Source organism: Cololabis saira, chromosome 15 (assembly GCF_033807715.1).
Source record: "Cololabis saira isolate AMF1-May2022 chromosome 15, fColSai1.1, whole genome shotgun sequence".
Classification (NCBI taxonomy): Eukaryota; Metazoa; Chordata; class Actinopteri; order Beloniformes; family Belonidae; genus Cololabis; species Cololabis saira.
Genome location: NC_084601.1, coordinates 23,889,846 through 24,018,391, shown reverse-complemented (window position 1 = coordinate 24,018,391; position 128,546 = coordinate 23,889,846). Strand labels below are relative to the sequence as shown.

The 128,546-nt window shown below is 44.0% G+C and overlaps 5 protein-coding genes across 5 annotated transcripts; 1 reads left to right on the top strand and 4 right to left on the bottom strand.

Moving 5' to 3' along the window:
- Nucleotides 1-7,307: 7,307 nt before the first annotated feature.
- si:ch211-152p11.4 (regulator of G-protein signaling 8) lies at nucleotides 7,308-30,509 on the bottom strand. Its single transcript, XM_061741136.1, has 6 exons — nucleotides 30,422-30,509; nucleotides 28,457-28,991; nucleotides 18,982-19,028; nucleotides 18,692-18,825; nucleotides 13,182-13,348; nucleotides 7,308-7,732 (listed from the first exon to the last, which is right to left on the bottom strand). Exons 2-6 carry the CDS (start codon nucleotides 28,943-28,945, stop codon nucleotides 7,559-7,561), a joined length of 1,011 nt encoding a protein of 336 aa, XP_061597120.1. The 5' UTR covers nucleotides 28,946-28,991; nucleotides 30,422-30,509; the 3' UTR covers nucleotides 7,308-7,558.
- A 30,177-nt stretch (nucleotides 30,510-60,686) lies between these two features.
- On the bottom strand, nucleotides 60,687-67,856 carry LOC133460808 (putative nuclease HARBI1). The gene is made up of 5 exons (XM_061741575.1): nucleotides 67,424-67,856; nucleotides 67,208-67,323; nucleotides 66,455-66,566; nucleotides 65,997-66,364; nucleotides 60,687-60,743 (listed from the first exon to the last, which is right to left on the bottom strand). The coding sequence occupies exons 1-5, from the start codon at nucleotides 67,854-67,856 to the stop codon at nucleotides 60,687-60,689; spliced, it is 1,086 nt and encodes a 361-aa protein (XP_061597559.1).
- Nucleotides 67,857-71,717: 3,861 nt separating this feature from the next.
- On the bottom strand, nucleotides 71,718-85,232 carry c15h6orf136 (chromosome 15 C6orf136 homolog). The gene is made up of 7 exons (XM_061741135.1): nucleotides 85,118-85,232; nucleotides 82,370-82,584; nucleotides 78,891-79,541; nucleotides 76,162-76,250; nucleotides 75,881-76,081; nucleotides 73,032-73,101; nucleotides 71,718-72,120 (listed from the first exon to the last, which is right to left on the bottom strand). Exons 2-7 carry the CDS (start codon nucleotides 82,466-82,468, stop codon nucleotides 71,980-71,982), a joined length of 1,251 nt encoding a protein of 416 aa, XP_061597119.1. The 5' UTR covers nucleotides 82,469-82,584; nucleotides 85,118-85,232; the 3' UTR covers nucleotides 71,718-71,979.
- A 3,840-nt stretch (nucleotides 85,233-89,072) lies between these two features.
- abcf1 (ATP-binding cassette, sub-family F (GCN20), member 1) lies at nucleotides 89,073-115,950 on the top strand. The gene is made up of 25 exons (XM_061741134.1): nucleotides 89,073-89,263; nucleotides 91,381-91,430; nucleotides 91,515-91,592; nucleotides 93,030-93,150; nucleotides 93,229-93,260; nucleotides 93,337-93,426; nucleotides 95,124-95,174; nucleotides 95,639-95,701; nucleotides 97,290-97,388; nucleotides 98,692-98,814; nucleotides 99,001-99,101; nucleotides 100,856-100,941; nucleotides 101,021-101,160; nucleotides 104,756-104,904; nucleotides 104,983-105,066; nucleotides 108,756-108,880; nucleotides 109,152-109,264; nucleotides 109,357-109,531; nucleotides 109,628-109,702; nucleotides 110,997-111,067; nucleotides 111,157-111,189; nucleotides 113,059-113,227; nucleotides 113,303-113,367; nucleotides 114,096-114,168; nucleotides 115,676-115,950. Exons 1-25 carry the CDS (start codon nucleotides 89,206-89,208, stop codon nucleotides 115,840-115,842), a joined length of 2,391 nt encoding a protein of 796 aa, XP_061597118.1. The 5' UTR covers nucleotides 89,073-89,205; the 3' UTR covers nucleotides 115,843-115,950.
- Nucleotides 115,935-127,655, bottom strand: mrps18b (mitochondrial ribosomal protein S18B). The gene is made up of 7 exons (XM_061741133.1): nucleotides 127,553-127,655; nucleotides 120,610-120,793; nucleotides 120,437-120,534; nucleotides 120,294-120,362; nucleotides 118,938-119,004; nucleotides 118,808-118,867; nucleotides 115,935-116,169 (listed from the first exon to the last, which is right to left on the bottom strand). The coding sequence occupies exons 1-7, from the start codon at nucleotides 127,631-127,633 to the stop codon at nucleotides 115,973-115,975; spliced, it is 756 nt and encodes a 251-aa protein (XP_061597117.1). The 5' UTR covers nucleotides 127,634-127,655; the 3' UTR covers nucleotides 115,935-115,972.
- Nucleotides 127,656-128,546: the final 891 nt, after the last annotated feature.

The window sequence follows — 128,546 nt, the reverse complement described above, 5'->3', positions numbered from 1 at the left end:
ACTGACTTTAGACACTTGCATATTTGTGAGAAAACTATGAAATTGTGATGTAAAAAAAACCCGGACATTTTTGGGGGAAGTGTTCTAGAAAATGTCTGTATTGTTCACGGAAAAATGTATAAACTTTGTCATTCTTTAACTCAAACGCTCATGAACAGACTTCATGTTGACCTCCGGTTGGCACACCGTGGTGATGACGGTGTAATGAGAGAGCCCCCGATAGACCAGACTAATTAGAGAAACCCCTCCTATAATATGAGCAATTCAATTAAATTTAAAGTTTAAAGAAGGGATATAGGACTTCTACCTCCACACCGTTCAGAGTTGGGTTGGTGAGAAAGACGGAGCGCAGAAACGTGAACAAATGGCAGCCAGTTAGCTCACACTAGCAGACAAATCTGTGCGGAAGAATGGCTGACATGGAGTCTGTTTGGAAAGAAATAAATTAGTTTCGCCAAGAAAACAAAGAACTATTAGAAATAATAAAAGAAGAATGTAAGGATGTATGGGGGGGCCGGAGGGAGCCAACGATGAACTTGTTTGTGGAGAATTTCCTCTGCGAGGGTCTGAAGCTAACAGAAGACTTAGCCGACCTGCAGATTGAAGGCTGCATTCTTCGCCGGGTTCTAGCAGAGAAAGGGAAGCACATCAGGTTTCTGAGTGAGGGAGAGGGGGTTTATCTACGGAACAGTATTAGGGCCATGCTGGAGAAAAAATATTTGAGGGGGGAAGATTTTTTTTTTTATTGTGCACTTCGAGAAAAAATGTCAAAATGTCGAGATTAATGTTGAAATACGTTTTCGTGAATAAAGTGGAAATGTCTCCTCTGGCCCATCAAATCCAGTTAGGACTGACAGCTATGCAGCAGCAGCCGTAACTAACTAACTAACTAACATCCTTGGAGTGGAACGTTAAGAGTACGTTTCTGAAGTTATGCAACTGCATACGTGTGATATGTGTTTCAAATCAATATCGTAAAGCCAATTCACTTTATTCATGAATTTTTGATTTTTCTCTCAACTTTTTTTGACTTTTTTCTCGAAATTGTACTTCAACATTAATCTCGACATTTCGACTTTTTTTCTCAACATTTCGACTTTTTTCTCGAAGTGCATAATGAAAAAAAATCTTCTTCCTCTAAAATATTTTTATTTTTCTCCTGCCTGGCCCAAACACTCTTCCGTAGATATCACATAAATGCAAAGCAGACCTTTTAAAATGGCTTTGTTTAATATAGATGGTTTACAAGGTCCAGTGAGGAGATGGAGGACCTCGTCAAAAGAAGGATAAAATCCAAATAGCTTTCTCACAAGAGTCACACCTCAGTTGAGTCTGAACATGCTAAATTGAATAGATTGGGATTTAAACGTGTTGATTCTTCTTCCATGGAGTAGGAAGGCACAGAGGAGTGGCGATCCTGATACCCAGAGCTATGAATTCTGAACATATCAGAACATAGAGATGAAGAAGGTAGATGTGTTATGATTGCAGCCAAAGAAGGTACGATGATGACTGTCACTGACGTGTGTTCCCCCTGGTAGTGATTGGTCCTTTTATAAACACATACTTGATTTAATGACCAAAAAGAGCCAAAGGACTTTAATATGTGGTGGAGATTTAAATATGCAGCTAAATCTGAAATTGAACTCATCAAATGGGAAATCTGACGCAAAAAAACATTAGCAAAAGATCCAATGCTTGGATGTGTGGAGAGAGAGAAACCCGAATACACACACTACTCGTGCACTCACAATGTCTGCTCACACATCGACTACTTTTTTTATGCTTAAGAGAGACTTTTTCAAGGTAACTAATTGTAGTGGCACTCTGTTCACTCTTATTTGTACCACCTTTTGAGTCAGTCCATAAAAACACTATTTTCGACGCGAGCGATGAGATATGACAACTTTCCTTGGCTTTTAAAAGTTTACTTGAAAACATTAAAGTAAATTACAATGTGTAAAGCGTGGTCAAAAGACTGTTGCTTCCAGCATTTTCTGACTCAAACTGAAGCTGAAACTTAACTTCTCGTCAGTCGTCACATCAAACCAGTCAGAAAATTAGTGACATCACAACTTAGAATACAAAACATAGAAAAGACAATCATGTACACATTGCTAAATTATGCATTTTAGACCAATGTAAACCTTATGAATTATGATGAAATTATCATTACCCATTTTTAACTGTTTTTTAATTAAATTATTAATCATTACTTAATCAGCCCCTTACTGGCCCTTACACTAATTATGAAATAGGATCCCTTTCAGACCATAGCCCAAAATATAACGGCCTATTTATTTTATAATAGTCAAATCTACTCTATGGAGGTTGAATTCAAACATCTTAAGTGATAAAATTATTAAAGATGAATTATGAAATGATATTTAGAACATGACAATGATGAAGTGACTCCACCAATACTTTGGGCTGCACTGAAGGCGTCATTTGGGGCAAAATATTAGCATCATACGAGAAGAAAATGAAAGTAAAAACTCAAAAACCTAGAAGACGATAACAGACGGCAGAAAAGACTGCACTGAAACACTGCAACTAAGAAAAGAAAAAGGGGGAATGGGCTTCCCCTGCTTCTGAATGCTGCTACAGGCCAGCTGAGACCTTTGCTTTGCCTTGTTCACCCACATAAAGGCAGTGTGGAACCATATAGAAGGCTGAGGATAAAGGGGACCAAAAACCGCTGACAAAATCACAGGACAGGCGGGAGATTCCAGAGGACTCGAGAGCAAGCAGCTTTTTGAAGCCCTGGCAGGAAATATTCATCCAGAATTATACGGTGGTGCGCTGATGATACAGACTTTCCCCCAAATAGGACTGATGATGGATCTAAGACTGGGGCCTCAAAGGGTTTGACCACTTATTATTCATTTGTCCACAAAGGAGTATTTCAAAGTTTTGAAGCTCTGCAGCAGGAACGGTTTGAAAAGGGAGGATTTTTTTTTCCAGATATCTGCAGTTGAGACATTATTTAAGGAATTTGAAAGAAGTTACAAGCTGATTTAGCCTTCAAAGAGCTGTTTTTATCATTAATTGGGCCGGGAACATGCAACAAAATCATCTCTGAAAGATATAATGCCCTACAATTATTTAAAAAAGGGGAATATGGCATACATAATGAAGAAGTGGGATCAGGAAGTGATCACACCAGAGAGCTGGGAGGAAATATGCCAACTACAATGGTTCTCAGCTGGGTCAAACATACGGTGGGAGTTCTCTTGGAAAAATATAACAGAATTCCTTGTTGCACCTACTCAGTACGGAAGAGTATTAGGGCCATGCAGGAGAAAAAATATTTTTTTTATTCTGCACTTGGAGAAAAAAGTCAAAATGTCGAGATTAATGTTGAAATACAATTAAAGGTTTTGAGGTTTACTAACACTAACTACAGGTTTACTAACACTAACTAGAGGTTTACTAACACTAACTAGAGGTTTACTAACACTAACTAGAGGTTTACTAACACTAACTAGAGGTTTACTGAACACTAACTAGAGGTTTACTAACACTAACTAGAGGTTTACTAACACTAACTAGAGGTTTACTAACACTAACTAGAGGTTTACTAACACTAACTAGAGGTTTACTAACACTAACTAGAGGTTTACTAACACTAACTAGAGGTTTACTAAACACTAACTAGAGGTTTACTAAACACTAACTAGAGGTTTACTGAACACTAACTAGAGGTTTACTAACACTAACTAGAGGTTTACTAACACTAACTAGAGGTTTACTAACACTAACTAGAGGTTTACTAACACTAACTAGAGGTTTACTAACACTAACTAGAGGTTTACTAACACTAACTAGAGGTTTACTAACACTAACTAGAGGTTTACTGAACACTAACTAGAGGTTTACTAACACTAACTAGAGGTTTACTAACACTAACTACAGGTTTACTAACACTAACTAGAGGTTTACTAACACTAACTACAGGTTTACTAACACTAACTATAGGTTTACTAACACTAACTAGAGGTTTACTAACACTAACTAGAGGTTTACTAACACTAACTAGAGGTTTACTAACACTAACTACAGGTTTACTAACACTAACTAGAGGTTTACTAACACTAACTACAGGTTTACTAACACTAACTACAGGTTTACTAACACTAACTAGAGGCTTTACTAAAAGTCTTCCTAATATGTTATTGTGCTAATGTAGCAGAACTGAATTCCTCCGTCACACTGGAGTCTCAGTAATCAGGAGCCCCAGGAGTAAATCTTACCCAGAAACGGCCCTGCAGCATCTCCTGCAGACTCTGGGAGGAAATCCCACAATTAGTTCTGATTAAGACAAAAATAAATATATATTTTTGTAGAAACAGTTTTTTCTTATTTTCCAGTTCCAAAGATCGGAAGTAAAGCTCCCCGGGGACATGTTGATGCAGGTATAAAGAAGGTTACAGGTTTATTCCTGTAGTAATGGCAGTATTCACATTTGCATTTTTAGGGTTTGTTAGGGTTCAGATTGTGTTTTTGAATCGCGTCCCTCATCAAGCATGTTTCAGCAGACTGAACCGGTTTAAACCAGTCCCTTCAAAGTGTTCAGGTTCCTTATGTTTCCATGTGAGCTGCTTTGACCTTTCCAGTGCTTTCTTGCTCGACTTGTTTTCCCTTTCACTCAGACAGGAGGGAACTGGGAGACGTTACAAAGGTTAATGATTACTGACAGCTGCATACTTTCACACAAATGGACCAAAACCCACTTCTGCGACTTTTTCCAGGTTGTTAGCTGCAGGATTTCAGGGCCCAGAAAACCAGGTTCAGTAAGGTTGGAGAAGATGAAGGCTAATTACTAACGAATATTTCCTTCACTGGTCCTGGTGTCCACCCACAAAGAAAAAGGTTGAAAGAAAAAAACTTCACCAACACCCACGCTGTGTTTCTGCTCCTCAGAGTAACAGAACACCAAGACGGCTGATTTAAATCTTGTTTCAGTTCCTCAGCTGTTCCCTCAGCTGTTCACCGTATTTCTCATTCATTCCCTGAAAACAGGATTCAAGCTTCTCAACGGTCCTGACTAGGGTTGCCACCTTTCAGAAATAGAAATAAGGGATGCCCTGATTTCAGCAGCGCAGGAGCCAAAAAAAAGCCCCAAAACTTCTAAACTGAATAAAAATGTGTTTATTTTATATGAAAAAACTAAATGCTTTGATTTAAAGTTTAAAGTGCTTTAATAGCATTGAACTTGCATGACTGTACAGACAGACAACCATACTAGCAACTGAAATATCCTCCTATGCTATGTATGTCCACATCAGCCAAGATGTAGAATATGGTGTAAAAGTTAATTTATTTCAATAATTCAACTAGAATATGGTGTAAAAGTTAATTTATTTCAATAATTCAACTAGAATATGGTGTAAAAGTTAATTTATTTCAATAATTCAACTAGAATATGGTGTAAAAGTTAACTTATTTCAATAATTCAACTAGAATATGGTGTAAAGGTTAATTTATTTCAATAATTCAACTAGAATATGGTGTAAAGGTTCATTTATTTCAATAATTCAACTAGAATATGGTGTAAAAGTTAATGAAAATACGGTACAAATCGTGTCCCGTATTAATTCAATACGGGACGCAACATTTTTTTCTCAAATAAAGGACAATTCCGTATTTTACGGGACGGGTGGCAACCCTAGTCCTGACGCACACAAAAGATGGAAATATTGCTCATTGTACTTCCAAATCAGCTGTCTCACATCATACTGCAAGCCAAACAGATATCAATCAATTAATACTTTAATAATCCCAGGGGGAAATTATAGCATATATATATATATATATATATATATATATATATATATATATATATATATATATATATATATATATATATACACACATACATATATACACACACACACACACACACACACATATATATATATATGTATATATTTGCCTCGTCTCCATGACCATAACCAAGTTCACATTCTCCTTCACTGCTTCATTTTTTTGGCACCAGTGGCCTTTATCAAAAAATATGGGGTGGGGGAATGCAGGAAAGAGCAACAGGCCAAGGATCTGAACTGTGCTGCCTGCACGAGGGCAATGGCCTCTGTAAATGGCACCAACTCACCCACTGCTTCATTTGAAGGGTTTTCAGCACATGTAAAAGCATCTACACAGTGGTTGAAATTCAAATGGAGGTACTGAAATAAGCCTAGCCAGCTAACATGAATGTACCTGAGGCTGGAGTGAGCTGGCCAGACCGCACGCTCAAGCAGTAAAAGTCCAAGAATAACCTCTGAAATTGCTTCGATAGGGATTTAAATGTGTTAGATAAGACAGTTTAAACACAAATGTGTGATTTAAAACCAATCTAACAATTAATGACTTTATAAACTTGAAAATTAAAAAGGAAAGACTCAGAAATGTGTGGGAAAACCTTTCTGAAGAACTTTGATTTTATTATTATTCATATTGTATTTATATATTTGGTTGTGTTTTCTCAATAGTAGAACAGAACTTGAGACAGATGGAGCAAAGAGTCTCCTGGATCTGCTTAGAGCCACAAAAGTCACTAATAAAAGGACGGCAGGACAGTTTCCTTTGTTCATTTTTTAAATTATTCTGTTCACAATTCAAAAGTAATGTCTATTTTCATTAGTCAGTATTTAGTAAAGAATGTAGCTAGTAGGCTAGCTGCTGTGGTGCTCGCAGAACCATAACTGAAAAATATTCAACGGATACTGAATGTGTTTGTGACTCATGCTAAATGTAAACTAGCTAGAACCATTTCATTTCCAGGTGAACGGGTTAGCTACCATGATGTTGTTAAACGTTAATATCCATACTGCTTATGACTCAAAGTGCTTGTTTATTTAGAATTACCCCAAACGTCTGATAGATTTCTATAGAGCTCCATGGAACGCTTCCAAACTGGAAAATTCCCAAAATTTCCATGCCCAGCTCCTGGACAGCTTCCAGGATTTGGCTGAGGATTTTCCGTACCTCTGCAACCCAACATAAACAGATCCAGGGAGGCGGCGCTGCTTCTTTATCTGACCACCATCAGAGTTGTTTCTAATTCAGATCTTCAGGGTGTTCTGGGATCTGTGAGAGCAGCGGAGAGGCAAAGAGCCTCACATTCAGTCCAGCTCTGTTTTCTTTGTTTCTGGGTCTAAGTTTACCCCCAGTGTAAACAGGAAAAGACGGAAGGCGTGTCTGAATCCAAACACGGATAAAAAGTTTAATTCGTGCGCGTGCGTGTGTTTACAGGCCGTTTACAGACGTCTCTGCAGAGACCAACCTCTCACAGACCAGACAACTGCGACAGCTGGGGCACTCTGGCTTTATTTCACCATCTAGGACCATTCACTGGTTACTGGTTCCCTGCACAAACGTCTCAATCAAACTGGTCACCTGTTCCTCAAGTCCAGTCCACCTCACACTCAGTGTCCACATTTCTGCAGTGCTCCATATCCAGTTTCCCTCAGAGGATTTGTGTCCTAACGTATCGGAGTCTCAGTTATCCAGAAGTCCTGGATCCGCCGTTCCCACGATCGGCCCTTGCACGTGGCTGTTAGTCATCATCTCCCTGCAATAAGGACTGGTAGATGGTGGACTGGAGGAATCGTGGGAAACAATCTGTGTCCAGCAGCAAGTAGATTCGCTTCTGAGCGTGGAGCAGGGAATTGTGGGAAGGAGCCTGGAGCAGCTCGATGGTCAGGTCCCGAGTCTTGCTGTCCAAGTTCACCTGCAACGAGGCAGCACAAGCAGGAGAACAGACACAAGTTAACGGCTCGGTGAGGTTATGTGGAGAAGAAAGGTCAAAATGTTTTAAAAAAAAAACACACACACACACACATGGTAAATGAATAGAGGGAATGCGCATGACGTCACAGATGCGACTTCACAGCGGGTTACGCCCACTAAGTGGCAGAAAGACTTTCAGTTTGAGCAAATGGAAAACATCTAAAATGGGAAAGAGCTGTTGTACGATCGACTGTACTCACTGTACTAGATTTAGCAAGAAATCAGAGTTACCGGTATCATTTTACAGACTGCCAAAAAATAAGCTTAAGAGAGACAAATGGATCGCTGCAATTCACAGAAAAAACTGGATTCCAGGCACCGAAACGTGGATTTACGGTTCCCATTTTGTATCAGGTAATGTTGGATTTTTGGGTAGCTAACGTTAAACGGTCAAATCATAAAGTTCGGTGTCCTTATCACTTTAATTGTGCCAACAAATCCTGCCTTGAAGTCGGACCAAGCGTCAAGACTTTTTTATGCTTTCAAGCTTTGCTTTGTGTATTTCCCCGGCGTAGAAATTAAGTACATATAAATATCAGGAAACTGGATTCGTGGCCAAATATTAATGTCCATGGACCACTGGTTCTTGGGGTAACTGTACGGGTCACTGTCAAGTCCAACTGCCTTTAATTTAAGCCGATAATCGGCTGTTATCCCGTCTTCTCCACTAGTTCCAGCCATTTTTGCTGATGTTTTGTCACTCAGTAAGGGGTCTGGTTCAGTGGGAAAGTGACATAAATGTATACCCTCTATTAACAAAGAAACTGACCCAAATGTACTTCAGCACACACTCAGATTTGTGCAAGAATTAAATAACCCCTGCAGCTGACCTCCCTCGGCTCTAACCTGTTGTCGACGTCACAACTGCTGGATAAAAGTCACCCCCAAAAACTGCTGGCTCGGTATCGGAAAGAAATATTGCACATTCAAATTTTACCATTTTAAATTTCACAAGAAGTTTCAATTTCAAAGTAAACTTTGAAAAAAAATTAAAGTTGCAACTATAAAAGAAAATAGCTGACATTTTAGTTGTAGTTTTATATGAATGAAGTCAAAGGTTTAAGACAATAAAGTCAAAGAAATACCAAAGTTCACATTTTATGACAGTGAAGTTTACATTTTATGAGTATGGACACAATTTTATGATGATAAAGATAACATTTTCCAAGAATGACGTGATAAATGTGTGATGGATTAAGTTAAACAAATTACCGAAGTAAAGGTGTTACGTGAAGACCTTATTACAAGAATAATATTTGACTTCAAATTGTAAAATTAAAAATAAGAAGCAAAGTCAAACTTTAAAAGAAGTTAAAATGTATATTTTTTTGACTTCAATATTTAAATTTTACAAAAAAAAAGTAAAAAAATATGAACATGGAGACAAAATTTTAGGAGAAAAAGTGAAACTGCACAGGAGTAAGGTTAAAATGTTTAAATAATAAAGTTGTACATTTACCGGAACAAAAGGTAAAATAATAGAGCAAAGTTGAAATTTTACCAGAATAGGAGATACATTTTATGGGAATAGAGAGATAACTTGTTGGTCCTGATATTTTTCCTATTTTTCTATTATTATTTTTTTTGTCACCTTACAAATTAAAGATTTTATCATGTGAAGTTAAGACTTTACTCTCAAATTCTTAGACATATTCTTCATGGTAGCAATAAAACTAGTATGTTTCAGCACTAATCTACACAGAAGAATATGTTTGAATCAAGTCCCGTCTAAACTGTAGAAGGACTCGTGTAAAACAAACTTCTTTGGAAGTTGTGAAAACTGTGAGGGATTTCCGCTGTACTTGTATCCTCTTGTTACTCTTGGTGTACCACGTCATGAGTCCCAGCTGATGTTTTTATTTCCATGCTGCAACATGAACAGCCCTCTGATTCATACATGTCTGATCTGCTCGTCTCTCAGTTTCACGGAGGATAAATGCAGCCATTGATGGAATGCTGTGATTTCAAGCTGGACCGCCCACGCAGGCCTCCCATCACAAACACACCGAGTGAAGCAGCAGCAACTCAGAGTCCCTCACATATATTCACCCCCCTTCAACAGCCATCTGACGTTTATAACTAAATCTTCTTATTGCCACCTGAAAAACATTGTTAGAATTAAGGGGATTCTGTCTAAACAAGAAATGTAAAAACTTATTCATGCATTCATTTTCAGTAGGTTGGATTATTGCAATGTCATCTTTACAGGCCTTAACAAGAAATCTATCAGGCAGCTGCACCAGAAAACTGGACCACATTACACCGGTCATTAAATCACTACATTGGCTTCCAGTGAGTCAAAGGATAGAGTTTAAAATCTTACTGCTGGTCTACAAAGCACTGAATGGTCTTGGACCAAAATACATGCTTGATCTGTTAGTTCCTATGAAGCTCCCAGACCCAGCGTTCAGTTATTCTGCTCCTCACCGGTGGAACAAACTTCCTGTAGACCTGAGGTCTGCTGCAACTGTAGATCCTTTAAATCAGGATAAAAACATTACTGTTTACTGAAGCGTACACTTAAATTCAATACGTACCTGCTGTACTCTACTGCCCTTACTTTTTAACAACTTGTGCTTTTTATTCTTTTACTTCTATTCTTATCATTTTATTTCATTTTATTTGTTATCTAAGCGTACTCTTAAAGAAAACCGCGCAAAGTTAAGGATAAGCCCTGAATGCAGACATTGTGACGTAGAATTTTCAAATTGGTTTAATTCACCGCACGAATCGGCACAGATTACTTTTGTAATACTGTATTTGACCTGGTCTTTGTACGTTTTGACCGTATAGAAACGTAATTCTTGCCATTTTAATAATGTGATGTGTACCTGCTGTACTCTACTGCCCTTACTTTTTAACAACTTGTGCTTTTTATTATTTTACCTTTTATCTTATCATTTTATTTGTTACTTACTGTTTAATTCTGTATTGTCGCTTTTAATGTTGATGTAAAGCACTTTGAATTACCTTGTGTTGAATTGTGCTATATAAATAAACTTTCCTTATAATGTTGCATTACAACTGAAAATTGTAATTAGTTTATTTTGACATTTCTGTTACCTTACCACCATTACGTACACTAATTTAGACATTAAAAGTTAGCTTAAAAGGGAAAAAAATAGTGGGCTTAGATTCACCAAAAAGCAGTAGTTTCCCAAAAGATGAGGAAGAAGGAACTCCGGTCGGGTGAGACTAAATGTGAACTCAACCTGATGTTACTCAGAGAGCTCCACCAACGTAGTTAAGCAAGGCAGCGGCTTTATTTGCTGGTGACTGTAGACTTCCACATCCAGATGGACGATATAACACAAGAAAGAGAAGTGGTCCTTGTCACTTTTGCATCAGGTAGGAGAACCTGGAGGGCTAGGAGAGCTAAGGATGGACGGAGGACTGATAGACTGCCCCTCCTCAGCAGAATAGAGGGAATGCGCACAACGTCACAGATGCGACTTCACAGCGGGTTACGCGGGTTACTGAGTGGCAGAAAGACTTAGTGGTAGCATAAACTTTCAGTTTGAGCAACTGCAAAACATCTAAAATGGGAAAGAGCTGTTGTGGGATCGACTCTACTCATAGATTTAGCAAAAAATCTGAGTTATCGCTTTACAGACTGATGAAAAGCAAGCTTAAGAGAGACAAATGGATCGCTGCAATTCACAGAAACAACTGGATTCCAGGCATCGAAACGTGGATGTGCGGTTCCCATTTTGTATCAGGTAATGTTGGAATTTTGGGTAGCTAACGTTAAACGGTCAAATCATAAAGTTCGGTGTCTTCATCACTTTAATTTCTACAACAAATCCTGCCTTGAAGTAGGACCAAGTGTCAAGACTTTTGTATGCCCTCAAGCTTTGCTTCGTGTATTTCCCCGGCGTAGAAATTAAGTACATATAAATATCAGGAAACTGGATTTGTGGCCAAATATTAATGTCCCTGGACCACTGATTCTTGGGGTAACTGTACGGGTCACTGTCAAGTCCAACTGCCTTTAATTTAAGCCGATAATCGGCTGTTATCCCATCTTCTTCACTAGTTTTTGCTGATGTTTTGCCACTCAGTGCGAGTAAGGGGGTCTGGTTCAGTGGGGAAGTGACGTCAATGCATACCCTCTATTATTTTGTATTATTACTACCAAAGCAAGTTATTTACAAACAGATTTAGATGAGATCAATAAATCAACTAATATTCAATGAACCACATTTAAAGGTCTTGTTGTTCTCTGGTTAATTGTTCATCTGTTAGATCAGACTTTAAGTTGGACACTTATCCATACCCCACTTATCCATTTGTGTCATTTTCTGTGGGTCATTATTGACCTGTCGGTAAGCCCCTTAGTTACTGTTGCTAACTCAGACAATCTATTGTTGTTGGTTACATTTCTACAAGGTGAACGTCTGTGTGAAAATCTCTTAAGCTAATTTCGGGACACAAAACAAACAGGTTTCAGTGAGGAGCATTCAGATAGGATTAAGTATGTCCTGGAGGGATTTGTAGAAAATCTAAAAATAGATCTGGTTGGTGATAAGGTTGAAATGGAGGTGAGGGTTTACAAGAGCGTGATCTCACTGTTGTCATGATCACAGATGGATCAACACTGTTCAGACACCACTGAGGAAGATGCCATTCATTTACTTTTCATTTGTTACATTTACAAAGACATATACTAACTTCACATCTACAATTAGCTACTTAACACTAGATTTAAAGTTATAACTTAGTGTCTGGTGATGTGGTAGCTCAATAATCTGAGGTAAACTCACAAGGAAGTTAATGTTAACTAACTTATCATTGATAAAGTCTGTTTCCACATAACGATTGTATTTAAATAAGTGTAGGTGACGTTAGCAGAGTTAAAATCATTGTTGCTTTGATTTATCTTGGAACAAATGTACAATCTTGTTGATCTTCTTGATGTTTAAGCTTAATCCAAGCAAACATTTAGCTCTGTTTTATTTGGATTTATAAATAAAGTCAATAACGTTAACTCCATTCTCCATTCTCTCTGGATACCTAGAATCAACTACCTCACACACACAACGATTGTATTTTTTTTTTTTTCATCAGCAACTTCACTAAACAGGAGACTTCAGGATCTTCCAGCGTTTTTCTGTGCAGCTGAACGCCGCAGATGTCTGAGTTCTGGTCCCTGTGGAACTGATACTCATCTCTTTTGAGGGGCGGGGCATAGCAATATGTCAATTACATTTTGTTACATCATGCCAACACGACAAAATTCACTTAAATTCCACTTTGCATGGCAATAAAACAGGAAATATTCCAGAGGGGATGGTTATTTTTGAGAAGCGGTGGCCACTGCGTTGCATGAACAAAGGTTGCATCACCAGCGTAAAGTGTAAGAAGTGACAGAGCTTTAGAAGGTGCAGTACCTCGCGGGGGGCTCCTGCTACGATGTAGGTAGCGCAGATGTCTTTGGCCCTCCTCCCAAGGCTGAAGTTGCTGGATGAGTTTCTGTACTGCTCGCAGGCCAGGTAGAACTGCAGGTTCTCCTCGCTGAACTCTGAGCGCAGGAACGCTCCAAAAACTGAAACACCAGCTGAGAAGAGAGGAGCATGAGGACCTTTATACGACCAACAGATGAGACAAACACACAAACACCACAACTAGGTCAGTCTGACGGATTAGGTGTGTGACTGCATGATTGTGGAGTTGAGATAAGGCTACATCCTGCTTGGAAGTCTGACACTAACCTGTTCTTTAACAGGTCTAACCTCTCAAATCAAACCATCCATTTCTACCAAATTCAGCCATTATGACTTTCAGTTTGAGCAACTTGAAAACATCTAAAATGGGAAAGAGCTGTTTTGTTTGATCGACTGTACTCATAGATTTAGCAAGAAATTAGAGTTATCGTTTTACAGACTGCCGAAAAATAAGCTTAAGAGAGACAAATGGATCGCTGCAATTCGCAGAAACAACTCATCACTTTAATTTCTACAACAAATCCTGCCTTGAAGTCGGACCAAGCGTCAAGACTTTTGTATGCCTTCAAGCTTTGCTTCGTGTATTTCCCCGGCGTAGAAATAAAGTACATATAAATATCAGGAAACTGGATTCGTGGCCAAATATTAATGTCCATGGACCACAGGTTCTTGGGGTAACTGTACGGGTCACTGTCAAGTCCAACTGCCTTTAATTTAAGCCGGTAATCGGCTGTTATCCCGTCTTCTCCACTAGTTGCAGTCATTTTTGCCATTCAGTGTGAGTAAGGGGGCGTGGTCCAGTGGGGAAGTGACGTCAATGCAGACCCTCTATACTTTTCCTGCCATTGTCATAAGAAAAAAATGAAAGTAAATAATTTAGTCTGAAGCTGCTCGTGATTGCCATGAGATTTGTGATTCAGACCACACAGATGAAAAGTTGTTAATTAATTTTGACTGGACCATCTGTTTCAAAAAGTTATGTGCTAGCCAAACTTGTGGGCGTGGCCTAAAGATACTCTTTCTCTGTGTCTTGTGATGTAAAAATCCAAAGTTAATGATACTTGATAGTAACAATCAGTGCTATATTCTATATTAGCACTCCACATTTTATGAAATATCAGTTGGCACTACCATTCACACATGTCAATATTTCATAGGCCAACTGAGTTAGAATTCTGTAACTTTGTATCCGTACACAAGGCTCCAGGAAACACTGAAGTACCAAACAAATTACTTTTCAAAATGGCGACTCAACAGCCAATACAATTTCTGGGGAAAATATCTATGAATGACTGACAGTCATGAGACGGAATAGACACAAACGTAATGGTGTGTGAAAGGAAGGTGCCGTGTATGAAACCAGCTGGTCAGTAGAGGCAATATAATTAACAAATGTAGTTCTCCCATTTTTTGGGAGTTTAGGATGATGAATTGTTTCCTCTTCCTGTGACTCCACATTTATACCATCAAAGAGATTGGCTTTTGGACTTGTTGCTGATAACAGTCTGGATGCTACTTTTGCTCTTTTGTCCTGAACACACAGCCCCCATTTCTTCAAAAGAAAAGAAAACTAGAATAGTGACTGGGGAACATAAAGCGTCATCTGCATAAAAACTGACAATTGCATTAACACCAGATGACCCTGAGTGGGAACATGTAGCGTTCAAGAAGCAGAAGTCCTCATACAGGCCCTTGGGGTACTCCTCAGTTTGTACAATACATGTTTCCGCTTTGTGATGGTCCATCACAGATGCTTTCAAGTTCAGCGATGTCTGCTCTGCATAAGGGACGTACACTGTCAGGGGAGTGTGGATCCCTCCTTTGGGTTCTTTGTGGTGTTCCTCAGCTTGTCCTGAACACCCTGTTTAGGGGACTCAGTGATTGAACCAAGAATCATGCGTACGGGTCAAAGTGACTTTCACACAAGTGCCACGACTCAAGGTTTCCCAAGTAGGCTACTCATGGTTGGATTGGAGGGAAATGATCAACCTTACTCCTCCACTCATTAGCTGCTTTAGTGCTGGAGCTGACATGTTTCCACAGCTACTTTCAATCACCTTGGTTGACTTGGTTTTATTGAGAGGACAGACAACATTGCACTCTCATTTTAATGTTTATTACGTGATTGCTGTTATTTGTGTGTGGACGTGTGCTGCTGCCTTCCTTGGCCAGGTCACCCTTGTAAAAGAGGTCTTGACCTCAATGGGTCTTTTTTATCTGGTTAAATAAAGGTGAAATAAAAAAGATTAAGACACTGGGGGAACCCATAATCCACCAGGGGAGCATTGGTGCCAGGAAACAGAGCCACCCTTCAGGAATTAAGCTGGACAGGTGTTGTAAACCTTGTTCCCGTCAGTCATTTAAACATCCTCACTCTGGAGGACGTTTCAGGCCTGCAACTGTGATTTACAACCGACTGGTTTTTACAACCTCTTCTAACCTGCGTCACGTCCGAAGTGACGTCAGCTCTGATCCACAAACCACTTCAGCAAACATGTGCTCAGATAACAGCAGGGGGAACTGCTTTTTCTGTCAGTTAAATGTCAGGTTCACTTCCATCCCCAGCATCAGAAATATTGCTGCTTGTGTCAAAACTCTATGCTCATCTTGTCTTCATTAACATGTCCACGTAAGAACTAAAGTCCACGTCAATCTGGCCTGTTCTGTCAGTTAAGTTAATGTCCTCCTTAAACAAAGAACATTGCATGGAAACCTGTCCATAAACCACCTTCCCCAGGGATCTTTCTATTATTTTGATGGCTCTGTACAAGAAATTTCCTTTTGTGTGTGTGTGTTGGGACAGGGGGGTTGATAGAGGAATTCACACTTGGAATGTAAAATGATGCATCGTGACGCATTAATCTGTTACAGTGCAAGAACAAAACAAGTAGATTTATGACTATCAATTATATTAAATTAACTTAACACTAACTTAGCTAGCACAACGCCATATTGGGGAGATCTGAGGAACAAATGTCCCTAAAATTTAAAAAAAAAAACTACATTTCACTCCCAGGCCCGGCAGGGGCCTTTCTGTGTGGAGTTTGCATGTTCTCCCCGTGCTTGCGTGGGTTTTCTCCGGGTACTCCGGCTTCCTCCCACAGTCCAAAAACATGCATATTAGGTTAATTGGTGATTATAAATTGTCCGTAGGTGTGAGTGTGAGTGTGATTGTGAGCATGGTTTGTGTGTCTATATGTGGCCCTGTGATGGACTGGTGACCTGTCCAGGGTGTAACCCCTGCCTCTCACCTAAAATGAGCTGGGATAGGCTCCAGCAGACCCCCGTGACCCCGCAAGGGATAAAGCGGGTAAGATAATGAATGAATGAATGAATGAAAAAACTACATTTCAAACATGGTAAATTTAAAAATACTTCAGCGGAACTTTCTAACATCTTACAAATTAACATAAGGAATGACCCACTGGTCTTTGTTTGTGGAGTACTTCCCTGTGACTTTGTATGTAAAGAAAATCGTACCTACTCAAAATCCTCATAATGGTGGCAAAACAGATAACTATGTCCTGGTGTAATCCATGACCTCCGACCGTTGATCAATGGAAAGAACGACTTCTCAGGGAATACAGGATGGAAAAAATAACAGCAAATCTCAGCCTTGACATGGTCCTATCAAGAGCAGGTGGAACCCACTAATTACGTACTTTGGACCAACATTACAGGACACCTAGACGATTCAGCATCATATAGACACCTACAGGCCTGGACCCTCAAAAGTAAAAGGGTGTATTTCTGATTTTGTTATGACTTCATTAGTATCAATCAACGTGGTAATTCTACTCAATTTGACTTTTACATAATTATCAGTAATTTTTATTATCTTCTCAATGATTTACTTTAACTTTCAGACCTCTGATACTGTCATAGGAATATGGAACCACTTTGCCAATAGGTTCTCTGTTCATGCTGTTCCTGGTTTTAACTCAGATATGGACAAAAGAATGTAAAGCTTTTCAAGCTTTTGTTCAAAAAATAAAAAATATTTAAAAAAATTTTGAGTCTTGCAAATTTGTGAAATAAAACACAGAATACAGACTTCACAATCGAACATTTTCAGCTTCATAATTTGCAAGAGAGAAATTTCAAATTTCAAACTTAAAATGTATGAATGTCCCAGAAAAATCTTGTAGACATCTCAACTATTTTCAAAAAGAAAATATGTGTAGACTGACAAATTTGAGACATTTGAAGAACTCGAGAGATTTGCAAGGATAACAACTTACACATTTTGCTTTATAAATAAACAAAAAAAAAAAAAAATTAGTGATAACTCAAAATTTCTGCTGATATAAATATGTCAAGTTTTTAGAAAGAATCTCTGATATTTTCTACTTTACAAACTCAGAAATGTCTAGTAAAACAAATAAAAGACAACTGAACTATGACAGATTCGTGAATCTAAAGTCTCAAAAATGAAGCTAAATAACCTTAGTCAGCTAACATAAATTTCACTGAGGCTAGCTGGCCTAGCGTGATAGCACAATAAGGCCACTGGTGGGGAAAAATGCACAGTTTTAAACATTCATATTAAAAGAAAAAAATGATAAATTAACTGAAATTTGTGGGAGAAAACAGATATTCTGATTTCATAAACATAAAGAAAATCCATAAACAAAACTCTGAAATGCTAACTTTACAACTACAAAAAAACTAGACATGAAATTACAGAATCCAAAAGTCACCACTAAAACCTTGGAAACACTTTATGATTAACTTACAAATTAAATAAATAAAATTGTACATTTAAAAGACGAGAGATCATAAAAGAGAAATACTGATTTCAAAAACTTAAAACACGGAAATTCTGAATTCTCAAGTTCTAAAGTCAAAAACTAGTGGTGGGACTCAATTAAAAAAATTAATCTAATTCATTAGAGGCTTTGTAATTAATTAATCGCATATCAATATTTGACACGAGAAGCAACATTTTTCAATTTATGTTCAATGTTTGGCATGGAGGTGGTAGCGGAGGCTGGAAGAGCTCCGGTGATAGGCAAATTCTTTCTTGCACAATTTGCACACAACTGTGCTTTTATCCCGGTTTCCACTCTGTAGTTTTTTAAAACTAAAATTTCCGCCCACCGAACCCAGCAACGACTTCCCATCGGTTTGGGTTTCCATTGTTGTTTCTCGTGTTGAGTTCTGTGCATCAGTATTACGGGTAACTTATACTGGGAACTCGTGCAATGAGAAATGTTCCGCACTGTTTGGAGTGCAAAAGTAAATTGCGATTACATTTTTTTTTTGCCGCGTTATTTTTCTGTAATTAATTAATCGTAATTAACGCGATAAAGTCCCAGCCTTATCAAAACCATAAAGATTTGCTGGAAAAATGTTCAGATTTTGTTGAACCTGGATCCCACTAGTGGGTTGGAGGCCCTACGCATCGGACCCTGAAAGACCTAAAAGGTCCACAGTCAGAAGGAACCAGGACTTACTTGGGCTGGCCAGTAACGTGTTGAGGGACTCCCCCCACTTCTCCAGCTCCTCACGGCTGATCTTGCTCTTCTTCCCATGACCGACCTGACTCCACTGACGCATGAAGAGGTGACGAGACCTCCTCTCTTTGGCACTGTGGTGTGGAAAAGCACCGGAACAGAGAGAAATCTTGTCTGAACACAGGTCTGACACCTCCAGCACCAGATGAATTTAATCTCTGTCAGTTCAGAGTAAATTAGATGAAAGATGAGATCCATTGTTGGCAGTTAAGATAAAACGAGGCTCTCACCTGTCTTTTTGCTCTGCATTCAGACTTGAGTTGGATGAATGAGGACTCTGAAATCAGAAAACAGCATAATCAAATAAAACAAAAACAGTCTTCCGCCTTCTAAACAAGACACTAAAAATCTGTCTGCCATCACTGTAAATATTTATCTGTAAACCCCCTAAATTTGGTGAACATAGAAACAGAAACACCCCTTCACCCCCCAGAAACAGACACTATTAGCCCAATTTATTTAATGCTTTTTTCTGATCAAATTAATATAATTTATCAATGTTCATTCATTTTTACATTTCAGACCCAAAACATGACAGCAAGGCATTTTGTAATGTTACCATTGATCTATATAAAAACAAAAACAACAACAAAAAATATCTGTACAACTAATTTTTCTGACCATAGACGATGTAATTACATAAAGTCCTTTACATTACAGGCCATTTTTTTGGCAGCATGTTTTCAAGAGAAGTAATCCATCCATACAGAGGTTCAATTTTCAATTCAATTAAATTTTATTTATATAGCGTCTAATACAACAAAAGTTGTCTGCAGACTATTTCCAGAGACCAAGAACATGACCCCCGAGCAATTATTACATAAACAATGGCAGGTAAAAACTCCCATAGTGGGAGAAAAGCCTTAAGCCAAACAGTGGCAAGGAAAAACTCCCCTTTAGGAGGGAAGAAACCTGGACCAGGACCTGGATCATAAGGGGGGACCCTCCTGTCGAGGGCCAGACTGGGGGTCGGGGACGTCAGCAGCACAGCAGGCAGGTGGAAGCAGCAACGGGATGACCGGGTGTGGGGACCGCAGGTCCCTTCATTAAAAGTGGGTCCTTGTCCACGTCAGTGAAACACAGATGCCTGACATTCATGTGAGCTGAACACCCACAGCCGAAGTACTAGCATTATTTCCAAAACAAATCTGGAACACTGACTGATAATATAAATCAGAGTTATCTACATAAAAACTGTTGTCTAAAACCTCCCAAGACCTGGTGCATTTTTTATAGTTGATTTAAGCCCCCGTTAAGAAATAAAATGTTATGACATAGGCTAACAAAAAAAGTGATGTCCACATGTGTACACCAGGTCTTATGAAGTTAATCAACACAACATGATGGAACCTGGGAGCCTGTCGAATTAAAGAAGTGGAGGTCCTCATACAGAACCTTGTGGTACTCCTCAGTTAGTGCAATCCATGTTTCCATACATGATGGTTCATCCCAGGTGCCTTCAAGCCGAGAGACGTCTTCTGGACATGAGTCTATGATGATGGTTTGTTGTCAACAAAGTATCCATGAAAGGCTGAGTATTTGAGGGGCAACCACCCGTTCATCAACTTCCATTTATCCAGGGGTAGCAGTCTAAGCAGAGGGGCCCAGACCCCCTACTTCCTAGTTACCGCCTCCAAGTCCAGAATCATCCCCATGTCCTGGATCTGCCTCAGTCCTCCTCCCGGTTGGACATGTTCAAAATACCACCCAGGTGTCCAGAAAAGCATCCTAACCACATGAACCACCTCAACTGTTCTCTGGAGGTGGCTATCCACAATTGTGAGAGGAGGAACAGAGATCCACCACAATGGTCTGCTAGAGTCAATGCAGACCCCCCACTGACCGACCTGCCTCTCAATCTCTTGCTCTTTTCTTCCCTCACTTGTGAGAAAGACTCCAAGATACTTCAGCTCCTCCATTTCCAATATAATTAAACCATTTATTAAACTATTCAAGGAATCTGGAGTAATTGTGCTGTGTTGGGCTCCAGCGTTAGATTTCACATCCATGACAACTGTACCGTGGAACTTTTAGGTACTTCATCAGGTAAAATGTTATAAAGCAACAAATTAATGTATAATTCAGGGGGTGGTGTTTTCATTTGTGGCAGGGACAGTCAATGGCTAGCTGGCATCACTTTTACTATTTAGCAGTTAGCATTGTAAACTGTGAAAAAAGACCCAACAGAGCATAATCATTGTTATTTTAAAGAGAACACTTTTTGTTGTGTTGATAGTTGGCTGTGGGTTGTTCTCGAAGGATCCACGAACGAGGCTTAGCCAAGCGCACTGGTCATTTTCTGATGTCGCCTCTAAAATGGCACTGGTCCCAGTGGAGCTCCACTAGTCTGGGTTTCAGCTCTAGCAGCACTTGTGTTGAGTGTTGTTTTGGTAGCGACACTTGGAATAAGGATGTTTGGACGGATTTGACATGAATTAATGTAAAGTAACATGGATTAGCATCATGGGCTAAAATGGCTAACTGATTGACGTACAGCAGGGGTATTCAACTAGATCAGGCCGGGGGCCACATCTGCAAAAGGACTGTATGGAGAGGGCCGCACAATTTGAAAATGTGGGGGTTTTCAAAATGTATTTTGCACTCAAAGACGAAGACTTATGTATATATAATACATTTGTATTATACATTTGAATATATCTAGTTTATATATGAATTATGTATTAATTTTCTCTAGATTTAGTAATTGTGAATATTAAATATAATATTCAGATAAAGAAATATTATTTTAAATGCAAGTTCATTTTGAAAACATGCATTATGCAAACTTAATGAAATTGATATTGACCTACTTTTAATAAAACATGCCATAATGACAAAGCACCACTTTCCGCCAAGATTTCCTTATTTGAATATTATATTAAGCATTGAGCACAACCATTTTAGTCCATAGTAGCCAGTTATAAAAATATTATAAAAAAAAAAAAAAAAAAAAAAGTTGTCCAGTTCTTCTCCTCCAGCCTGTGGGAGCACCGCTCTGCCTCTGTTACTCTGCAGGCTCACACTCGCCATAATCTCGTGTTAAACTATACAAAAGTCAGTTTATATACAGATGACACTCTGATTTACGTTCCCCTAACGTCTCTGGGCTCCGAGGCGTCTGGGATGGTTACGCAGAGGAAACCTCGGTTGTGGCCGGATCCATCTGTATTCCACATCTCTTTTATATTTCAAATTAACAGAAATATAGGCATGATACTAAAGTCATGATCTTACAAGAGTAAATACATACATTTGTGAGAATAAGGTCACATTTTTACGAGGTCAGCCTTTAACGTCCTAATATTCTGGATAATGATGTCATGAATAAAAAGATGAAGTCTCCCTGATTTGTAAACGTGAACCACAGTAGAACAAGGAGCTCCTGATACAGCCCATTTAATCACGTCATTTTTCTTATAATAACGACTTTATTCTTGTAAACTTAGGACTACTCCCATAAACTCACAAAAATGACCACTTGTATATGTAAAATTGTGACTTTATTCCCAAAGATTTATGACTTTTCCCATAAATGTATGTATTTATTATTGTAAAATTCTGACTTGATTCTCAAAGTTGTAATACTATGCGAATAAAGTCCAAAGAACCAGCCCAGTACCAGAGTTAAAAACAGCAACAACAGTATCTGATCAGTAATCAGTAGTGACCAAAAGTCGAGGCCCAGGTATCGGAACAAAAAAGTGATATTTGTTAGATCATGATGACATGATCTGAAGAGGCTAATTATACCAAGATGTGCCCGTAAACACCACCTGAAATATGTAGCCTGGGTACTTCCAATCAGATGACACGCGCAGGTGACGCCAACACAAACACCTCTCAGACAATAAGCTGGGGAACTCCTGCAGCCTGTTTGTGCTCTGAATAGTTGCCTTTCCTCCAAATTCCTTCCACTGACACAACGCCTCATCAGGAAACATTTCACCATTCACACGACAAACACGGAGGTTGTGTTTAGCTTCTATTACAGACATGTTCTCATCTCCAACAGGTCGGACGACCTGGAAGAAAACCAGCGGCTGGAAAGATTCAAACATCTCAGCAGAATTCAGCAACTTGTGAATCCCTCAGAATTACCCAACAAACGTGGTCTGATTTTCATCCCAGTCACAATAAAAGACAAACACAAACATGTTTAATGCGTTTACACACAAACCTGTGGATGACTTTGGTCTTTACATCCACAGTTCTGGAGAAAAAAAGTAAGTGAACCCATGAACAGCTGGCTGAACCTTCTTTAGGAGCAGTGACTTGAATCGAGATCTTCCAGCAGCTCTTATGGCGCTTTTCCACTACTACCTACTCAGCTCTACTCATCTCAGCTTGGCTCAACTCAGCCAAGTTTCTTTTCCATAACAATTCAGCACCTGGAGCAGAAGTAGGAGGTTGGAGTGAAGCTGCTGTGACGTATTTGATTGTGTGATCTAAATCTAAAGACCTAAAGATCTAAAGACAAGAACACTAAATATGTAGAACCTGGAGGAGATGATATATGTGCTGCTGGGTCTGTGGCTTGTGTTCGATATCAAGTTAAAAAATGAGAATGAGAGAAGCTTCAAGCGGCTACGCTTTTTTTTTTGTTTGTTTGTCTCGGCGCTGCTGAAAAGTCAGCTGGAGCCGCGAGCAGCTATGAAGAGACAGAGTTCCTGGTAGATCTGGTCGTTCCTTATCTCCCATCTAGATCCCTTTTTAAATCTCTCCTCAGCACCAGGTTTATGAACATCTGCACCTCAGAGTTGGATCACCAAACAGACTTTTGTGCTGCCATTGCTGGTGGATAAAATGAACAAGAAGCCGCCGTCAGAGTCGCTCTCTCTCTGATTTCCGCCTTCTGACTCAGACGTCTGACTCCAACCCCCCGACCAATCGGTGGCCTGTAGTGTGATGATGTCAGATACAGCCGACTCAGAGAACCTCGGCAGAGTAGTTACAGAAAAGTATCTACTCGGCACATTAGACCCCTGGTGGAAAAGCGCAAAACCGAGGCGAGTCGGGCTGAGTAGGTACTAGTGGAATAGCGCCATTAGAGCTGCTTTGGTTTAGAGAAGACACTCAAACGTTTGAAGTTTGCTTCATGAGAGGTATCTGAAGACTTATGCTCAAGAGTAGTTGATCTGGATGAAGCTGGAAAGAAAACCAAAATCCTCTCAGAGTGTTTGGAGTCGAGTCAGACAACCCGCCGTGAAGACGGTTCAGTTCTGTAGCTACTCTTCCTACGAGTGGACGTCCACCCAAGACGACTCCAAGGTCAAAGAGGATCTACAAGGAACAGCCGTACTCTGGCCGGGGGTCAGCAGACGCCGGGAGACACAGGAGGACGATGGGCTCAAACATGGAAGTAAATCCACCACAGAAGGACTCGGAGCGGTCCAGTCAGACTCCAGCGTGAACCCCGGAGATATTGCTAGAAAGATGCAGAAAGGTTAGCAGTTTACCAGCTTTGGCATGCTGGGCCGGGCTAACTTAACTGCAGTGTAAGACCTTACAACCTGAAGCAGAACACTTCAGTTAAACCGTTCACTCCTACAGACATGAGAGGCATCTCAACAGCCCTGATGACGGACCGACGTCTGGCACGTGATGGGATTTAACAAGAAGCCAGTTACACACTGCGGAATGATCCTGAAGAATAAATGATCCACTATACCAGTGTCATCAACAGCATGCACTTCTGTCTACAATGGTTAAAAGTTGAGGACAGAATGAATGCTGTACTTCTGTTCTCAATATGGAAGGTTTAACAATCCAAAACTCCATTATATCAGTACAATCAGACACAATCTAGAGTCATATACATATGCCACTAGACAGGCAACAAAGGGCCAGTTTTCACTTCCTAAGCCAAACACTAATTTCCTGAAGCATACAGTAAAATATAGATCAATGAAATCGTGGAATTCTTTACCACTATATGACTAAATTAACACAGAAATCAATATTCAAAAAGCAAATGAAGAAATACCTTGGAATATCATATGTATAGGATACCATACACACACTTATAATAATAATAATAATAATAATAAACTTTATTTATATAGCACCTTTCCTGTCATAGAATGCAACTCAAAGTGCTTTACATGTCAAGAGAAGATAAGCAAAGCAAGCAAATAAAAACAAAGCAGCTTTAAGACAGTGAAAAAAACAATATAGCAAACAGAATAAAACCAGCAATAAAAGCAATAGCAAAGAGCAAAAAGAGTAAAAGAGTAAAACAGGCACGGCAGTAAGCATAAATAGGGTCACACACAGGTAAGAACAAACCTTTAAAATTCAACTAAAAGCAAGAGTAAAAAGGTGGGTCTTGAGCTGTGCTTTAAATATGTCAACTGAGGATGCCTGTCTAAGGTGCACTGGAAGTTTATTCCAGGCTGTCGGGCCGTAGAAGCAGAAAGCTGCCTCGCCATGTCTTTTAGTTGCCATCCTCTTAGGCACTTGGAGCAAACCAGCGGTTGTGGACCTGAGATGGCGGCCTGGGACATATCTAGGTAGGCAGTCGAGGAGGTAGGAAGGTGCTAGTCCATTTAAGGCTTTATAAACCAGTAAGAGAATTTTAAAATCAATCCTAAAAACTACTGGAAGCCAATGTAGTGAGGCTAAAACAGGGGTAATGTGTTCTCTCATTTTGGTTCTGGTTAAAATTCTTGCTGCTGCGTTCTGGACTATTTGAAGCCGGTCTGACGTTTTTTTTGGTAAGCCACAAAATAGTGCATTGCAGTAATCAATGCGGGAGAAAACAAATGCATGGACCAGTGTTTTTGCATCAACCAGAGACAGATATGATCTAATGCGTGCAATATTTCTAAGGTGAAAGAATGCGGTTTTGGTAATGAAATTCATATGCGCATTGAAATTTAGGTCAGAGTCAATGATAACCCCCAGGTTCCTTACTGTATGGTTATTTGCTACAGTTAGGTTACCAAGTCTGTTTTTAATTAATTCTTTTTGCTCATTGGAGCCAACTATGAGAACTTCAGTTTTGTCCTCATTTAATTTGAGGAAATTTTCACTCATCCAGCATGTAATGGTAGAGAGACAGGTCAACAATGGATCAAGGGCAGAGGGGTCATCCGGAGCTACGGAGAGATAAAGCTGAGTATCGTCAGCATAAAAATGAAAGTTCACTCCATGAGCACTAATAAGCTCTCCCAGGGGCAGTATATACAGAGAGAACAAAAGAGGGCCCAGAATTGAGCCCTGTGGAATACCAGAGCTAATTATGTGAGTGTCTGAGACAGAGTCAGCTAGATTGACAAAATATCTTCTTCCCGACAGGTATGAGGAGAACCAGGATAGGGCTGTGCCTGATAGACCTACCCAGTAGTTCAGACGTTGTATGAGAATTGAGTGGTCAATAGTATCAAACGCAGCTGTTAGGTCTAGGAGTAGAAGAACAGACACATGCTTCTTATCTGCGGATACTCTAAGGTCATTGAGTACTTTTAGAAGCGCCGTTTCGGTGCTATGTCCCTTCCTAAATCCAGATTGCAGTTTGTTATGAACCATATTTTCCTGAAGGAAGACATCAAGTTGATGGTAGATTATTTTTTCCAGAACCTTGCCTAAGAAGGGCAAATTAGAAATGGGTCTGTAATTGCCAAGCACAGTGGGATCAAGGTTGTGTTTTTTGAGGAGGGGTTTAACCACAGCTGTTTTCAGAGAATCTGGAAAAACACCTGAATGAATGGAACTGTTTACAATTCTGAGGATGTCACCAATAATACTGTCTAAAACAGTTTTGAGAAAGTGTGTTGGAATAGTATCGAGTGAACATGAGGATGATGTCATCTGTGAAATTGTGTTTCGAACTTCCTCCTCATCAACTGCAGAAAAAGATGCAAGGCTTCCCCTTGGGGGATCAGTAGGCCTGCTTGCACTCATGGCAGCGTGAGCTCCATTCACAATGCCAGCTCTGATGTTAATAATTTTGTTATCAAAGAATGATGCAAACTCATTGCATTTGGCTACAGAGGCAGGTAGTGACTGTTTGTAGGACTGAGGTGGGTTGAGAATATGTTCAATGGTGGAGAATAGGACCCTGGGATTGTTCTTGTTCTCATTGATAATGGCAGAGAAGTGTGCCTGTCTTGCCGAGCGCCGGGCTTTGTTATATGCAGCTGTTGATGACCTGAGAATTTCTAAGTTAACAGTGAGTTTGTTTTTTCTCCAAGCCCGTTCTGCTCTGCGACACTCTTTCTTGAGTGAGCACGTATGCTCATTTACCCAGGGTGTTACTCTGGAGTGATGTTTCTTTTTAGTTTTTAGAGGAGCCACTATGTTGATAGCAGATTCTATTTTTAGATTAAAATGTTGTACCAAAACGTTCACTAAGGGGGTAGAGGGCAGGGGAGTGGCGCATGCGAGATGACGAGAAAAGTCATCAGCAGCAGATGGACTAAAATAGCGTTTTTTGATAGTAATTTCTGTGTTATTTTTCTCTAAAGCAGTGGCAGTCATGTTAAAACACACCAGGTAGTGGTCTGATAGCTCTGGCCTATAGATGGTTTGGTCAATGCAAATATTCAGACCTCTAGAAATTATCACATCCAGTGTGTGGCCGTGGTTATGAGTCGGACCCACAGTGTGCTGAATAAAATCGAAAGAGTGCAGGAGCTGAATAAAATCGATAGCCATGGTATCTGTGGCATTGTCCAAATGCAGATACATATATATACTGGACAGGGTGAGGTGTATTTTTGATCTGATTTTCATGGCCTAGATGATGTTTTACTGTATATTGGAATGTTTCATGTATGTTTTTTTTGTTTTAAGATAAAGATTTACATGTACGGTAAAGTTTAATGTAGATATGTTGTGTTATTTCGTCTTCTTTCTTTATGTCTTGTTTTTAACTGTATGTTTTAAATGTATTGTTTTTTAATGTGGACCCAGTAAGACTAGCTGTGTTTAAGGGCATAGCTAATGGGGATCCTTACAAATAAACAAAATAAACAGACTATAAATCTGCATTTCACCGTTAATCTTCATTTGGCCTAAATGAGGACAAATATTAACTAAATTAATGCGTAGGAGGAAATTACTCAGCCTTTTATTAGCACTTCTAAGAAATCATCTGTCAGGCCACGTTCACACATAGCCAGGAATTTACAAAAATGGATATTTCCCCCTCTACGTTTTGAAAAATACCACCATTTACACAAACCTGCATAAATACGCTGTTAAGGTGCTATGAGCAGCCAAACCTACAGGGGGCAGTGTAACGAGAAGCATAAAGTCATGCTAGCCAATCGGAATCCTGGAAAAAAACATCAACAAATGACACGAGTAACTTCCAGTTACTTCCAAGTAGGAACGAGACTCTTTCGTTTGGAGTGACAGAGAAGTGAAGTTACTTTTAAGTGTGACGTAAATATAAAACAAGTAAAATCAAGAAAATATTGACGGTGGCCTAACAAATTGTAAACACAGGTCGCACACATGACGCTGGTGACGTTTCTGTCGCATAATGTGACATTCTGAAGCCTAAATGTCAGTTTCCCTCTGTTTACAACAAGCGTGAAGGCGGAGTTTTTGCAAATCTCCAATTTGGCCGGAGTTTTCAGAAATGATCGTTTTTGGTGACTTTGGGCTTCGTTTTCATCTAAACGAACGGCCAAGACGCAAAAAACACCACAATTTTTTCTGTGTGTAAACGGGAGCTCAGACTGAAAAGTGACATCCCACCTGGCCGAACAGACTCCGCAGGTGCACCTTGGCGGCAGACAGCCGGGCCCGGTGGTGGTGCCGGTTCTGGGGTTTCCAGGACGACGACGCCGTCGACGGAGCCAGGTCCATGCTCTCCGTGCTGCCCTTGGGGTCCGGCGCCAGCTGGCTGTCGCTGTAGGCCCGGCAGCCCTCGCTGATGGCGGTCACCCGCAGCAGGTTCTGGTCCAGTTGGTCCTGTTTGCCCAGCCCGCTCAGATTCTGCACACTGACGCTGTGCTCCCGGGTCAGCTCGCCCCTGCCCCCGCCGGGGCTCGTCCGGGGCTCCTGGATGGAAGGGGGCGGCCCCCCCGCCCCCCCTGACCCCCCGTCCAGCTCATCCTTCGCCACGTAGGGGGCGTACGTGCCCGAGTCCCGCTTGGCTCCGCAGCAGGAGCTCTTCAGCGCCACCTTCTTCCACGGCAGGAAGTCCAGGTCCAGGAGGGATCCCTCCGAGCTGAATCTCCGCATGGTCAGCCAGGAAGGGACGGACGACGTGCCGGAGGAGGAAGTTCTGCTGAACAGTGAACAGACAGAAAACAGGTGAGTAAAGAGTAGAGCTGGGGATCGATTCAAATGTCGAGAATCGATTCGATTCCAATTGTTAAGATCCAGAATCGATGAGCAAGATTTGATTTGATTCCGATATTGATATTGATGTGGGTTAGTGTTATTAAAACTGTTTTTTGAGCTGTTGCATGAATTATATGAATTATATATACTGATATGAACAGATCCAGGGCAGCAAATAGAGGCCGTATGAAATCGGTTTTATTTTTTCCCACATTCCGTTTAAATTTTTTCCATTTTCGGTCTATTTTGGTTTTTAATTTTTGAGAATTCGGTTTTTAGGACATTATAAAAGTGCCAAGTAAATAAAGTAATGAAATATAGACAATTTATGCAATTATAACTGAAAACTTCATGTTTTCATAACTTTAAACATATTTAAAAGGTAAAAACATGGCACCAGTTATTCTTGTGTCCAACAAAACATTCCTTTTTTTGGGCATAAACAAAAAAAAATACCAAAAGTTGTAATGTAATGATGAAAAAAAAATCAATCTTTAGACATATGAATCGATTTTTAGGAATTGATATGAGAATTGATTTAGAATCGGAAAATCGATTTTTTCAACACAGGCCTAGTAAAGAGAAGGGTGAAAAGATCCGGCTGAAGATAAAAACGATGCAGACCAACTCAGGTTGAGCTAATGAGATAAATCACGCTAGTTAACGTGATTTCTCCTCCAGGATGAACCACTTACGGTTCGGAAGAGACTGAAACATTCACAGGACAGAGGGGAAGCTCACAGGCAAAAAAATAAATACATTAATTAAAAAAACATAATAAAGCTGAGAAATCATGACTCATTGAACTCTCAGATTTAATAATACGCTTAGAAACTAAAATATAAAAACTCAAAATCCATTTTTTGGAATGTGTAAATCTAACAAGAAAATAAGAATTTCTGGACCAATGAAATTGAAAAAGAATTCAAGAGCTGATAATTTTGTAAAAAAAGAAGAAAACATTAAAAATTCTGAATTCATAAAGACAGAATGCCACAAAACATGACATTTGATTTGGCAAACTCAAAAAATACAATAAAAAAAATAGTAATAAAGATTTTCATAACTGTAGATGAGGTAAGAAAACTAATGACAGTAAAAGATTCAGCACGAGTCTAAGACCCGGAGATCTTTCTCACAAACCGAACACTTGAACTTGAAATGTTGTTTTTAGTTGGTTCCAGAAGGAAACACTGTGATCTCCATGAGAGAATGTGAATGGGGGTAGGATTAAATAAGTTTAAAACTTCTTCTTACTCCTTTTTTGCACATGTAAACTAAGATATCAAGTGTTAAAGGATGACATTTTTTGTTTTGTTTTCTTAACTTCTCTTGAAGACTCCCACCCTGAACACACCCGTCCCAGGAGCCTACCTGTCCCCAGGTGGAGGTGAGGCGAGGTGAGCCGGCGCTCTGGCGGGGTTCCCACCTGGTTCCCACCTGGTTCCCACCTGGTTCCCACCTGCACCGATACAAATATTGTGCTTGATCTACTTAAAAAAAAAAAAAAGTCAACTTTTTGCATGAGATTATTATGTAGATCAAGAAAGACTAGTCTTTGTATAAACTACTTAATTTTTTTAATGTAAGTAAATAATACATTTTGCAAGTACAGACAAATTAATTGTGTTAAGTTTACTTTATTCATCAAAATTAAGTTGGCTTTACTTGCCAAAATTAAGTTGACTTTACTTGCAAATTAATTTTGTACATACTAAAAGTAGTTACAAGTAGTTTATTCAAAGACTAGTCTTTCTTGATCTACATAAAAATCCCATGCGAAAAAGTTGCCTTAATTGTTTTAAAGTAGATCAACCAAGATATTTTTTACTGTGGTGTTTTACTTAAACAAATAAAGCATGTTTCATCTAAACGTTGGTCAATCTTCCCAATAGATTATAATTGTTAAAGGAAAAGTAAATGCTTGTTGTTTGTGTGTAAATGAAAAGATTGCCTGGGATTACATAAATACTGCTTGTTAAGGAAAAAACGCACAATGTCTTGTTTTTTGAACAAATGCAGATTAAGTTCAAAACTAGATGTATTCATGTAAAGCAACAAACTTCATTTTTAATTGTTAATATCACAGATTTAAATATGTTATTTACAAGCGCTTTGATTTATTTTTTCCAGTGTGAAGCCTGAATTATGGTTCTGCGTTAAAACGACGGCGTACCCTACTCCGTAGGCTCTGCGTCGGTGTAACGCGGAACCATAAATCAGCCTTGAGGTAAGGTGAGGTGAGCCGGTGCTCCGGCGGGGTTCCGAGCTGGTCCCGACCTGGTTCCGACTTGATTCCGACCTGGTTCCCACCTGGTTCCGTGCCGCTCTGGTTGGAGCTCCGGGTCAGACCTGGATCAGCTGCTTCCAGTTCGGATCCTCACGCCGCTGACGCGGCTCGCTGCGCGTGTCCGTGCTGGTCCCGCGGGTCAGGACTCCAGACCATGGATGTATTAACTCCAGACTGCAGGACAGAAAACCCGGAACACCGGAAACCCAGCGCTCCCGTGCGGGTGTGAGGAGGAGCCGCTCCAGCGGGACTCCGCTCACGCACACGCCCCTGTGACGTGGGGAGGTGTGAGTCACACATGCATGTATTACATTAACACCTCTGGACTCTGCACGGCACAGCTGCAAAGGAGTCATTTGCTGCGCGTGCACGTGGAGAACAGGACGTTGATGAAAACAAACTTTTTTTTAAAAAACAAAATGCACTCCAATAAAAGAATAATGATAAGGAATAATTTGTTGTGGGTGGTACCGGAAAAAGTAATTCAAAATCTCCAGAGAGTGAGGCCGAGCAAAATAATCAAACGGTCTCTCTGAGTCTGAGTGTCTGTCTGTGTCCTCCATTGGCCTTTACTGCTCCCTGGACTTGGACTTGGCCATGAACACACTCCTGCAGCCACTAACACAATCCTGCAGCCACTAACGCATTCCTGCAGCCACTAACACACTCCTGCAGCCACTAACGCATTCCTGCAGCCACTAACGCATTCCTGCAGCCACTAACACACTCCTGCAGCCACTAACGCATTCCTGCAGCCACAAACACACTCCTGCAGCCACTAACGCATTCCTGCAGACAAAAACACACTCCTGCAGCCACTAACGCATTCCTGCAGACAAAAACACACTCCTGCAGCCACTAACACACTCCTGCAGCCACAAAAAAAACTCCTGCAGCCACTAACACACTCCTGCAGCCACTAACACACCTGCAGCCACTAACACACTCCTGCAGCCACTAACACACTCCTGCAGCCACTAACACACTCCTGCAGCCACTAACACACTCCTGCAGCAACAAACACACTCCTGCAGCCACTAACACACTCCTGCAGCAACAAACACACTCCTGCAACCACTAACACACTCCTGCAGTCACCAAACACACTCCTGCAGCCCCAAACACACTCCTGCAGCCATGAACACACTCCTGCAGCCACTAACACACTCCTGCAGCCACAAACACACTCCTGCAACCACTAACACACTCCTGCAACCACTAACACACTCCTGCAGCCACACACACACTCCCGCAGTCACCAAACACACTCCTGCAGTCACCAAACACACTCCTGCAGCCCAAAACACACTCCTGCAGCCACTAACACACTCCTGCAGCCACTAACGCATTCCTGCAGACAAAAACACACTCCTGCAGCCACAAACACACTCTTGCAGCCACGAACACTCTCCTGCAGCCACTAACGCATTCCTGCAGCCACAAACACACTCCTGCAGCCACTAACGCATTCCTGCAGCCACAAACACACTCCTGCAGCCAAAAACACACTCCTGCAGCCACAAACACACTCCTGCAGCCACTAACTCACTCCTGCAGCCACTAACACACTCCTGCAGCCACGAACACACTCCTGCAGCCCAAACACACTCCTGCAGCCCAAACACACTCCTGCAGCCACAAACACACTCCTGCAGCCAAAAACAAAGTCCTGCAGCCACTAACGCATTCCTGCAGCCAAAGACACACTCCTGCAGCCACTAACGCATTCCTGCAGCCAAAAACACACTCCTGCAGCCACTAACACACTCCTGCAGCCACAAACACACTCCTGCAGCCACTAACGCATTCCTGCAGCCACAAACACACTCCTGCAGCCACTAACGCATTCCTGCAGCCACAAACTCCTGCAGCCACAAACACACTCCTGCAGCCACTAACGCATTCCTGCAGCCACTAACACACTCCTGCAGCCACTAACACACTCCTGCAACCGTGAACACACTCCTGCAGCCACAAACACACTCCTGCAGCCACTAACACACTCCTGCAGCCATGAACACACTCCTGCAGCCCAAACACACTCCTGCAGCCACAAACACACTCCTGCAGCCACTAACACACTCCTGCAGCCACTAACACACTACCGCAGCCCAAACACAGTCCTGCAGCCCAAACACACTCCTGCAGCCACAAACACACTCCTGCAGCCCAAACACACTCCTGCAGCCATGAACACACTCCTGCAGCCACAAACACACTCCTGCAGCCACAAACACACTCCTGCAGCCACAAATACACTCCTGCAGCCACAAACACACTCCTGCAGCCAAAAACACACTCCTGCAGACACCAAACACACTCCTGCAGCCAAAAACACACTCCTGCAGCCACAAACACACTCCTGCAGCCACTAACACACTCCTGCAGCCACAAACACACTCCTGCAGCCACAAACACACTCCTGCAGCCACAAACACACTCCTGCAGCCACAAACACACTCCTGCAGCCATGAACACACTCCTGCAGCCACAAACACACTCCTGCAGCCACAAACACACTCCTGCAGCCACAAACACACTCCTGCAGCCCAAACACACTCCTGCAGCCAAAAACACACTCCTGCAGACACCAAACACACTCCTGCAGCCCAAACACACTCCTGCAGACACCAAACACACTCCTGCAGCCACAAACACACTCCTGCAGCCACAAACACACTCCTGCAGCCACTAACGCATTCCTGCAGCCAAAAACACACTCCTGCAGCCACTAACACACTCCTGCAGCCACTAACACACTCCTGCAGCCACTAACACACTCCTGCAGCCACACACACACTCCTGCAGCCACTAACGCATTCCTGCAGCCAAAAACACACTCCTGCAGCCACTAACGCTTTCCTGCAGCCACAAACACACTCCTGCAGCCACTAACACACTCCTGCAGCCACTAACACACTCCTGCAGCCACACACACACTCCTGCAGCCATGAACACACTCCTGCAGCCACTAACACACTCCTGCAGCCACACACACACTCCTGCAGCCACTAACACACTCCTGCAGCCACAAACACACTCCTGCAGCCACTAACACACTCCTGCAGCCATGAACACACTCCTGCAGCCACTAACACACTCCTGCAGCCGTGAACACACTCCTGCAGCCATGAACACACTCCTGCAGCCGTGAACACACTCCTGCAGCCATGAACACACTCCTGCAGCCACTGACACACTCCTGCAGCCATGAACACACTCCTGCAGCCACTGACACACTCCTGCAACCATGAACACACTCCTGCAGCCCAAACACACTCCTGCAGCCACAAACACACTCCTGCAGCCACTAACACACTCCTGCAGCCACTAACACACTACCGCAGCCCAAACACACTCCTGCAGCCCAAACACACTCCTGCAGCCACAAACACACTCCTGCAGCCCAAACACACTCCTGCAGCCATGAACACACTCCTGCAGCCACAAACACACTCCTGCAGCCACAAACACACTCCTGCAGCCACAAATACACTCCTGCAGCCACAAACACACTCCTGCAGCCAAAAACACACTCCTGCAGACACCAAACACACTCCTGCAGACACCAAACACACTCCTGCAGCCAAAAACACACTCCTGCAGCCACAAACACACTCCTGCAGCCACTAACACACTCCTGCAGCCACAAACACACTCCTGCAGCCACAAACACACTCCTGCAGCCACAAACACACTCCTGCAGCCATGAACACACTCCTGCAGCCACAAACACACTCCTGCAGCCACAAACACACTCCTGCAGCCACAAACACACTCCTGCAGCCCAAACACACTCCTGCAGCCAAAAACACACTCCTGCAGACACCAAACACACTCCTGCAGCCACTGACACACTCCTGCAACCATGAACACACTCCTGCAGCCCAAACACACTCCTGCAGCCACAAACACACTCCTGCAGCCACTAACACACTCCTGCAGCCACTAACACACTACCGCAGCCCAAACACACTCCTGCAGCCCAAACACACTCCTGCAGCCACAAACACACTCCTGCAGCCCAAACACACTCCTGCAGCCATGAACACACTCCTGCAGCCACAAACACACTCCTGCAGCCACAAACACACTCCTGCAGCCACAAATACACTCCTGCAGCCACAAACACACTCCTGCAGCCAAAAACACACTCCTGCAGACACCAAACACACTCCTGCAGACACCAAACACACTCCTGCAGCCAAAAACACACTCCTGCAGCCACAAACACACTCCTGCAGCCACTAACACACTCCTGCAGCCACAAACACACTCCTGCAGCCACAAACACACTCCTGCAGCCACAAACACACTCCTGCAGCCATGAACACACTCCTGCAGCCACAAACACACTCCTGCAGCCACAAACACACTCCTGCAGCCACAAACACACTCCTGCAGCCCAAACACACTCCTGCAGCCAAAAACACACTCCTGCAGACACCAAACACACTCCTGCAGACACCAAACACACTCCTGCAGCCAAAAACACACTCCTGCAGCCACAAACACACTCCTGCAGCCACTAACACACTCCTGCAGCCACAAACACACTCCTGCAGCCACTAACACACTCCTGCAGCCACACACACACTCCTGCAGCCATGAACACACTCCTGCAGCCACTAACACACTCCTGCAGCCACACACACACTCCTGCAGCCACAAACACACTACTGCAGCCACAAACACACTCCTGCAGCCCAAACACACCCCTGCAGCCACACACATACTCCTGCAGCCACACACACACTCCTGCAGCCACTAACACACTCCTGCAGCCGTGAACACACTCATGCAGCCAAGAACACACTCCTGCAGCCACACACACACTCCTGCAGCCACTAACACACTCCTGCAGCCATGAACACCCCCCTGCAGCCACACACACACACTCCTGCAGCCACAAACACACTCCTGCAGCCATGAACACACTCCTGCAGCCACAAACACACTCCTGCAGCCACAAACACACTCCTGCAGCCACAAACACACTCCTGCAGCCCAAACACACTCCTGCAGCCAAAAACACACTCCTGCAGACACCAAACACACTCCTGCAGCCCAAACACACTCCTGCAGACACCAAACACACTCCTGCAGCCACAAACACACTCCTGCAGCCACAAACACACTCCTGCAGCCACTAACGCATTCCTGCAGCCAAAAACACACTCCTGCAGCCACTAACACACTCCTGCAGCCACTAACACACTCCTGCAGCCACTAACACACTCCTGCAGCCACACACACACTCCTGCAGCCACTAACGCATTCCTGCAGCCAAAAACACACTCCTGCAGCCACTAACGCTTTCCTGCAGCCACAAACACACTCCTGCAGCCACTAACACACTCCTGCAGCCACTAACACACTCCTGCAGCCACACACACACTCCTGCAGCCACACACACACTCCTGCAGCCATGAACACACTCCTGCAGCCACTAACACACTCCTGCAGCCACACACACACTCCTGCAGCCACTAACACACTCCTGCAGCCACAAACACACTCCTGCAGCCACTAACACACTCCTGCAGCCATGAACACACTCCTGCAGCCACTAACACACTCCTGCAGCCGTGAACACACTCCTGCAGCCATGAACACACTCCTGCAGCCGTGAACACACTCCTGCAGCCATGAACACACTCCTGCAGCCACTGACACACTCCTGCAGCCATGAACACACTCCTGCAGCCACTGACACACTCCTGCAACCATGAACACACTCCTGCAGCCCAAACACACTCCTGCAGCCACAAACACACTCCTGCAGCCACTAACACACTCCTGCAGCCACTAACACACTACCGCAGCCCAAACACACTCCTGCAGCCCAAACACACTCCTGCAGCCACAAACACACTCCTGCAGCCCAAACACACTCCTGCAGCCATGAACACACTCCTGCAGCCACAAACACACTCCTGCAGCCACAAACACACTCCTGCAGCCACAAATACACTCCTGCAGCCACAAACACACTCCTGCAGCCAAAAACACACTCCTGCAGACACCAAACACACTCCTGCAGACACCAAACACACTCCTGCAGCCAAAAACACACTCCTGTAGCCACAAACACACTCCTGCAGCCACTAACACACTCCTGCAGCCACAAACACACTCCTGCAGCCACAAACACACTCCTGCAGCCACAAACACACTCCTGCAGCCATGAACACACTCCTGCAGCCACAAACACACTCCTGCAGCCACAAACACACTCCTGCAGCCACAAACACACTCCTGCAGCCCAAACACACTCCTGCAGCCAAAAACACACTCCTGCAGACACCAAACACACTCCTGCAGACACCAAACACACTCCTGCAGCCAAAAACACACTCCTGCAGCCACAAACACACTCCTGCAGCCACTAACACACTCCTGCAGCCACAAACACACTCCTGCAGCCACTAACACACTCCTGCAGCCACACACACAATCCTGCAGCCATGAACACACTCCTGCAGCCACTAACACACTCCTGCAGCCACACACACACTCCTGCAGCCACAAACACACTACTGCAGCCACAAACACACTCCTGCAGCCCAAATACACCCCTGCAGCCACACACATACTCCTGCAGCCACACACACACTCATGCAGCCACTAACACACTCCTGCAGCCGTGAACACACTCCTGCAGCCAAGAACACACTCCTGCAGCCACACACACTCCTGCAGCCACTAACACACTCCTGCAGCCGTGAACACCCCCCTGCAGCCACACACACACACTCCTGCAGCCACACACACACTCCTGCAGCCACTAACACACTCCTGCAGCCACAAACACACTCCTGCAGCCACACACACACTCCTGCAGCCACACACACACTCCTGCAGCCACTAACACACTCCTGCAGCCACAAACACACTCCTGCAGCCACAAACACACTCCTGCAGCCATGAACACACTCCTGCAGCCACACACACACACTCCTGGAGCCACTGACACATTCCTGCAGCCACACACACACTCCTGCAGCCACTAACACACTCCTGCAGCCACTAACACACTCCTGCAGCCACTAACACACTCCTGCAGCCACAAACACACTCCTGCAGCCACTAACACACTCCTGCAGCCATGAACACACTCTTGCAGCCACAAACACACTCCTGCAGCCATAAACACACTCCTGCAGCCATAAACACACTCCTGCAGCCACGAACACACTCCTGCAGCCATGAACACACTCCTGCAGCCACAAACACACTCCTGCAGCCATGAACACACTCCTGCAGCCATGAACACACTCCTGCAGCCACAAACACACTCCTGCAGCCACCGACACACTCCTGCAGCCATGAACACACTCCTGCAGCCACAAACACACTCCTGCAGCCACAAACACACTCCTGCAGCAACTAACACACTCCTGCAGCTATGAACACACTCCTGCAGCCACTGACACACTCCTGCAGCCACTGACACACTCCTGCAGCCACTAACACACTCCTGCAGCCACTAACATGCTCCTGCAGCCATGAACACACTCCTGCAGCCACTAACACACTCCTGCAGCCACAAACACACTCCTGCAGCCACACACACACTCCTGCAGCCACACACACAATCCTGCAGCCACTAACGCATTCCTGCAGCCACTAACACACTCCTGCAGCCACTAACGCATTCCTGCAGCCACTAACGCATTCCTGCAGCCACTAACACACTCCTGCAGCAACAAACACACTCCTGCAACCACTAACACACTCCTGCAGTCACCAAACACACTCCTGCAGCCCCAAACACACTCCTGCAGCCATGAACACACTCCTGCAGCCACAAACACACTCCTGCAGCCACAAACACACTCCTGCAGCCACAAACACACTCCTGCAACCACTAACACACTCCTGCAACCACTAACACACTCCTGCAGCCACACACACACTCCCGCAGTCACCAAACACACTCCTGCAGTCACCAAACACACTCCTGCAGCCCAAAACACACTCCTGCAGCCACTAACACACTCCTGCAGCCACTAACGCATTCCTGCAGACAAAAACACACTCCTGCAGCCACAAACACACTCTTGCAGCCACGAACACTCTCCTGCAGCCACTAACGCATTCCTGCAGCCACAAACACACTCCTGCAGCCACTAACGCATTCCTGCAGCCACAAACACACTCCTGCAGCCAAAAACACACTCCTGCAGCCACAAACACACTCCTGCAGCCACTAACTCACTCCTGCAGCCACTAACACACTCCTGCAGCCACGAACACACTCCTGCAGCCCAAACACACTCCTGCAGCCCAAACACACTCCTGCAGCCCAAACACACTCCTGCAGCCACAAACACACTCCTGCAGCCAAAAACACAGTCCTGCAGCCACTAACGCATTCCTGCAGCCAAAGACACACTCCTGCAGCCACTAACGCATTCCTGCAGCCAAAAACACACTCCTGCAGCCACTAACACACTCCTGCAGCCACAAACACACTCCTGCAGCCACTAACGCATTCCTGCAGCCACAAACACACTCCTGCAGCCACTAACGCATTCCTGCAGCCACAAACACACTCCTGCAGCCACAAACACACTCCTGCAGCCACTAACGCATTCATGCAGCCACTAACACACTCCTGCAGCCACTAACACACTCCTGCAACCGTGAACACACTCCTGCAGCCACAAACACACTCCTGCAGCCACTAACACACTCCTGCAGCCATGAACACACTCCTGCAGCCCAAACACACTCCTGCAGCCACAAACACACTCCTGCAGCCACTAACACACTCCTGCAGCCACTAACACACTACCGCAGCCCAAACACAGTCCTGCAGCCCAAACACACTCCTGCAGCCACAAACACACTCCTGCAGCCCAAACACACTCCTGCAGCCATGAACACACTCCTGCAGCCACAAACACACTCCTGCAGCCACAAACACACTCCTGCAGCCACAAATACACTCCTGCAGCCACAAACACACTCCTGCAGCCAAAAACACACTCCTGCAGACACCAAACACACTCCTGCAGCCAAAAACACACTCCTGCAGCCACAAACACACTCCTGCAGCCACTAACACACTCCTGCAGCCACAAACACACTCCTGCAGCCACAAACACACTCCTGCAGCCACAAACACACTCCTGCAGCCATGAACACACTCCTGCAGCCACAAACACACTCCTGCAGCCACAAACACACTCCTGCAGCCACAAACACACTCCTGCAGCCCAAACACACTCCTGCAGCCAAAAACACACTCCTGCAGACACCAAACACACTCCTGCAGCCCAAACACACTCCTGCAGACACCAAACACACTCCTGCAGCCACAAACACACTCCTGCAGCCACAAACACACTCCTGCAGCCACAAACACACTCCTGCAGCCACTAACGCATTCCTGCAGCCAAAAACACACTCCTGCAGCCACTAACACACTCCTGCAGCCACTAACACACTCCTGCAGCCACTAACACACTCCTGCAGCCACACACACACTCCTGCAGCCACTAACGCATTCCTGCAGCCAAAAACACACTCCTGCAGCCACTAACGCTTTCCTGCAGCCACAAACACACTCCTGCAGCCACTAACACACTCCTGCAGCCACACACACACTCCTGCAGCCATGAACACACTCCTGCAGCCACTAACACACTCCTGCAGCCACACACACACTCCTGCAGCCACTAACACACTCCTGCAGCCACAAACACACTCCTGCAGCCACTAACACACTCCTGCAGCCATGAACACACTCCTGCAGCCACTAACACACTCCTGCAGCCGTGAACACACTCCTGCAGCCATGAACACACTCCTGCAGCCGTGAACACACTCCTGCAGCCATGAACACACTCCTGCAGCCACTGACACACTCCTGCAGCCATGAACACACTCCTGCAGCCACAAACACACTCCTGCAGCCACTAACACACTCCTGCAGCCACTAACACACTACCGCAGCCCAAACACACTCCTGCAGCCCAAACACACTCCTGCAGCCACAAACACACTCCTGCAGCCCAAACACACTCCTGCAGCCATGAACACACTCCTGCAGCCACAAACACACTCCTGCAGCCACAAACACACTCCTGCAGCCACAAATACACTCCTGCAGCCACAAACACACTCCTGCAGCCAAAAACACACTCCTGCAGACACCAAACACACTCCTGCAGACACCAAACACACTCCTGCAGCCAAAAACACACTCCTGCAGCCACTGACACATTCCTGCAGCCACACACACACTCCTGCAGCCACTAACACACTCCTGCAGCCACTAACACACTCCTGCAGCCACTAACACACTCCTGCAGCCACAAACACACTCCTGCAGCCACTAACACACTCCTGCAGCCATGAACACACTCTTGCAGCCACAAACACACTCCTGCAGCCATAAACACACTCCTGCAGCCATAAACACACTCCTGCAGCCACGAACACACTCCTGCAGCCATGAACACACTCCTGCAGCCACAAACACACTCCTGCAGCCACGAACACACTCCTGCAGCCATGAACACACTCCTGCAGCCATAAACACACTCCTGCAGCCACTAACACACTCCTGCAGCCATGAACACACTCCTGCAGCCACAAACACACTCCTGCAGCCACTAACACACTCCTGCAGCAACTAACACACTCCTGCAGCTATGAACACACTCCTGCAGCCACTGACACACTCCTGCAGCCACTGACACACTCCTGCAGCCACTAAAACACTCCTGCAGCCACTAACATGCTCCTGCAGCCATGAACACACTCCTGCAGCCACTAACACACTCCTGCAGCCACAAACACACTCCTGCAGCCACAAACACACTCCTGCAGCCACAAACACACTCCTGCAGCCACTGACACACTCCTGCAGCCACTAACTCACTCCTGCAGCCACTAACACACTCCTGCAGCCACGAACACACTCCTGCAGCCCAAACACACTCCTGCAGCCCAAACACACTCCTGCAGCCACAAACACACTCCTGCAGCCAAAAACACAGTCCTGCAGCCACTAACGCATTCCTGCAGCCAAAGACACACTCCTGCAGCCACTAACGCATTCCTGCAGCCAAAAACACACTCCTGCAGCCACTAACACACTCCTGCAGCCACAAACACACTCCTGCAGCCACAAACACACTCCTGCAGCCATGAACACACTCCTGCAGCCACAAACACACTCCTGCAGCCACAAACACACTCCTGCAGCCACCGACACACTCCTGCAGCCATGAACACACTCCTGCAGCCACAAACACACTCCTGCAGCCACAAACACACTCCTGCAGCCACTGACACATTCCTGCAGCCACTAACACACTCCTGCAGCCACTGACACATTCCTGCAGCCATGAACACACTCCTGCAGCCACTAACACACTCCTGCAGCCACTAACACACTCCTGCAGCTATGAACACACTCCTGCAGCCACTAACACACTCCTGCAGCCACAAACACACTCCTGCAGCCACAAACACACTCCTGCAGCCACACACACACTCCTGCAGCCACACACACAATCCTGCAGCCACTAACGCATTCCTGCAGCCACTAACACACTCCTGCAGCCACTAACGCATTCCTGCAGCCACTAACGCATTCCTGCAGCCACTAACACACTCCTGCAGCCACTAACGCATTCCTGCAGCCACAAACACACTCCTGCAGCCACTAACGCATTCCTGCAGACAAAAACACACTCCTGCAGCCACTAACACACCTGCAGCCACTAACACACTCCTGCAGCCACTAACACACTCCTGCAGCCACTAACACACTCCTGCAGCCACTAACACACTCCTGCAGCAACAAACACACTCCTGCAGCCACTAACACACTCCTGCAGCAACAAACACACTCCTGCAACCACTAACACACTCCTGCAGTCACCAAACACACTCCTGCAGCCCCAAACACACTCCTGCAGCCATGAACACACTCCTGCAGCCACTAACACACTCCTGCAGCCACAAACACACTCCTGCAGCCACAAACACACTCCTGCAACCACTAACACACTCCTGCAACCACTAACACACTCCTGCAGCCACACACACACTCCCGCAGTCACCAAACACACTCCTGCAGTCACCAAACACACTCCTGCAGCCCAAAACACACTCCTGCAGCCACTAACACACTCCTGCAGCCACTAACGCATTCCTGCAGACAAAAACACACTCCTGCAGCCACAAACACACTCTTGCAGCCACGAACACTCTCCTGCAGCCACTAACGCATTCCTGCAGCCACAAACACACTCCTGCAGCCACTAACGCATTCCTGCAGCCACAAACACACTCCTGCAGCCAAAAACACACTCCTGCAGCCACAAACACACTCCTGCAGCCACTAACTCACTCCTGCAGCCACTAACACACTCCTGCAGCCACGAACACACTCCTGCAGCCCAAACACACTCCTGCAGCCCAAACACACTCCTGCAGCCACAAACACACTCCTGCAGCCAAAAACACAGTCCTGCAGCCACTAACGCATTCCTGCAGCCAAAGACACACTCCTGCAGCCACTAACGCATTCCTGCAGCCAAAAACACACTCCTGCAGCCACTAACACACTCCTGCAGCCACAAACACACTCCTGCAGCCACTAACGCATTCCTGCAGCCACAAACACACTCCTGCAGCCACTAACGCATTCCTGCAGCCACAAACACACTCCTGCAGCCACAAACACACTCCTGCAGCCACTAACGCATTCCTGCAGCCACTAACACACTCCTGCAGCCACTAACACACTCCTGCAACCGTGAACACACTCCTGCAGCCACAAACACACTCCTGCAGCCACTAACACACTCCTGCAGCCATGAACACACTCCTGCAGCCCAAACACACTCCTGCAGCCACAAACACACTCCTGCAGCCACTAACACACTCCTGCAGCCACTAACACACTACCGCAGCCCAAACACAGTCCTGCAGCCCAAACACACTCCTGCAGCCACAAACACACTCCTGCAGCCCAAACACACTCCTGCAGCCATGAACACACTCCTGCAGCCACAAACACACTCCTGCAGCCACAAACACACTCCTGCAGCCACAAATACACTCCTGCAGCCACAAACACACTCCTGCAGCCAAAAACACACTCCTGCAGACACCAAACACACTCCTGCAGCCAAAAACACACTCCTGCAGCCACAAACACACTCCTGCAGCCACTAACACACTCCTGCAGCCACAAACACACTGCTGCAGCCACAAACACACTCTTGCAGCCACAAACACACTCCTGCAGCCATGAACACACTCCTGCAGCCACAAACACACTCCTGCAGCCACAAACACACTCCTGCAGCCACAAACACACTCCTGCAGCCCCAAACACACTCCTGCAGCCAAAAACACACTCCTGCAGACACCAAACACACTCCTGCAGCCCAAACACACTCCTGCAGACACCAAACACACTCCTGCAGCCACAAACACACTCCTGCAGCCACAAACACACTCCTGCAGCCACAAACACACTCCTGCAGCCACTAACGCATTCCTGCAGCCAAAAACACACTCCTGCAGCCACTAACACACTCCTGCAGCCACTAACACACTCCTGCAGCCACTAACACACTCCTGCAGCCACACACACACTCGTGCAGCCACTAACGCATTCCTGCAGCCAAAAACACACTCCTGCAGCCACTAACGCTTTCCTGCAGCCACAAACACACTCCTGCAGCCACTAACACACTCCTGCAGCCACACACACACTCCTGCAGCCATGAACACACTCCTGCAGCCACTAACACACTCCTGCAGCCACACACACACTCCTGCAGCCACTAACACACTCCTGCAGCCACAAACACACTCCTGCAGCCACTAACACACTCCTGCAGCCATGAACACACTCCTGCAGCCACTAACACACTCCTGCAGCCGTGAACACACTCCTGCAGCCATGAACACACTCCTGCAGCCGTGAACACACTCCTGCAGCCATGAACACACTCCTGCAGCCACTGACACACTCCTGCAGCCATGAACACACTCCTGCAGCCACTGACACACTCCTGCAACCATGAACACACTCCTGCAGCCCAAACACACTCCTGCAGCCACAAACACACTCCTGCAGCCACTAACACACTCCTGCAGCCACTAACACACTACCGCAGCCCAAACACACTCCTGCAGCCCAAACACACTCCTGCAGCCACAAACACACTCCTGCAGCCCAAACACACTCCTGCAGCCATGAACACACTCCTGCAGCCACAAACACACTCCTGCAGCCACAAACACACTCCTGCAGCCACAAATACACTCCTGCAGCCACAAATACACTCCTGCAGCCACAAACACACTCCTGCAGCCAAAAACACACTCCTGCAGCCACAAACACACTCCTGCAGCCACAAACACACTCCTGCAGCCATGAACACACTCCTGCAGCCACAAACACACTCCTGCAGCCACAAACACACTCCTGCAGCCACAAACACACTCCTGCAGCCCAAACACACTCCTGCAGCCAAAAACACACTCCTGCAGACACCAAACACACTCCTGCAGACACCAAACACACTCCTGCAGCCAAAAACACACTCCTGCAGCCACAAACACACTCCTGCAGCCACTAACACACTCCTGCAGCCACAAACACACTCCTGCAGCCACTAACACACTCCTGCAGCCACACACACACTCCTGCAGCCATGAACACACTCCTGCAGCCACTAACACACTCCTGCAGCCACACACACACTCCTGCAGCCACAAACACACTACTGCAGCCACAAACACACTCCTGCAGCCCAAACACACCCCTGCAGCCACACACATACTCCTGCAGCCACACACACACTCCTGCAGCCACTAACACACTCCTGCAGCCGTGAACACACTCCTGCAGTCACAAACACACTCCTGCAGCCAAGAACACACTCCTGCAGCCACACACACACTCCTGCAGCCACTAACACACTCCTGCAGCCGTGAACATCCCCCTGCAGCCACACACACACACTCCTGCAGCCACACACACACTCCTGCAGCCACTAACACACTCCTGCAGCCACAAACACACTCCTGCAGCCACACACACACTCCTGCAGCCACACACACACTCCTGCAGCCACTAACACACTCCTGCAGCCACAAACACACTCCTGCAGCCACAAACACACTCCTGCAGCCATGAACACACTCCTGCAGCCACACACACACACTCCTGCAGCCACTGACACATTCCTGCAGCCACACACACACTCCTGCAGCCACTAACACACTCCTGCAGCCACTAACACACTCCTGCAGCCACAAACACACTCCTGCAGCCACTAACACACTCCTGCAGCCATGAACACACTCTTGCAGCCACAAACACACTCCTGCAGCCATAAACACACTCCTGCAGCCATAAACACACTCCTGCAGCCACGAACACACTCCTGCAGCCATGAACACACTCCTGCAGCCACAAACACACTCCTGCAGCCACGAACACACTCCTGCAGCCACAAACACACTCCTGCAGCCACAAACACACTCCTGCAGCCATGAACACATTCCTGCAGCCACAAACACACTCCTGCAGCCACTAACGCATTCCTGCAGCCACAAACACACTCCTGCAGCCACAAACACACTCCTGCAGCCACTAACGCATTCCTGCAGCCACTAACACACTCCTGCAGCCACTAACACACTCCTGCAACCGTGAACACACTCCTGCAGCCACAAACACACTCCTGCAGCCACTAACACACTCCTGCAGCCATGAACACACTCCTGCAGCCCAAACACACTCCTGCAGCCACAAACACACTCCTGCAGCCACCAACACACTCCTGCAGCCACTAACACACTACCGCAGCCCAAACACAGTCCTGCAGCCCAAACACACTCCTGCAGCCACAAACACACTCCTGCAGCCCAAACACACTCCTGCAGCCATGAACACACTCCTGCAGCCACAAACACACTCCTGCAGCCACAAACACACTCCTGCAGCCACAAATACACTCCTGCAGCCACACACACACTCCTGCAGCCAAAAACACACTCCTGCAGCCACTAACACACTCCTGCAGCCACACACACACTCCTGCAGCCACAAACACACTACTGCAGCCACAAACACACTCCTGCAGCCCAAACACACCCCTGCAGCCACACACATACTCCTGCAGCCACACACACACTCCTGCAGCCACTAACACACTCCTGCAGCCGTGAACACACTCCTGCAGTCACAAACACACTCCTGCAGCCAAGAACACACTCCTGCAGCCACACACACACTCCTGCAGCCACTAACACACTCCTGCAGCCGTGAACATCCCCCTGCAGCCACACACACACACTCCTGCAGCCACACACACACTCCTGCAGCCACTAACACACTCCTGCAGCCACAAACACACTCCTGCAGCCACACACACACTCCTGCAGCCACACACACACTCCTGCAGCCACTAACACACTCCTGCAGCCACAAACACACTCCTGCAGCCACAAACACACTCCTGCAGCCATGAACACACTCCTGCAGCCACACACACACACTCCTGCAGCCACTGACACATTCCTGCAGCCACACACACACTCCTGCAGCCACTAACACACTCCTGCAGCCACTAACACACTCCTGCAGCCACAAACACACTCCTGCAGCCACTAACACACTCCTGCAGCCATGAACACACTCTTGCAGCCACAAACACACTCCTGCAGCCATAAACACACTCCTGCAGCCATAAACACACTCCTGCAGCCACGAACACACTCCTGCAGCCATGAACACACTCCTGCAGCCACAAACACACTCCTGCAGCCACGAACACACTCCTGCAGCCACAAACACACTCCTGCAGCCACGAACACACTCCTGCAGCCATGAACACATTCCTGCAGCCACAAACACACTCCTGCAGCCACTAACGCATTCCTGCAGCCACAAACACACTCCTGCAGCCACAAACACACTCCTGCAGCCACTAACGCATTCCTGCAGCCACTAACACACTCCTGCAGCCACTAACACACTCCTGCAACCGCGAACACACTCCTGCAGCCACAAACACACTCCTGCAGCCACTAACACACTCCTGCAGCCATGAACACACTCCTGCAGCCCAAACACACTCCTGCAGCCACAAACACACTCCTGCATCCACTAACACACTCCTGCAGCCACTAACACACTACCGCAGCCCAAACACAGTCCTGCAGCCCAAACACACTCCTGCAGCCACAAACACACTCCTGCAGCCCAAACACACTCCTGCAGCCATGAACACACTCCTGCAGCCACAAACACACTCCTGCAGCCACAAACACACTCCTGCAGCCACAAATACACTCCTGCAGCCACAAACACACTCCTGCAGCCAAAAACACACTCCTGCAGACACCAAACACACTCCTGCAGCCAAAAACACACTCCTGCAGCCACAAACACACTCCTGCAGCCACTAACACACTCCTGCAGCCACAAACACACTCCTGCAGCCACAAACACACTCTTGCAGCCACAAACACACTCCTGCAGCCATGAACACACTCCTGCAGCCACAAACACACTCCTGCAGCCACAAACACACTCCTGCAGCCACAAACACACTCCTGCAGCCCCAAACACACTCCTGCAGACACCAAACACACTCCTGCAGACACCAAACACACTCCTGCAGCCACAAACACACTCCTGCAGCCACTAACACACTCCTGCAGCCATGAACACACTCCTGCAGCCACTAACACACTCCTGCAGCCGTGAACACACTCCTGCAGCCATGAACACACTCCTGCAGCCGTGAACACACTCCTGCAGCCATGAACACACTCCTGCAGCCACTGACACACTCCTGCAGCCATGAACACACTCCTGCAGCCACTGACACACTCCTGCAACCATGAACACACTCCTGCAGCCCAAACACACTCCTGCAGCCACAAACACACTCCTGCAGCCACTAACACACTCCTGCAGCCACTAACACACTACCACAGCCCAAACACACTCCTGCAGCCCAAACACACTCCTGCAGCCACAAACACACTCCTGCAGCCCAAACACACTCCTGCAGCCATGAACACACTCCTGCAGCCACAAACACACTCCTGCAGCCACAAACACACTCCTGCAGCCACAAACACACTCCTGCAGCCCCAAACACACTCCTGCAGACACCAAACACACTCCTGCAGACACCAAACACACTCCTGCAGCCACAAACACACTCCTGCAGCCACTAACACACTCCTGCAGCCATGAACACACTCCTGCAGCCACTAACACACTCCTGCAGCCGTGAACACACTCCTGCAGCCATGAACACACTCCTGCAGCCGTGAACACACTCCTGCAGCCATGAACACACTCCTGCAGCCACTGACACACTCCTGCAGCCATGAACACACTCCTGCAGCCACTGACACACTCCTGCAACCATGAACACACTCCTGCAGCCCAAACACACTCCTGCAGCCACAAACACACTCCTGCAGCCACTAACACACTCCTGCAGCCACTAACACACTACCACAGCCCAAACACACTCCTGCAGCCCAAACACACTCCTGCAGCCACAAACACACTCCTGCAGCCCAAACACACTCCTGCAGCCATGAACACACTCCTGCAGCCACAAACACACTCCTGCAGCCACAAACACACTCCTGCAGCCACAAATACACTCCTGCAGCCACAAACACACTCCTGCAGCCAAAAACACACTCCTGCAGCCACAAACACACTCCTGCAGCCATGAACACACTCCTGCAGCCACAAACACACTCCTGCAGCCACAAACACACTCCTGCAGCCACAAACACACTCCTGCAGCCCAAACACACTCCTGCAGCCAAAAACACACTCCTGCAGACACCAAACACACTCCTGCAGACACCAAACACACTCCTGCAGCCAAAAACACACTCCTGCAGCCACAAACACACTCCTGCAGCCACTAACACACTCCTGCAGCCACAAACACACTCCTGCAGCCACTAACACACTCCTGCAGCCACACACACACTCCTGCAGCCATGAACACACTCCTGCAGCCACTAACACACTCCTGCAGCCACACACACACTCCTGCAGCCACAAACACACTACTGCAGCCACAAACACACTCCTGCAGCCCAAACACACCCCTGCAGCCACACACATACTCCTGCAGCCACACACACACTCCTGCAGCCACTAACACACTCCTGCAGCCGTGAACACACTCCTGCAGTCACAAACACACTCCTGCAGCCAAGAACACACTCCTGCAGCCACACACACACTCCTGCAGCCACTAACACACTCCTGCAGCCGTGAACATCCCCCTGCAGCCACACACACACACTCCTGCAGCCACACACACACTCCTGCAGCCACTAACACACTCCTGCAGCCACAAACACACTCCTGCAGCCACACACACACTCCTGCAGCCACACACACACTCCTGCAGCCACTAACACACTCCTGCAGCCACAAACACACTCCTGCAGCCACAAACACACTCCTGCAGCCACAAACACACTCCTGCAGCCATGAACACACTCCTGCAGCCACACACACACACTCCTGCAGCCACTGACACATTCCTGCAGCCACACACACACTCCTGCAGCCACTAACACACTCCTGCAGCCACTAACACACTCCTGCAGCCACTAACACACTCCTGCAGCCACAAACACACTCCTGCAGCCACTAACACACTCCTGCAGCCATGAACACACTCTTGCAGCCACAAACACACTCCTGCAGCCATAAACACACTCCTGCAGCCATAAACACACTCCTGCAGCCACGAACACACTCCTGCAGCCACGAACACACTCCTGCAGCCACAAACACACTCCTGCAGCCACGAACACACTCCTGCAGCCATGAACACACTCCTGCAGCCATGAACACACTCCTGCAGCCATGAACACACTCCTGCAGCCATGAACACACTCCTGCAGCCACAAACACACTCCTGCAGCCACTAACACACTCCTGCAGCAACTAACACACTCCTGCAGCTATGAACACACTCCTGCAGCCACTGACACACTCCTGCAGCCACTGACACACTCCTGCAGCCACTAAAACACTCCTGCAGCCACTAACATGCTCCTGCAGCCATGAACACACTCCTGCAGCCACTAACACACTCCTGCAGCCACAAACACACTCCTGCAGCCACAAACACACTCCTGCAGCCACAAACACACTCCTGCAGCCACTGACACACTCCTGCAGCCATGAACACACTCCTGCAGCCACAAACACACTCCTGCAGCCACAAACACACTCCTGCAGCCATGAACACACTCCTGCAGCCACAAACACACTCCTGCAGCCACAAACACACTCCTGCAGCCACCGACACACTCCTGCAGCCATGAACACACTCCTGCAGCCACAAACACACTCCTGCAGCCACAAACACACTCCTGCAGCCACTGACACATTCCTGCAGCCACTAACACACTCCTGCAGCCACTGACACATTCCTGCAGCCATGAACACACTCCTGCAGCCACTAACACACTCCTGCAGCCACTAACACACTCCTGCAGCTATGAACACACTCCTGCAGCCACTAACACACTCCTGCAGCCACAAACACACTCCTGCAGCCACACACACACTCCTGCAGCCACACACACACTCCTGCAGCCACTAACACACTCCTGCAGCCACAAACACACTCCTGCAGCCACAAACACACTCCTGCAGCCATGAACACACTCCTGCAGCCACACACACACACTCCTGCAGCCACTGACACATTCCTGCAGCCACACACACACTCCTGCAGCCACTAACACACTCCTGCAGCCACTAACACACTCCTGCAGCCACTAACACACTCCTGCAGCCATGAACACACTCTTGCAGCCACAAACACACTCCTGCAGCCATAAACACACTCCTGCAGCCATAAACACACTCCTGCAGCCACGAACACACTCCTGCAGCCATGAACACACTCCTGCAGCCACAAACACACTCCTGCAGCCATAAACACACTCCTGCAGCCACTAACACACTCCTGCAGCCATGAACACACTCCTGCAGCCACAAACACACTCCTGCAGCCACTAACACACTCCTGCAGCAACTAACACACTCCTGCAGCTATGAACACACTCCTGCAGCCACTGACACACTCCTGCAGCCACTGACACACTCCTGCAGCCACTAAAACACTCCTGCAGCCACTAACATGCTCCTGCAGCCATGAACACACTCCTGCAGCCACTAACACACTCCTGCAGCCACAAACACACTCCTGCAGCCACAAACACACTCCTGCAGCCACAAACACACTCCTGCAGCCACAGACACACTCCTGCAGCCACTGACACACTCCTGCAGCCATGAACACACTCCTGCAGCCACAAACACACTCCTGCAGCCACTGACACATTCCTGCAGCCACTAACACACTCCTGCAGCCACTGACACATTCCTGCAGCCATGAACACACTCCTGCAGCCACTAACACACTCCTGCAGCCACTAACACACTCCTGCAGCTATGAACACACTCCTGCAGCCATTGACACACTCCTGCAGCCATTGACACACTCCTGCAGCCATGAACACACTCCTGCAGCCACTAACACACTCCTGCAGCCACTAACACACTCCTGCAGCCACTGACACACTCCTGCAGCCACTGACACACTCCTGCAGCCACTGACACACTCCTGCAACCACGAACACACTCCTGCAGCCACAAACACACTCCTGCAGCCACAAACACACTCCTGCAGCCATGAACACACTCCTGCAGCCATGAACACACTCCTGCAGCCACTAACACACTCCTGCAGCCACAATCACACTCCTGCAGCCACTGACACACTCCTGCAGCCAAAAACACACTCCTGCAGCCACAAACACACTCCTGCAGCCACTGACACACTCCTGCAGCCACGAACACACTCCTGCAGCCACAAACACACTCCTGCAGCCACTAACACACTCCTGAAGCCATGAACACACTCCTGCAGCCACTAACACACTCCTGCAGTCACAAACACACTCCTGCAGCCATGAACACACTCCTGCAGCCATGAACACACTCAGCCAGGCCCGGGAACACGTCATCTATTTTACATTCAGGGATTTTATATTGCCCCACACTCAAACTGCTCACCAGCTTGGAACTCTCCTTATTGTTATTCTGCTCACTAGGTGCCATTTGGAAAGTTCAGACAGTTACTCAGGAAAACCGTGAAAACAATCTCCTGCTGTCATGGCAACTCATTTCAGTAATAAAAAACTTTGCCTCCCTCTACGAATCATTGCATTAGATACATTGTACAGAGAGATATTGTTTCTAAACCTGCAGCAGTTTTCTATTGGAATAACTTATATAATGAGATAGATTGGAAAAATACATAGTTCTTGTAAAGAAAATGTATTATTACAAACAAAGTAAGAGAGGTTACTTTTAAAATACTTCCTAGATGCTATCCAGTCAATACCAATCTTATTAAATATAAGATAAACATTGACACACTGTTCTTTTTGTGGTAATGTGAATGAAACAATATCTCACTTATTCTGGAATTGCACATATACTCATGTTCTCTAGATTGACCTTAATAATTTATATAAATGCTAAAGTTGATTCTTCCTTTAAGTTGAGCATTCAACATGTACTATTTGGTGTATCAAAAAATGATATGACAAGCCAAGACAAAGTATATTTAATCAACCTTCTCTTAATTATTGCTAAATATCATATTCACTGTACTAAATTTGCTAGCCAACATCCAAATGTAATTGTTCTCAAAGCTATATTTATATTGTATTCAGACAGCCTTAAACAGAGCATAAACCCCAAAGCGGTTAAAACGAGAAGCCTATGTGAAAAATATGATATTTCCTGATCTTTTGTTTTTATTTATTTTTCCTCTTTAAACCTCAAGCCTTCTATTTGATTTTGAGATATCATTTACTGTCCTTAATTTGTAACTGCATTTTATCCTGAAGTTTTGTACCTTTTCTGTATATATCTGTCAATAAAAAAAAAAAAAATGAAAAAAAACTCCCTCCCTCAACCTGGAGCAAGAGCCCCACCCAGCGGTCAGAGATGCTCAGGTCCAACCACAGAACACATGAACAGTTCTGGACAAACAGACACCACCAAACCTCGGCCCATCCAGTCAGGCATGGAAACCACCTGGAACACATCCCCTTCCCTCAGGTACAACTAGTGAACCGTTTTAGCGTGGTTGGCTTAGTTTATGCTTCTATTTTTAATTCAAAATATAATATGATGATCAAAATGCTGTTGCAGGTTAATGTTTTCAGTCATAAGGAGAGGGCTGTGGCACAGAACCAGCACTTACTGAATAGCACATACTGAATGGGCCAGAAGTGGGAGGAGTCTCTGTGTGGGTGTGATGACCAACCCTTCCTTCAGCTGGATAAGAAAACAAACGTTTTTCAGAAATTCAACATTTTCATGTAATTTTCCCTTAAAATGACCAACTTTATGAAGGTAGTATTTCTTTTTTTTAGTCGTATTTGGGATTTTAAAATCCTTTTTGGAATTTTAAATCATTTTTGTGGACTATTTCGGGACCTTAAAAAAAGTCTGATTTTCTATCATCATTGTAATATGCAAGTTTTTTTTAAACAAAAAATCCATGGTTTATTGCAATTTCAAAAATGTTTAGTTTTCAAATATTTAACTTTTGCCAGTTTACAAATCAGAATGTCCTTTTTTTCATTATGTATTTATTTCAGAATTCAGAATTTTTAAATAATTTCTTGAATTTTGTATACAACTACAATGTGCATTTTTTCCTCACAAATCCGCATTTTTAGAACGTTTTTTCTTGGAAATCTACAATTTTCAAAAGTCAGATTTTTTCTTTGTGTTTATAAAATCAAAACTTCCCAGCTTTAGAAGTTTTTTTTCCAGCAATGTTTTTGAGTTTTCAGAAATTTGAGTGTTTCTTTTCTTCATAAAATCAGCTTATTGGAAGTTTTTGAGAGTTGCAACTAGATATCTGAATGTTTTTCCTGCAAATTTGTAGTTCAAAACTCAGAGGTCGCTTTTCTTTCTGGAATCTAAATACTCTCCCATGCTAGCTCAGTTAGCCAGAGCTGGATTCATTTAGTTAGCTGGGATTATTTAGATAAATTCATGAATGTAGCCTCTGTTCTTCCTAAAGTGTAACAGATAAAAACCTGACCTGGATCCTCCAAGGGGTTTGAATCCCTCCATCACCTTGGAGTTTTAATTAACTCCTTACACACTGTTAGTGGCCAGCTGAGCTGGTTTGGTATACATCATGCATGTTCCTGGGTTCACCACTGGAGTTTATAAATGCTAATTGCCCCACACCTGTGATGGCCACATTCACTTGGAGAGCAGGTCAGCTTGAGCAGGGAGGAAAGGGGAGCAGAGAAGCAAGTAAGTTTTAATTTGTCTACCATGCTGTTTTGGTTTGTTTGTTTCTAGCATGTTTCATGTGAAGTGTTGTTTTTCTTTCAAGTTCAGTTTGGTTTGGGTACTTGTTGCCAGTCACTGCTTAGATATGGAAAGTTTGCACCCTTGGTAGGCGAAGCGAGGTATGTGTGTGGGTTTTAAAGAAAATGTAAACGTAAATGTATTAAAGTGTTAAATGTGTAAACTTAAGTGTTTTTAACATGTGCAAATGTTGATAATTTGTTATATTTGTTTTTTAGTTTCATGGTACTCGATGGGGAAATAAAAGAATTGTACCAGTTGAACTCAACGCAGTCTTATTGATGCCAAGAGCTGTAACAGTGAAACTCGACGCTGTATCGGAGCCATCTTCTATCGAGTGTCATCCTCCATCTGCGGCTTCAGCATGCTACAACTACAGTGAAGGACTTTTTGTAGCTGAGGGTAAAGTCACTCACAGAGACACTGAACTGTTTGAGTAAAGGTTGAACATTTCATGATATCTGCTCGTCTCTATTGTATGAGACAATGGACAGTTAAAGATTTTATATGACATTACCTTTTATAAATGCTCTGAAGGTGTGGTGTTTCCCTGCATTTGTTTAAACAGAAATTGCTGGTTTTAAAAAAAATAAAATATTAAGGTGCACTGAAGCACACTCCTGCAGCCACAGACACACTCCTGCAGCCACTGACACACTCCTGCAGCCATGAACACACTCCTGCAGCCACAAACACACTCCTGCAGCCACTGACACATTCCTGCAGCCACTAACACACTCCTGCAGCCACTGACACATTCCTGCAGCCATGAACACACTCCTGCAGCCATGAACACACTCCTGCAGCCACTAACACACTCCTGCAGCCACTAACACACTCCTGCAGCTATGAACACACTCCTGCAGCCATTGACACACTCCTGCAGCCATTGACACACTCCTGCAGCCATGAACACACTCCTGCAGCCACTAACACACTCCTGCAGCCACTAACACACTCCTGCAGCCACTGACACACTCCTGCAGCCACTGACACACTCCTGCAGCCACTGACACACTCCTGCAGCCACTGACACACTCCTGCAGCCACTGACACACTCCTGCAACCACAAACACACTCCTGCAGCCACAAACACACTCCTGCAGCCACGAACACACTCCTGCAGCCACGAACACACTCCTGCAGCCATGAACACACTCCTGCAGCCATGAACACACTCCTGCAGCCACTAACACACTCCTGCAGCCACAATCACACTCCTGCAGCCACTGACACACTCCTGCAGCCAAAAACACACTCCTGCAGCCACTGACACACTCCTGCAGCCACGAACACACTCCTGCAGCCACAAACACACTCCTGCAGCCACTAACACACTCCTGAAGCCATGAACACACTCCTGCAGCCACTAACACACTCCTGCAGTCACAAACACACTCCTGCAGCCATGAACACACTCCTGCAGCCATGAACACACTCAGCCAGGCCCGGGAACACGTCATCTATTTTACATTCAGGGATTTTATATTGCCCCACACTCAAACTGCTCACCAGCTTGGAACTCTCCTTATTGTTATTCTGCTCACTAGGTGCCATTTGGAAAGTTCAGACAGTTACTCAGGAAAACCGTGAAAACAATCTCCTGCTGTCATGGCAACTCATTTCAGTAATAAAAAACTTTGCCTCCCTCTACGAATCATTGCATTAGATACATTGTACAGAGAGATATTGTTTCTAAACCTGCAGCAGTTTTCTATTGGAATAACTTATATAATGAGATAGATTGGAAAAATACATAGTTCTTGTAAAGAAAATGTATTATTACAAACAAAGTAAGAGAGGTTACTTTTAAAATACTTCCTAGATGCTATCCAGTCAATACCAATCTTATTAAATATAAGATAAACATTGACACACTGTTCTTTTTGTGGTAATGTGAATGAAACAATATCTCACTTATTCTGGAATTGCACATATACTCATGTTCTCTAGATTGACCTTAATAATTTATATAAATGCTAAAGTTGATTCTTCCTTTAAGTTGAGCAAAAGTCAGATTTTTTCTTTGTGTTTATAAAATCAAAACTTCCCAGCTTTAGAAGTTTTTTTTCCAGCAATGTTTTTGAGTTTTCAGAAATTTGAGTGTTTCTTTTCTTCATAAAATCAGCTTATTGGAAGTTTTTGAGAGTTGCAACTAGATATCTGAATGTTTTTCCTGCAAATTTGTAGTTCAAAACTCAGAGGTCGCTTTTCTTTCTGGAATCTAAATACTCTCCCATGCTAGCTCAGTTAGCCAGAGCTGGATTCATTTAGTTAGCTGGGATTATTTAGATAAATTCATGAATGTAGCCTCTGTTCTTCCTAAAGTGTAACAGATAAAAACCTGACCTGGATCCTCCAAGGGGTTTGAATCCCTCCATCACCTTGGAGTTTTAATTAACTCCTTACACACTGTTAGTGGCCAGCTGAGCTGGTTTGGTATACATCATGCATGTTCCTGGGTTCACCACTGGAGTTTATAAATGCTAATTGCCCCACACCTGTGATGGCCACATTCACTTGGAGAGCAGGTCAGCTTGAGCAGGGAGGAAAGGGGAGCAGAGAAGCAAGTAAGTTTTAATTTGTCTACCATGCTGTTTTGGTTTGTTTGTTTCTAGCATGTTTCATGTGAAGTGTTGTTTTTCTTTCAAGTTCAGTTTGGTTTGGGTACTTGTTGCCAGTCACTGCTTAGATATGGAAAGTTTGCACCCTTGGTAGGCGAAGCGAGGTATGTGTGTGGGTTTTAAAGAAAATGTAAACGTAAATGTATTAAAGTGTTAAATGTGTAAACTTAAGTGTTTTTAACATGTGCAAATGTTGATAATTTGTTATATTTGTTTTTTAGTTTCATGGTACTCGATGGGGAAATAAAAGAATTGTACCAGTTGAACTCAACGCAGTCTTATTGATGCCAAGAGCTGTAACAGTGAAACTCGACGCTGTATCGGAGCCATCTTCTATCGAGTGTCATCCTCCATCTGCGGCTTCAGCATGCTACAACTACAGTGAAGGACTTTTTGTAGCTGAGGGTAAAGTCACTCACAGAGACACTGAACTGTTTGAGTAAAGGTTGAACATTTCATGATATCTGCTCGTCTCTATTGTATGAGACAATGGACAGTTAAAGATTTTATATGACATTACCTTTTATAAATGCTCTGAAGGTGTGGTGTTTCCCTGCATTTGTTTAAACAGAAATTGCTGGTTTTAAAAAAAATAAAATATTAAGGTGCACTGAAGCACACTCCTGCAGCCACAGACACACTCCTGCAGCCACTGACACACTCCTGCAGCCATGAACACACTCCTGCAGCCACAAACACACTCCTGCAGGTCAACATAATAATCATCTTCAATCTTGAAATCAATGGTACTTCAAAGAGGGAATTTATTTATTATTTTTGACTGTGAATTTCATGTAAGTTTTATTCTATTGTGGCACTGTTAACTTTGTGTCTAAAAGGTGTAAATGTCTGATCAGAGTTGTGGTTTAAAACATTTAAAAATAGTTTAAAACCACTACCTATTAAGTTCAGACAAACCCTTCAAAGCTGCTTTGCTATAAACAGTTGGTCAAAATTATTAAAAATGTTAGCCGCTCCTGAAGAAATAAAGAATCCCCCCGAAACTCAACAGTGAAGGTCCAGCTCCCGTGAGCGAAAATTAACAGAAAAAGGCCAAGAGTTGCAAATCCAGGAACAAAAGAAAAGCGTTCAACAAGGCATATGAGGCTTGGAGACTTGCAGCTAAGGAAATAAGAGCCAAACTAAAGACCTTCTGCTCAGCATCGGATCTTGAGGAAATCCAAAGAGACATTACAGCTAAACATGACAAAGTGTGCCAGCATTATGAGTCAGTCAGACGCAATCTTACAAGTACTCCAGATGTTGTCAAGAAAATGGATGCATGCAGCATTTTATCATCTGAGATTTGTGACCTTGTAAATAAACGAATGGCAAGTGTTGAAGTGACTTTCAATGATTGCCTTGAGAAGGAGAGAGTAAGGATGCAGCTAAATAAAAGGGAATATGGATCTGTTTTTGGGAGAACCAACACAGAAACAGTGGTTTCACAGTCTCTTAAGGGATCTGATGATCAAGTGAGCTCCATCTCCAGGTCCTCCAGCAAACGAGCTGACGCTGAGGCTGAACTTGCAGCCAAAGTGGAACAATCAAAGGCTATTCAAATGCTGCATGCTCAACAAGCAAAGCTGGACAAACTGGAGATTGAATGGAAATTAAAGCAGAGATGCTAACAGAAATCAAACAAAAGGAGGCTGAAATGAAATTAAAGCTGGAGGAGGAAAAATCAAAGTTGCAGCAGCTGCAAGCTGACAGTGAAGTCAAGGTTGCAGAGGCACGTGTGAGAGCATATAACAACTTTGATGCATCTGGAGAAGGTGCTGAAGCGAGTGACAAGGTTTCTCTTGACAGCCATAACACTGATTACAAACCTTTCCAAAATCCAGTAGCTACGCCCTTTGTGCCTCGAGATGCAGCACCCCTAAAACCAACTCAGGAAGATGCCAGTGTTGCTCAGGAAGCCATTTTGACTCGAGCAATGACAAATGCCTTTGCTTTAAGCCGTTTACCGGTCCCAGAGCCACCAATTTTTACAGGTGACCCCTTAAAGTTCATAGATTGGAAAGTATCCTTTTAAGGCCCTGATTGATCAGAAGCCCCTCCCAGCAAGTGAGAAAATGCTCTACTTGAAGAGTTATCTAGCAGGAGAGGCACGCAAGGCTGTGGAAGGTTTCTTTTACCGCAACTCAGAAGATACATACCGTAGTGCCTGGGCTGTTTTAGAGGACAGGTATGGCAGTTCATTTATTGTCCGAAGAGCCTTTAGGGAGAGACTCATGAACTGGCCAAAGATAGCTAACGACCCAAGAGCACTACGAGAGTTTGCAGATTTTCTTCAAGGCTGTGCTGAAGCTATACCACATGTTAAAGGCCTGTCCATCCTTGATGACTGTGAAGAAAATCACAAACTTCTTAAGAAATTACCTGAGTGGTTGGTGTACAGATGGAGTCAAAGTGTTGTTGAAGAGTTGGATCGATCTGGTGATTATCCAAGCTTCCTAGATTTCACAAAGTTCATGCAAAAGGAAGCCAGAATTGCTTGTAATCCCATCGCCTCCCCTTTCATGATAAATATGAAAACAAGTGATGAGGGGTTATCAAGAAGAGCTAAAACATTCAACACAAGCACTGAAATGAATGGCTCCATCTCGGCAACACCCGAAAGTTTAAAACCAAAGCCATCATGTTTATTCTGCAAAAGTGAAGCACATGGTATTGCTACATGCTCAGCCTTTGCATCAAAATCCATGGAGGAAAAAAGAGCCTTCATTCATGAATATCATTTATGCTTTGCATGCTTGAGAAGGGGCACAGTGCCAAGGACTGCAAAAGGCGGCACACTTGTAGCACTTGCGGTAGACGTCATCCCACCTGTCTGCACCAAGAAAATGTGAGACCTGCAGAAATGACAAGTAATGACTCTGTTGCCACAGGGGACCACGTAAACCAGGGGTCACCAACCCTGGTCCTCGCGGGCCGGTGTCCCTGCAGGTTTTAGATGTTTCCCTGCTTCATTGCACCATGATACAAGTGACTGTGTCATTAACAGAATTGTGCAGCCCTGGATGACAAGCTGATAACGATGATTAATTAGAATCAGGTGTGTTAAAGGAGGGAAACATCTAAAACATGCAGGACACCGGCCCTCGAGGACCAGGGTTGGTGACCCCTGACGTAAACAATGAAGTCCACAAAGTTATGTCCCATGCCTTGACTCAACATGCTTTTGCCACATCCAGTATTGTTCCTGTCTTTGTGTCCTCAATAACAGAACCCCGGAGAGAAGTACTTACCTATGCTCTTCTCGACACACAGAGCGACTCCACGTTTATTCTGGAAGATTTAGTTCTAGAACTGAATGTGAAAACTCAGCCGGTGCAGCTTAAATTAAGCACAATGACAGCTGTTGATACCATCATAGCCAGTAAAACCGCCGGTGGTTTTCAAGTTCGTGGACTTAACTCTGAAGCATACATTGAAATACAGCAGGCTTACACACCGGACTTCATACCAGTAGATAAATCCCACATCCCCATCAAAACTACAGCACTTCAGTGGCCTCACCTCAGCCATCTGGCCAACAAGTTACCACCACTTCAAGATTGTGAGGTGGGACTCCTTATTGGCTATAACTGCCCATCAGCTTTAGCTCCCCTAGAGGTTATTATGGGTGACAGAAATGAGCCCTTTGCTCAACGAACTGCTCTCGGCTGGAGCCTCATAGGGTCAGCCAACCCTCACATGGATAGACGGGGGAGCCATAGTTTTGTGCATCGTGTTGCAGTTAAAGAACAGCTTGTGCCCACTGTCACAGATGTGTTAAAGTCTCTGGAGTCAGACTTCAATGAAAGGAGCCATGGGGACAAGTATGTGTCTCAAGATGATGTTCGGTTCATACATTTTCTGAGTGATAATATTAAGCAAGAAAAGGATGGTCACTATCAAATGCCCCTCCCATTTAAAAATAACAGCCCACCAACTCTGCCAAATAATAAAAGGCTAGCTGCTGTAAGGCTGCAACACCTGAAAAGGAAGTTATCTGCCAACAAGCACTATCATGACCAATACACTGCCTTTATGGAAGAAATAATCAGCAGAGGTGATGCAGAGCCAGTCCCTGCAGTTTCGGAGGGAGAAACTGCATGGTACATCCCCCACCATGGGGTGTACCACCCAAGGAAGCCAAATAAACTAAGAGTTGTGTTTGATTGCTCAGCCAAGTTTAATGGCATCTCACTGAATGACACCTTACTTACGGGCCCGGATTTGATAAATTCACTGGTGGGAGTTTTGTGCCGCTTCAGAAGGGAGGAGGTTGCTGTAATCTGTGACATTGAAAAAATGTTCCATCAATTCCGTGTTTTCCCAGAAGCTCACAACTACTTAAGGTTCCTTTGGTGGGAAAGTGGGAAGTTGGAAAGTGAACCACGAGAATATCGGATGACGGTTCATCTCTTTGGTGCCACCTCCTCACGTGGATGTGCCAACTTTGGTCTGAAGTACCTGGCACAGCAATACAAGGCCCTGCATCCTGCAGCATCCACCTTTTGTGGAAAGCATTGTAAGCACTGAATTACACCATTTTTCAGACGCAAGTTGCACAGGATATGGTTCATGCTCCTACCTAAGATACAAGAATGACCGAAATGAGATCCATTGTAGTCTGGTCATGGCCAAGGCAAGGGTTGCACCCTTAAAAATCACAAGCATCCTAAGATTAGAACTTGCAGCTGCAGTAACTTCAGCCAGGGTGAGTGTCATGTTAAAGGAAGAGCTTCAGCTGAAAATAGAGAGCGAATGCTTTTGGACTGACTCTCAAGTTGTGTTGGCATACATAAATAATGAAGCACGAAGGTTCCATGTGTTTGTTGCAAATAGAGTTCAACTCATCAGAGAGAAAACTGATCCAAATAACTGGCACTATGTCGACACAACTCAAAACCCTGCTGACTTCGCTTCCAGGGGTCTTCGTGCTGCAGACATCCCTTCAGCTGGCTGGTTATCCGGTCCCAAGTTTCTATGGGAACCAGAGGTACTTCAAACATCTAAGCCCTCTATTAAGCTTCTGGTTGGTGACCCTGAGGTCAAATCTGCTCATGTGTCTGCAACTCAAGTCAGTGAACAGGCAGATATCTTGGGTCGGCTGGAGAGGTTTTCTTCTTGGACCACACTCCTTAAAGTGGTCGCAAGAATAAAGAGGCTTGGTTCAAAGTTAAAGCATGTTGACCTTGTGACTGTAGCAGAACGCAAGAGAGCTGCTGAGGAAGTTTTACATCTACTACAGCAACAAGCCTTCTCTTCTGAGCTAAAGCTTCTTCAAGGAAAGCCTCAGGGATCCAGTTTTCCAAAGTCAAGTCCGCTCTTTAGGGTTAACCCCATCCTGGAGGAAGGACTTCTTCGTGTTGGTGGAAGGCTTAAAGGTTCAATCCTCAGTGAAGAACAGAAGCACCCCATTATTCTTCCAAAAGACAGCCACATCACCGAGCTGATTTTGTCCCACTTTCACAGCCAAGTATGCCACCAAGGCCGAAATCAAACCTTGATGGAGCTACGGGCAAATGGATTTTGGGCACTAGGTGGGAGCAAAACAGTTTTGAAGTTGATATTCAAATGTGTGCTGTGCCATAGGCAAAGGAGACCAGTGGAAGAACAAAAAATGTCCAGTCTCCCAAAGGAACGCTGTGAAATCATACATGGCCTGTACTACGAAGCAAGTTCAACATACCCAGGATATCTTTTCCTTATCCAGATTCACTAACCCGGACAATTGCAATCACGCTAAGCGGTCACACGACGATGGTTATCAACTCGGTATATCAACCCAGGTTTCTCCAATCTGGATATGAGCGCGTGCACATAAAAGGGGCGGTGTTTTCAGCGCATGACCAATCACAAGCATGGAGAAGTCCGCTGTCAGAGCCGCTTATTTCAGTAGCGAAGAGCAAACTATACTTTTACGGAAATATGATGAGTATAGGCATAGAATACAGGCAAAAAGCAACACAGTTGCAGCTGCAAAATGCAGGAAAGACAGCTGGCAAAAGATCGCTGACTGTATAAATGCGTAAGTTCATAGGGATATAAACATCACTGCCCCATCATTAGGGCATAAGTAGATCTGACTATAATTACAGTTGTCTATTCTGTTAAATGCATGTGTTGCTTAGATGTATTCGTATGGCGTGTATGACAATTGTAGCCTCATTCCTTCAGCTGCAACCCCAGCGGAGTGAAACGCACATGGGAGCAAATAAAAAATAAATATAAAAACATAATTCAAAGCGGTAAGTAGGCTCACTTTCATATCTTAGAAGTACAACAAGTACAAGGCTTTAGTGTTTCTATCACTCTCTGTTTTAGGATGATATCAGTATACAAAAGCACAATGAAATAGCATTGACATTACTTGCAAGAAGAAGACAGGAGGGGGCCCTCCTACGCAGGAGTACACTCCTGCTGAGGAGCTGGCCCTCTCCAACAATGAAGGTCGCCCCTTAATGGATGGAGTAGAAGGGGGTGTTTCTTCAGACCCTGGTGGCAGTGGCAGCTGCTCCCAACAGGCCACATTTGTACAGGGTAAGTGTCAATGTTAAAAGACTGAGTTGCTAATAAAACAAAATGATATACAAATTATTGTGGGAGTAAGTAACATCGTTTTACTTTCTCTACAGTTGATGGGGAGACATTGGTGCTGCTGCCACCACCCACATACACTCTGTCCCATACAGAGGTAACAGTGGAAACAACCTGTCATATACACTGCCATGTCATCTGTGGTTGCTGATCATGGATTAAATAGACCATTTACATGTCCTGTGTTTTCAGGTGGAGGATGATGAGACAGTGTCTGTTTGTTCAGAGAGAGCTTTGGCGGTACACTTAAGTCTTTTTTAATCAATTTTATTCAGTTGTCAATTTGCCCATCTTAACACAGGTGGTGAGAGTGTGGACACTTGGCTGTAATTGATTTCCCTTTTAATTTCTTGCTAATGGTGGTGGTCTGCACATGGGAGTAAAAACTGCTTCAAGTGCTCTCTATCCTAATATGAATCAATTGCTTCCATTGCTATGATCCTAATTTTGCAGGAAGAAGGAAATCTTCCTCCCCCTGTGCCTATGGCCTCCACATCTAGGCCAAGGGGATCACAAGTGGTAATGAATTAACATTCATTTGCATTTGCACCTTTCTTCAAGTTACCATAGCAAAGTGACAATGCTTAAATGTCACAGCTACTGTATTATGTGTTTTGATTTGTTTCAGGTTGGAGCAGACAATGTGAGAGCTCTTTACAAAAGGACACTGGAGCTAGATATAGAAAACAAAAAGCTTGACATTGAGTACAAGAAATACAAGAAATACAAAATAAAGAAAGTTAAACTGGAGGTGGAGAAACTGGAGTATGAAAAGAAGGTAATTCAGTAACGTAATTCATTTCCTGGCATGGGAAACAAACTAAAATGTTTCTTCCTTTATTCCAGGAAACAAACTAAAATGTTTCTTCCTTTTTTCCCTCAGGAACGGGAGAACAGAAGATAACCCGATGGAAGGAAAAAAATTAATAAAGAATAACTGAAATACAAGGCCTGTTATTTCTTTGTTCAGGCAAAAAATTGATCTGTGATGGCCTCTCTCACAGCCCTGCCAGTAGGGTAGTCGAGGGTGATGGGGTCCACCACATCAGGGGGTTGTTGGTCGACAGGAGGGGCCCTCTCCCTCCGTATGGTGGCGACATTGTGGAGCACAACACATGCTGCAACAATCCTGCTAGCTCGGTCTGGGGCCACTTTGAGCCCACGAAGGCAGGTGAAGCGGGCCTTCAGGATGCCAAATGTCATTTCTATCCTGACCCTGGTTCTGGAAAGGGCCACGTTGAATCTAGTTTGTGGCCCTGCATCAGGGTCAGGATAGGGGGTCATCAAGAAGGGCTGGCAGGCATATCCCCTGTCACCGACAAGCACTCCACTGAACAGCCCTGACGATAAAAAGGAATGATGCCATGATCAGTATCACAGAATGCAGTTTAAAGAACATAAGACATATATGCAGAGTAAAGTTGCCATACCTTGCTCCAGTCTGTGGCACAGTGTGGACTCCCTGAAGATCCGGGAGTCATGGACCGACCCAGGCCACTTGGCGTCGATGCTCGTGACCATGCAATTATGGTCACATGTCATCTGCAAACGCATTTGTGGTTAACAATCCACAAGATAATAGCATTGAAGTCATTGTAGCATCAATGTGCATTTGACAGGACCTGTGCTGTGTCATTTTGTCCTTATGTGCATATATTTCCCCATGTGCTAAAAGGGAATGACTTTTAATTATCCAGGCTACTGCATTTCCTGCAATGTGCCAGTATGACCAAACAATTAGTACCCTTATTAGATAACTTTATTTATTCCCAAGGGGAATGTTTAGTGTTACAGCAGCTATCACATAAATGACAGACTTACACAAGACACACGTAGCTTAAAACAAACACAATGAGGTGTGTGGATTACCATATAGGAGATATACACATATGTGTATTCCCATGCCTGGAAATGAATTGCGTTACTGAATTACCTTCTTCTCATACTCCAGTTTCTCCACCTCAAGTTTTACTTTCTTTATCTTGTACTCTATGTCAAGCTTTTTGTATTCTATATATATACACACACACACACACACACACACACATGGACAGTACTATACTAGATGAAAATAAGTGGAGAACTAACAAACGGTTACAAGTTCTAACTTAAGGCAACATATTGCTATTAAGTGCCACATTGAATGTACAATGTGTATTGCAAATTACCATTGCAAACTTTACCTGAACGTTGAGGCTGTGGAATGACTTGCGGTTGACATAGTCCGCTTCATTCTCACCCAGACGTGCGGAGATGGGAATGTGCGTACAATCTATGGCACCGATCACTCTGGGGAACCCTATGACGGGAGTAGGCTGCATTTAATATACAATAGTATACGTCATAGGGTGTACATTATTTATAGATGAAGTAGTTAAATAGGTTGATGTATATTTTACCTGCTATGGCATAAAACCCCTCTTTAACAGACTGCGTCGGCAAGTGGCCAGGGAACACAACAAATCCATCCAGCATGTCTGTGAGGGCACGTGCCACTTTATGGATGGCATTGCAGACTGTATTCTTGCTTAGATTTTCAGCATCACCCACAGCATACAGGTAGGTACCCGTGGCGAAGTACCGCAGGGCAATGCAGATGGTTTGGGGCACTGTGAGCGCACGACTCCGACGTGTGGCACTGGCCACATACGGGTCGAGCCGCTGACACAAATATGCCATGCCCTCCGCCGAGAATCTGTATCGTTCATACAGGTACTCATCATGGAAAGCAAAGGGGTTTTGGTGGTCCCTGAATACGCGTTCTCTTCGGAGGGATCCTCTCACGATCCGCGCACCGAGCTCCACTGGATTCTCTTCGAAAGGGCATGCCATTTTCCAAGAGAGCTGATTGGTCAGTGGGCGGTGCTTTTATACCCGGCAATCTGTATCTCGAACATAACCTGCTCCGGAGCAGGTTAGCTGTTCAGCATAAGTTACCATGGCGATGTACCCCGGTGAGAAGTGAACCACCGTCGTAGTCCTGAAAACCAGAGGTGGACAGAGTACTCGACCCCAGTACTTGAGTAAGAGTACAAATACTACTGGTCAAAATTTACTCCGTTACAAGTAAAAGTAGCTCAGTCAAAATATTACTCGAGTAAGAGTAGAAAAGTACTTGCTTTTAAAAGTACTTAAGTATCCAAAAGTAAATGCTTTTAAATTTACTTTAAGTAAAAGTAAGAGTAAGAGTAAATTTCTTATTTTCCACATCAGTAAATTACTATCTTTTTTCTAAATTAATTTAAGTTGTAAAGTTTAAGTTGTAAATGTCTGTGGTTTGTCTGTGCCCTCGTTTTTTACTCGGTCGAACTCAAACATTGAGTTAAGATACGGCCAAGGATTTTGTGAAAGTCCCTGCTCCGAGTCCGACTCATTAATCAGACTCAGACGACTCAGTGGATTGTCTTTCTTCTCCTGACGCAGGCGTAGCCATTGTTGCGGCTCTGTCTTGACTCTGTCTTGACAAACGCAGGCTACTTTGGCGGTATCGTTTTGAGGAGGCTTGACGTATTTCCGCTTTACGTACATCCCAGTGGAGAGCGTGCACTGTGATAGGTCTCCTCCTTTGACAAAAACAGCTTGTGTCCAATAGGATTTTAGGGAAGAAGAAAAAAGAGCAGACCTGAAAGTAACGAGTACTTTTCAGCCTTCCTAGAAATTTACTCAAGTAAAAGTAAAAATATTTGTCTTGGAAATTTATTCAAGTAAGAGTAATAAGTACCAAAGAAATCTAATACTCAAGTAAAGTACAAATCCTCTGGATATGTACTTAAGTACAGTACTCAAGTAAATTTACTCCGTTACTGTCCACCACTGCTGAAAACCCAGGGTTAAACCTGAAGTTACCTTGCTAACCCCAAATCCTGCTTCGTAGTACAGGCCCCAGGTTTGGTATACATCATGCATGTTCCTGGGTTCACCACTGGAGTTTATAAATGCTAATTGCCACACACCTGTGATGGCCACATTCACTTGGAGAGCAGGTCAGCTTGAGCAGGGAGGAAAGGGGAGCAGAGAAGCAAGTAAGTTTTAATTTGTCTACCATAATGTTTTGGTTTGTTTGTTTCTAGCATGTTTCATGTGAAGTGTTTTTTTTGTTGTTTTTCTTTCAAGTGCAGTTTGGTTTGGGTACTTGTTGCCAGTCACTGCTTAGATATGGAAAGTTTCCACCCTTGGTAGGCGAAGCGAGGTATGTGTGTGGGTTTTAAAGAAAATGTAAACGTAAATGTATTAAAGTGTTAAATGTGTAAACTTAAGTGTTTTAACAGCAAATGTTGATAATTTGTTATATTTGTTTTTTAGTTTCACGGTACTCGATGGGGAAATAAAAGAATTGTACCAGTTGAACTCAACGCAGTCTTATTGATGCCAAGAGCTGTAACACACACTGTAACCACGACAACACGACAGACAATAGGAAACATGTTAATTAGTTTATTTGTTCACTCAACCAGAACTGATGCAAGTGTTCTCAGAAGAAAACCAGCGACTGCTGAGCTCTAGCTGTATTGAACCTGCTCACCTGACCAGCCAGCAGGTGAATGAACACGACTCAGACTTAATATAGACAGAAATGTGTGTTCGTGCAGTCAATGGAGATCAACCGGCATTTCAGTAGAAATGCCTCAATGAGCATGGCGGAGGAGGTGTGGTCATCTGGGTTTGGTTTGCGGTCAGATATTCAGATGTGGAGATGTTCCCATCAGTCAGACCTCTCCTGCTCTTCGTTTAAAGGGGACCCATTATGAAAAACATGTTTTCTCTTGCTTTAACATATATAAAGTGGTCTCCCCTCAGCCTGCCAACTCAGAGAAGGAGGAAAGCAACCAAATTCTGCAGTGTCTGTACAGCCGCCCGGATGAGCCGTCCAGTGTGATGTGGCTTCTACGAGCCGTTCAGATTCTGCTCCTGTCGTTACGTAACGAATGTGCGATTTACATCGGTTGGCCTGCGATGCGTGAAACCACGCCCACAACTAACTCCGCCGGCCGGAGCTTCCGCCATTTTTTCGTACCGGTGTATCGCGTCATTCAGGCAGCTAATCAGCACAGTGCATCACAGTGTATCATAGCCTCCCCGCCCCTCAGAATCCAGCATAGATGAGGTTAGAGAATGGGATGTTAAAGACATGGCTCAGAGGCAGAATTTCTAATTTATTTAGCAAAAACAATCCAAAGCTTGTTTTTAAGACATTCAAGGCCTGTAGTAGGTCCCCTTTAACTGCTTAACTGCTAACCCAGCGGTACCAGCTAGACAAGTCTGACATCGTTCCGCTTCGGTGCGGCCAGCAAGTTCAGTGCAGCAGGGCAAATTTCACAACTTCAACTTTGGGATATTTTAATGGAAACTTTAATCGCTGAAAGACGCTGAGATAATTTTAGCAAGTCTAAAAGAAGTTAAACCCTGATGATTTAAGTTTGAGAACAGATGACCAGATTTCAGGAACGACCACCTCTGGACAGAAATCTGCTGCTCTTATTTTCCTTCTATAAACCAATGAAGTAGTTTCAGGACACAGGATGAGCTGCAGTGGAAGTTGTTCACGTTTCAAGTTTGATAAAGTCAATTGTGAGAATTTATAGTCAACTATTTTTTTGTTCACAAATTTGAGTTTATAAAGCTGGAATTCTATGATGTTTTTTCTTCCTAATTTGTGACTTTAGTTTGATTTGCTTTTGTTTATGCAAATATGCAGTCAACATTCCTAGTTGTGTGTTGAAATCTTATAAGGTCACGATCTGAGTAAATTGTCAGTTAATTTTAACATTCAGAATTTTCGCTTGGAAATTTCGCTTGGAAAGAGTTTATAGTCAGTTCAATTTTTCCTATGATTTATTTCAAATTAATTTATTTTAGTTTGTTTTTTTTAAGTTATTGAATTCAGAAACTGAGATTCTTCTTAAAATTTGTGACTTTTAAAGCCCAGACTTTTTCTTTTACAAAATTATTTCAAAGAATAATAGATTTCTCCATTTTTATTTTTTATTTTAAAACTACCAGCTTCTTCATTGTGCGACTGCTTTGCCTCAACGGGCGCGCTAGCTCAGCTAGCTTCGACTACATGGACGTTTTCTAGCTACATTTTTCTTAAGTTCGCTCAACCCAAGCGCCAACCATCTAACCTGCAGCTTAGATCGGTGCAGTTCCTCGGCTGACTACTAGAGGCTCGCTGCACACGCCAGTCAGTCTCCACTAAACATGTTAAGATGTCCAACTTTAGAGCAGAAATAAACATATTTACAGTCCGGTTCACAACACTGTTTCTCACTTCTCTGATTTTACATCCATGACAACTCCCAGGGGGGTGGATTTGTTTGTATCACGTCAGGAGAATTTATAATAAAGCATTAAATGTAATTCTAATGTGATAGATTACCAGTCTCATCCTTAATCGTCATGGTAGCACGCCCAGCTAAGCTACCACCTGTTCTATTAACCCAGCTTCGGCTAAACACGACGCCGTCCAGTCAACATGTGTAACGGCATATACTGATGTGAACGTCTGACGGCAGCTCTGCAGATATTTCGGCGCAGTTTAGCTAACTTTGATTGACATACCAAAGGGTCACGTGACCGAATGCTTCGTCCACTGTTATATTCAGTCTGTGGCTCAACCTGAATTTGAACTTTAGATTCACAAACCCCACCATTCTGCACCGGCCCTGTCTGTGTGATGGAGGGGACACACCCACATGGATCTTCTGGATTTATTTCTGGACTGTTAGATGGCTGAAGTTTAAATCCACAGTTTAATACGTGACAAAGACAACCATGTAAGCCGATTCAGTAATGAAGTTACTGCGAACATCTGAACACATGAACACAGGAGGAGCAAACGTGGACTTCGGTTCAGTTCAGGGGAAGCGGAGCGACATCCTGCAGGAGCAAAGCTTCATCTGGGCACATGCAGAAGCTGATGACGGGGGGGGGGGGGCCACAGGAACCTATCCCAGCGTTAGTTCCTCTGTCGTAGGAAGGACAGCAGGGGGGGCAGCAGGTGGAGGGCCGGTCGGTGCTCCTGCACCCCGAGAGCCACCAGCGCCCCCGCCAGGAGGGAGGCTCCTCCGGGGAGGAGAGGCGGCTGAGCCGGCATCACCTGCAACACAAACCAGAGGAGGATCAAGGGAGTCCATGCAGCGTCTACAAAAACCCACCAACTAATCTTGTCAGAATTTTTCCAGCAGGTAGAAAGTGTAAGAAATTAAATGAAAATAAAAGCACCAGCTATAAAAGAGGTTATGCATTGATGTCACTTCCCCACTGGACCACGCCCCCTTACTGAGTGGCAAAACATCAGCAAAAACAGCTGCAACTAGTGGAGAAGACGGGATAACAGCCGATTATCGGCTTAAATTAAAGGCAGTTGGACTTGACAGTGACCCGTACAGTTACCAGAAGAACCAGCGGTCCATGGACATTAATATTTGGCCACAAATCCAGTTTCCTGATATTTATATGTACTTAATTTCTACACCGGGGAAATACACGAAGCAAAGCTTGAAGGCATACAAAAGTCTTGACGCTTGGTCCTACTTCAAGGCAGGATTTGTTGTAGAAATTAAAGTGATGAGGACACCGAACTTTATGATTTGACCGTTTAACGTTAGCTACCCCAAAAATCCAACATTACCTGATACAAAAAGTGAACCGCAAATCCACGTTTCGGTGCCTGGAATCCAGTTGTTTCTGCAAATTGCAGCGATCCATTTGTCTCTCTTAAGCTTATTTTTTGGCAGTCTGTGAAACGATAACTCCGATTTCTTGTTTAATCTATGAGTAAGGTCGATCGCACAACAGCTCTTTCCCAATTTAGATGTTTTGCTCAAACTGAAAGTCTACGCTGCCACTCAGTCTTTCTGCCACTCAGTGGGTGTAACCCGCTGTGAAGTCGCATCTGTGACGTCATGCACATTCCCTCTATTCAGGACTAAAGTTTACTGTCAAACTATGTTGGGGCATAAAAAAACTGGACAAAAAAAAAATTCAAAAGGAAAAAAGCTCACTCACCTTCTCAACCTTGTGACAGTGAATGAGTCCGTCCTGTCCCAGGTAAAAGGTGGAGAACGCATCATACGACCTGGTGGAGGACACAAGGGTGAAGACGAGAAACCACCGTCACAGGACATCAATTTACACAGAACATCAAACTTTTACATCCAGTTATTCAATCCAACTTAAGCCGGTCACACTGGTGTGGGGCGGGGGGGAAACCCTGGTCCTCAGGCTGCAGGTTTTAGATGTTTCTCAGCTCCGACACACCTGCCTCAGATTAGTGTACCATGGATGGACTTGTGCAGACCTGGGTGACAAGCTAATGCTGATCCAGTCGTTTCAATCAGGTGTGTTGGAGCAAAGCCTCATCAAAAACATGCCGGACAGCCGTTCCTGTGGACCAGCGTTGAACGCTCCTCTGGGGTCAACAGCAAGCTGTCGCCACTCAACTGTTGAGCAGTTAACATCGTCTTGACAACCACCACGTACACAATATTCTCATCTAATTCCCTTTTACATTTTCAATGACGACTAAGATACAGTTTAATAAGGTCGGTAACCAGGTCTTGTTCTGATTCCGATACCAGACTTGAAAATTAAGGCTGGGGATCGATTCAAATGTCAAGAATCGATTTGATTCTTAAGATTCAGGATCGATTATCACGCTTTGATTAGATCAGATTCTGATATCTATTTGGTTAGTGTTATTAAAAATGCTTTTTCAGCTGTTGCAAGAATTATGACTGTGTAGTTATGCAACATATTAATACTGGTATTATATTGAGATTCAACAGCAAGTATTGGCAACTAATGATGCTGTAAGGACCAATCACCTCCCAGAATGCTGATATAACTGCTTTCAGAAACATCGTGTAAGTCAAAGATCGATTTTTTTAGACATATGAATCGATTTTTTGGAAATAATATGAGAATCGATTCAGAATCGGGGGAAAAAAAAAAAAAAAAAAAAAAAAAAAAAAAATCGATGTTTTCAACACAGGCCTACTGAAAATACTTGCTGGTTCTGCATAAATAAGGGGCGTGGGGTCTGTGAGCTGAAAGCCAGCACCAACACTAACATTTTAGTATTTTGTTTCCAGGAGGAGATGCTGTTTTGAGCTGTTGGATGGAGCATTAGCATCCATGAATACGGAGCTATTACACGCTGGAGGTTGGAGTCTGCATGGCTGCAGTTTCCAGAGGTGACAGTGATGTTGCTGATTGTAAAACCAGCAGCCTGATAAAGTATTCAAGGAGCCATCGGATGAGAGAGTTTATCTAGTCAAAGTGGAAGACAGAGGAACCACATGAAAAGAGAGAAATCCTGGATCAACAGCTCCTGTCAGTCATGAAAAACAGTGGATTTTACTTTATAATGACGTTGTGGTAACGTTAATGGGGTCAGAGAAAGATCTCAGCTAAAGAACATATGTCAGACAAAAGACGTGCAGATAGCCTCGCGGATGTTTAGATCTCCAACATGTTCAAACGTCTTCATGTTCAACGAGACTCTGGGATGGCACAATGTTGGCATCAAGGAATCAGGATTCCATCTCTGCTTTTTGAGATGATCCTGCCGATTTCATGGAGTGAGGATCTTCACCTCTCACTGGCCCGGTTCAAAGATGACCCGTAGTCCATAAGGGTAATGTCCTGTCCAGGACTGGAATGAGTTGCTGCCTCAGGTGGAGGGATATCCGAGAGTCTCAGGGTCTTGTTCACGAGTGAGGAAAGAACGGAGCAGGATCCTGGCAGGTAGATCATAAGATTAACTCATACTGGTCTGTTGTGGTGAAGAGAGAGCTGATCCAAAAGACTGTTGATCTACAATGGATGGATGGATGGATGGATGGATGTCTATATTCACCAATTAACCTCTTAGATAAACCTCAACGACGACTCTTTGATAAGTCTAAAAGAATGAAAACTACTGCAATAATTAGATTTCCCAGTGGGGATTGATCAAGTATTTTTTAACTGAACTGAACCTGAGTATCAGAACAGGTATTGGAAAGGGGGAAAAAGGTGGTGGAACATCTGTAGTTAAAAAAGGAAACAACTTGGAATGAACCCTGATGCTGAATCGCAGTTTTAATGAATCACAATACAAATTAAAGTAAAGCCATGAGTAATCACAGTAGTGAACCAGGAGCCGAGTCGTCGTCGCTACCAAGTAGTTGATCTAATGGTCAAATGAAACGTTACCTGTTACACACTAAGCTCCTGTCACTGCGGTCAACATCAAAAATGACTGCTACCCTGTTATCATATGGATTAAAATAGTGATGCACCGATTGTTCGGTAACCGAAACCGAAAGTAACCGAAAATGGCAAAAAAACACTTTCGGTGTTCGGTGGAATAAGTGGGAAAAAAACGAACAATTAATAACGGCGTTGTAATATAAGGAAATAGACTGGCCGCTCCCGTAACAGTTGCACACCACAAACATAAATCGTTGGCCAACCAAAAAGTAACCACATAAGAATTTAACTAACATTCACCAGGAGGTGGAACCAAAACAACATAATGCTGGGAAATTAAAAAGTGTTCAGTTTTTTCTGTTCAATAAATATTTTCTACCTTGTAATTTTATAAAAGATTTTTTTCTTTGAAAAGCATGCCTAATTCAAATTTATTTGATTTATGCAATGGTGAAAAAATTGGCAAAATAAATGAAAAACTGCGAAGAACCATGTTCGGTATTGTTTGGTATTCAGCCAAGTGTTTATTATTATTTTCGGTTTCGGTTTCGGCCACAAATTTTCATTTCGGTGCATCACTAGATTAAAATACACATACATGTATATTTTCTTATCATCATCATCGACTGTAGCTTAGGGGTCCACTACACAACGGGCGTTACCTGTACAGGTGGGACTTGTCTCTGCGGTAGAAGCGCAGCAGCACACTGTGAAACGGAATGCCCTTGATCCTCCAGCGCGCCTTGATGCTTCCGTCCTCGGGGTGTTTGGTGAGCTTCAGCACCTCCAGCCGAGCCTCGGCGTAGTAACACAGACACATGAGGCGCCACACGGCCAGGGTCAGCTGGTACGCCACACGACCTCTATGACATCACAAACACAACACTGTTGATGCTTGTTCCCGGTAAGTGGAGACAGCGTGGACGCTGGACGCTTTGCTCACCTGGTCTTCATGTTGACGAGGCCGTTGATGAACTCCACGTCGTTGGAGTACATGGTGTAGTCGTGGTTGATCAGGAAGAACCTGGGAAGCTGCCACACAAACAGGAAACAGACTCAGTCATATAACAGCTGACAACCCCTCCTTTTATCCTGTGGAGTTTTGTGTAAAAAAAAATATATATATACACATTTAAAAAAAAAAAAATCATCTGATCAGAGGAGATTTAAATATTAGCCCACTTTATCTCATTTGACACAGGCCAGCCATTTCAGCTCAGCTAGCCAAGAGTAACACTAACTAACGTCCGCAAACAGAGTAGCAATGACTGATTAATATAGAGTGAATGTAAGATACCACTAGTTAGCAGCATGGTTTAGCATGTGCTAAGCTACAGGCACAGATTAACCACCTTCAACCCTCCACCCTTCTAGACCAAATCAGATCTAGTTGTGTTACATCATATTATCTTTAAAATTAAAATGATTATGCTCTGTTAGGTCTTCATGTGCAGCTCAGAGTTCAACAAAATATTGCTAACTAACCAAAGTGATCACAATTTGATGCCAGAGACATGCAGCAGCTGCCACAAAAAAGAAAATACATAAAATAAAAAATGTGAAAGAGGTCTGAATGCGCTTTATATATTCAGTGCATGTATGCATGTACAGTATGTACACATACATGCATACGCTGCATGTGTATGTGCATTCCTGTGTGTGTTTTATGTTGCAGCCTGATGTTGCAGTACCCCATAATGACAAAGTGAAGAGGAATTTTAGAAACTTTTGCAAATATATCGAAAATAAGAAACTGAATGACATTGGCATCAGTATTCAGACGTTTAACTCAGTACTGTGGAGCAGATTTTCATTGAGGATCTGTGTAGTTTGGTCAGGGTTGAGGGGAAGCTGAAAAGCAGACTCCCAGGCCCTGCTGCTGCACATCAGCCCAACTCCCATCATTCAACACCATGTTTTACTGCTGGCATGGTGCTGGCCATGTGTCTGGTTTACTCTTGACATAGAACTGAGGCTAATCTTGGTTTCATCAAACCAGAGAATCTTGTTTCTCACAGTCTGAAGGTCCTCCAAGTGAGTCTAAGCACTCTACCATAAAGTCCAGGGGCCTCATTTATAAAGCTTGCGTGCGCACAAAACAGGGCTTGAAAGATGCGCACGCCACCTTCTACGCAAAGGTTGGGATTTAAAAAAAAAAAAAAAAAACTTAACGGGAAAATATGCTTATTTACGCAAACTTTGATCCTAGCGCACGAACAGTCTTAATATATGGGGAACTGGCGACGCAGGCGGTGAGGTGGTGAAATGATGCCAGATTCATGTCATACTTTTAATGTCATCACATATCAGGCTTGTATAATAGCGCTGATCGTGTCCCTCTGTGTTTGAAGCACAGCGTCAGTCAGGACTCGGCCACTTCCAGCTGCGCCATGCGCTTGGGACGCTCTGGTGCTGCTGGTGCTGCAGCCGCGGTGCAGGACACGCTGGGCCGGGAACCTCCTCGTCACCCACCGCTTCCAACTGTAGAGTGACTGAGGACAGAACAAATAAGTGCTGTGCCGTTCTCCTCTTGGCCTCCACCTTCAAATCGTACCACTTCTTTTTTATTTCTGCCACAGATCTGTCCATGGCACTCACGGCGTTGCCACTCACTCGCTTTCTTTTTGTTAGTGATGCCACTACTGTGACCACCAAATAATGTGGTTTTCCTGGCCTCCATCTCATCCACAACATCTCAATCTCAGTCTCCGTGAAATTTAGTGGCACGGTGGCTCGACACGTCTCATTCATCCTGACGCACAGCAGAAACAGGCTGCAGGAAGCCGCTGCGCATGCTCAGCAGGCTCATTTATATGCAAATACAGTCATCAAGTATTTTGCATTAACCATTCATGGTAAAAAGTGGACGTGTAGAGGGCGGGGTATGAGGCAAATTCACGTGCGCAACCTTCCAGCGGTGATTTATAAAGAGAACATTGCGTGCAGATGTGTGTGCACATGGTTTTATAAATCAGGATTTTTTTGTGCGCACGCCATTTTCGGCTTTTGAGTGCACGTACACTTTTAGTATGAAACCATATGCACTCATTTATAAATGAGGCCCCAGTTCCTTGGAGGACTGAAGTGGTCGCTGCTCTTCTGAACAGTTTTCCCATTTCCACACAAGATCTTAATGTAAAATGATTGATTTAAATGAATTGAACATAAAGGGAAGAGAGTCTGAATACTTTCTGAATGTGTTGTAAAGTCAATTCAACTCAATTTTATTTATATAGCATCTATTCCAACAGAAGTTGTCTCTAGGATCTTTCCAGAGACCCAGGACATGACCCCCGAGCAATTATTAAATAAACATAACATAAACAGTTGCTGGTAAAAACTACCCTAGTGAGAGAAAAACCTTAAACCAAACAGTGGCAAGAAAAACTCCCCTTTAGGAGGAAGAAACCTGGACCAGGACCTGGATCATAAGGGGGAACCCTCCTGCTGAAGACCAGCTGGGCAGAGGCTGAACAATGCTAATAAGTAGCTAAAATAATAACTGCCAACCACCAGTCAATAGATAGTCCAAAGCTCCAATTTTGTGTTAATTTCTGCTGTAAAGTTGGACATTTTCAGGATTTTATGGAGGTTAATGGAGATTGACTCACTGTTGGATCCAGACCCTGGTGGCCAGTTAAAAAAAAAAATAGAAGGCGACCTCTGTCTTACCTCTATCCTCAGTCTTTCATACATCGTAGCCAGTTTCTCCTCGTCTTCACCTCCTCCTGCATGAGGCTGCTCCCTCGCTCCTTCTATTTGGCTGCACAGAGACACAGCTGGCAGCAGTTCTTCTCCTTCACCGAACAGAGACACGGGTGGCAGCAGTCTTTGTGTTCCCGGGCAATGAAAACAGTAAAAGTGAGATCCGTACATGAACGGCGCGGGACAGGCCTCTGCCTCAAACAGACTCCTGAAACAGTCCTGTGGTCTGTCTTTGACATCAGAGATGGACTTCTGGAGACTCTGGACGCTGATGTCGTCCACTCGGCTGCCATCCACAGTGGTCAGGAGGAAGGACAACTCCGAGGATGCTGCGGGCCTCAGGGCGTGCAGCTCTCCTGGTTTTAAGCGTGTGAAGTCGGGCAGCTCCAGCAGGGCATGCAGCCCGCTAGCGTCGCTCCGGACCAGAACACAAACACTGCGGGACTCCTCCCACTCCTCCTCGCAGCAGCCGGGTCTCTGAGGATGGACAGCATGGTGCAGAGGGTGGGACAGCAGGGGCTGCTTCATGCTCTGATACCTCAGGCCATTAGGGGGCGCCAGAGCCCACGCAGCACTGCTCAGGGGCCGGGGCCGACCCATACATTTCCAGTCGCCCAACTAAAAGGAGAAACAAAGTTTCAGTACAACAAGCTTATGTGGTGGAAACCCTATCATCAAATTTTCCCAAATTCAAATAAATAAATGAAAAAAATTACTGAAACGCCAGAGTCCTTACAAACACCAGGAAACTGGACCACATTACACCGGTCATGAAATCACTCCACTGGCTTCCAGTGAGTCAAAGGATAGAGTTTAAAATCTTACTGCTGGTCTACAAAGACCTGAATGGTCTTGGACCAAAATACATGCTGGATCTGTTTTTTAAAAACTTGTGCTTTTTATTATTTTATCTCTTTTCTTATCATTTTATTTCATTTGTTATGTACTGTTTAATTGTGTCTTGCCGCTTTTAATGTTGATGTAAAGCACTTTGAATTACCTTGTGTTGAATTGTGCTATACAAATAAACTTGCCTTGAAACACATCTTATTTTCCCACAACAGGGAACAACAAATACATTAAAGAAACGGTAACACAGATAAAACTTCTGTGTGTGGGACAAAGGTCAGCAGATGTGTGGAAACAGCTGAAGCTCAGGAAACCCATCTGAACAAATAGTATACTGAAGCTAACATTCAATTAAGAGTGTCAGACTTACTAGCATTACTTACTAGGAATGGGCGATATTTTACCGTTCACGATAAACCGTCAAAAAAATTCCCCACGGTAAGAATTTGTCATCTCGCGGTAAAAAGGATAAATTCCCGTTGATGACGTTTTTGTGTATCAAACATGGCGGAAGGCGGATCTGAGAGCGAGGAGCTCGTTGTTAAACGAGGCTCCAGCTCCATAACTGGTTTAGATTTAAAAAGAGTGACGAGGAGCAAACATCATCTATTATTAGGGGTGTAACGATAAACTAATCTCACGATACGGTACGATACACGATATTGAGGTCACGATAACGATACGATATTATAGCAGTATTTTTTTAACAACCTTGAATGAGGAACATATGACTGGAAAAAATTGTCTTTTATTTGAAAGACACAAAATAAAAAACAATGCTGTGCGTTTGCCCTATTGTTACAGTTTGTAATGCTTTATAACTGTTTAAGTTTTAAAGAGAAAGCCAGGCCAACCATTTTCCACAAACTGAACTAAAAGTAAATATCAGGTTTGCTTATGCATCTTCAGTTTCATACAAGTAAACATATTTTGCCACAAACTGAATAGTTTCTCTCATGTATGATTTGACTTTTTTCTTTTTTCGGATGCGCGTTACTAGTCAACACAATAGATTAATATTAATATTCCAATATCGCGATACACTTTGTCACCTCCACGACACGTATTGTGACGTTTTTGTATCACGAAATTTTGTGGCACGATATATTGTTACACCCCTATCTATTATATCCAGAGTCTGCAATGAAACAGTGAGTGCAAAGGATGGCAATACTGTTTCTTTATTTATCAGGTTGTACTTTTGCTGTTTGCACTGTTATCCCACTGTTTAAGCCATACAGTTTGAATAAATGTTTAATCTGTTCTTACATTTCAAACTTGTTTTAATCTGAGTCATTACAGTTTTGCAGTACAGGTGTACTAATTTAATTGGTTTTTATTAATTACATTTAATTGGTGTAGTTTAGTAGCATTTTGTATTCTTTTAGAGCAGTGTTTTGGGGGCTCCAAAGACTGAATGTGGTGATAGATTTATAGTTAAAAAGGTGGAGTTGAATTGGTATTTTTTTCATCGTCATTTTTATCGTTATCGGGATAAATGCCAGAAATTATCGTGATACATTTTTTAGTCCATACCACCCATCCCTATTACTTACACCAAATTAACATTAACTTAGTTAAAGCTATTGTTACTTAAACAAAAAGCTAACATCATGACTGGTCATTCACCAAACTACAATTAATGTTAGTCAAACTGAAGCCAGCATTAGCTAGACTAAAGCTCACATGAACTAAACTAAACTAGCATTATATGATAAGTTATCTCAAACAAAGATAATGGCTAAAGTTATCATAACATCATGATTAAAGTTTAGCTAAACTAAAGCCAGCTGTAGCTAACCTAGAGCTAATAAGATAACTTAGGTTAATAATAGTTAAGTTAAAGCTAATGGGAGCTAACATTATCATCGAGACAGAAAACTAACTAAACTAAAGCTGAAGTCAAATCAAAACAAACCTTTAGTTAATTTTGCAGAACTCAAATGTTAGCTTAACTCAGACAGTCCAGATGGAGTTCTCTCTGAACCTGGTTCTGCTTGACGTATTTGCTTCCTCTTAGAATTTTTTTTACCTGAACATTGAAATGAATTTTGAATTTGGACTCAACAGAATAAACTGGATGATAACTGGATAACGCCCTAGACAGTCGCCATCATGCCAACGTAGTGGAAGTGCTGGAACAGCATCGGCACAACTTGAATCTCTCATAAGAAAATGGAGATTCATAGACGTATGAAAATTTAAATTTGTTTGACTTTTTCTGGATTTTAGAATTTGAATCACTTTATGATCTTTTCCTCATCTTTGATCGTGTTAATAAGAAATGTTTCTTACACACCATAGTCCACAAAGTTCTGGACTTGGTCTGATATGTTTTACTCTTTATATGCTGCTATTTGGGTACAACTATGAGCCAGGGTGGAATAAACTTGGATTACTATGGAGATGATACTCAACTATATCCATCCATGGACCCAGATGAAACCTAAAAGCTAGCCACTTTATTCTGGATTTACACTTAAACAATATTTCAAGGTCTCAGACAAATTTCTAAAGTGTGATGGAAATCATGAAGAGTGTTAAGTTAGTTACTGTGATTTTAGGACAGGTCTGTAGTATAGTAGGCAGTAGCTTACCTGAGTGAGCCTCCAGCTCTGTTTGTGGGGGGGCTGCCTCCTGCCGTGGCCGCGGACACACCCCACCCAGAAGGCCAGGCCTCCTCTGCTAGCAGCCATTTACCACAGGGGTCAACACATTCCCACTCAGCAGCCAACAACCACCTGAACACAGAGGACGACCAACAGCAACGCGTGTATGGGACTACTGCGGCACAGCGGCTACCTGGATAAAGCTGTGGTGACAGAGGAAGGGGAGGAGCCAGAAATCATCAGGTTTCCATCTGGAACGTGGTGCTTACATTTTAGATATATGTATCAAACCGTCACGATCGATATTGAAATTCTTCAATTATGGCCTGTAGCTCAAAAACATCTAAGATAATTTAGTTGCGGATCGGAAGCGACAGCAGCCGATACAGTCTACGATCTGAAGCGACAGCAGTACAACATGGTGTACAATCTGATGTGCCAGCAGAATGAAATGGTCTACGATCTGAAACACCAGCAGTGCAATATGGTCTACAATCTTATTTGCCCCCAGTCCGATACAGTCTATAATCTGAAGCACCAACAGTCCGATACAGTCTATAATCTGAAGCACCAACAGTCCAATGCAGTCTACGATGAGGCAGGAAAAGTTTCCCCAAGTACCATTGCAGAATGGGAGAGTTTGATTTAAGAGCATTCAAGGATTTTATTTTTAACATCTTTTTTTTAATATGAGATATTAAGTAAAACACAAACCCAAGGACCCATTTGTTGGTGAATTCACAACTGACTTGAACCTCAACACAAATTCATCATCTTCGTCCTCTGAGACTCAGATGTACAAGAGTTTTAAATTACTTCTGATCTTATTCCAGCAGTTTAATGCAGAGAAAACGTTAATATATACAAGAAAACTGCAGGCTAAATGCTGCTTCAGTGTGTTTAAACACTCAAAAAGCTGTGAAAGACAACAGTGAGGTTTGCTTCAGCTTAGATAGATCATCTCTCCATCTTTATCTCTCCCTCTATTTTGGGGAGCATCAATACATTACCAAATGAGTGACGCATCTCTAATGTAATCTTAGTTTTTTTTATTTATTTTTTGTTTGTTTTTTCAATTTAAGTAACTTGAAAAGCAATAAATTGAGGTGTATCCAGTTTGTCTCCTGAGGTAATAGACTTCAGCATTTTCTTTGTAGTAACTGGGTTAAAATGTGCTGTTAAGAACATTTTGTATTAATAGCAACATTTCTAAAAAGCAACATTTATGATATACCAAAAAAATAGTAACATGACACAAATGAAGCTCTCAAATTACATTGAAAATCGTATTTATCTCTGGCAGCTCTATAATTCAGATGCAGTTTAAAGTCACTGGGTCATGTGATTTAGTAACAAATTGAATGATATGGCAAGGACATTTAGTGTATGTCCCTGAGATAGTAATTTATTGACGACCCCTAGAAACGCGGTAGAAGCGACTGCGTTTCTAGGGGTCGTCAATAAATTACTATCTCAGGGACATCTAGTGTATGGAAGAGTATTAGGGCCAGGCAGGAGAAAAATAAAAATAATATTTTAGAGGAAGATTTTTTTTCATTACGAAAAAAAAGTCAAAATGTCAAGAGAAAAAATTAAAAATGTTGAGAAAAAAGTCAAAATATCGAGATTAATGTTGAAGTACAATTTCGAGAAAAAAGTCCAAATGTCAAGAAAAAAGTTGAAGTACAATTTCAGGAAAAAAGTCAAAATGTCGAGAAAAAAGTCAAAATGTCGAGAAAAAAGTAAAGATTTCGTGAATAAAGTAAAAATGTCGAGAAAAAAGTAAAAATGTCGAGAAAAAAGTAAAAATTTCGTGAATAAAGTCAAAATGTGCTGCTTTTGTAAAGTTTGATTACCTTGTTTACTTATTTGTATTTATCTCTGGTGAGAATCCTTCATAAGCCCACCTTGGGTTTTTTTTCTCACCTGCACTGCAGTAATTATTGTATTGTCATTATTTCTTTGTATTCCTTTAATATGTGCGAATAAATAAAACTAAAAGTCGAGAAAAAAGTCAAAATGTCGAGAAAAAAGTCAAAATGTCGAGAAAAAAGTCAAAATGTCGAGAAAAAAGTCAAAATTTCGTGAATAAAGTTAAAAGAAATAAGGTGAAATTTCGACTTTATTCACGAAATTTTGACTTTTTTCTCGAAATTGTATTTCAAAATTATTCTCGACATTTCGACTTTTTTCTCGAAGTGCACAATAAAAAAAAATCTTCCCCTCTCAAATATGTTTTCCCCTGCATGGCCCTAATACTATTCCATGTATGTCCCTGAGATAGTAATTTCTTGACGACCCCTAGGAAGGCGGTCGAAGCGCCCGTCCGTCCCTCCGTCCGTCCGTCCGTCGGTCATCCGCCCGCAACCCAAACGTCCCGAGGCCCTGAACGCAGCCCCTGCTACCTTCACTTTGACAGTCCAGCCCGCTGGCAGCGGTGCAGGTAAACCCCGCAGCAGCTGCAGCAGCAGCTGGGTTAGTGAATGTCACAATCACCACAGTGGACGCGTTTAGACCACGCTGCTGCGCGGGTTTCCCCGGTGACCGCTGATGACAGCTGCTAACCGCTAAGCTAGGTAGCCGCCGGGCTAGCCAGCCCGGTCCGGACGGGTCGCCCTGCAGCCTCCGGGTGCGGGCAGCGCATCCGTGCGGGCGTCCCGCCGCACCTGAACCCGACAGCCGTGCTCCCGCGGCCGGGGGTGTAGCGGGCGAAGCGGGTGAAGCAGCTACACTTACACAGAAGTCATTGTCGCTCTGTGTCCTTGTCCTCCCGCAATCCCCTCACGGTGTGTTCACCGTCGCTCGGAAGTCCGAGCACTACCGCAGGGGCCGCGAACGCACCAGAAACATAGGGCCGTGTGGGCGGCGACGGCGCATGCGCAACAGCTTCACATCGAATTCTTGCGCAGGCACACTGCAAAAACTTAAAATGTTACCAGGAATATTTGTCTTATTTCTAGTTGAAATGTCTCATTTTTAGTCAAAAAATCTCATTACACTTAAAACAAGAGTCATCACCAGAAAAATAACTAAGAACAATTTTCACCTGTTTCAAGTAAATTTTCACTTGAAATAAGTAGAAAAATCCGCCAGTGGGACAAGATTTATCTTCTCATTACAAGCAAAAAAATCTTGTTCCACTGGCAGATTTTTCTACTTATTTTAAGAGAAAATCTACTTGAAACAGGTGAAAATTGTTGTTTTTTCCACTGATGACTCTTGTTTTAAGTGAGATTTTTTGCCAAAAACGAGACATTAACTAGAAATAAGACAAATATTCTTGTTAAGTGTAGCATCCCCGACTGATGACGGTTGACTCTCTAACTGATGGTTCATAGATGTTTTTATTCCTTCAATATAAAATCACCTCAAACACACCGTAAGAGCTATGAAGGAATAAAATAAAACAAAGTTACTCTTACTATATACATACATTGTTTCATCCAACTCAAATACAGGCCGACACAGCAGCTCACTGGGTCGGCAAACCCGTTAACTGACAGTAAATAAATAACAGTAACCATGACAACCATCTTAATATATACATAAATACTGTATAAAATTTACAAATAAAACAAACCTTGTGCCCCTTATCAGCCAGGTGCTTTTTGTGTCGGTTAGGCACACTTTAGCACTCCCGACACTAATACCAGTCTTGCAGAAAATGTTTAGAAAGCCGTTAAACTTTACCGTTAAATAAATACCGGAGCGCTGAAGTTCTCGGCGAGACGCCTTCAAAATAAAAGCACTAAATATTCGCCTCAATACACAACAAAATAAAAGCCTGGCTCCAAACAACGCCAATAAGCAAAACAAACACAAAAACACATTTACAGAAATAATCATATTAAAGGTAATTTACATTAAGATTTTGAGTTTTTGCAGTGCATGACTTAAATAACTAATAATTAACTCCCAAACCGCAAAAATCTCCACTTAAAAACCCGTAAATGTTTGACGTTTATTTATTTATTTCTATTTTGACCTGAAAAGTGAGGTTATTGTCACTATAATATGTGAAATATGGCCAAGCCGACTTGTCTGTTTTTTTGTTGTTGTTGTTTGTTTGCTTTTTTGGATCTTATATTACTGTTATTTACATGCACTTTATTGTTGTCAATTTGTGTCTTAAAAATCAATAAACAAAGTTTATAAAAAAAAAAATTTTAAACACGTAAATGTAAAACAAAAGTAATTTAAACTTCACAGTGGGGTAATTAAATAATCAACGTGCTAACTTTCCTGTTGAGGTCAACCGGGAAAAGGGAAAACTTGTAGTTCCTCTACTAACCACTAAAGTCTGGATTCAACAGTGAGTTCATCTCCGAAATAAACATATCGACATTATACTGTATAAAGTAACACATTTGCAAAATTAGGCATGTGAACTATCTATTGGCAGCTGGTCATTATTTTTAGCTACTTATTAACATTGTATTGACTTCTGACCTGTGAATAAAGACGTAGAAGAGGATAGCCATACATTATTATTTTATTTTTTTAACCAACAGATTTATGGGTAGGTTAGACAAGCCAGTTCCTTCTAAGCAAGTCGTTTCTGATTTTGTGGCTAAAGAAAACATTTAAAGTCCCAGGTCCCGTTATAAATGTCCGCCAGCAACTCTCCGGTTCCGCCAGCATCTATCTGGGAGTGAGTTCCAGCTACTGCCATCAGGATTCATAGTCCCGAGAACTAGGACCACACGCGCTATAGGAACAGCTTTGTAACTGCTGCATTTTATTTATTGCTCAGGTCTATCCTGCTTTTAACTTATTTATTTCTATTTATTAGAAACCCTGACCTTGGTTTTACCTCTGTTTATTGCTCTTTTGCCTTGTGGGCAATATCTACTTTTATCCTGTTCAGTGAGCATGGTGAGAACCTGCCATGTCTGTCTTGTGCTGTCGTAAACCTGTTCTCTGTATTTGTCCTGTGTCAAATTAATGTCTGTAAAGATTGTGTGTGAGATGCCTTCACTGAAAAAAATAAATCTAAGCACATGTAAATATAACATATTTAAATCTGTGATATTAACAATTAAAAATGAAGTTTGTTGCTTTACATGAATACATCTAGTTTTGAACTTAATCTGCATTTGTTCAAAAAACAAGACATTGTGCATTTTTTCCTTAACAAGCAGTATTTATGTAATCCCAGGCAACCTTTTCATTTACACACAAACAACATATTTACTTTTCCTTTAACAATTTTACTCTATTGGGCAGATTGACCAACGTTTAGATGAAACATGCTTTAGTTGTTTAAGTAGAACACCACAGTAAAAAATATCTTGCTTGATCTACTTAAAAAAAATTAAGGCGACTTTTTTGCATGAGATTTTTATGTAGATCAAGAAAGACTAGTCTTTGTATAAACTACTTCATTTTAAGTATGTACAATATTGATTTGCAAGTAAAGTCAACTTAATTTTTGCAAGTAAAGTTGAAAAAAAATTAAGTTGACTGTACTTGCAAAATGTATTATTTACATACACAAAATTAAGTAGTTTATACAAAAACTAGTCTTTCTTGATCTACATAATAATATCCTGCAAAAAGTTGACTTATTTTTTTTAAGTAGATCAAGCACAATATTTGTATCAGTGTTCTTCCATTTACTGCAAAACAAATCTACCTACGGGTACTAATAAAGTCAACTTGAACTTGAACTTAAATCAGAGTGGACAGTCTCCACAGAGTACATCAGAGTGTCCAGAGGTGTCAAGAAACGAAGTACAAATACTTTGTTACCTTACTTAAGTAGAAATTTTGGTTATCTATACTTCACTGGAGTAATTATTTTTCAGACGACTTTTTACTTTTACTCCTTACATTTTCACGCAATTATCTGTACTTTTTACTCCTTACATTTTAAAAACAGCCTTGTTACTCTATTTCATTTCGGCCTTTAGACAAAAACTATCCAGTTAAATTGCTCCATCCGGATAGAGTGAATTTGGTTGTGGTTGTTTCAGATGTTCTTGTCCAGTTTTGTTCTTACATCCGTTCCCTCAGATTCCTGCAACTAAACTTGGATGTACATTCCAATAAAGGTTAGGATAAATGATAACATGCCTCTGAAGTTTGAATTTTTGCACCATTACAATACTTATAGGTAACTAGTCATCCTATCTTCTGCTCTCTGAAACACATGTTAATGCTCAATAGTACACATATATGGTTCTTTAATATATTTGCATTATACTAAGATGCATTCATTTTCAATGGCTTTTGTCCTTAATGGCTTTTTCCCCCCTTACATTACTTTTACTTTTATACTTTAAGTAGTTTTGAAACCAGTACTTTTATACTTTTACTTGAGTAAAAAACTTGAGTTGATACTTCAACTTCTACAGGAGTATTTTTAAACTCTAGTATCTATACTTCTACCTGAGTAATGAATGTGAATACTTTTGACACCTCTGAGAGTGTCTCTGGCCCCAGTAGTGTGTTACAATGCTGACATTCTGGACGGTTCCTGCGTGAATCTGCTGACACCACGCACCGACCATAAGCCTGAATTATGGTTCCGCGTTAAATCGACGGCGTACCCTACGGCGTAGGCAACGCCGTATGCTCTGCGTTGGTGTAACGCAGAACCATAAATCAGCGTATAGACGGTATATAAGCGTGCGGCCCCGCAGCAGCAGCTCGGTCCTCCGGCCGCGTGGCGGCAGCAGAGAGCTCGTCCCCGCCTTCACACACACTACCCCCGCTGAGCCGCCGGCTACGTCATCGAGCTGCGTTGCGTCTGAGGAAGCGTGCTGACCTGAAATAAATCCCCGATAACCGATCCTCGCGTATCGGCGGAAGCTCCAGGAAAGATGCCCAGGAAAGCGAAAGAAGAAGCGGAGTGGGTCGGGGACGACGCGGCCGCGGCAGGTGCGTGACGTCAGCGGGGGTGCCGAGCACATGCCGGCGGGCCGGTGTGCTGTCGGTTTTTGCTACCCTATCAAAAAATGCTCCCTAATGGTTTTCTACCTTTGTAGAGCTACAATTTTACTGTGTTTTACTCCCTAAACCACTTCCTTTCCCCCCAAGTGGTCCTTGTCGCTTGCCAGGCCGTCATTGTAAATAAGAATGTGTTCTTAATGACCTGCCTGGTTAAATAAAGGCCAATGACTGAATTAATATCAAATAAAGCGATAGGATTGTTTTTTTTCTTCTCTCTATCGTATAATGTTCACAAAGTGTAATGTGATTCATGTCATGGGTAGTGTATTTTGAAGGATCAAATACTTTAACATCCCATATTATCAATTTTTGCGTCGTGCAAGAAATGATGCAAACTTTGAAAATCGACTGTGCGCATGCGCAGAACCACAAAGTAGCAATTCTCGACGGGGAGCAAGGATCGACAGAACACCGGTAACTGCAATATTGATAAAATCCCGATAAAAAAGTCGTTGACCGTCAGGCCTTCCTGTCATGGTCTCTTATTTCAAACACAACTTTTCACCCCACAAATACCTCATTTTTTAAAAAAATGTCCTTGTGCTTTGCTAATTTAGCTTTTTTTTATTTTATTTTTTTATTTCTCTTTTATTTTTATTTTCTATTTTTATTTTTTTTCTGATCTTTATTGTAAGCGCTTTGAGACTTGTTCTTCAGGTGAAAATGCGCTCTATAAATACAATTTATTATTATGTGGAATAACAAAAACATTGTAGTGGCCACTCACTAGCAGGACAGTGTTTTAGTTTCAGTAGGTTATAATTCACCAGAATCTAGCCGTTATTTAATGATGACGATGAGTTTTCAGTTACTGTTCTGTTACCATGGTTACGGGCTGTTGAAAACGAGAGACTGAATTAAACAAGTTTTTCCTTCGTCCACAAAAAGCGTTCCTCTGCTCTTTTATTCCCAAACTCCTACAATGTACAATTTATAGCTACAAAAAGCTGTACATTTACTGAAATACTGACTGATTTCTCTGCATAACCAAATGACCATTTTCAACCTAGCCCGCTTGTTTTAGGCCGTTTACATGAGTTAAAACTAGAGATGAACTTTGAAATGAGGTGGATAAATAGGCAATTCAATAAACTTTGCGGTCTTGACGTCACTGACATGTCAGCACCCAGATGTTATAACTGACATTAACCTCCTAAAACCTGCTGCAGTTCTTTTTTTGTTGCTTTGGACCCCCATTAAGACATTGACTAATATCACATAGACAATAAAATGTGTGATGTCCACATACGTGTATGCCAAGTCTCAGGGGGTTCCAACTTTGTATTTTTTTTACATTGGACGACCCATCCGTGACGTCACCCATAGGTTTTCTGGACAGTCGTTTAATTCCAAGTCTGGACTTGTGTACCTCAACAGACACTGTTTGGGTTTCAGTCCCTGTCTGTAACTGGGACCAGTTCAGTAGAGATCCATCCTCTTCCTGGACCAGCAGGTCAGCCTGGTCCCTGAAGACAGACTCTTCAATGTCTCCTATTTTGGACCAAAACTGCCATTGTTGTGTAATTACACGCGGCTTCATGCAGTCATGTGTACAACAAGTATGTAATTATCAAGCCGTGTTGATTTTAGAATTAATCCCATGTGACTTGTTCTTAATTAACTTGATCAACATTGTTTTCTTCTCAGTGAGGATCAGAGTTTGTTTCATGTGATGGAGGATTGTGCTCCCCACAACCGATCACTCACTGGTGTGTTAGTGCTGACGTGGGACATTAACAGAGGAAACGTATCATTCACTTATTTAGGTTGTAGCAAAGCATTTAAAATGTATTTTGGTGAGTTTCACTGCTGTTAGGCACCGTCAATGATAGTCTGCACAAGTCCACAATAAGTGGATTTAAATGCATCCCGACGTGCAACGTTTTCAAGCAGGACAGCTGGTACATGAGGCCCCTGTAGAGCCCCTACCATAACCGCGGTCGTGCTGGTCCAAACCAACCCATCAACACACGCCAGCGCACCTATTTCTAGGTTTCTGTTTTTTTTTTTTTTTTATTAAATTAACAGTCAGTTTTTTTTTCCAGCAGAGAAAGTCGTGAAAAAGGGGAAGAAAGACAAAAGAGGGAAGAAGAGTGTGAGTACCGAGTTACTTTAGTTTTTCATCCTTCACAGCTGGTGTTTAGCGTGTTTTGAGTGTGTTGTGAATTATCGTCTCCAGTTCTTCGAGGAGCTCGCTACCGACAGCAAACCCGAGAAGGTGGACAATGTGGCAGCCAAAGACCCTCCAGGGAAGCAGGTGAGCATCTGATTAAAGTGGCTCTTCATCCTCCAGGACGGCTGCCGGTGAGTTACGGGAGAACACGGCAGAACCTGTCTAATGGCGCTTTTCTACTAGCACCTACTCGGCCCTATTCATCTCAACTCAACCCTGGTTTCTTTTCCATAACAATTCAGCACCTGGAGCAGAAGTAGGAGGTTGGAGCGAAGCTGCTGTGACGTATTTGATTGTGTATCTAAACGAAGAAGACAACAACACTAAAGATGTAGAACCTGGAGGAGATGATAGGTGTGCTGCTGGGTCTGTGGCTTGTGTTTGATATCAAGTTAAAAAATGAGAGTGAGAGAAGCTTCAAGCGGCGGTGCTTTTTTTTTTTTTTTAGTTTTGTTTGTCTCTGTGCTGCTGAAAAGTCAGCTCGAGCCCCGAGCCGCTATGAAGTGACAGAGCTCCTGGTAGATCTGGTCGTTCCTTATCGCCCGTCTAGATCCCTTTTTAATTCTCCCCTCAGCCACCAGGTTTATGAACATCTGTACCTCAGAGTTGGATCAGAAACAGACTTCTGCGCTGCTGTTGCTGGTCAAATAAAATGAACAAGAAGCCGCCGTTAGAGTCGCTCTTTCGCTGATTTCCACCTCCTGACTCAGACGTCTGACTCCAACCCCCCGACCAATCGGTGGCCTGTAATGTGATGATGTCAGATACAGCCGACTCAGCCGCTTAGAACCTCGGCAGAGTAGTTACAGAAAAGTATCTACTCGGCACGTTAGACCCCTAGTGGGAAAGAACCAAACCGAGTGGAGGTGAGTCGGGCTGAGCAGGTACTACTGGAAAGCGCCATAACACAGTGCCTCAGCAATCTAGAAATTGGTCCTGAAACGGTTAACATTCAAAAAGAGTAAAGAAAAAGATGCATAAGTAAGGAGCGCTTGTCCTATCTTTGTTTCTACATAATGACTCTGAGCTGAGTTAGCGTTAGCAGAGTAAAAATCATTGCTTTGAGTTATCTTACAATAAATGTGGACGTCCTTGTCGATCTTCTGGACTTTAAGTCGGCAGTTGAATCCATTCAGTCTGTCAGGGGTCCAGTAATTGGAGACGGGTGTGTTGGAGCAGAGGTTCAGGACAGAGGTTCCTGAGGGCCGCGGCCGAAGAACACAGCTATAGATGCTGTTTTTTAGCGTAAACTTCAGAATACACGAGTTAATGAGTTATCTCCTTATTAGCACAAAATGAAGACATTCCAGTTTTTTTGGGAGGGGGTGTTGGATACGTATCAACCAGTGAAATGAACTTGATGGGGAAAAAACCAGGAAAAATAGACATCATGTTCCACCTCTCATCATCCTGTCTGAGTTCTGGACAACTGTTGGAAGTTTTTGCTTTCCTCCTTTGGTTGTCATGGTGACGATGGTAGCTCCAGCGGTTGGTAGAACCTGATGTTTTTTTTCCCTTCAGCCTCAGAAGAAGAAGAAAGATCGGCGGAAAGGAAAAGGAGCAGTTGATGACGAGGAAGAGGATGTCAGCCTGACTCTGGAGAAGCTCTCGGTTCAGCCCAGCGATGAAGACGAGGAGCCAGGTATGGAGCTTCAGTAGAGGCTGGCTGTCGTCTTGTATCTGAGGCCATGACGGCATGTTCTGTCTTCTGTCTCCACAGTCGTCGTCCCCAGCAGAGGAAACAAGAAGAAGGTGGGTCCTCTGGTGTTTCTGTCACGCCCTCCCGACTCTTCATATCAGGGATTTTTAAACTCCTCCTCTTCTTCAGGCCGGGAACATCTTCGCTGCTCTCAGCCAAGGCCAGAGTGATGAGGATGAGGACGAGGACATGGACGAGGAAGATAAACCCAATAAGAAGGTGCGTTTTAGAGCCCTGCGCGGGACTGTTTTCTTCATCCCGCTCCCGCGGAATTTCTGACCATTACCACCCGCACCGTGTGTTTCACTCCCGCCTGCATCCGGAAAAAACTCTGAGAATTCATGCCCAAACAATAACAGAGATGCATTGATTTAGTGTCTTCTCCCGTCCCGCAAGAGAAATGTCCTGGATAAATCTATCTGATTTAATGTTAACATGATAATTGTGGAGCTTGATGGATAATTGACAGTTCATAGGTCACCTGACCAAAAGTTAGATGCAAATCCATCATTGTCATCATTACAAAAGCTATTTCGCCTTTCGCCCACGCATCAATTATGTGATTGAGGTTATAGTAACGAGAGTAGGCTGTGAGTGGCTCAAATCACACTAATAAATAACATAAAATAAACAAAGTTAACGAATGGAACAAATTAATTTAACTAATTAATCACTTGGTTGTTATATTGCTTTGGAGGAAGAGAATGCTGCTGACCGACTGAGATCCCAACCCCTCGTCTCTCTTCCAAGATGCTCCACAGACACTAAACGCAGTTTCTCCAAATATCTTATATTCTTTTCCACGTCATTGATTTCCAAATTGTCTCAAGGTACGTCCCGATCCCACAGTGTTTTTTTTTTTAGCCGCCCGCAGCAAAGTTCAAACCGCCACTCCCGCCAGATCTGCGTTGGGTCTTGCGGGACCCGGCGGGACCCAACGCAGCCCTGCATTTCTGCACATCAGGGGCTTGGATGACATTCATCTCATAGTAGTGGTTCTAAGTCCCGGAGAAAAACGCCAACATGTAACTGTCCTCACTATCACGTATAACAAAAATGAAGCCAAAAAGGGTTTTAACACGGTGCCAAGTGGGAATGACATCAGCAGTGGTCTCAGAGAAGCAAATGTTCCTGACCATCAACCTGGAAAATCTTGTAAACTTATGTTCTACAGAGAAATATTCTTCACCAGAAGAAACATTCAGGACATCTGTCAGTGTTCACAGTAGAGCCGTCCAAGATCAGACCGGACCGGGTCTGATGCAGGATCTGGTCTGATCAGAATCATGTTTATTTGGTCAGGTCAGACAAGACATGGAATTTGACTCTGTTATTTTTGCTCACTGTACAGTAAATAGGCAATAGACAAATGGCAGCTCTTATTAACATGTATACAGTTTTTAAAAAGTGAAAGGTGCAGCAGTATGAGGTAAATATGATTATTGGAAGGTGCATTGTCACAGCATATGATTGTGTTAATATTATTATTATTATTATTGCACGGTGATTGATTACTCTGAGACTCTAGTCTAGTGACCTGGACTGAATAACTTGTAATAACAAGTCAAACTAGTAAACAATAACTTGTTATTATCATCACTGCGTTTATCAACGAACCCTACCATTAATAATAGTGTATTTTTTTCCATTTCAGCAAATTTGCAACATAATGAATTTTTATTTTGATCCTTGTAGATTTTTCTAAATCAGTTAGAGTTGAGGTTTTCGGTCTGCTGTCAGAGTTCCTGTTGAGAGGTTTCTCCTAGAAATGCTGGCGTGGTGGTGAACTTGGAGGTGTTTTTAGCTGACCTCCAGCTCCCCCTACAACACCTCTGAGCTGCAGAGGTCACGCTCACGTTCAGCAGCTTCTCCAGACGTGAGGAGGCTCCTGATGTTCTCTGTCTGGTTTTCAACAGGAGGCGGAGCAGACCAGCAAGAAGGAGAAGTCCAAATCCAGGAAGGGGAAGGTGGGTGTAGATCCAGATGTTCCTACCCCCTCGTTAAATGTGTGTCCTCTCAGGAATCCACATGTACGTCAGGTATGACTGACTGTTTTTGTTTGATGGTCAGGAAAGCTCTGGTGAAGAAGACGAGAAGGAGACTCAAGAGTCCAAAGACAAACCTGTGAAGACCAAGAAAGCTGAGGTCAAGTCCAGGGTGGGTGGAGCTAAAACTATAACACTTGCTCTTTATCTTAAAATCCGTGCTTGGATGACGGCACATGCTGCTTCCTCCCTGTTTCCTCCCCGCTTCCTCCCCATTTCCTCCCTGCTTCCTCCAAGTTCCTCCCGGCTTCCTCCCTGCTTCCCTGCTCGTCTCATTGGATGTTTCCTCTCCAGTCACATGTTTCGGTGGCTGTGAAGCGAAGGACAGAAGCAGATGCTGCATGTTCCAGGTGGTGATTGTGTGTGAAATGTCCTCGTAGGCCCAGAAACCAGCGGAGCAAAGCGAGGACGAGGAGGAAGACGAGGACGACGATGGCGACATGATGAAGGTGCGTCTGACTCAGCAGCCTCCACTCATCTCTATATTGATCCAGCAGCTTCAGAACTAAATGGGGGGGTGGGGGCATTGCGGGCATTGCAGTTATAAGCAACAGGCCGGGACTCGAACCTGCGCTGCCGGCATGAGGACTAAAGCCTCTATCAACGGCCCCCGCTCAACCAACTGAGCCATCCAGGGCCCCACTTTACAGGCTTTTAAACAAAAAAAGAACCAGTTCTAATTTGTAAGCATGAAGTCAGATTCTCACTTATTTATTTCATTTAATCTTCGAGCATTATTTTATGTGAGGGATTACATTTTTAATTGGGGAATTCATAAATTAGACCTTTTTTCCATGTCATTTTTCCAGGCCCCTCTTATTTATTTTTTCTCCCTCCCTAACGTCTCAGAGGACTCGGATACATCCAGCTACAGTAATCCCTGGTTTTTCACTGGGGTTACGTTCCAAAAAGAACCCGTGATAGGTGAAATCCGCCAAGTAGCAACCTTTTTTTTTTTTTTTTTAATTGTTATACAAGGCTTCAAATTGCGGAGATCAGCTCCGCCCCACCGCGACCCGATCAATTGGATTTGAACGGGAGAAAATTATTATGGAAAAAAAAAAAATACAATAAGTACAGTAGGACAAATTGTGACTAGCGGGTATTTCACTGCTCTTCTGATGCTGCTGCTGCATCCTGACTCGCTCTGTAGCGTCTTTTTTTTTTCTTTTCTTTTCTTTTTAAACCTTGTCTGCGCACATTAATGTTTAATAACATGCTGGTAAAAAATATATATATGCATTGTTACTATATTTAATATACATATGCATACACATACATACATGCATGCATGCATGCATGTATGTATGTGTTTTTTTGCATGCATGCATACATACATACATACATACATACATACATACATACATACATACATACCCCCCCCCCCCCCCCCAAAAAAACACTGGGCATGCATGCATGCATGCATGCATACATACATACATACATACATACATACATACATACATACATACATACATACATACATACCCCCCCCCCCCCCCCCCCCAAAAAAAACACTGGGCATGCATGCATGCCCAGTGTTTTTTTTGGGGGGGGGGGTGACATCCGCTGCTAACCCAGGAAGCAAGAACACACGGAGGCACACGTCGAGCACTGGGAATCTGCAACAAAAACCACAAACGAAACACGAAACCGACATGGAGCCGACCTAAACACATATGTAATATGCCACCATGGATTATATCTGAGAACTGTAATGAACGATTCATCAAAAGGTCCCGTTCTTGAGCTGCTGCTGAAGCTCATTGGCCGTTCTCAGCATTGTTGCTAAGCGACCAACGTTATTCATACAGGAAGTGAAGAAGCGGGGAGACTGTTTAGCCAATCAGAATGCAGAACTCGATGCACAATGTAAATCCGTATTAGCGAGACGTGAAAGGTGAACCGCGTTATAGCCAGGGATTACTGTACATTCATCTGGTTTAGTTTAGCTCAACCTGAACTAGAGATCCAGCGCTGCTGATTCTCCTCGCCCTCGGTGTGTGAATCTCTCTCTCTTCTGGTTTCATCCGCCAGAGCGCCGAAGACGTCATCGCCGAGCAGGAGGCTGCCAAGCGAGGGGACGACCCCTACGCCAACCTGACCAAAAAGGAGAAGAAGAAGTTGAAGAAACGGGTGAGTGAAGGCTGCCGTGGCGTTGGTCAGGGTCTTCTCTGACTGGAGCTCCCGGTTGGTTGCTCCGTCAGATCACCGGTCGTCCGTCATGCTGCGATTCTGATATTGATTTGGGTTAGTGTTATTAAAAATGTATAATTATGCAACATATTAACACTAGTATCATATTGAGATTCAACAGCAAGTATTGGCAGCTAATGATTCTGTAAGGACCAATCACCTCCCAGAATGCTGATAGAACTGCTTTCAGAAACATCGTGGGGCAAAATTACCAAACAGATCCAGGGCAGCAAACAGAGACGGATGAAATCAGTTTTATTTTTTTCCCATTTATGAGAATTTGGTTTTTAACATTTTATGCAAATGGTAACCCCAAGATGGTATATAAAGCAAAGAAATATAGTCAATTTATGCAAATTATAACTGAAAAATTGAATGTTTTCATACCTTTTTAAACATATTTAAAGGCAAAAACATGACACCAGTTATTCTCGTGTCCAACAAAACATTCCTTTTTTGGGCATAAACAAAAAAATACCAAAAGGTAGATACCAAAAGTAGAGCCCTGCTGTTTTCTTCAGCCCACTCCCGCTGAATTTTTGACCATTACCACCCGCACATGTGTGTTACACACACAAACTCATGAATTCATGCCGCACAATAATAGAGATGCATTGATTTAGTGTCTTCTCCCGTCCCGCAAGAGAAATGTCCTTGACAAATCTATCTGATTTAATGTTAACATGATAATTGTGGAGCTTGATGGATAATTGACAGTTCATAGGTCACCTGACCGAAAGTTAAATGCAAATTCATCATTGTCATCATCGCACAAGCTATTTCGCCTTTCGCCCACGCATCAATTATGTGATTGAGGTTATAGTAACGAGAGTGGGATGCGAGTGGCTCCAATAACACTAATAAATAACATAAAATAAACATAGTTAATGAATGAAACAAATTAATTTAACAAATGAATCACTTGGCCATTATATTGCTGTGGAGGAAGAGAATGTTGCTGACCGACTGAGGTTCCAATCCCTCGTCTCTCTTCCAAGATGCTGCACAGACACTAAACGCAGTTTCTCCAAATATCTGACTTGCTTTGTCTTTGTTTTGTAAAGACCTTGTTTGAGGTTCTTTTCCACGTCATTGATTTCCATCTTGTCGCTAGGCTACATCAGGATCGCACAGTGCCACAAACAGCTGGCTGTTTGTTGCAGAGGTCAGCCAGAGGTCAGCCAAGGGTCCTGTAGTTGAGGAAACGTTAAAACCTGCTTGTGTTTTTGTTGCTGTCTCTCAGATGGAGTACGAGCGCGCGGTGGCCAGCACTCGGGCTCAGAACGCCCTGGAAGGAGACTTCTCCGTCTCCCAGGCTGAGATGTCCTCCAGACAGGCCATGCTGGAGAACGCCTCCGACATCAAGGTGAGGCTTTCCCGTCACCCAAACCATGAGTTCAGCCCTCAAAGGGCCAGAAGAGAGCCAGAGTGGACCCAGAATCTCTGCTGTGGGAGCCGCTCTTCTTCCTCTTCTGCTCATTTTGTTTTTATTTCTTCAAAACATAAATGAGGAAGCAGAGCGGTCCTTGAAGGGTTTGTTTTGATTCCTCAGCTGGAGAGGTTCAGCATTTCTGCTCATGGAAAGGAGCTGTTTGTCAACGCAGACCTTCTGATTGTGGCAGGAAGAAGATACGGTTTAGTTGGACCAAATGGGTAAATATATCCATCGTTTATTGCTTCACTCGTTTCCTAACGAGAAGTCCCGGTACGGAGGACATTTTTTTTTGATCTAGCATTTTTCTTTAGTTTTACAAGTTATAGTTTACAAATTAACATAAGTTCAACAGAACACACAAGAAGAAAACAAACAAATCGTAAATCCCATCGACCCCCCCCGACCCCCCCCTCACAAATACCAGACAGCAGGCATCTAGCAGACATCCATACAGACACACAGGTGGAAGCAGCAGTGGGATGATCAGAGGGGGGACTTTAGGTCAGCATGCAGCTCCTGAAGCTCCGGCCTGCAAGTGCTAGTGATGATCTCTTTTTGCTCGTTACCAACGGTGACCGTGAAGGCGTCTCGTCTGGTTGATGGTGTCCGAGGTGAACTTTCAGTTGTTATGACTGAAAGGCTCCAGGCAGTAGAAGGGTCACCAGGTTAATAATGATAATAATAATAAACTTTATTTATATAGCACCTTTCCTGTCATAGAATGCAACTCAAAGTGCTTTACATGTCAAGAGAAGATAAGCAACGCAAACAAATAAAAACAAAGCAGCTTTAAGACAGTGGAAAAAAAAAAACAATATAGCAAACAGAATAAAACCAACAATAAAAGCAATAGCAAAGAGCAAAAAGAGTTAAAAGAGTAAAACAGGCACGGCAGTAAGCATAAATATGGTCACACACAGGTAAGAACAAACCTTTAAAATTCAACTAAAAGCAAGAGTAAGAAGGTGGGTCTTGAGCTGTGCTTTAAATATGTCAACTGAGGATGCCTGTCTAAGGTGCACTGGAAGTTTATTCCAGGCTGTCGGGCCGTAGAAGCAGAAAGCTGCCTCGCCATGTCTTTTAGTTGCCATCCTCTTAGGCACTTCGAGCAAGCCAGCGGTTGTGGACCTGAGATGGCAGCGTGGGACATATCTAGGTAGGCAGTTGAGGAGGTAGGAAGGTGCTAGTCCATTTAAGGCTTTATAAACCAGTAAGAGAATTTTAAAATCAATCCTAAAGACTACTGGAAGCCAATGTAGTGAGGCTAAAACAGGGGTAATGTGTTCTCTCATTTTGGTTCTGGTTAAAATTCTTGCTGCTGCATTCTGGACTATTTGAAGCCGGTCTGACGTTTTTTTTGGTAAGCCACAAAATAGTGCATTGCAGTAATCAATGCGGGAGAAAACAAATGCATGGACCAGTGTTTTTGCATCAACCAGAGACAGATATGATCTAATGCGTGCAATATTTCTAAGGTGAAAGAATGCGGTTTTGGTAATGAAATTCATATGCGCATTGAAATTTAGGTCAGAGTCAATGATAACCCCCAGGTTCCTTACTGTATGGTTATTTGCTACAGTTAGGTTGCCATGTCTGTTTTTAATTACGGTAATTCTTTCTGCTCATTGGAGCCAACTATGAGAACTTCAGTTTTGTCCTTGTTTAATTTGAGGACATTTTCACTCATCGAGCATGAAATGGTAGAGAGACAGGTCAACAATGGATCAAGGGCAGAGGGGTCATCCGGAGCTACGCAGAGATAAAGCTGAGTATCGTCAGCATAAAAATGAAAGTTCACTAGGTTAGTTCAGTAGGTTAGACTGACAAGAGCAGTTGGGTGTCATCTGCAAAGCGGAGCAATAATTCATAAGGTCCAACAGAGCGGGGCCGCCCCCTGCAGGTATTCCAGCAGCATCAATGTCCACGCTCGGGTCTAATTCAGGACTCTGCTGCTGCTTTTTGTTGTTTTCAGAAAAGGAAAGACGACGCTGCTGAAGCACATCGCCAACAGAGCGCTGAGCATTCCCCCCAACATCGACGTGCTCCTGTGTGAGCAGGGTGAGTGTCCCCCGTTCATCCCCCGGTGTCCGCCGGGGTCCGCGCTCTTACGCCGTCCTGCTTCTGTTGTCCCCGGTAGAGGTGGTGGCGGACGACACGCCCGCCGTGCAGGCGGTGCTGAAGGCCGACACCCGCCGCCTCAAGCTGCTGGAGGAGGAGAAGCAGCTGCAGGCTCGTCTGGAGAAGGGAGAGGACAGCGTGGCCGAGAGGCTGGACAAGGTGAGCCCCCAGCAGACTGGGGACAAAAACCACTTCACTCTATACAGCTGCTGTTTCACCATCAGGAAAACTCCACCAGACCCCGTAATCCCACGTGTCTGATATGTGTGGCGACTGTACGACTGCTATTTCTGCACTATTGGAGGATTGACACAACTACTAACTAGTCCCAAAGTCATCTAACAATAACCAGCCTCCAACACCCCCCTCTACCTCAGAAAAGGAATGAATAGTAAATGTTACCGATTTTAAATTGGACTAAATTTGGAGATGAAACATGAATTTTAAATATTAAAGCTACAAACAATTATTGACTTGAAAGACATTTACCATTATAGTAATCAGATTACACCGTATATCAGCATAACTGAAATAGACCTGATGCTTAATCAATCACGATATGCAAATATTATTCATATATTTATTGAAACAAGGCCGTTATAAACACAAAACTGTAATTAAATACAGACACATGCCGATGCACCAAAACATTAAATCAGATGTAAAATACAAAATAGTTTACAAAACTGTACATTAACAAGAGGAAGAACTGCTGATCACCAGATTCTGTCACCTCGGTGTGCAACGGCATCTCAATTATCCGAGTCCGAGACCTGATGAGACCCAGAGACCTGAGCTGGGATTAAAGTTCTCCGTATCTAGACGGATTTCCGTCAGTTGGAAAATGAGTAGAAAAGAAAGATCAAAAAACATTTGCTCATGCGTTTTGCTGTGGTACAGTTTAGACCAGGGGTTGGCAACCCAAAATGTTTTAGAGCCATATTGGACCAAAAACACAAAAAACAAATATGTCTGGAGTCTTAGAATAAAGACAACACATGCTGCATGTTTCTATATTAGTTAGAACTGGGTCCTCGGCTGCAAATGTAGCTGCTAATGTCTTTCCACGTGACTCTTTTTGTTACCCGAATCTATGGATTTGAGAGGAGGAAGATCTTTTTTCATTATGCACTTCGAGAAAAAAGTCAAAATATCGAGAAAAAAGTCGAAATGTCGAGAAAAAAGTCCAACTTTCGAGAGAAAAGAGAGAAATGTTGAGAAAAAAGGCAAAGTTTCGACTTTATTCTTGAGATTGTATTTCAACATTAATCTCGACATTTTTTATTTTTTCTCGACATTTTGACTTTTTCGGAAGTGCACAATGAAAAAAAATCTTCAAGTATTTTTTCTCCTGCATGGCCCTGATACTCTTCTGTACAAATCTTTGTTAACAGAAATGTTGAAATTTAATATATTTATTTACACATTTTTACAGCAGTTGAAAACGTGTGTCCTCCTACAGAAACCATATTAAAACCAAAAATATATTTCCCTCCCCCATCGATTTCCATTTTCAACTGCCCAAACTGCCCAAAATCACCTTCCTGGTATTTAAATAGTGTTGGTTAAAGTGTTCTTACACCAGAAATGCTGTATAGAAAACAGAAGAGCTGAGCACACCATTAAAGCCGGGCACTTATGTGAGTGTTCTGGTGTCGGAAGTGTGCTAGAGTAAGAGGGCCGGGGTTTCGCTAACACCATGAGGAGTTCCTTCCTATGACTGGCGTTTGATAGTGACCTGAGCCACAACTTTATACTTCAGATGCAAGTTATTTAAGAGTTTTTGTGAGGTCTTGAAATTGTTTTTTTGTCCCACTGTAGAGAAAAAAAAAGAAAACAGAAGGGTTAATACAGCATTTAACTTTTTTACTTGAAACCTTTGCGAGGCGACCGCTCGGCAGAAAATGGGCCGTTCTTAAAGTTGGTGCAGCACAAAGATGGAACTGGGGGAATAGGAACTGGTATGAAAACAATTTTCAGTCAAAAATCCTTGTTTTGCTTTAATCCCTGCCTTAGACAGAGACTGAGTGAGACAAGACCAAGACCACATAAAAGTGGTCTTGAGACCAAGACTGGTCTGGAGAACTACATGTTTACATTTCAGTCACCAACTGAACGTTATTCAAGAGGCAGAGATGAAGTTGCTGTCATGTCTGACGGGAAACAGCCGAGGTGGATTCATGAGTCCACTGGCTGGGAAGGTTCCAGAGGTGTCAGTCGTTCCTGAACCATGTCCCTGTACAACCACAACTCATCGCTGGTTCCACATAGGGGCGCCGGGACATCCTGAAAGCATCGCTCATGCAAGCAAACCCCAAACTGTTCCGTCTGAGTAAAAGCAGTTTGGAACCTGAAAAATCTGGACGACGACAGACTTGACTAAATGGACCAAAATGAATCTGGAAAGTCCGTCTTCACACTGCTCATCAAAAGACTGTTGGATCAGTGTCAGTCCCCACTGGTGACATGTTCTAGATTAGGGCTGGGGATTGATTCAAAGATTCAGAATTGATTATCAGGATTTGATTCAATTCTGATATTGATTTGGGTTAGTGTTATTAAAACTGTTTTTTGAGCTGTTGCATGAATTATATGATTGTGTAGTTCTGCAACATATTAATACTGGTATTATATTGAGATTCAACAGCAAGTATTGGCAGCTAATGATGCTGTAAGGACCAATCACCTCCCAGAATGCTGATAGAACTGTTTTCAGAAACATCGTGGGTCAGAATTACCAAACAGATCCAGGGAGGAAACAGAGACGGATGAAATCGCTTTTATTTTTTCCCACATTCCATTTGAATTTTTTACATTTTCGGTCTATTTCAGTTTTTAACTTTTGAGAATTTGGTTTCTAGCATTTTATGCAGATGTAACCCCATGACAGTATATAAAGTAATGAAACAGACAATTTATGCAACTATAACTGAAAACTTTAATGTTTTCCTTCCTTTTATACATTTAAAGGCAAAAACATGTCACAAGTTATTCTTGTGTCCAACAAAACATTCCTTTTGTTGGGCATAAACAAAAAAATACCAAAAGTTGTAATGTTATGATGAAAAATAATCGATCTTTAGACATACAAATCGATTTTTAGGAATTAATATGAGAATCGATTTAGAATTTGAAAATGTTTTTTTTTTTCCAACACAGGCCTATTTTAGACTGGGCTCCATTTATCCATTTCTGGTCCATTTATTCAAATATCTCGTAGTCGTGAGGTATTCTCATGTTAAAATATGTCAAACTGTCATTAGAGCAGGAATCTGAAAACCAGAGCTGGGTTAGGGAACGGTTAAATGTAGCCACGGTCGATAATGACGATCAGGAACGTCCAAGCCGGACCACTGAACACCCGCGCCGTCACCCCCGTGCAGATGGAACTGCATCGTAGTTGTCGGACGACCACCAGAAGGATCAGCTGAGCTGCTTGAAATCACAACTGGTGCCTCAGAAATGCTGATCACAAAGCCTTCAAGGAGCAGACATTTGGAATCGGCCGGAAACTTGGAAACTGATTCCTTTTCTTTTTCTTCTTCCACTCTTTTTATGACATGGCTCCCAAAATATGAACGAAAACCTAGATCTGTGAGTGATGGCGGCCCCTACTGGCCCAGCGGCTTCACATGTGCTCCATTCTCTCCAGACAGCCGGATGGGCGAGTCTGGCGAGCTGAATTAACACGGCCGCTCACGTTGGAAAGGTTCGCCTCTGAAGCTAACGGTTGTTGATCTGATCTCCTCACCAGGTCTACGAGGAGCTGAGGGCCATCGGAGCCGACGCTGCTGAGGCCAAGGCCAGGAGGATCCTGGCGGGTCTGGGATTCACCCCTGAGATGCAGAACCGACCCACCAAAAGGTTCTCGGGAGGGTGGAGGATGAGGGTGTCGCTGGCCAGGTAGGACTGAGAAACCGGCCCGGGAGAAGTCCGGTTAGGAGGTTCTGCTGGACTGACTGTAGACGTCTGAACACACAGAGCCCTGTTCATGGAGCCCACGCTGCTGATGCTGGACGAGCCCACCAACCACCTGGACCTGAACGCCGTCATCTGGCTCAACAAGTGAGGACCTTCCCCCTTGTCCCCCTGACCCGTCCCTCTGACCAAACATCTGATCTAGGGCTGTTCGATTAATCGATTTTAAATCGTAATCGCGATTATGTAATTAGAACGATGTTAAAACGTGAAAATCGTAAAATCGATTTTTCACTTTTTTTTTTTTTTTTTTTACCTTGTCTGCACACATATTAATGATTGATACCATATTAATGATTGATGGAAATACATCTCAATACCTGCGACAAGTGCCCCATGGGAGAGGCTCTTTAGTGTAGGGGGGCGTTGTAACCATGGTGATATACTAAGGCTACGTTCACACTGCAGCTCCCAAGTGACCCAAATCCGATTTTTTGCTCATATGTGACTCAGATCCGATTTGTTTATGACAGTGTGAACAGCACAAGTCACATGGAATCTGATCTTTTCAAAGATCAGATTCAGGTCACTTCCATATGTGGTTCTAAATCGGATACAGGTCTGATGTTTTGCAATGCGACCGCAGTGTGAACAGGCAGGTCGGAATTAATGCGACTTTGACGTCACACGCAGAGCCCCGAGCCGCGGGAGAGACACGGGAGACGGCGGGGGTCCCTCCGGGTCGCTCTCCGCCTCTCCCCCTCTCCTCCTCCTCCTTTCCTCCGCCTCTCCTCCTCTCCTCCGCCTCTCCTCTGCCTCTCCTCCGCGCTCACCTTTTTCACCTACGACCTCAGATCAGACGAGACAACCCGCTGAATTTAAGCATTACTAAATAAAGAAGCTAAGGATTCAAATCAGGAAGCGGTCGTGGTCGCATAACCTGCCCGTTTTACAGCGAGCTGGACCGTGTGTTAGGTGATAAACCCAGCTGAACGCCGGAGAGCAGAGCTGACACTCCGGGGAGCGGAGCTAGAGCCCTGCTATAGCGGGACTGTTTTCTTCATCCCGCTCCCGCCCGCTCCCGCTGCATTTGCGCCCGCAGTGTTTACATCCACTCCCGCCCGCTCCCGCAAAACTCTGAGAATTCATGCCCGCACAATGATAAAGATGCAAGAGAAACGTCCTTGACAAATCTATCTGATTTAATGTTAACATGATAATTGTGGAGCTTGATGGATAATTGGCAGTTCACAGGCACCTGTTGGATGCAAATCCATCATTGTCATCATCACACGCCTCTGCGCATGCGGGTCAGTTCAGGGCCGCGATGCGTTCACACTCGAGTCGGATATAGGACACATTTTAAAAGATAATGTGAACAGCCACACAAAAAAAATCGGATATGGGAAAAAATCGGAATTGAGCATTAAGGACTGCAGTGTGAACGTAGCCTAACATGCCACCGGGCATCCCTCAAGCCAGATGCGGTAGACCGGCTCGTGTTCCTTGCAAAAAACTTGCAAATGTGAATAGCAAATGTAATGACTGACATTACACACCTCTACCTCCTTCATGGGTTGCATTATTATTTAGCATGCAAAGACCCAGTTTTATTTAATTAGAAAATGTCTTGTTTTATTTAATTGGAAATATAACTTACTGTATGTTTGCAAGTGCTGATTTGCAGAGATAAAACTTTATATTTTATTATTTTTTTAAAAACTTTTTTTCAACTTATTTTACAGAGTTTTGCACTTTATTCATTCATTTTTGGTTTAATAAGAGCAAAGTTTGCACTTAAAGCCCAATGGGGCAAATGTTCAATAAAAAAACAGCATAAAAAAGCAAGAAAAAAATCGAGATTTTATTTTTGGGCAAAATCGAACAGCCCTAATCTGATCTAAAGGTCACAGTCAGGCTGGTTAAATGACCCTCTCCGGCTGAAATAGTTCAGCAACACGAGCGTTGGGAGCGCTGGAGGGAACGCTGCTGCTCGTGTGGAACCGCTGGCAAAGTCCAGCAAACGTAGAAGTTTGACAGAAGAAGGTTTAAAGTCGATTTATAATTTCCTGAATTTGTGACAAAAACACTTTTTGAAAATTTCTGAAACTGGTTCTGTGACCTGTGGAAAGATCTGGGTAAGGAGACCTGTGTCTGGGGGTCCCTGGTGGCTTGGGGGGTAACCGTGACAGAACATCTGCTTCCTCTTTCACTGACCCTGGTTGGTTAGTTAGGTAGGTAGTAGGGATGCAACGGTTCTCGGTATAAAACAGAACCGTTCGGTTCGCCCTCCACGGTTCAATACGCCCTTGTGTGCCACGGATTTTCGGGTTGTGCCATTAATTTTTCATTAATGCTTTGAAATCCGCGTGTTTGTGTGCCTGTCAGCATGCTGCTCCTCGCGAGTCGTGGTCACTGTTGTAGCTCCGCCCACTCCCCCCTCATGTCATAGTGAGCACAAGCGGGGGGGTTGAGAGACAAAAGTTTGAAGAAACACCGGCTTCATTCAAATCATTTCGGTTTCGCTGTTGATTACAACGATGATGGAGTGAAAATAGTTAACAGAGCTTTTACTGTCTGTAATCATTGCTTGAGAAGTGTCCCATACGGAAAAGGAAAGGTAACACGACGCTAGAGATGAGCGCTCATATTGCTCAACACCCTGATGTAACGCTTCCTGCAGTCGAGCGACCGGCCCGATCTTCCACTAGCCGGTTTATTTACAAAGACAGACTCCAACTCGAACGTCTCGAGCAAACTCCCCCAACAACTTCAATTATAACAATTAATCAATTATAACACCTGCAGAAGAACCCGGGGTTCCGCCCACCCCCTCTCACTCCGCCCATCACCGCTCCCTTCATGACATCACGTTCATTCCTGTGACCGGCAGAGAGACGAGAAAATACAGGCTGATCTCCCCCACTTTGTACCTCTCCCATATCAGGATCGCTACAATATTTTTTACTACTGTGGGTGGGTGGGTGGGTGGTAGGAATGGGCGATATTTTACCGTTCACGATAAACCGTCATAAAAATTCCCCACGGTAAGAATTTGTCATCTCACGATAAAAACGATAAATTGAGGAAATGAGAAAAAAAGACAAAGAAAGAAATGAGCCTGAAAGAAAGAAAGAAAGAAAGAAGGAAAGAAGGAAAGAAGGAAAGAAAGAAAGGAGCCTGAAGGAAAGAAGGAAAGAAGGAAAGAAAGAAAGGAGCCTGAAGGAAAGAAGGAAAGAAAGAAAGAAAGGAGCCTGAAGGAAAGAAGGAAAGAAAGAAAGAAAGGAGCCTGAAGGAAAGAAGGAAAGAAAGAAAGAAAGGAGCCTGAAGGAAAGAAGGAAAGAAAGAAAGAAAGGAGCCTGAAGGAAAGAAGGAAAGAAAGAAAGAGAGGAGCCGGAAGGAAAGAAGGAAAGAAAGAAAGAGAGGAGCCGGAAGGAAAGAAGGAAAGAAAGAAAGAGAGGAGCCGGAAGGAAAGAAGGAAAGAAAGAAAGAAAGGAGCCGGAAGGAAAGAAGGAAAGAAAGAAAGAAATGAGCCGGAAGGAAAGAAGGAAAGAAAGAAAGAAATGAGCCGGAAGGAAAGAAGGAAAGAAAGAAAGAAATGAGCCTGAAAGAAGGAAAGAAAGAAAGAAATGAGCCTGAAAGAAAGAAAGATTCCCTTTGATGACACTTTTTGTATTGGTATTTTTTTTTATCGTTATCGGGATAAATGCCAGAAATTATGGTGATAAATGTTTTAGTCCGTACCGCCCATCCCTAGTGGGTGGTCGAGGGAGCTGCAGGGGTCTCCACATCTCGGCCGGTTCTCAGGAGTTTCTCCATTTCCTTGTTCACCTCAGCTACCTTCAAGGCTGGAAGAAGACCCTCCTCATCGTGTCCCACGACCAGAGTTTCCTGGATGAGGTGTGCACAGATATCGTCCACCTGGACTACCAGAAGCTCTTCTATTACAGGGGGAACTACTGTGAGTAACCGTTTGAATTAACACAGCTATAAACATGTTATAAGCATGCTATAACCACTGTTTTTTCTTTTTTTTTTTTTCTTCAATATCTCTTAATTTTTGGAAAAGCTTTTGTCTGATAGCTTGTTTTTCTGGGGGGAAACTTCCTGGTGCCCTTTGTACCTCCTAAAACCCTCAAATGTCGAACATTCAAATGTCTGACCTGAGCTGGGCGTGTTCCAGGTGCAGAGTTGTTTCATCTGACGGTGGCTTTGTCTTGCGTTTGTGTCAGTGACCTTTAAGAAGATGTACGTTCAGAAGCAGAAGGAACTGCAGAAACAGTACGACAAACAGGAGAAGAAGCTGAAAGAGCTGAAGGCCGGTGGCAAGTCCACCAAACAGGCCGTGAGTCTGCTCTCCTTCACCCTCTCCCTCTGAACTTGGTTAGGCGGCTAAAACCGGTTGGTTCAAACTTTGGTTCGACTGTTTCCTGTCAGGAAAAACAGACGAAGGACGTGCTGACCAGGAAGCAGCAGAAAGGGAAGAAGAAGGGAGGCCAGGAGGAGGAGAGTCTGGAGGCCCCTGAGCTGCTGAAGAGGCCCCGAGAGTACACCGTCAAGTTCACCTTCCCCAACCCGCCGCCGCTGTCGCCCCCCATCCTGGGACTTCACTGTAAGGCGTCTGCAGATGTTGCTGGAGGTGGAGAAGCCAGACAGACCTCATTACGGGGGAACGATTGACCTCCTGTGTGATTTCTGCTTCTTCCAGGCGTCGACTTCGCCTACGAGGGTACGAAGCCGCTCTTCAAAAACGTAGACTTTGGTATCGACATGGAGTCCAGGGGTGAGTACCAACTTGGGCGGGGTCTGTGGTGGAGTCGGGTTGGTACCGCATCAGCAGCACTGGTATCAAACAGCTGCCTCCGTCTACTGGCGCTTTTCCACTAGTACCTACTCGGCTCATCTCAACTCGGCCAAGTTTCTTTTCCATAACAATTCAGCACCTGGAGCAGAAGTAGGAGGTTGGAGCCAAGCTGCTGTGACGTATTTGTACCAAGTTAAAAATGAGAGTGAAAGAAGCTGCGCTGCTGAAAAGTCAGCTGGGAGCTGCGAGCAGCTATGAAGTGACAGAGTTCCTGGTAGATCTGGTCGTTCCTTATCGCCCGTCTAGATCCCTTTTTAATTCTCTCCTCAGCCACCAGGTTTATGAACATCTGCACCTCAGAGTTGGATCACCAAACAGACTTTTACATTGCCATTGCTGGTCGAAGCCGTCAGAGTCGCTCTTTCACTGATATCACATCCTGACTCAGACGTCTGACTCCAACCCCCCGACCAATCGGTGGCCTGTAGTGTGATGATGTCAGATACAGTCGATTCAGCCGCTTAGAACCTCGGCAGAATAGTTACAGAAAAAGTATCTACTCAGCACGTTAGACCCCTAGTGGAAAAGAACCAAAACAGAGTGGAGGCGAATCGGGCTGAGTAAGTGCTAGTGGAAAAGTGGTGTGTGTGTGTGTGTCAAATATGTTACTGAAAAATGGAAAATTACCTTGAAGATGCGCTGTCTGGGTTTTGACCTGAAAGGAGTTTCTCATGAGTCTTTAAAGTCTGAATTTTTATGTTTGTTTTTTTTTTTCAGTTAAAAATGTTATGAAGTCAGGAACTTAAATTTTAAAGTAATCTGCAAGTTTATACAATAATGATTTCAGTTTTTTTCTTTTTCAAATTTGCAACTTTAGAAAGTCAGAATTTGTTTTCTACAAAAAAAGTTATAATTTTATATAACACTGGGGTTTTGCTAAACGGACCCCTCCAAAAGCTGGAAACAATCCGCGTTGGTAAACACACTGTAGTAGTATGTAGCTGAGGTCACAGCAGGCAGAGATGCAGCATCCGACCTGACGATGCTCTCCTCTACGGAAGAGAGCCAGGCAGGAGAAAAATAAAAATATTTTAAAGGAGGAAGGACAATAAAAAGAAATCTTTCCCTCTCAAATATTTTTTCTCCTGCATGGCCCTAATACTCTTCCGTACTCCTCCACTGAGCCTGTTTGTTGTCGGTTGGTTATTTTTTTACACTGATGTGATTTTCCCATCATTCTTCACTCCTCAACTTTGCTCCTTTTCTCTTTCAGTTTGCATAGTTGGACCCAACGGTGTTGGGAAGAGTACCCTGCTGCTGCTGCTGATCGGCAAATTAAACCCTGTAAGTCTGCAAACGTGTCAGTCACAACCTCTCAGACAGAAGAATAAGACCTTTGGTGCCCAGTTAACTGAAGCTTTATTTGTTTTTAGAGCAAAGGTGAGATGAGGAAGAATCATCGACTGGTGAGCAACTTTAGCAATTTACATGTTTTAAGCCTTTTAACAAACCCCCACACTCGTTCATGCGGTGGTTTTTATCACTTTTGCGTGTTACCATACTTCACCAAAACAAACTAATTCAGTGAGAATTCTGAGACACGATGTTTTATTTTACTAGAGGGGAAAGCAGTTCTGCAAACATGTTTGTGTGATTTTAAAGGCAAATCCTGGTAAAAAATAAACATAATAATGCTCACATTGGCTCTGGAAGCTAAAGTAATACCATCCAAACTAACTGAGGCTCTCAGTCCGTAGAAGACAACCTCAGTCTGAGTTTAAAAGCAGTCCTTCATATCAGGACATGTTCAGCTAGCGTCCAGGTTTCCTCCGGCTTCATGGATTCATAGAAAAGAAGGTTTATGCCATTCTGATTAATAGTAGTATGAAATAGAGGTGTATATACAGAGAGAACTAGTTGACTGGACCCTGTTGAACACCATGACCATCTCTAGCATATAGGGACAAACTGGAATCTATAGGACAAATCTGACCAACTAGTTACATGTGGGTCCTCTAATACCGACGACACGTTGAAACGCTCCATGTTGACCTCGTTGACCTCGTATGAAGGAACTGGGAGTGACGTCACCCATCCTGACCGGGCTGTGAGAGCGTAGAAAGACTTGCAGGAGTCTCATCAGACATACATTATGGATCTTTCCAGATGTGCTGCCAGCCATTGTTATCAATACGAGATGATTTCTATCATCAGAGTCAATGACGTGGACACAAATGGCGTAGCTGCACACCAGGCCAGGCGTGCTGTGTCTCTGACACCAAGGCAATAAAAACAGAACTGTTGGAAACAGTAAAAAGGCTTTTTACTTTGATGCTAGGAGTAGCCATGGATCCTGACGTTGAGGTAGATGGTTCCTCTGACAGACCGAGGACTCTCAGCAGCAGCTTCTGCTAGCCATAACAACAACAACCACATATCTTCCTGCTCACCACTCCTAAATCGCCTGATTTGAAATGGAGCTGTGCAGCCTTACTCTGATTGGCTCACGCTCATGAAGCGTCCACATGAAATCTCTCCGATCTTTGAAGGCTTGCTGCCACTGCCTCGCACAGAGCAGTGTAACTGGGAGTCGTATGGTCCTCGGCCCTTCAGGGAGGTCTGAGCTAGAGCCCACTGAGTTTCTGACCATTACCACCCGCAACCGCAAAACTCTGAGAATTCATTCCGCACAATAATAGAAATGCATTGATTTTTGTGTCTTCTCCCGTCCCGCAAGAGAAATGTTTTTTCTAGACAAAGATCTGATTTAATGTTAACATGATCATTGTGGAGCTTGATGGATAATTGACAGTTCATAAGCCGCCTGACAGAAAGTTAGATGCAAATCCATCATTGTCATCATCACACGCATCAATTATGTGATTGAGGTTATAGCAACGAGAGTAGGCTGTGAGTGGCTCAAATAACACTAATAAATAACGTCAAATAAACAAAGTGAACGAATGAAACAAATGATTAAACAAATTAATCACTTGACCATTACATTGCTGTGGAGGAAGAGAATGCTTCGGACCGACTGCGTCCCAATCCCTCGTCTCTTCCAAGATGCTCCACAGACACTAAACGCAGTTTCTCCAAATATCTGACCTGCCTTGCTTTGTCTTTGTTTTGTAAAGACCTTGTTTGAGGTTATTTTCCACGTCACTGATTTCCATCTTGTCACAAGGCTACATCAGGATCCCGCAGTGTTTTTTTTTTTTAGCCGCCCGCTGCAATGTTCAAACCGCCCGCTCCTGCCAGATCTGCGTTGGGTCCGGCGGGACCCAATCCCAACGCAGCCCTCTAGTCTGAGCTGAGTTGTGATCCTCTTCCAGAAAGTGGGCTTCTTCAACCAGCAGTACGCCGACCAGCTGAACTTGGAGGAGACGGCCACCGAGTACCTGATGAGGAACTTCAACCTGCCCTACCAGGACGGCAGGAAGTGCCTGGGCCGCTTCGGCCTGGAGAGCCACGCCCACACCATCCAGATCTCCAAGCTGTCGGGTAGGGGGGGCTGCAGGAACGCTGGGGTCCCGGGCGGTCCTGAGGGCTGATCATGACAGCTGTCTGTGTCTGCAGGGGGACAGAAGGCCAGGGTGGTGTTTGCAGAGCTGGCCTGCCGTCAGCCGGACGTGCTCATCCTGGTAAGAGCTCATGTCCTCCTTTCAGAGAGAGAGTGTGTGTGTGTGTGTGTGTGTGTGTGTGTGTGTGTGTGTGTGTGTGTGTGTGTGTGTGTGTGTGTGTGTGTGTGTGTGTGTGTGTGTGTGTGTGTGTGTGTGTGTGTGTGTGTGTGTGTGTGTGTGTGTGTGTGTGTGTGTCATATGCAAAATGTGAATGTATGCACATACATACACACACATTTTGGATATGGTATGTATGTCATATTTTGGATATATGTATAATATGGGCGGTATGGACTAAAAAATTTATCACGATAATTTCTGGCATTTATCACGATAACGATTAAAAAAAATACCAATTCAACGCCACCTTTTTAACTATAAATCACCACATTCAGTCTTTGGAGCCCCCTAAACACTGCTCTAAAAGAATACTAAATGCTACTAAACTACACCAATTGAATTAATAAAAACCAATTCAATTAGTACATCTGTACTGCAAAACTGTAATGACTCCTCGCTCTCAGATCCGCCTTCCACCATGTTTGTTACACAAAACAATTTCTCTAGGGTAGGATTTAATACGTTTTTACTTCTTTCTACTCCTTTTCGAGCATGTTAATTATGATGGATGCATGTTTTTATTTCTTTTTTTTTCTTATTTACATTTATTTATTATTGATTTTTGTTTTGTTTTCACTACTGTCCACTAATGTTCTAAATAAAATTTCAACCGTGTCTCTGTCCGCCAGGATGAGCCCACCAACAACCTTGACATCGAGTCCATCGATGCTCTATCGGACGCAATCAACGAGTACAAAGGAGGTGAGTCCTTTAGTCTGAATGCTCGGATCAGACCCTTGATTTCACGAGGTTGGAGACTTGGATCTACGGGTCCGATTGTTCCCGTCTGGACACGGGACATTCCTAGGGCCAGCTAGGCTGAGTACATTTACCACGACCACCGGTGTTGCTGCAGTCGAGTCTGATTGATGGGAAGAAAGTACACCACCAAGCAAATAAAGCAGGTCTTACATGAGGTGGTGCCGATAAATGTTAAAGCTGAGTCACTTGTGACTCGGGCTGGGGATCAAGAATCAATTTGATTCCGATTCTTTTTAGAGGGGACCTATTATGAAAAACAGGTTTTCTCTTGCTTTAACATATATAAAGTGGTCTCCCCTCAGCCTGCCAACTCAGAGAAGGAGGAAAGCAACCAAATTCTGCAGTGTCTGTACAGCCGCCCGGATGAACCATCCAGTGTGATGTGGCTTCTACGGGAGCGATGCGTGAAACTACGCCCACAACTAACTCCGCCGGCCGGAGCTTCCGCCATTTTTTTGTAGCGGTGTATCGCGTCATTCAGGCAGCCAATCAGCACAGAGCCTCATTATCATAGCCTCCCCACCCACTCAGAATCCTGCATAGATAATGGGAAGATAAAGACATGGTTTAGAGGCTGAATTTCTAATTTATTTAGCAAAAACAATCAAACGCTTGTTTTTAAAGACATTCAAGGCCTGTTTAAAATAGGTATTAGATGCCATAATAGGTCCCCTTTAAGTTTAATTCGGAATGGCCATTTTAATTCGGAATTAGGTGTTTACATGGTAATTTTATTTATTTTAATTCTGAATTAAAGAGGAATTAAATTTCCCCAAGGCACTGATTGTCAGTGTCTTGGTAGAACATCAACATGACCGTCGTCTCGTAACTCGTCTTTCAATAAAAGAATAAAAATACACATTTTCTGATATTTTGACAAAAGGTGGAAAATTTAAATAATTAGTCAGAATACAAATGGAAATGTTTATAAACCGTCTGTTCAAAAACATTTTCATGAGTTGGAAGATGTCTGTCCTGGTGATTTATATCAAACATCTTTTGGAAATGTTTCATTTATTTGTGTAAACTGGAGGCGACGTGGTTTTATTTTAGATATTACAATAGTCTGAAGAGTCCTGATCCGTTACGTCTCATCTGTGTAACCGAGGCGAACGCAGTGGTCTGGAGGTCGGTTCAGTTGAACTCGCTACGTACGAGTCCAGCGAGACTTTCAGGGAGACCCGGACCTGCGGACCAGACAGAGTCGAGGTGGTTTCGGGGGGACCTGGATGTGGTTTTGGACTGGTCCTTGTCCTGTATGTTACAAGGATTTCCTGTTTTGTTTTACAAACTAAAGGGTTTCCAAACTGCACCAAAAGACTCCCCTGACGTGTCGAGCTGCTCACATGTAGCTCTGTGTTGATGTGTGCCGCCATCATTGATAATTAATATTTGTTTGTGCCGGGGCTGTAAGTAACTGGCGCCTGACTGTCTGGTGTCTCCGCAGCGGTGATCATCGTGAGCCACGACGCCCGCCTCATCACGGAGACGCAGTGCCAGCTCTGGGTGGTGGAGGACTCCAGTGTCAACCAGATCGACGGAGACTTCGACGAGTACAAGAGGGAGGTGCTGGAGTCGCTGGGGGAGACCATGGCCAACAAGGTCAACGCCTGAACATGCACGAGCACATGCATGAGCTCCGTGTTCACGTGGTGCCCATCCAACATGATAAATGTGTGAATAACAATAATAATCTGCCAATAAACTGGTTTCTTCATCATCTTTATTGTGGCCTCACACATCGTCACTTTAAATACGCCTTGTACATCTTCTTGACCTTAGCCAGCTCGCCTTCATCAGGCGTTATCTCCCCATACCAGTGGTACCAGTTTTCCCCTGACTGGAGGGAGGGGGGAGGAGCGGTGCGCCCAACAGCATCATGGGAGTTGGAGTAGTCCTCTCCAGAAAAGTCCACATATGGGATCCGGAAGGGCAGTAACCCTGGAGGCAGAGACACAGCGGTTAGTTCAGGAGTCAGTCGTCCTCCGGAGGTTCTCTGCAACACACTACTCATCTGGATTATTGGATGGACATGAGTGAGGATTATCTCCTCGGAAACGCTAGCAAAAGCACCTAACAGAGCATGGATGGCGTGAAGAGTGACGGGCCGAGTACAGAACCCTGTGGAACACCAGGGCCAGCCATTTGATTAGTTTTTGAATACAGTAATCCCTGGCTATAACACGGTTCACGTCTCGCTGCTTCACAGATTTGCATTGTGCATCGAGTTCTGCATTCTGATTGGCTCAACAGTCTCTTCACTTCCTGTGTCAATAACGTTGGTCGCTTAGCAACAAGCTGAGAACGGCCAATGAGCTTCAGCAGCAGCTGAAGAACGGGACCCTTTGACGAATCGCTCATTACAGTTCTCAGATATAATCCATGGTGGCATGTCAGTTTAAAAATCTTTTTGCCCAGAAGAAAAAAAGAGCGACAACAACGACCCATAACTATGTTTTTCTCTCAAAGAAAACACACCTGCACCGCGGGCTTTAGAAGGAAAAGACGCTACAGAGCGAGTCAGGATGCAGCGGTATCAGAAGAGCAGTGAGTCACAATTTGTCCTACTGTACTTATTGTATTTTTTTCATAATCATTTTCTCCCGTTCAAATCCAATTACTCGGGTCGCAGTGGGGCGGGGCTGATCTCTGCAATTTGAAGCCTTGTATAATTGTAAAAAAGAAAAAAGGTTGCTACTTCACGGATTTCACCTATCACGGGTTCTTTTTGGAACGTAACCCTCGCCAAAAACCAGGGATTACTGTATACAATTTATAAACCTTAGTTGGAGAAATATACTTTATTGATAGACATTCATTACATCCAATGTGGAAATGAAACGAGGACGGCTAGATTTGATGAGAGCGGAGGGCCGACGTCGGTCCCAACCAACCACACCCTCCTTCCACCCAACCTGTGGATTAACCAGGTGTGGAGTCAGCGCTCCCACGAGGGGGCTTGATTATCTCCAGAGACCCCACAAGGTTGCTACAGTCTGGTTTCAGTGAGTTACGTCTGGTTTAACACATTTCTATCGTAACCAGAACATTTCCAGCACAAACTGATCCATCGTTGATCCAACTGTCTGGAACCTCGACGGGCTTGATGACTAAAGTCCGTTACAGTTTACCAGTTAAGGCTGAATTATGCTTCTGCGTCAAAATGACGCCGTGCCTACGGCGTGTGGTTTGGATCGACGCAGAGGACACGCCGTCACCTGCGCCGTCACTGACGTGCACCTCCTGAAAATTGTAACTACGCGTCGAGGAGACGCCGTCCACTCGCAGACCGAGAGGGCTGTGATTGGTTCGTTTGAAAGCGAAGCATTTCCGGTTTCCGGTTTGAATCAGTAGTGAACTTCCAGGGCTCTTTTCTTCGTTTATATGTGATTTTTTTTGTTTTTTGCACAATAGTTGTCCTTATCTCTTTGATTTACTGTGACCGGAAAAAGTCGGATAAACCATTCAGAAAAAGATCGCTAACTAGTGGCCGCGGGGGGTACTGCACCGCGACCAAATGAAGAGACGGAGAAGTCCGAAGGGTTCAGCACGGCGTCACGGCTGCGGCGTGTGCTCTGCGTTGGTGTGACGCAGAAGCATATTTCAGCCATTCCGAGAAACATCCGAGAGCTCAAAGAGCTGAAGGTGGAGCACAACCCCCAACATCCTTCACACCGACGTACACCAACCAATCAGCAGCCTCAACAGGCCATGCCTGTCATTTCTGTTCATAAAGATGAGTTTAAAGAAATAAAGTTCTTACATCCCATTGTTTGTTATGTTCTTTAACTAGACAATGAACATGTTCCTCTGATGACATCATCAACATACACCTTTGACATTTTCTGGAATATTACACATTCAATTTTATTTATCAGAGGTGTCAAGTAACGAAGTACAAATACTTCGTTACCTTAAATATAAATTTTGGTTATTTATACTTCACTGGAGTAATTATTTTTCAGACGACTTTTTACTTTTACTCCTTACATTTTCACACAATTATCTGTACTTTTTACTTCTTACATTTTAAAAACAGCCTCGTTACTCTATTTCATTTCGGCTTTTAAAAAAAACTATCCAGTTAAATTGCTCCATCCGGATAGAGTGAATTTGGTTGTGGTTGTTTCAGATGTTCTTGTCCAGTTTTGTTCTTACATCCGTTCCCTCAGATTCCTGCAACTAAACTTGGATGTACATTCCAATAAAGGTTAGGATAAATGATAACATGCCTCTGAAGTTTAACTTTTTGCACCATTACAATACTTATAGGCAACTAGTCATCATATCTCCTGCTCTCTGAAAACACATGTTAATGCTCAATAGTACACATATATGGTTCTTTAATATATTTGCATTATACTAAGATGCATTCAATGGCTTTTTCCCCCTTACATTACTTTTACTTTTATACTTTAAGTAGTTTTGAAACCAGTACTTTTATACTTTTACTCGAGTAAAAAACTTGAGATGATACTTCAACAGGAGTATTTTTAAACTCTAGACCCGGCTCTCACCGGGTAGCTGAACCTGCTCGTACTGTCAGAAACAGTCGGTGTTGATCCATGTGGGAACGTACCTTGATCTCGGGCCGTGTTGATGGCCTTGTCCAGGTTCTTCTGCTGCTTCATGCACACACCTGAGGACAGCAGCAGCAGGTCAGAGGTCTGCCCGTCGTCTCCACGGTAACGGGGCACGTGCGGACTCACCTGTGCGGGTGGGGTCGTACAGCGTCCCAGTGTGGGGGCTGATGAACTGCTCCAACAACTTCACGTTCTGGAGGAAGAAAGGAGACTGTTCAGGTCTGCAGGAGGCGGGTCATGTGACCAGAGCCCAGCAGTCCACTAGACTTCTGATTCTAAACCGATTCTCATATTAATTCCTAAAAATCGATTCGTATGTCTAAAGATCGATTTTTATTTATTTATTTTTCTCATTATTACATTTTCACCCGGTGAACCTGTTTTTTTGCACTTTAAAGGGGACCTATTATGAAAAACAGGTTTTTTCTTGCTTTAACATATATAAAGTGGTCTCCTCTCAGCCTGCCAACTCAGAGAAGGAGGAAAGCAACCAAATTCTGCAGTGTCTGTACAGCCGCCCGGATGATCCTTCCAGTGTGATGTGGCTTCTACGAGCCGTTCAGATTCTGCTCCCGTCGTTACGTAACCAAAAATGCGATTTACATCGGTTGGCCTCCGATGCGTGAAACCACGCCCACAACTAACTCCGCCGGCCGGAGCTTCCGCCATTTTTTCGTAGCGGTGTATCACATCATTCAGGCAGCCAATCAGCACAGTGTCTCATTATCATAGCCCCGCCCACTCAGAATCCGCATAGATAATGAGGTTAGAGAATGGGAAGATAAAGACATGGCTCAGAGGCTGAATTTCTAATTTATTTTGCAAAAACAATCAAAAGCTTGTTTTTAAGACATGATTCAAGGCCTGTTTAAAATATGTATTTCATACAAATAACTTATGCCCAAAAAAGGAATGTTGTTGGACACGAGAATAACTACTGCCATGGTTTTGCCTTTAAATATGTTTAAAAGTATGAAAACATTAAAGTTTTCATTTATCATTGCTTTATATACTTTCTTGGGGTTAAATTTGCATAAAATGCTAAAAACCTAATTCTCAAAAATTAAAAACCGAAAGACACAGAAAATAGAAAAAATAGAAATGGAATGTGTTAAAAATAAAACTGATTTCATACGTCTCTGTTTCCTCCCTGGATCTGTTTGATAATTCTGACACAATGTTTCTCAAAGCAGTTATATCAGCATTCTGGGAGGTGATTGGTCCTTAAAGCATCATTAGCTGCCAATACTTGCTGTTGAATCTCAATATAATATTAGTATTAATATGTTGCAGAACTACACAGTCATAATTCATGCAACAGCTGAAAAAACTGTTTTAACACTAACCCAAATCAATATTGGAATCGAATTGAATCAGATCCTGATAATCGATTCTGAATCTTAAGAATCGGAATGGAATCGATTCTTGACATTTGGATGGATCCCCAGGCCTACAGTGGACGGGGTCACGTGACCAGCTCACCTGAGGGTGGATGAAGAGGTTGGGGTCCCGGCACACCGGACAGGGGTTCCCACAGACCTTGGTTCCTCTCTGCAGAAACATGTTCAGTCACGTGATGTGGACACAAAGAACCAACACGAGCGTTTCAACAGGAAGCAACATACGATGCAGGTCCTGCGGGTCTTCTGGGGGGGGATTCCTCCTTTGTGGTTCCTCCTGTAGCCCGTCCACACCGGGTCACTGGCGTACCTCTCCACGTACTCTGATTAAGAACAGAACAACGTGTCAGGAGTTCACCCGGACACGCCTGAACGAGGAGTCGGCCTTCCTGCAGTACCTGCACTCTCCAGGTAGGTCCAGGGGGCGTCCTTGTAGCGGGACTCGGTGACGGGGGCCTCAGCCTCGTCGACAGGGGCCGCAGCCTCGTCCTGCAGGGACGCTGGGGAACACAGGAACCGAACCGAGGACTGGAACTGAGCTGGAGCTGGGTGGAGCCTCACAGGCGCCCTCTGCAGGCACACCTGGCAACAACAGGACAGGAGAGCAGAGGTGTCAAAAGTATTCACATTCATTACTCAGGTAGAAATATAGATACTAGAGTTTAAAAATACTCCTGCAGAAGTTGAAGTATCAACTCAAGTTTTTTACTCAAGTAAAAGTATAAAAGTACTGGTTTCAAAACTACTTAAAGTATAAAAGTAAACGTAATGTAAGGGGAAAAAAAGCCATTAAGGACAAAAGCCATTGAAAATGAATGCATCTTAGTATAATGCAAATACACTGCTCAAAAAAATTAAAGGAACACTTTGAAAACACATCAGATTTCAATGGTGAAAAAAAAAATGTTGGATGTCTATACTGAAATGGACAGTTTAATGTCTCAGGAACGAAAGGATGCCACATCTTTTGATGGAAATAAAAGTTTTCACCCTACAGAGGGCTCAGTATATAGACGCCCCAAAACTCAAAGTGAAAAAATGATGTGGCAGGCTTGTCCATTTTGCTTAAATTCAATTTCTGCAACTCAAAATTCTTTTCAATATCTTGTGTGGCTCCCACATGCTTGTATGCATGCTTGACAACGTCATGCCGCGACGACGGATGGTGTCTTGTGGGATGTCCTCCCAGATCTGTCTAAGGGCATCAGTGAGCTCCTGTAAAGTCTGAGGAGCAACCTGGCGGCGTCTGATGAACCGAAACATTCTGTCCCAGAGGTTTCTATCGGGTTTAAATCAATTGATCGTGAGGGCCGTTCAATTGTGTCAATTCTTTCATCCTCCAGATACTGTCTGCATACTCTTGCCACATGAGGCCAGGCATTGTTGTGGATCAGGAGGAACCAGGACCTCCTGCACCAGCGTAGGGTCTGACCACGGGTGCAAGGATTTCATCCCGATACCTAATGGCAGTCAGACTGCAGTTCTCTAGCCTGTAGAGGTCTGTTCGTCCCTCCATGGAAATGCCGTCCCAGACCATCACTGACCCACCACCGAACTGGTCATGCTGAATGATGTTGCAGGCAGCATAGCGCTCTCCCTGGCTTCTCCAGACCCTTTCACGTCTATCACAGGTGCTCAGGCTAAACCTGCTCTCATCTGTGAAAGCACAGGGCGCCAGTGGCGGACTTGCCAATTCTGGTGTTCTATGGCAAATGCCAATGGAGCTCCACGGTAAAGAGCAGTGAACACAGGGCACTACAGGACGTCGTGCCCTGAGGCAAACCCTTGTGAAGTCTGTTTCTGACTGTTTGGGCAGAGACATTCACACCTGTAGCCTGCTGGAGGTCATTCTGTGGGACTTGGGCAGTGCTCAACCTGTTCCTCCTTGCACAAAGCAGTAGATATCGGTCCTGCTGATGGGATGAGGACGGTCTACGGCCCTGTCCAGCTCTCCTAGAGTAACTGCCTGTCTCCTGGAATCTCCTCCATGCTCTGGAGATTGTACTGGGAGACACATCAAATCTTCTTGAATCAGCACGCATGGATGTGCCATCCTGAAGGAGTTGGACAATCTGCGCAACTTCAGGAGGGTTAAGAAATCGCCTCATGCTCCCAGTCGTGATAATGACTCTAGCTAAAGCCAACACTTGTGGAAAAACAGTAAAAAAAGATCAAGATGGAGGAACTTGAAATGGCCTCCACCTGCAAAACCAGTCCTGTTTTGGAGGCCATCTCGTTGTTGACCCTCTAGTGGACCTGTTGTTAATTCCATCAACTCCAATGCAGCTGAAACTGTTTAACAACCCCCTCTGCCACGTAACTGACCAAAACCTTATCAGAAAAGTGCAGTTGAATTCATGCCCTGATAAAAAACTGTTCCTTTAATTTTTTTGAGCAGTGTATATTAAAGAACCATATATGTGTACTATTGAGCATTAACATGTGTTTCAGAGAGCAGGAGATATGATGACTAGTTTCCTATAAGTATTGTAATGGTGCAAAAAGTCAAACTTCAGAGGCATGTTATCATTTATCCTAACCTTTATTGGAATGTACATCCAAGTTTAGTTGCAGGAATCAGAGGGAACGGATGTAAGAACAAAACTGGACAAGAACATCTGAAACAACCACAACCAAATTCACTCTATCCGGATGGAGCAATTTAACTGGATAGTTTTTTTTAAAGGCCGAAATGAAATAGAGTAACGAGGCTGTTTTTAAAATGTAAGGAGTAAAAAGTACAGATAATTGTGTGAAAATGTAAGGAGTAAAAAAGTAAAAAGTCGTCTGAAAAATAATTACTCCAGTGAAGTATAGATAACCAAAATTACTACTTAAGTAAGGTAACGAAGTATTTGTACTTCGTTACTTGATACCTCTGCAGGAGAGTCACACCTGAGCTGCAGCTGCACCCGGGGCACAGCTAGTGTTGTTTCTGTCAGCCTGGTTCAATTTTAGTTTTAGTCTAGTCTTTGGGTCAAGCTATCATTTTAGTTTTTATTAGTTTTTATTCATGTTCATACTCCTTTTAGTCGTGTCAAGTTTCAGTCGACTAAAAGTCTGAGCATTTTAGTCTTATTTTAGTCAGAATTGTCCAGAACCATTTTAGTCTAGTTTTAGTCAAAGATTGTATTTAGCCAAAACCATTTGAGAATTCAAACAAGGTTATCTTATTATTATATTATTGTTACCTTATAGACTCAAGAATACATTCGTTCCAGATAAAGAAGACTCTAATTTGAGTTTACAACATATTTATTTTTCCGCATTTCTCTCCATCTTTTTCTTTTTCCACGACACATTGGGTTTTCTTTTCCACGTCTATGTAGGAAAGTGTATCCAAAGATGGTCTCTTCTTCTTCTCCCAGCCCCAGAGAAGATCCCCGCGTTTCTCTATGTAACTTTGTTTTTAATGGACGTGAACCTAGAGCTCTGCGTTAACGGCATCAGCCTCTAACTCTGCAGCTGCATCTTCTGGATCTGATTCCCCGCTGCAGCGACTGGGATTGAGGACTAACGTCACCCAGCAGCAGAACTAAACCAGAGGAAACTACTGAAAACATGGACATTAAGGATCTTTGGTAGAACATTTCGTCTCGTTTTGATCAATGAAAATGAAGACACATTTGAATTTTTATTTTGTAATCTACATTTTAGTCTGGTTTTTATTCCTCTATAATATTGCATTATATATTTAATTATCGTTATTGTCACATGACCAGCATTTTCGTTGCGTCTCGTTTTCCTCAGGTGATAAAGGTTCGTTGACGACGATATTTAGTCATAATTTTCGTTTATTAAAGCAACTTTAGTCCCAGCTGGCCCGCTCTAGCGCCCGGGTCACAGCCACACCGTAACTGCAGCTGTTCCAGTGCAGGTCAGAGATGGAAGTTAGCTTCTGCTCCAGTAGGAGGTTTTTAAGCTATCTGTCGGACCTTAAACTGGTTCAGATGTGCTTGTTGAGTTCTGACTGGACAGTAAACATAACTGGGATATTTGAGCCAGACTCAGGAAGACGTGTCCCAGCGCACCTCAGGATGTATCAGCGACACACTCAGGCCAGTTTGTGAACAACAAGGACACGTTATTGCAGAACAGGTGATGAGTTCAGGTCACCTGGAAGTAAAGGCCACACCTGTACATCATTTAAAAGGAGCTTGAGGCAGGAAAAAAAAACTAGAGTCCTCTAGTGCAGGGGTTCTTAACCTTTCTGACCTTGGGGCCCAATTTTTTCAGTACAGAGTGGCCCGGGGCCCATTAAGTATAAACACTATATAGCAGGGGTATTCAACTAAAACTTTAAGAGGTCCATTTAGAGAAAATTTACTCAAGCGAAGGTCCAGAACATCATTATATATATATATATATATATATATATATATACATATATATATATATATACATATATATATATGTGTGTGTGTGTGTGTATATTCAAGTAGCCTCATAGTTTTATCAACATCTGCATCTGACTGTTATATTAAAAAAAAAGTACATATTTGCCAATTAACATGTTTAACTTGAATTAAACATATTTTTTTCTCTTAAAAATAAAGTACATTTTATTTTATTTTTCAAATGCTATCTTATTTTATTTCTCTACCAGCAGTTTGAATTTCCCCTTTTCTTTGTTTATTGTCTCAACACATTTTTATACTAAATTAATATAAACACATCTTAACAATTTAACAGTTTTGCAGTTTCTCTTTCTTCCCCTGTTATAATCTTATGCCCCCACTTTCTGTCGTTCAGTGAGAGAACTGAGCTCTAATTTCTTCTGTCTGGACTTTAAATCTGGGCTGGATGGTGTCAGGTTCTCATCCACATGTGAAGGTGCTCATTGATGAGCCTGAAACGATATTTAGTTTTAATTATGTTCACTGTGGAGAAAGCTGCTTCACAGCTGTATGTGGACCCAAACATGTTTAAGATGGTCAGCTTATTTTCTGTGACTTCAGTTCAGACTTGAGTGGATATGTTTGATGAAAAACTTTATGTTTTGTTTCGGTGGCGTTTCACTTTCGCACTTTGAACGCCACGGTCTCTGAACGTATGAGACACTGGTTTTGTCCCAGTGGGAAGACTGAACAGGATGAATTTGTCCATTCCGGGTTGCATATTTAAAAATACAGCGGAGGACAAAACTTAGTTTGATTTTACTTTAAGTTATTTACATTAATAAGTTGTCAGGACTCAGTGTGTCGGGTTTCACCGAGCCTGATCAGCTGCGACGGGCACAGCCCGCACCGCAGCTCTCTGGTCGCGCTGCAGCCGAGTCACTTTCCGATGCTTTTTCGAAAGCCCGAACAGTCCAGTCCAGCAGACACGACAGCCCACGCATCTACATCTACCATCCTTCAGCAGTAACGACGGAGCCCACCGCCCGGCCGAGCGGCAGCCTCAGCCGACCTCCCCGGCCGCGGGCACGCGCCGGGATAAATGAGCACGCCGCGCTCGCTTGCTCTGGGCGCAGACCCAATTAATCGATCCCTAATCCTGGCGGATCTAAACCTACTCTGTGCAAAATGAAGGATTTTCTCTGTAAATACACACCATTTCTCTTACTATTACACGTACAGCTAGCTGAGTGTCTTCTTCTCCTCATTTGGTTGGGAGTTGCTATGCAGTTCCGCGGCCCTCGCGGCCCACACGTACAAAACTGAATTTTTTTTGGCGGCCCTCTAGATGGCGCTCGCGGCCCAAGTGTGGGCCGCGGCCCTATGGTTAAGAATCACTGCTCTAGTGTATCTCTCCGTTGCCTTGAACAGGCTGTGTGCTGCAAAATGTGTTGCAGTGCTGGGGCCGAGTTTCCCGTGCTGTCCTGCGGATGTGACATCAAATGACGCTGCATGCGCGTTCTCCCCGTTCTCCCCAGCCCCCGGGTCTGGCAGTCAGAAGGCGCGCCGATTTTTTCCAGTGGCCAGCCGCGGTACTGCAACAGAAAATCCCATGCGGCCCAGAAAGCTTTTTTCCCATAGAGCGCAATAGTAAAAGAGAAGCCTCTAAAACTGTTCACAGGACACCTCCAGCTGTAATCACCGGCAATTACTAATTTTTGTATTCTATATTTTTAAGTCACGGACTTTATATCCGTCAAAGATGTTTTATAACGGCCAGAAAAGTAAAAGAAAAGTCTCTTTCTGGGCGTGACGTCACGGATGACGTCACAGCCGTGTCCGTGCATTCCACGGATGGATTATATTAATATATATTATGTAATTATATTATATTAATACATTAATATTATATGTAATGCTATACATGTAATAATATACATTAATTTATGTATTATATTAATACATATTATATTAATATTCGCGGCATTCCCCCGGGGCATGATGGGAGGCCCCAGAGCATCATGGGAGGTGACTCAACTGCGCATGCTCTATGGGCCGCTGTATGCGGAAGTAAACCCGGAAGTCAGAGATTTTTTCGGCTTATGCGCTGGCTGAGCAGAATGCATTGAAATGAATGGGCGGCCATTTTTAGTTTCCAATCCAGTTTCTATAATACATCCATGGTTCTCCCATATGCGTTCTCCTGTGCCGGCGTCACTGTTGGCTGCAGTACCCCCAACGGCCGTCGTGGTGAAGGGTGGCGCTAGAGAGTCTCATTTCTTAAAAGGAGCCTCAAGCTCCTTTAAGCAATTCTGAAGTTCTGCCTCGTATGTGTTTCAGATCAGATCTGACCCGTTAAAGATTCAGGAGGTTTCAGAGCTGCTTCAGGCCTCCGTCATACGTGGACATAAACTTGATATGAATCAGCTTTCTGCATCAGACTGTCGCCCTTAATGGACTCGGTCGTCCTTCAAAATGTCAACACAGGTTACGGACCTGAAGCGTACTCTGAAATTAAATACTTACCTGCTGTACTCTACTGGCCTTACTTTTTAACAACTTGTGCTTTTTATTATTTTACCTCGTTTCTTATCATTTTATTTCATTTTATTTGTTATTTACTCTTTAATTGCGTCTTGCCGCTTTTAATGTTGATGTAAAGCACTTTGAATTACCTTGTGTTGAATTGTGCTGTACAAATAAACTTGCCTTGCCTAAATGAAGACATGTACCCATCAGCTGTGTTAGATAACACACTGGTGAAGGAATGGTGGCAGCTCTAACACAAACACATTAAGCTACTTAGAAGTGAATAATGTACATGATTAATGTACATTATTGTAACATGAATGTAGCCTTTAACCTGCCGCGGAGTCACGTGACCGCCCGTGACGTCACGCCCCGACGGGGAGAACGGGGGACGGTAAAGACCCCCGGGGTTTCTCCCCCGCGGGTCCAGGAGCGGTATAACTAACGTTACCTGGACAGACCGTCAGAGACTCACCTGGACCTGGCCACACACGGGCCACACGGACGAGGACAAACGGCGCAACACCTGCGGGACGACGCGACCGCACGCCGCCATCTTTTCTGTCACTCTTCTTCGTGTGTTGTTGGCGTTTTTTTTTCAAACTTTATTGAACACATTTCTGTAGGTTGTACAATAAAGGGCACATGAAACAAAACAATCAATTATCCACAGATATTCAACACTTGGGGGGGGGGAAAGATAAATTTACTGACTTAAGCTATGGGAAGTGTATTAATAAAATTCAAGAAACAAAGACATCGTTTCATATAAGCTTTTTTTCACACATCAGTTTAAGAGACGCAAAGTACAGTTTACATTCATTTTTCAAATGTTCAATGGAGGGTTTGCTGTTATTCCATTTGCATTTATGTATGTACGGAAGAGTATTAGGGCCAGGCAGGAGAAAAAATATTTGAGAGGGGAAGATTTTTTTTTATTGTGCACTTCGAGAAAAAAGTCGAAATGTCGAGAAAAAAAGTCGAAATGTCGAGATTAATGTTGAAGTACAATTTGAGAAAAAAGTCGAAATGTCGAGAATAATGTTGAAATACAATTTCAAGAATAACATCAAAATTTCGCCTTTTTTCTCAACATTTTGACTTTTTTCTCAACATTTCGACTTTTTTCTCCTCAACATTTTGACTTTTTTCTCGAAATTGTGCTTCAACATTAATCTCGACATTTCGACTTTTTTCTCGAAGTGCACAATAAAAAAAATCTTCCTCTCTCAAATATTTATTCTCCTGCATGGCCCTAATACTCTTCTGTAATGTATGTGATATTTACCTAGTAAAATAACTATATTGACCATGTTTGTTATATTTCTTGGAAAATGATGCATATACATTAAGAATTGATAGGAGTCAAAAGATGGGTTGTCAATCCCAATGTTTAACCAGCTGTAGGTGTCCTGCCAGAATTGTAATGAGATTGTAGAGAGTGGAACACATACTCTACAGTTTCTGGC

Excerpts from the sequence above, each read along its gene's own strand:
- c15h6orf136 (XM_061741135.1), bottom strand. The coding sequence starts at position 82,468 with ATGGCTGCTAGCAGAGGAGGCCTGGCCTTCTGGGTGGGGTGTGTCCGC. Across the intron at positions 76,251-78,890 it reads ATGAAAGACTGAGGATAGAG|CTTCCCAGGTTCTTCCTGAT; the intron begins GTAAGACAGAGG and ends TTTGTGTGGCAG. Across the intron at positions 76,082-76,161 it reads CTCGTCAACATGAAGACCAG|AGGTCGTGTGGCGTACCAGC; the intron begins GTGAGCAAAGCG and ends GTGATGTCATAG.
- abcf1 (XM_061741134.1), top strand. The coding sequence starts at position 89,206 with ATGCCCAGGAAAGCGAAAGAAGAAGCGGAGTGGGTCGGGGACGACGCG. Across the intron at positions 101,161-104,755 it reads TGGCCGAGAGGCTGGACAAG|GTCTACGAGGAGCTGAGGGC; the intron begins GTGAGCCCCCAG and ends TCTCCTCACCAG. Across the intron at positions 113,368-114,095 it reads AGCCGGACGTGCTCATCCTG|GATGAGCCCACCAACAACCT; the intron begins GTAAGAGCTCAT and ends TCTGTCCGCCAG.
- LOC133460808 (XM_061741575.1), bottom strand. The coding sequence starts at position 67,856 with ATGGCATGCCCTTTCGAAGAGAATCCAGTGGAGCTCGGTGCGCGGATC. Across the intron at positions 67,324-67,423 it reads GGGGTTTTATGCCATAGCAG|GGTTCCCCAGAGTGATCGGT; the intron begins GTAAAATATACA and ends CTCCCGTCATAG. Across the intron at positions 66,567-67,207 it reads TCCACAGCCTCAACGTTCAG|ATGACATGTGACCATAATTG; the intron begins GTAAAGTTTGCA and ends ATGCGTTTGCAG.
- si:ch211-152p11.4 (XM_061741136.1), bottom strand. The coding sequence starts at position 28,945 with ATGCGGAGATTCAGCTCGGAGGGATCCCTCCTGGACCTGGACTTCCTG. Across the intron at positions 18,826-18,981 it reads AATGCAGAGCAAAAAGACAG|TGCCAAAGAGAGGAGGTCTC; the intron begins GTGAGAGCCTCG and ends TCCACACCACAG. Across the intron at positions 13,349-18,691 it reads CACGTTACTGGCCAGCCCAA|CTGGTGTTTCAGTTTTTGGA; the intron begins GTAAGTCCTGGT and ends CTCTCTTCTCAG.
- mrps18b (XM_061741133.1), bottom strand. The coding sequence starts at position 127,633 with ATGGCGGCGTGCGGTCGCGTCGTCCCGCAGGTGTTGCGCCGTTTGTCC. Across the intron at positions 120,794-127,552 it reads CCGTGTGTGGCCAGGTCCAG|GTGTGCCTGCAGAGGGCGCC; the intron begins GTGAGTCTCTGA and ends TGTTGTTGCCAG. Across the intron at positions 120,363-120,436 it reads AGACCCGCAGGACCTGCATC|AGAGGAACCAAGGTCTGTGG; the intron begins GTATGTTGCTTC and ends ATGTTTCTGCAG.